The sequence below is a fragment of the Andrographis paniculata genome, unplaced genomic scaffold (genome assembly GCF_009805555.1).
Source record: "Andrographis paniculata isolate CXL003 unplaced genomic scaffold, ASM980555v1 Contig52END, whole genome shotgun sequence".
NCBI classification, from domain to species: Eukaryota; Viridiplantae; Streptophyta; class Magnoliopsida; order Lamiales; family Acanthaceae; genus Andrographis; species Andrographis paniculata.
Window position 1 is genome coordinate 7,979,307 of NW_026137587.1, and position 118,416 is coordinate 8,097,722.

Sequence of the window (118,416 nt, forward strand, 5' to 3'; positions counted from 1 at the left end):
AATGGACTCTTGCATTGAATAAGAAATGTCGTTTCGAGATTCAGAGTTTTGGCAATTGGCACTTTAGTTGAAGTAAAAGGCTAGTTCATATCCTCATATCAACAAATCTTTAGTATCATGATTTAGGCTTGCTGTTCATAGCATTTGTATTCCCTTGTAGGATGATCATCTGTGATTTTAAAATTCTTAGACCATATTCGTGTTTGTGTATTATGGAAGGGTCAGAGGGATTAAAAAAACAACTACAAATCGATTAAAATAGATAATTTAACTTTGGCTTCCACAACCACAAACAAAATATGATAAATGCATTTACCAAAAGTGTTGAATAAAACGCACCCTTATAATTATGATTACTTAAAGCGTCAAAGCGATGTACATGACCGGCGGTTGTGGGATTTACGAAGATATCAATCCAAAGTGTATATATATATATATTAATTATTTGCAAATTGAAGTAGACCATTTCTCCAAAACGACGACGTTTGCGAGAGCCAGTCAAAAGGGACTGCCTCCTCCGCTTTATTAAATGCATTTACCATTAAATCCCTACGTGACCGTCACCAACCTCAAACGACTCGCGACATATAAATCTCCACGTCTCCCCGATTCCCTCTCATTTGATTGGTCTGTCACCCTTCTCTTCCGTCAACGCCCAGTCGCAGTATCTTCCATTCATCCATCCAGTATTGTAGACTGACCTGACCTCCGTTCATCTTCGCTTTCTCCTTTCCATTCCACACAGCAAACCCTTCGTTTCTCGCCGTCGATTTGGAATCCAGACGATGTCTCTTAGGCGATCTAACTTCTCCAGAAGAATCATCCATCGCTCCTTCACGCTTTCCAAGTCATACAAGGAGTACAAGTCACCGGAGCCCCAGTTTTGCAGCGGTGATGTCGAGGAGGAAGGAGATAGAGCTGGCCGGCAGGATTCCGGCAAGTGGGCAGGGATGCTGCCGGAGCTTCTGGGGGAAATAATACAGAGAGTGGAGGTCAGCGAGGATCAATGGCCCCAGCGCCAGAACGTGGTCGTTTGCGGCTGCGTCTGCAAGCGATGGAGGGAGGCTGCGAAGGATGCTGTGGACAGAGCGTCGCTTCAGCAACCTGGAAAAATCACGTTTCCCTCTTCTCTGAAAAAGGTTCGATTGCGGTTTTTCAGTTCCAATTTCCTCAGGTGGATCTTAATTTGGGGGGGATTATTGAGGTTAGCGGAGTATTAGAATTGCCAGTGATCGTGTTCGTGATTGCATTGTATGAAGTGAAAAAATTGAACTGGTAACTGAACCTGCAGTTTTTGTTAATATTCCTGCTCCTGTTTTGTTATTGGTAGTTTTCTTGCGTATTGTGTATTCATCTGCAAATATTTTTGGGGGGAAGAAGGATAAAATGTATTGATTGATTTGATTGGATATCCATATCCTTGGTGTTTAAGATCTTAATTTTTGGGGTTTGAGATTTTGATGCTGTAAGGATCATAGGAAGAATATTAGGTTGGCTTCTTTTCAATGAATAGATATTATGTCAATGTTTCGTTACGTAATTTGAGATTCGATTCTTGTGGTTTACTTGTAATATTTTAAGGAATCAACTATGAACAAGCTACTTTTAAATCTGGTTAATTGGTAATTCTCTTTTCGTAGGATTGTTATGTACATTTTGTGTTCTACATAGAATGAATTTGGCATTTACCTTATTTAAATAGTCCAAAAGTAAATAGTTAATGCAATATGGGACTTCTGTCAATTTGTCGGCGAAGTTGATCACTAGGCTGTTAATTCACTAATTACTGCTGTCAAGTCTTATACTAATGCTACAGAGCCACTTTTCTTTCAAAAAGATTTGCTTATCACCGTATTTCATTGATGAAAATGTAATTTAGCCCTGAAATTATATGATGTATCATGAAATCTAAGGAATTCATCGAACAAAGTCCTGATTTCATTCTTGTGTTTTTCTAGTTTTGAGATTATGATAATCTTTACATAACGTTTGGTGCTGAAATTGGGTATCTCCTTATTCAATAATGTATCATCATGAAAATATAAGACACTTAGCAAACTAAGGAAGTCAGATATAGATCAATCACAAACTAAATTCCAGGGGATTATGCTTTTGTTTGTTTTAGTATATTTGGTTTCTTGTTATTTACGTATATTGTGACTCAAGATTGCATATTTTGATTGTAAGGAAACTGTTGAGACATTCTATTCCTGGCAGTATATGTAAAATAATGTAAAAGCATTTGTATCTATTGTTGTTGGTTGGCTTTAAATTTTCTAAATCTTATATTTGCATTACATGCAGCCAGGGCCGCGGGATTCCCCTCTTCAGTGCCTCATAAAGCGTGACAAGAAGAGTTCTACATTTTACCTATATCTTGCTCTCACACCATGTAAGCAGGCTTTTCCCTCAAAGACTTAGTAACCTGTTATGCCGATCACTTAAATGTAACATAGCTTCTCAAACATGCCTTTTATTTATTTATTCATTAAATATTATTTATGTGTGTTGTTGTTGTCTGGTAGTTATGATTGTGACCAAGTATGACCTTCTGGTTTGTGGGGTTGGGGATTTATATGGCAACTGTTTCTTAATTCACCTCTCTGCCTGGTCCATCAGGGACCATCTTTGATAAATTCAAAATGGGTAGGTCTGGAAGATGTAAATAGTTTTATACCTATCATTGAGTGCCGGTTCTGTTGTTCAACTCTCCACTTGACTCTGACTGAGTGAAGGATACTGCGGTTTGGATAGGTGTTTGTATCTTTCTGCCTTATTTATTAGGACTTTGACCAAAAGATACATCATTGCAATAAAACCAAACAACCCATACCCTTCATTCTCTCTCTTCTTAATGCATTATTCTTTCATTCTTTTTGAATTTCAGACAATCATATAAACAAGTACTTTGTTATTTTGCAACTAATGTGTAGATGTGCACATTTAGTAATCAAATTTTATTATAGTAATGTGCTTGTCTGTTGTACTGGATTGTTTTTGTATTACAGTGATTAGCTTTGCTTGTCGGTCTTTCGTGGATTAAGCTTTCATTTTTAAACACCTTGAACATTGTATGCATTTGGATGGGTGTAATAAAATTTTAGACATTGGTGCATTAAGCTTTCATTCTTAAACACCATGAAGATTATAGGCATTTGGATGGGTGTAATAAAATTTTAGACATTGATGCATTAAGCTTTCATTCTTAAACACCATGAAGATTATATGCATTGGGTTGAGTGTAATAAAATTGTAGACATCAATTCATAGGATTGAGGAACGTCTGAAGAATTATGTATGGTTATAGTGTAACTAGATTTGTGGGAATACATCCCTTGTCGTTTTCTTGTTGATTCACAGGGCTTTTAAGGTACAGAGCTAGAATTTGTCTGTATGATGAGGGATCTGTGAGAGAAACCAATTTTTTAAATGATAAGATTTTTTTCGCTGGAATTGGATTGGCTGGTGCCTTACGGCGATTACAGGTCTCAGCTTGACAACAGAACACTCCGGATTTAGTAAATAAGATTTTCTACTTAGCAGCCAATCAAATTTTCCTTTTTTATCATATTTCCAATTATTCAATGTTTATATCTTTAAGACGTGTCATGTCTGAATCCGGCATAAGGGAAAGATCACCAACAGATTTACCATCTAGGCTAGCCGATATGCATTTCAGTTAAAGCTATGCTTACCTTGGAGAAGGAGATTTGTATTTTTAACCATAAATGCATGATAAGTTTATTATATAGTTAAAAGTTCGATAAATCAAACTGAACATCGCCCCATATCTCTTCCTCCTTGTGCTAGCATTTAACAGATGACATTTTCTTGTTACCTACAACAGCTTTCACGGACAAAGGGAAGTTTCTCCTGGCAGCTCGAAGATACAGAATCGGTGCACGAACAGAGTACATAATATCACTGGATGCTGATGATTTGTCCCAAGGAAGTAAAGCCTATGTTGGAAAATTGAGGTAAGGATTATTCCACAACTTTAAATGTATTGCAATTATAGTACAAGTGTTGATACCATACTCTCTATACTCTGTCAAATTCGCTGCCTTTTTTTCGTCCTTTCATCCCTTCCAGTATTATGTGCATTTTTACTTTCCAAAATGCCAATCCTCATTTTGGTATTCTACATTGACAATACACTTCTATTTCCGCAGGTCGGATTTCTTGGGCACAAATTTTACTATCTACGACAGTCAACCACCACACACGGGAGCAAAGCCATCCAGCAGCAGATCCGGACGCCGCATTGCAACAAAGCAAATAAGCCCACAAGTTCCGGCAGGCAACTTTGAAATTGGGCAGGTGTCCTACAAATTCAATCTCCTCAAATCGAGAGGCCCTCGGAGGATGGTATGCTCCCTCCAGTGTGCACCCTCCTCTTGCGCCAAAACAATGATATTCGATAAAATCCCAGATGATGACACCAAAACAAAGGAGGAATTGGAATCCTCTGCCCCTCCATCACACACGATTCTGAAAAACAAGGCCCCGAGATGGCACGAGCACTTGGAGTGCTGGTGCTTGAACTTCCATGGGAGGGTGACAGTGGCGTCGGTGAAGAACTTCCAGCTGGTGGCAACGGTGGACCAGAGCCAGCCAGGCGGGAAGGGCGACGAAGAAACAGTTCTGCTACAGTTTGGGAAGGTGGGAGACGATATATTCACGATGGATTTTAGACAGCCTCTTTCGGCATTTCAGGCGTTTGCCATTTGCTTGACGAGTTTCGGTACAAAACTGGCGTGCGAGTGAGTGAGTCGAGTGATTGCAGTAATGTGCATTTCTTACATTGTAATATACTGAATTACTTTTATTGAAGAAGAAGAATGTACAGAGTAGCTTGGATGTTTCTTGTTGAGCTGAGCATTTGAAGGAGAGCTTGTATTTGCTATTCGTGATCAAACTGTGGTGATTCCCTGTGAGAATGTCATGTTGACCTTAAATTCGATCGAGCAAATTGGATTTAAATTATATTCAATCTTTGGATGACAAAGACACAAAAACATAAGGTACAGATACATTCATATTCATGTTTCATTTCTTTCCGCGCAGTTTGACACCAAGTGCCTTTTCCAGTTTAGACAAGATCAACTGGTTGGGTATTGCTTTTCCGGATTCGTATTCTTGGATCACTTGGGGCTTCTCATTTATCATCTGCATGCCCAACACAAGCAAAGTAAGCTCTATTTATGACATAATTACTATATATATGTATATAGAGACAGACCTTGGCAAGTTCCGACTGTGTGAGCTTCTTGTTCATTCGGGCCTGCATAATCGCCTTCTTCAGTTCCGATGGTACCTTCTCATCTGTCCTCACCATTTAATTTAATTTACATGAGTAGGAGTATCATGGATAATGTTTGAATAACAACCTAAAACACTAATCAAGAAACATTCAACATTCTCTTTCGTGTATATATACATATTATTTTTAAAATGAAATTATAATGATTCAGTTCTATGACCCTTCCTTTTAGTTTCATTGTATTTGTTCTATAAGATTTTGAAGCTTTATAGTGTATATAACATAATCACGGCTTGAGTAATGCTGAGAGCGTGACCACTGCAAAGGAGAGATGAATGTAATAAACCCAAAGGAAGCACAAAACAGAGATTTAACTTACGGGTGAGATTTTCTGTGTCTTCATCAAGCTTCTTGATGTTGAGCACTTTTAACGCAGCTTTGTTTGTTCCAGCATTGGCTACAGCAGATTAAGCATACAGAAATATTAAGACGCACGTATGGCTAAACAGCAGACGAGAAACATCGTATAATATTTCAATCGCGCTTGTAAGATAGGTAAATGGCATATTGATTATTATTTGTGATTCAGTTCAGGATAGTTGTACATCGTTTACAGTAGAATGAATATCGGACGACGACGTAAAAACCGAAAATGGATTCGCTTAACGCATACAACCTACTGGCTTAAGAATCTTCTGTAGAATTAAAGCAAACATGGATCTATCAACCTTTGATCGACAAATACAAATGCACAGGACTAATCATGCTTCAATAATCGCATCTTGCAGAACAAGTAAACGAAATCACCACAAATTACAGGAAATATAGTTGTACATTAATCTTCTGAACTTCTGCCAAGACGAATAGCACAGTGCTTTGTTAAAAGCAGAGAGGTATATCCTAAGAAACTGCTTAAAAACTTAATCATATAATCCAGATCACAGAGCGGGAAAAAATTTTGCGCTAGCGTGAAGAAAAAGCACACAACCAACTTAAATGCATAGAATGTATCATAGACGCAGATTATTAGCACCACAAATAAAAAAAAAAAAATACTGCAATGATCATAAACACTCACATTTCTTTATGGTCTCAATCTCCGCTCCGCTCCGGCGTGCAGCGTTGACAGCCTTCTCGTCTTTCCTAGCGGCAGCTGTAGGTTGCCGCCTACGGAGAACCACGGGCTCCCAGTCCTGAGCAATCATTCCTGCCATATTCTCAACAAAATTCCTTGCCCGCTTAGCCTGATATCGATGCTTGTTAAGGAAGAAATCTCCAAAGCCAGAATTCTGTAGAACCTTCGAGTCGCTGATGCTTGCAATACTGGCACTTCACCAATTTTCTTTTTATATGTACGAAAATACGCACATGTATGCTTGGAGAGCAAGGACAGTGAATTTGGAAGGCCATTCGAGAACGTTCTACCAGGTTCCTACTTCCTACGCCACATTTTCGTTGTAAATTCATAATTAACAGTACAAAGAGCAAATTCATAATTAAATATTTTTGTACTGTTAATTTACGATAAAATTAATTCACTCTCTCATTTACCGTTATTATCGAACTATTGTTTTAAACAAAAAATTCAAATACAGAAAATATAACGGTTTTTTCATTATTATTTATTTTTTAAATATATAATAATTTAAAAACAAAGAAACAAACATAAACCCATAACCAAACAACCCGATCCGTTTCTTCTTCCTTTCCCTTGATTTTTTCTCGACTTCTTCCCCGCTGCTGCCGCCGCCGGTAGGGGAGCAAATTCGGGTTTGTTTGTTTATTTATTTAATTTTCTTCTCCTTCATCTTCCCCTCCCCCTCTTCCTTCGTTTAGGGTTTACTCCCGCCGGTGGATTCAATTTGTACTAGTTTATTGTTTATCTTTCTCGCCTGTCTCCTCGCCGGTGAGATAGTCGACGTTGGCTTCACCGTCGCCCCATCGTCTTCTCCGGCCGATGAGGCTTCTTATAGCCGTTGTAAAAAAATAAATACCTGTAGTAGATATAGGACTGGTAGGGCCGGATTGAGGGAGTAATTTTCGTTTGATTTTTGTTTTTATATATAATTTCATAATAAAACAATTGTGCTTTTTTCAGCTGCTGCGCCCCAACATCATCTGGCGAGTCGTCAAGAAGATGGCGTCGGGAACGGAAGAAACCACCACGCCGCAGCGTCGATTGTCGTGCACCAAATGTTTCGACGCTCTCTGGTTTTGCTATTGTACTACACCAAATTCTCTTTCAAACTCCTCCTCCCGATTATTTCGATGAAATTTTTTATTGTAGTTGCACTCTAATCTTAAAACTGTTAATGTTTCCTCTATAGTGAATTCTTAGATTTGGGCGAATCCGAGACCAAAGATTTGTGCACCAGTATTTGTTTTACTATATACCATTTAAGTTTTCGCTGACAAATGTATATGCAATCAGATTGATCGATATGTAGAGTGCCCACCGATTGTTTGACGTTAGATTGCAAAGAATGTGTTCACTGATATTAATAGGTGGATTTTGATTTTCTGTGGCAGCTCCAGTTCACCAGATGCAGCAGTACTATCGGGTTGGTGTTCTTGACAATTGTTCAGAAAAATGGAGTAGTCTTATTGATTGTCTGACTCTGAAAACGAAAAGAGCTTCTGAAATTGAGGTAATCTTTTCTTGAATCTGATCATCACAATTTATTCTTATGCGTATACCTTAACCTAGATCAGAGTAGCTAATTGTGTGATTGACGCTTACCTAAGTTATTTTGTTCTCTTTTTTCTTATGGCGCCTATAAACTGCAGTGCAGTTGCATTGTTAACAACTTTTCATTCTTGTTAAACCTTCATTATATTTTACTTTATAAATTGTCTTGTACAGTCTGTTTAGAGTGATCACTTGCCTTTAAGTTTTACTTAGGTCTTTTGAATTATCCATTGGTTCGTGGGAATCTAATATCTTGCTATGGGATTTGCCTATCATTTTGTGTTAGGTCTTTAGTTAGAACCTTGAGTCTAAGAATGAATACTGACAGTTCTCCAATTTCTTTTCATTTCTCTCCGCTAATGATCCATTAAATTATTGGGAACTCAATCATCCCATCTTGGGATACATTACCCATCCCCAAGCTTCAGTGAGTAGGAAAGACTCATAAGAAAAAAAAAAAAAAAAAACACAAGATAGCAAACTAAGATTTACCATTGACTGGAGATTGAAATCCTGGTAGTAAATTTAAGGGAGCAATGAGTACGTTGCCTTGTGGTGGTTTCCTATCTTGTGTAGCTCCCCATACGATTTTTCTTGGCAATGGTTATTTTTGATGAACTTGGTTTCGTATATGCAATTACGGCATAATATAGAATCTAGCGACTGCTGAATCCGCTATACTTTTCTTTACTCATTTATCTAAAAGAAAAATGCACCTCTTGATATCAGAAAAACAGGTTTTTCTGTTGATGCCCCACAATAATTTGGGGATGTTGGAAGCTATGCAATACCTTGATTTCTCGTATAAAATTTCTCAGTTGAAAATTCCAAACAGTACATCGATCATAGTTTTGTTGAGTAACTTTTAGTATACCCTACATATATTGGTCGTCTTGCAAATCACTATTGATACCTTGGCCTTGTCAAACTCTTTAACTCTGATCTGCTTAGGTTCTCTCTTCATGTCCCTTTTCTGATATCATGCTGAAGACAATACCTCTTAAAGTTGTTGAAGCTTAACTTCAAACGGTCATCTCATGCAATCTCAACGCATGGATAATAACAAAACTTCGAAATTTGTGTCTGTATGGCTATATAATTTATCTTCTAACAGGCTAGTCTAGTTACCCCATACCTAATTACCTACCAACTTATGAACTAGCTATCAAGATGGGGACATCCTTTCTTCTTCAATGGTTTTCTCAGGACAGACCTCATTTTACCTTCCCCCAATCTAGACGTTACTCCAATATGTTATTGTCATCATTATTGCAATTACAATTCATGTTCAGTTACTGTTTTTCAATTTACTGCATCGCTGGTGATGCATTCACCAGGCAAAACCGATGTGGTATAGACTAAATTGTTCCTCATTTTCATTTATATGAAGGAATGTTGTGACAGTTCATAATTCAAAGACTGTAAGTCTGTAACAAAGTTTTAGCATCAATCCATGATAGCCCATGTTTTCTTTTCTTTTTGTTACATTTTAGAAATTCATTTTCCCCCCTTAAGGAGCTAGATTATCGAAAACAGTACATATACTAAGTAAGTATACCCTCGCGATAATTTACTTCCATGGATGGAGCGAATAACAACTGAATCTCTGGATACAGGAAGTTCTGAAACAACGGGAGAGTAATCAGAATCATATTTGGACCATAAGATCCCCTGATGAAGCAAGAGCTAATTGGAATGATATCTTTGGACACCTTAATGATGAAGAATGAAGGTTTCTACTCTTTCCAATTTATTTGCATCATTTTCTGTTTCTTATTATCATTTGCTGGAAGAAGTCAGTGAATCACTTGATGTAGGATTTAGGAATAATGCCGTGCCATGTTCTTCTTTACCTGGATCATGGATCACCCCTCTCTCTCTCTCTCTCTCTCTCTCTCTATATATATATATATATATATACACATACTCTCATGTTTGGTTCATTTTCACTTGTACTCTAAATAACATTTTGTTGAGATCTGTTTCCGTTTGTTGCGTTAATGATTGAAATTATATACTTTATTTTGTATGTTAATCATGTCTCAGTAATAAAATATTGATATTGTGCAACAGAGGATGATGATAGTTTAATAGCTTTGTTAATATTTCCAAGATATATCATCATATATATTTTTTCTTTATAAAACATAATACCGAAGTTAATTAAATTAATAGTTAAAGTTTTGAATTTTATGCATTTTTATAAGAAATTGTAATTGGTAAAATTATTGAAATGATATTTTAAAAAAATAAATAATGCCAAATCCATAATTGTTACTCTGTAAACAGTGTTAATGATTTTTTGTTTTAGATACTTTCCTATTTTTGTTTTTTTAAAAAATGGATATTATTATTTTTAAATATATTTAATAAATATAAAGTAATTTAATTAATTTTTTATTTTTATTTTTATCTCAATTTAATATAAAAATATTTTTTTATCCATATTTAAAATTTTAATTTTTTTTTATAAAATTAACCTATAATAATCATAAATAAGTAAATAAATCTTTTATTTATTTATATTGTATAAGATTTTATTTTTATTATTTTAAATATATTTTATTGGAATATTTAAAAAACTAAGCATATGTATTAATTGTTTTAGGGTGTATTTGTTTGGGAGTTTGATTTTGAGTAATAAAAATTTTGCAGTTGAATGATTGTATGATGTGATGTTGATGTGATATTTTGAATGTAAAATTGATTTTTAGTATAATATAAAAAATAAAAAATAAGTATTTTGATTTTATATTTTTTTTTAAAAAAAATTAGATGGATAGCGAATTGATCCTCCGAACAAACATCCCCTTATTGACGATTATTTGGAATTTTGGACCAAGAACCAAACACTTCTTGATGGGCGTTAGAATCCGATCCAGACTAGCATATACTGTAGCAAGCCCGGTCTAGGTCCGGCCGGGCCGGACAAATTGAGATTGGACTTTTTACTTGGCCGTTGTCGTCGGTAGCAAGGTAAGGCAACCGCGGTTGACCAGACCAGCCATCCGCCTCCGTATCTCTCTCTCCTGGAGTCTCCTTGTCCTGACTTCGATCTTCCTAATCCCGCGTCTTTTATCCGGCTGCATCGTCGTCGATCTTTCTCTCTCGCTGCTTGTATTGTATCTTAAGAGGTATGTTGGTTGCAGATGGATTCGTTCCCGAACTCCTCTCCTCCGGTTGTGTATTTGCTGAAATACATTGATGCAAATCATATTTTGTCATTTCTGTTATATCATTGATGAATGATGCAATAACGTAGCAGATAATCGTCGTGCTGTTCTAAGAATTATCTGGCTTGTAGATACTTCTGTTCTTAAACATCGATGTCCTAATCACAGCACTCAACGCGAATCACGCCGCTCCTTTGTGCCGCTCCGCTGCATGTGGTTCCTTTTTGGATTTCTCCAACTCATAAGAGTGTTTGTCACTGTTTGGAGATTCAAACAACAAAGCATTTTCAAATTATTATTATACCCCGCACAGTTGCCTTTCCCATCAAAAAAGAAAACCCCCACTTTTTAAGATCGATAAAGGAATACACGTGATATTTGCTACATGGCATTAATATAGCTGAAAATATCCAAATGTCTTTCATACATACAGATAGGGGGAAGAGGCTTTCAAAGATGATGTAGTTGTGGAATATACATACTTTTAACTTGTATGTTTGTTTATCTGTGAGAAATTGGTTACTTGTAGATTGTAAGGCAACTCAATTTCCAGCCTAGTTTCATATATACAGCATATATATGCAGTAACTGCTGAAGTCAATAGCATCTGGAATGCTAATATAGCAAACTGATGGCTGATCATACCTTTTACTAACTATAAATTATACACTATTATATCTTTTATGAGGAATAAAAAGAGTTTTACCTAAGAAGTGGTGATGTTCCTTGCTCGATATATATTCTGATAGTTGGGATTTAATGGCCCTTTCATCAATGCCAACTGATCAAATTCTGATCATTTCTAGTTTTTCTTCTATATACAGATGGAAGATGACAAAGACACCTACACTGTTGATGAAGCACTTAATCATTTGGGTTTTGGATACTACCAAGTCTTTGTTTTTATCTATGCTGGGATGGGATGGATTTCTGAGGCCATGGAGATGATGCTTCTCTCATTTGTTGGATCAGCTGTTAAATCTGTTTGGGGGCTTTCTTCACATCAACAGAGCTTGCTAACTAGCGTTGTTTTTGCTGGCATGTTGGTTGGAGCCTACTCATGGGGTATGATTTCAGATACATTTGGAAGGAGGTAAGAGCTCATTTGTTCATGATCAGCTTTTTGACATGATAGTATGATATTTATTTATTTATTGGTGGAGTGATAATACAATATTTATTTATGCATTTTCTCCAGTATTATAAGACTTTAGACAATATGCATAATTATTAAAAAAAAAAAAAAAAAAAACCTCAGTCCTTTCAATGTTTTCGCCACAAAGTTTCTATAAATTCGTTTTACATTTTCTTGAGGAAACATATATATATATATATATATATAATAAAAATTAACTGCATAAGTGTAGATGGCATATGAGTGATTATGTACTAAATGATTTGCTAGCTTAAACTCCTAAGTTGAGCATCACTCATAACATCCATATGTCCATTGTTTATACTCCTTTTCTAAAGCAAATAATTTTGGATAGCTTTGATGTATATTTTCATTGATATTATCTGGGTATATATTTGATGACAACAAAATCATTCTATGTACTATTCTAGAAACACTTCAACCAAATATCTTACACATTACAAAAGGAACAGACTACACATAGGAAAATTTGACATGAATTCATAATTCCATGATCGTTGCCTGACACAAATTGCTCTCCTTTAAGCTGGTGAATGCATATTAATTATTCCCATCTTGTGTGAATTCAATTAGAAGCTGACTCCAATGCTGGCTTAGTGAGAATAACACCCTTTGTGTTTCTGTTGGTTCATTGAGCAAGGTAAGTTTCCAACATTTTCCTCAGATTTAATGAAGCTCTTATCGATCCAAAAACCTTTGTGAGCAGACTTACCATTAGCTATGTACCTTCATGGATGAGTACTATGAGGAGAGTGGTAGTCTTTGTAATCAATTAACTTTTAAAGTCTTTGAGCAACCACCCCCACCCTATACTGAATACTCATCTCAGCAGTGAGACTGTTTTTAGGTACCACATTAACTTTTCAGTTTTCTACATGGAAAAGTTCCCACAACATCTAATTTGGTCACTTCTGCATGAATGTATCCTGCTTATGTTAATGTGTCACATTCCTTCCTTTATCACTTATCAAATTAAGCTGTTTCACTTCTTTAATTGCAATCTATATGCTCATTTTTCATTCAGACGAGGATTTCTATTCACAGCTATCATTACTGCTGGAGCTGGCTTCCTTAGTGCATTTGCTCCCAATTTCACAATACTCGTCATTCTACGTGGGCTAGTTGGTGTGGGCTTAGGAGGAGGCCCTGTGCTTTCTTCTTGGTTTCTAGAATTTATTCCCTCTGCAAATAGAGGCACATGGATGGTAGTTTTTTCAGCTTTTTGGACTCTTGGAACTATTCTTGAGGCTTCTGTTGCTTGGGTATGCACGATATTATCCTTTTTTTTTCCTTTGCAATCTGCTTATCTGCATGTTTTATTTGAAATTTCTGAAAATATAGTCAATATCTTTTTTCTTGCATGCAAAGTTTTGGGTACCACTGAAGAGAGTCTCTCACTGCTAATGGAGTAGATTATATTATACTGAAAATTGTTTCTTTGTTTTAAACATCAAATACAGTCAACCAAACACTGGATGACTTGAAATATCTTTATATATTAGCTAAATTAGTTGTTGAAGTCCTCAGATTTGAATTTAACCTAGAATACAGGACTTTATGTGTAAACCTATCTTGCATCGCAGCCATGTCCAAGAAACCCTGCTAACCAATCTTCCGATCATTAAAGAGTCTCTGTAATTTTTATTGAGTTTCTTCTTTGGCAGTTTATCATGCCAAGATTGGGTTGGAGATGGCTACTTGCAGCATCTGCATTTCCTTCCTCATTGCTGCTTTTATTCTATAGAATGACACCTGAATCACCTAGATATTTATGTATGAGGGGAAGAAACAGTGAAGCACTAGCTATTCTGGAAAGGATAGCCAGATTTAATGGGAAGCCACTTCCTTCAGGAGTTCTTATTTCTGATAACTATATTCAGTTAGAAGAAAAGTTGGATGTTCCGGATGAAACAAAGTTAATATCAACAGAAGACAAGTTGGATCATTCAGATGAAACAAAGTTGATGATATCACAAGAAGGAAATAACAGTGTGGGTCCTGAAAAGACAGATTCTGAAAAGAGTGGTTTCTCGTTACTAATGATGCTTCTTTCTCCGGAGTTGGTTAGATCAACTTTACTTTTATGGATGGTTTTTTTTGGAAATGCATTTGCTTATTATGGGCTTGTTCTGCTAACCACAGAATTGAACAACCCTAATAATAAATGCATACATAAAGAGTTTAAATCCAGTAATCATGAAGATATTAGTTACAGAGATGTTTTTATTACCAGTTTTGCAGGTAATGACTGGTCAGTCTTTTTGTTAAATTTGGTGGCATATATTCTAATTAAGAATTTAACATTCAATTGCACTATTTCCTTGAAGAGGGCTAAGCCTCCTTTATCTGATTTGCCTCTAGAGTTCCCTGGACTTCTGTTATCGGCTGCAACAGTTGACAAGCTTGGCCGTAAGCTCTCAATGGCATCAATGTTCTTCCTGAGTTTTATCTTTCTTCTTCCTCTAGCAACCCATCTTCCACAGAACTTAACAACCGCGCTTCTCTTTGGAGCACGCATTTGCATTTCAGGAACCTTCACAGTTGTTTACATATATGCTCCAGAGGTAAGTCTTGTTTGTATAATTAAATTTCTTCTGAATTAGGGAGGAAATATGAGAGGTAACACCAAATCTAATCCCCTGCATTTTTGTCGACTGCAGATATATCCAACCTCCATGAGGTCTACCGGAGTTGGAGTGGCAAGCTCCGTGGGAAGAATTGGCGGAATGGTATGTCCACTTGTTGCCGTCAGTCTCATTCATTCTTGCCATCAAACTATAGCCATCATTTTATTTGAAAGTGTTATACTTCTCTCTGGGATATGTGTCTGTCTCTTTCCTTTGGAAACAAGTGGCGCCGAACTGAGCAATAGTTTATTTTCTCTTAAGCAAGCTACTAACCCTGCATGAGTTTTTTTTACTCTAGTCGTAAAATCCCTCCCCGACATTGTTGTGATACTTGGGTTGGATTGGGTTGGGTAGGGTAGAGAGTATCTTGAAATCATTGACAAGAGGAGGGAGACAGGAATCAGGAATCAGGATAGGCAGGCATTCTTTTACGATTCTATCTATGGCTGTGTTGTATCTTATCCATTGGCTATTTTTCTTGTAGAATAGAATGTCTTGAGTTATTGCAATACACAGGTAGTTAGTTAGTTGTCTACACATCACATGTGCTTTGTTGTTGCTAATGAATATTGTTTTGACAATATATATTACATATAGTACGGAAAATATACAGTTAACTCTTGCTATTTGTTGTCTGTATTATTATATGATGATGATGTGGGCAAGGATGACCACAAGGCTCACGATAATGTATATACACATATTATATATTGTGTGATAATCTAATCTAGACTACGGTTCAATAGAAAATACATGATGTCAACTTAATTAATTATTTATTTATCAACACCTTGAAAATACACAACCAAGAGATAGATATTCTCCTTGTCTTGCACACAATATCTGTCCGGACATGTAAACCTGCGGTTGTTTTTGTTTTGCATCTCATTTTCGTTTTATAATAGTCCCTCCGTTCTATTGGAAGATTATCATTTTCTATTTTCATTCGTCCCAAAACGAGGTTACCATTAGTAATTGTACTATATATCTTACTTGACGTAATAAATATTTTTCAACTTACAATATATTATACAAATGACATTATTTTTATGTTACACCATAGATATTTTTTCTTTTTCACTATAATCTAATATAATACTTAATATTCAAAAATCTGAAAAAAAAAAAAAAAAAATGTCACATTTTCAATGGGATCGGAGGGAATAATATATTTTACGTTAACATCATTGCATTTAAAATTAATCTTTTATTCTAAAATTTATAATTCAAAATACTTTTAATTCGTTTTAATACACACGATAATAGCAACCTTTAAGTCTTCAATTTTATTTTTTTAAATATGGTATTAAATTTAATTCTAATATATTAATATTGATTTTAAAAAAATATAGTAATCTTTTTTTGATATTATTTGAGATTGATTTTTCTTAAAAGCATGTGGTCATGATATTTTGGCAAAAATATAGGAAAAATTTGTTTGTTTCTATATCAATTACTAAAAATAGTTTAAAATTTTGTGGTATTATCCCAACTCTAATTTAGAGAGGGGGAGGCAAAATTTATCAGAAACTTGGAGGGCCAGCAGGATACAACTGGTATTTCACTGTTTTCTGCGGGTCAGGTAGGTAATTTGGAAAGGGTATATAAAGTCAATGCGTGGAACCATGACAAAGGGGAAGTAGGCCAGGGCGTGTGGATGTGGCCGAGAATCGAGAACAGCAGCAGCCCCAAGTGAACGTCGATCGAGTGTATGTATGTATAAGAATCGAGTTCCCCAAAGCAAATATGGTGTGGACGAAGACGACGGTCATGTCGCTGTGGCAATACGATCAATTCTGGACACAAAACATAGAGATGGAGGATAGTCATGTCGCCGGATGGTCGTCGCCCTTCTCGTTCACCTGCTGCTGGACATGGACCTTCGCCGTCATCCTCGTCATATTCACTTGCCGCGCGCTCCGCCTCCGCCTTCCCGCCGGAGGACTGTACTTTTTATCCTCGCCTTCTACCACGCCTAGATCGAATTCTCTTCCCTCAAGCAGGTAACTCTCCTCTCTTCTCCTCTCCCGCTTTTTTTTCGGAATCTAACGATGAAGAGCAGTATAAGCGGAATATCAATTGTCTCGGCATTTTCCTTTCTCAGAATTGCTCCGCAAGTAATCTCTGATTCGGATTTGAAGGACCTCATCAATTGCCTTGACGGTGGTTGCCCTAACGACAGCGTCTGGGAAAATGCAATCGACAAGAGAAACAACTCAGTTTCCTACAGTGCTAAGTGTTTCAAGCCTAAGGTGTTAGGATTAATTTGCTCACCTAGTTTCACCACAGTTCTTAGTTTCATATCACCAGGTTTATTACATCTGTAAAATTGTATTTGCAGGATGGTCCTATGAAGTATCTGACTGTGACTACATTCGAGGGTTGTCCGGCGGAGTTTCTGTTAAAATTTTTCATGGATAACCATTATAGGATGGAGTGGGACAAATCCGTGGTTAGCCATCAGCAGTTGCAGCGAGACATTCAATCTGGAATTGAAATTGGTTGCACCATTAAAAAGTTTCCATTCTTGAGTCCCCGGGAGTATGTGTTGGCTTGGAAACTATGGCAAGGACGGGATGGATCCTTTTACTGCGTTAGTAAGGTGTGTTTCTGAACAATATTGGGTTATATCTTCAAAAGCATATTTGTTGAGATCTCGAAAAGATTATTGATTATATGATGTCTGAAAGATGGAGCTTGCTTTCATAAAAAATGGAGGTGCCTAGCTACTAATACATTCCTTTATTAATTGAGAAGGCTTACTACACCGTCATATGTTGTGTGGACCCTCCTACTTCAAATGTATCATTCAGAAATGATTTTTCATACACCGGAGATATCTATAAACTATAATTCTGTATTTCAGCAAATGCATAAATAGTAAGATTCTTTTAGTGCAATATCAAGCTCTAAAAAAAGTTTAAAGCAGCTTGTTTCACAATGAATGTGTTTTTCTCTTGAAAACATTGTGGAGAATTGATTATATTGAGCATGAAAATTGCTTTAGTGCAATGGCAAGTATATGAGTATGTTATCTTTGCAATTCTCTAATTGGGCGAAATAATTGATTGCAATATGCTTGGTCAATTTTTATTTATTTATTTTCGAAATGTTTATTTTGATGCATGTACGCAACCATGTCTAGGAATGTGAACATCCTTTGGCTCCTAAAGGTTCGAAGCACGTAAGAGTTTCACTTTTCAGATCTGGGTGGAGAATCAAGAAAGGCAGGTTTTGTCTCCTTGCATATATTGTTCATTTAAATTTGCTCTTTTTCCTAAAAATAGATTTGCTGATGCATATTGAAGTTGACATCACGAGTTACAAGCGTCCCCATCCCCTTTCTCCTTGATGAATAATTAGCCTCCACCACGACTTTGTTCTAGCCTCTTTAATAACTGTTTCTCTCCTTTGAATTTCACATATCAGGAAAGTTTACTGGACAAGTATTGTGAATAAAGTGGTAGCAATCTTCTAACCCCGAAAAAAATTATATGCAATACTGATGCGGGTTTAGTATCAGACCATGCCTCAGTATTGGAAAACTGATTCTCCTTTATTAGAAGATAATTTCAACCAGATTAAACTCAAGGAATCACCAAAGAACATCTGAACATTACATGTATAGGTGAAAACATCTAAATGTGTTTGCTAATATATACTATCAGAAGGTATAATAATGGACTATGCACTATCGAGCCTAATTTGTTGGTGTGGCCAAGTATTTAAAATGAAGCAAAAATGTGTTATTTTGTGCATGTACAATGTGACGTGCTGATTTTAATATTCCTATGTCACTTTTGTTTCGTGAAGATTCCTTGCACAGATGCATGTACCAGATTATGTCAATCCCCCAGAGTGTATATGGATAATGTCGTCCAGTTTTCTATTCTTCATCAGAAAAGAGTCTGTTAGTCCCCTAATGTCAATCCTAATGTCTTGATCGCTTTTTCAGATCTCACCTATGTTGAGATTTCAACATTTCTACTGTCGTTATGAAGTCTTCTGACATTTACTCTCTTTATAAGGCAATAAGTCTAGAATGTGAATGTAAAATTCCTTATCTGATTTTTGACTGCAGTTGTTGGTAGAAATGCATCTGAGATCAGAATGGTGCACCAAGAAGATGCTGGTCTGAATGCAGAAATGGCAAAACTGGCCTTTTCGAAAGGGATATGGAGTTTTGTGTGCAAGATGGATGATGCACTTAGAAAATATTCTGCCAGACAACAGCATCAACTCAGTTCAAGTATTGCCGATTTCAAGTCTATTCAAAAGGTGATGATTTAGGCTTATGAAAACAGAATTTCCCTTTTCTGTGATAATGCTTTAATTTTGTGAGTTAGAATACATAGATCCATGAGAAGGTTTAATTGCAACGCCCACGCCCTTTTATAGCTTGAGAAGCACAATATTATCAATATATATGCCACCTAAATTATATTGGTTTGTGCAGCAGGTACCGCTTGAATTTGAAGTTACAGACAATGAAAGCAGCAATGATCATCCAGATAAGTCAATTAAATCTTCGAGTGGTACTGCAGCAGGGAGTCGCAAGCTGAACACAAGGAGACTTCATAGAAGGCCCTCATCTAAGCTGATCACAAATGGATTACTTCTCCTTGGCGGTGCTATCTGCCTCTCCAGAGGCCATTCAAGCTTCGGTGCTAAGGTTGCCATGGCCTATATGTTGAGCAAACTTACAAAGAGGAAGATAGCATCACCTACTACCGTGCAGCCAACATCCTTGAATACAAGATGAAATATGGTCCATTTACGATGCCAACTAGATGAAATATGATGTATACTCTCTTTCTTAAGTTTTGAAGTTGATTCTCAACTTGTATAGCTATAGTGTAAGTTACTTTTCAAAGCCAAAACACAACCTGACTATACTGAACCTTCTGACCTAAGTACATAAAACATAGACGATAAAAACTGAAAAAAATCAGACAGTTAATCCTACTGCTTACCGCTTAGAATTTGGGTAATTTGAACATTAGAAGAATTGAATAGTAAATACTGATAATTTAGATCTCTTCTTTTTTAGTCCATGCCATATTTTAAATAACTTGAACATGAAAGAACTTACAATATTAAATACCTTTCTTTAATAGCTAAAACTACATGTAGTCAAGAGTAATACCATATCTGAAATTTGGACGCCCAGAACGCTTATTATGATAGAATTTCCAGAACAAATCTTACCGCTTCTCCACTTCTAATTTTCATGCCAAGACTGTTGTTCAAGATGCCCCGGCTCAGCATTTACTCTTCATTGTCGGCTCGCCCGGGGCCATGATGATCAGGCTGGATATGCTCACCCTCCCCGGGTCCATAATTTATCCACGGCAACATAGATTCGAATAAAACAGCAAGAGCATTTCGATTCAAGAAATCCTGAGGCGCTCGGTTTGCAGGAGCATTAGGTACTCGGTCGATGTTCTCATTCCCGCCCCTTTGATCAATGATGAAGTTCTGTAGGTTATCCGGGGGCAATGTTGGCACTGAATCAGAAAAATCCGACACCATCAAATGGCTATACCTGGAGAAGCAACAAACAGAACAAAAACAGTTCAGTGCAAATTTGTGGCAGAAAAGATGATATATATATATATACATAGCCATGTACGTATGTATGTACTCACTCATTTTTCTCCGATGAAAAAGCTTCTTTCCTCACACAAGCCCAGTCCTTGGCATCACTTCCATGCCCGTCCAGTGTTTCAATCACGGAAAGTGCCGAGTCACATAAAAGCTTCTGGAGTTCAGGAAGCCTCCATATTAAATAATTCCTTTCAACATACATTGAAATCAAATGATCCAAAGAGGGACTTCCTGTTTGCTCGGATCGAAAGAAACTATGCTTTAGTATAGTTGTTGTCCATATCCGATCTTTTAGGGGAACCTTCTCCACCAATTTCTTCAAAACAGAAGGGTGAAGCATCAAAGCCTGCTTCATTAAATCACTTGATGTAGCTTTCCCAAGTTCCGCTTCCCCACTGCCGTTTGTTTCACTGCGTTCAAGGTAAAACCGGCAAACAGCAAGGGAATAAGAAAAATTAGGAAATAGCCACAGTGAGTTGTCATGTCTGTATTCTTCTGCAAACTGTTCCAACCAAGCATACTCTTCGGCTCTTAATGAGTAATAATCGATACAAAACATAGCACCCATTGGATCATCGGAATCCACAGAGAGCAGCAGCTTACAAATTTCAAGCGCAGATCTGTGGCAACCACGCCTATCCATGTTTTTCATGTGGGTAAAAAGTGATGAGAAGAACGGCTTGTTCGTATCATGGACAAACTTCAATTGACAGTTTTGTGATGGAGTGAACAGTGGATGCCACGCACATTCCATTGCGTACAGACACTTTGCAGTAGCATCAGATGACATTTGATGCTCACCCGTGAACTTGAAATAGTCTGCCAATACAATCAGTGATTCAGTGTGATAAGGATGGTTCAACAAAATGTTTGCAATCCCATTAAGATCATGAAGAGCCTTGGCAGAATCAAAAGCTCTCTGAGCCGCGGTATAAGATGATGACTGCATATATCTGTATAGACCATTAGTTTATTAATAGCATGAAAAAACTGATGGCCGAAAAAAAAAACATCCACAGAAGGAACTTAGTCACCAAGCAATTATAGTATACTTACATATATTGCTATTCACATATGTTGGACACTATACAAATTATTGTTTCCTTTTCCCTTATGTTTTGCCTTTAACCTCAGGTCACCTTATTCATTTTGTCCTTGAATGCTTAATAAGTGGGTGATGTGTTGCCTTAATGTAGAATTTGAATTAGTTACATAGTAGAAATTGCTGAACATTTTGCAGGATTTCATGAATATAAAATTTGAATCCAACAATTGCTAAATTTGGTGAATATTTTCTATGACATGATTTATAATTCACATACATCTACCAAGACCAAATTCATCATAGAGACACTAAATTGAGTTGAGAAGCTTTCAACACAATTTTACCCTAAAGCAATGCTGTGTTGGACATAAATCTTGAATCCGGAAGAAGTCAAGCATTTTTATAGATCATACATGTAGACAACTGACTTCTTCTGCTCTCAATTTTCTTGTTTTTATGCTATGTTAGGGTTATTTACCATGTAGATCAGACATGGTGATGATTAATCTTGACCAGTATTAAGTGATGTTTATTAGGATTTGATCTTTCCTAATACACCTTTTTCAGAGAAAATGAACACTTAAATTATCAAATATTTGACATATTCCTACAATTACATTACATACATGGAAATTCCAATCACTGTAAAGTGTTTTCTTAAAAAAAAAATAAAGTATAAAACAAGGAATCTGACCTGAAATAGTGGACACCATCTCTAGTTTCCAGTAGTTCCATGGTTAAAGATCCATCCCACCGTGGCCAATGTTGGGATGGAGAAACAAGGATAGTCCGCTTGAAATGATGATTCCCGCGTCGACCACCAGCTGGAAGCCTAGGATTTGCAGATGAATGGTGTTTTTCATATGATTTGACAACTCTAGAACCAAATATCCTTCGCAACTCATTTTCTGCATTAAGAAATTTGGGGTCAACTTGTAAAATGGAGGACTTGCCCTGTCTCTTCAGTACTTTCTCATCTCTATCTATGTGTACAGGATTTGAATTAACAGGACGAGCAGCAATCTGTGGATGATCAGAAGAGCTAGTCTCCAAAGTTAAGTTTGCCATCTGATTAGAAGATGTTTCCTCACTTTCAGAGTTCAAATATCTATCATCCTTGCTTTTCTTCTTTTTCTTTTTTTTCTTCTTTGTGGATTTAGCATTTTGTGTCAAAACTGTGACAACAGATGCCTTATCAGTTGAAGAATATTTGCTTGTAGAATCATAGCCTACAGTCTCACAACCAATTCCACCCTTTTCCTGCAGACAATGAGCCATGCCAGAGATGAATAGCAGAACAAATTAAGATTAACGTCCCATCTTTCAACAACACTAGTTACTGACCTGTCAATTACCAAAAAAAAGCTATAGATCAAAGTAGTACAGAAAAATTACTCACTTCAACCTATAAGTAACTTTGTATTAGACACAAGATAATGTGGGTTAAAAATAATATAATATGATGATGATGGTGATGAAGGGGTATGGGGAGAACAAATGGCAAAGGCGATAAGTGTAAAGAGTAAAATTTTGAGAAACTTAAGGATGAAATATTTAAGGATATCAAAATGGCTTACTTTATAGAGTATTCTATTGTGAATGGGCTTTGTCAAGCCTATCATACCATCTCAGTCATCCAAAAATCATGTATGAAACATGGATTTAAACACCAATTTATTATTTTCATCCATCAAAGCCTCATAGCAAACATACCCTTATAGAAAACAGAATGATGTGTAACTTGTTCAGAGGGAACAAACAGACTCAAACAGCGAGTGGAATTATTACCTGGTCGGAGTTGGAAAAGTTTTGGTTATCACCATGTCCATCATCCTCACTGCTGTTAAACTCAAGAAGATCAAAATGATTCTGCCTGCGAGGAGAAGAGTCAACCGACTCTGAGCCATCCTCACTGTTGAGCAGCTCTTGTTGCTGTAAAGCTGTTTCTTGTTCTTTTAGAACCTTTTTCATCAACCGAGCAGACATTCTGCTGTCTTTCCAAAACTTCCAGCAGATAAATAGCTTATGAATCTATAAATCCAAAATATGATGAGTAATTGGATCAGATTGATGTTTGAATGTAATTGCAAACTCATTCTAATAAATATCTATGTCAGTTCATTTAGCCATCTACTTCAGAAACTACAGGGAAAATGTTTTAAAATTGTTAGTTGTTACCAACACCTTGCCTGTTCTTGTGTACAAAAACTAAAATAAAATAAACTAAGACCTTCTCATTTCAACAAACCCAAAACTTTTAAAAATGATCAATAAAATAAAAGGTTGATTAATTGCTCGTGGTATTTTTCCCCTTAATGAATGATGGGAGAATATTTAAATCGTCAATATTACATAAACATTTTCTTGAACTGAGAATACAATTCAGTGAACTCAATCCTCCTTGTCACAAGGAGGCAAGCTTGTGCATGTGCTTATGCTTCAAACAGATATTGTTTACTCATCTCTAAACTGAATCTTATTGTCCCAAGAAAGCCCCTAGAAGTATTTCATCCTACACATAGAACAATTTAATCATGTTTGAGGTGCCATAAATATCAATACTCCATCTGCATGCCAGTGAGGAAAGCTTTCATTTACTATGATTTTTACTATCAGTTTAGCAAGACAGAAGTGATGTGAATGATCTAAACAGATTGTTTCTAGATTTCCGTATAACTTCCAAAATAGAGAATAATTACGGATTCAACAGTACTAAGGCAAGAAGAGCAGTATCACACTCATAATTACATAAAGAGAGAAATAGTTATTCCTCCAAGGACTGGAAGCTTACTATATAATGTTCTGCAGTGCAATGGTTGCAAATTCAACTTTTACGATGTTATCTGGTAGGCTCAAATTAACTTGTCGTAACAGAAATTTTACGAACACAGACAGTTAAGTTACGGCACAACAATATTGGTGTAGCAGCTATCCAAAGTTGGCAAACAGCATAACAGAGTTAACGATACGCACTTTTAAGCACACGTATCATGCCAATTGCTCAAGACGTTCCATCCATCAGATACTTTTCAACTGGCAGAATAATGAATATACATAAAATCCAGGATTCTAAAACTAAAACATGAACATCAATCAGTATGAGAAAACACGTTACGAAAATTTGCAATTGAAAAATATACAGGCGTGGATAGGGTTGGATTTAGGCCATTTAGACGGCAGGCATAGACTTGCTTTCGCAGATCCAAATTCTGAGAGAAGAGACCAGAAGCTCACCGAGTTGAAGCTGTATTGAGAAAGTATAGCGCGCGGAGGATTAGGGCAGGCGAACCGAGAGAAACCCAGACATCAGTTGAATCTCCACAGTTCCTCGACGAACGACTAAATAAATACGTTTAAGTCGGCTTGTATTTCTTTCTCCTTTTTATACTACTCCGTCTTCTCACGGAGGAGGGAGTATTTTTTTTTTGCAATACTACTAAAAAGCGTTTTCAGTAATTATTTGCTCTTTTCGAGCATTTTTCCAAATTTCATTATTTATTAATTCTTTTAAAATATATCGAATTAAATATTTATTTTTATTTTATATATTATACTAAAAAATTAATTAAACATATATTACTACTATTAAAATATATAAATTTAAAATGTATAAAAATTATTGCTATAAATAAATAAATTATTTTTGAAAAAAAAAAAAATGTAGATTTGATGAAATTATTATAAGTGGTGTGGGTGCGGGGGATTGATGAGAGAAATTTGGCACATTTGTATAGTAAGATTTGAATCCATACATGAGAAAGTATACATGAGCACATTACACGGCATATCCATTTTCCATATCTATCCTTCAACATTTATCTGATCTGAGCAGAGGCAGCAAGCATTATCCAATTGAACTTGCTAGCAGCTACACAACACACATTACCAATGACTATCTTAGATTGATTCTAAAGTGAGATCACCAAACATTACCACTTTCAACCCACCCTTCACCTTCAAATGATCATGTGATGGATTCTACGTTTGAGCAATTCCTTTTCGTATAAGCATGTCGTACACTCTATCAACCTTGCCTGGATCGACCACGGTGAACAGCCCATGAGCATCTGATTTTTTGGTTACAGATCCATTCAAGACTCCCATGGACAGGGTTTGCAGCATGTTGAGGTAATGAGTTGGTAGGATTTTGATCTCCTCACACAGCTGTTTTTCCTGGATGAATAGATTTTGCAACACACAATATTATAAGAGCTCACTTCCTCAGATTAAAATTAAAATTGTATTATGTTGACTACTTACAGCTTCTGAAAGTAAATCAACCCCGAGAAAGCCGGTGACATCCCAGTTATCCGAGACTTCAGAGCCAGTGGGCCCCTTGGCAATGGTGCTAGATAGAGAGTCCTTGCCACTAGGGTCCAAGACACTGGGGCTCTTGTTACCAACCCTGGGACTGCTGGTGTCTACTTCTCCTTTTTGATGGCTCATTCTCTGCAAATATTTTCCACTGGGACCAGCCTGGGAACTTTCCTTCACTCTCCTTGCATTCTCCTCAGCTTCCCTCTTCAACTTTTGTTCAATATACCTCTCAGCTTCAGCAGAAGTGCGGCACCCAGCAGCTCGAGCTTCCTGTGCAAGCATTAGCTTCAGACTATTATCATATTTTGACCAATAATTGATACATACATACATATTAGATCTAACAAGCAATCAAGTGGGCACCAATATGGGCCTGATAATTAGATGTTCTTAAAGTTGAACATAAATCTTGACATTTGGTTTTAATATGCTCATAAATATCTCTGATTAACACTTTTGTGATTCACAATTCAGCACGTTCATGTTGATCTTGGAAGGATTTTACATGAGAGGCATACTAGGGTGACAAAACTTCTCTTTATTTCTTAACAAAGCTTCACTGGGCATACAGTTAATCTTAAAGTAGTATCACGATCTGAATACTAAACATAAGCCTAAAGTATTGAATGTCTTATTCGTTCATCAAAGATTTAGAGTAGTAAAATTCCACGCTAAGGAAAATCCAACTTTTAAACCACAATCAGATCACGTACTTCTGACAAAGAACTAATCATGAATGGACAAAAATATAAATGACACACAATCTTCAGCAACAGCAAAGAAGTGGCCATACTCATATCACATCTTCCTTGCTAAACTTTAAAACCACTCACAATAAGTTTCAACTTCACCCTATAACCATTCTCAATCAAGAGTGGCTATGATTAACTTATTACATGCATTGTGGCATTCAAAGGGATAATATGGGAAGTTGGGAACACAATACCTGAAGACCTTGTATTCTTTTCAAAATCCGTTGCTCCTCAACAACATACCTCAGCAGCTCCCCATGCTCCTCTTTAGTATGAAATCGCATGAACACTCGGTAGCGGCGACATAATTCCTTCTCTTCTGATGTAAGCTCCTTCTCAAAAGGGTCAGGATATAGTAAATTTCTTTCCAAAATGAATTCTTTCCTCCTTTTTCTTTCATCTAGCCTGTGAAATGGTGGATTTATACGAGGGCAGTAAGATACCATTAATACAAAAGGATTAAACTAGTTTAAGAAGCATGCGCCAAAAAGGATCAGGGAATTATACTTCCTAAAAAAATTGAAGGAAACAAATAAAGCTTAAAAGAAAAAATAAAAAGATTCATAACTAGAGAGCAAATTAGCACTTTACTTGGATCCTTCAACTTCTACAAGTTATTGCATAAACTTTCCCAAAACATGTTAAAAGCTACAACCTCCAGTTCTCTTCATAATCAACAAACCAGACACAATATGAAGGTTTATGAAAATCATCAAATTTAAGAATATTGATGCCTAGACAGAATCAACCATAATTAAATGAGCAAATACACATCTAATCTTATACTATCAATGGCCATTCATCTTCTTGAGTAGAATCACCTCAGTAACTTATACTTGCCAAGAAATCACCAAGTTGAATACAAAACAATACATCAAAACACTTTTAACAAAAGACTAGAAAAAACAAGACAAAGCAAGTTAACATTTGGATCCTTATTCTAGTGCACTAACCTTGCAAAATGGAAAAGAAAGAATAATAGAATAAAAACAAAAACAAGAAGAAGAAGAAGAAGAAGAAGAAGAAGAAGATAGAATAAGAACTAGACTTACCGTTTTGAGTATATATGCAAAATTCTTAGTTTCAGATCTCGCTCAGCTTCAGTATCTATCTCCTTGAATTCCATATCGGCCAGTAACTGCTCAGCTTCATTATCATACTCAATTTCAAACTCTTGCCTTTTAGAATTATATCCACTTAATTCCTTCAAAGAAACACCCTCATCGCTTGATGTCCTAGGTTTTTTTTCTCCAATGCTCCTGTCTGATGGAAACTCTGGAAACATAAGATTTCCTTTATGCACATTGTATTTTCACATACAGGAAATTGTCTTGCTAAAAAGCACAAGCAATAACTATGAACATATGCCTTTGGAAAATGCATTATAATAACTTATTATTAAAATCCACATAGAAGCTCACTGATTCAGTTGGTCCAGATGGACTCTAGAGATAACTAATTACCAAAACATTAATGATGATTGTCAGTCCTAAGCAAAAATTTCAAGAAAAATAAAAATAGTGCCTTAGGATAGAATATACCATATTTCTAGGGTGTCTAGTTTTTATGTGAGTTTGAGATTTGGTTTAAATAGAATTTTGATATGATATTTTGTAGAAGAAAATAGTGTATTTTTATTGAGAATTATGCGGGCTGCATAGGGTAGATTTTAATTTGAAATAGAAAACAAACAAAGCCCTAGATCTTTACTAAAAATATAGAACTCTACTAGTAGTAATACAATCTTAACAAAATTTAGTATCATGTTCTAACATGAGAAAAGTGTCAAGATTGACAAGGCTCTATTAACTATTTTGCGAATTATAATATTATAAAGCAGTGGAAAACAGGAGCAGCAGAACCATAGAAGATGCTACTCAGGAGAATGCGCACCTTCTAATTTAACGGCATCAAGACCATCATTATTCAGCACATTGCTGGTAGTCCTCTCACTGGCTCCCATTGAGATTTTACAACCTCGAATCGTGTCTTGCTCTATCAGGGTAGAATGAGTAGAATCAGATACAAAACCATAGAAATCAATTGAAAGCATATGAACAAAATATACATCCATACAGGCCAGGGATGAATTTGTATTTATTTAAGAAATGATAGTCAAAAAGTTAAACAAGGAAAGATTACAGTACCAGAAGAGACACTTGAGGAGGAACGTCCTGGTTGTCCATCAATTTTCGGTTCTTCCAACCTAACCATACAAAACCAAATGATTCAGGATGTAGCACAGAGGGATTTTAATACAGGTATCACAAAAGTTTTTCCAGGAATACTTGATTCTTGCAGAAAAATGGGTCTCTTCCTTCACTTCAACATCACCACAAGTACCAGTACCTGAGGTAGCTGAGTTGATTAGATCAAAGGCAGCAAGACGAATGTGTCAGTCTATGTGTAAATCAGATACTCAAGTTATGGCAGATCAGGAGCACCACAATGAATAAAGAAAATCAATTAAATAATTAAAAGCTGAAAACACGCATGAATGCCAACACATTGATCCACACGCATTTGAAGGCACAAGGTGAAACAAACTCATAACAAGAAACTGCCACTTGCAGTATAAAGTAGAGAAATAAGTAGTTCTTTCACATAACTCGCCTCTTTCAAGCTTTTCATTCCAATGTGCAATACCACAATTTCAAACCTCAAAACCAGCTCACTAGGCATAACCTGATAAGTACCTTTCATGTACTCACTTTGCTCTTTGGCCATAGCAAGAAGTTCCTCTCTGTTCTTGCCCATCACACGAGACATGTCCTAAGAAAACCAGTACGATAATATCGTTAAGAAGTAATATGTTAAAAGCAGAGTGTTCTCTAAGAATGGACATATTGAAAGAATAACATGACATACCGGAAGAGGGAAGCAAGGGGAATTCATATATATTTTGTTATAATGATCAATACACTGCGATTTACTTTTTGTTCCTACATGTTCTGCAACTTCATTCCAATTCCCTAGTCCATACATTTCAATGCCCTGGGAAAAGAAAATTATTCAATAGCCGAATGATATGTGCAGGAATTTTGACAAATAGTAGCTGTAAAATGAATAAGAAACTAGTATTTTAGTTCATAAAATGAGTATAATAGTACACCCTGAATCACTAAAAAGAGAAATCTTGTATATACCTCCAAAAGTAGCATCTCCTCATCAGCATTCCAGTCAGGACATATCAAGGGAAATGCCAGGTTGTCCTACAAAAGATAAAGATGATGACAGACAGTAGCAGAAAGTATAAAACATAACATAATAAATTTTAGTACAAGCATTGGAAGAGAGAAAGAAATGTCATAATAGACAAAACAAAAAATGTAAATATCAGGGATAGATTATCTAGTTGTCAAAACTTCATTTGCAGCAAGATCTTGTAAACAGGTACACCTATCCCTATTTGATGCATGTTCTCTCCACAGATTTAAGCGATAAAACATTGTTTCAGCCAACATTTGATGCAAGAAAGCTACTGACTTGATACGACTACACAGAATCATGAAAACCCACCAAAGAGAACTTATTGAAGCACCATTCATATATAAAAGTGAAAATTCGGTTTTAAACAAGAAATAAAGAGCACAAGGAATTATAAGTTGACAATAAAAGGGAAACATCTACTGATTTAAAACAGGTGCATAATGTTGAGGAACTACGCATGGACACATAAGTCAGATATTAATTTTTCAGAATTCAAAATTCATCAATAACTTACGTAAATAGTAAAATAACAGAAATGAGAGAATGAGCTTGCAATTAACTAACCATGACTCTGTAAGGATGATTGCTTTTGTGAGGATGGACCTCAGCCCCAACAGAAAAGCATTCAACACAGAGATCAAAATCAGAACATATGACACACTTAATCCGAATCTTTCCCGAAATATCCTTGTTGCAGTAGTTGCAGTGGTACAAGGCCTTCTTCCCATCATTTATTCCTGGAACTTCTTCACATACAAAGGGATTAGATTAAGAAGCCTAAAAATACTTGAAAAAAACATGTATATATATATATATATATAGAGTGATGTTTTACATTCATACCAGGAGTAGCACTTTCTGTGTTCTCTACATTTTGAGCTGTCCGTTTTCTCTTTGACCGACTGAAGATTTAAAGCCAGGCAGGAAACACATTTACATTACTCCGCAGATTAATGTATTTGTGGGCATTTAAAAACAATGAGATTATTTCACCAACCAAAGTTCAAAATGTAAAAAAAGAAAGTGCCCCAATAGACATATGCTGCTGTGTAGCCTGCGGTGGTTGTTCTTCAATATGAATAAGAACAATTGTCTGGGGCAACCTTAACTTACACTGTGTGCTTATGCTATATTCCAGCAATCCCACCATGATGCTCATGTTTAACACCAGAATGCTCATACACATTTCTTACTAGGAATTTCAGTGATTCTCACGTTTAGTCTCAGGCATAACTGCAAATCCATATGAAAACTCCAAATGGCACAATCCCTAAAGTTCCTCTTTGTTCTTCAAACTTAATAACACAAAGATAAAAATTGAATTCCCACTAAAAACAGTAATGCTTCCGAACCAAGTCGGGTCAAACTAAACAAAAAAAACGTCTCGGGGACATCAACTTACGATTAGAAGCAGACTACAAATTTGAGCTAAACACACAAAGTTTATATCCTACAACTCGAAAACATACAAACAAAGTACGAAATGAGGAAGCGAGCAAAGTAATTATCGTTCGAACCTGTGTCCGGGATCATCGACGGCAGCCTGAGTGACGGCGCGTGAGCGACCCATCTAGGAAAATCGTGAGCAGAAGTTGAAAATGCACGGAAATTGAAAAAGTTTTATTAGGGTTTCGATTTCTGATTATCCACAGACGCGACCGGACCCAGACCCAAATCTAGACCCAGATGCAGATGGATGGTGACACAAAAAACCAAGGTGCTTTGGTGGCCGCCGAGTGGCGAGAGAGAGAGAGGGGTGTGTGTGTGTGTGTGGTGCGTTATTTCTCCATGATTTGCGACCTTGACTGGCTCCGTTTCCCACACTCGGGTCATTCCAAAGAGGATGGCCACCATGGTCCATGCCTATGGATTATGTTTAGCTCTTTTTTTTCGATAGGTAATTGAAGTATATTTTGGTTTTATTTACTATATATTTTTAAATCTTTGAAATTAGATATATATTAAATATTTGTTTTATAAAATATTATATTATATATTAATTTATTATCATTTAGTAAGTAAAATATATACTATTTATTTATTTATAATAACATAAATTAAAATAAAAGATTAAAAAAATTAAATATATAATAAATTATTATTTTTTAAAGTTGGATAGAGATTATTTTATATTAAAATATTATTTAAATTAATTTATATTTATTAAATATAATAAAAATGGATAAATTTATCAAAATTAAAATACAAATTAAATAAGAAATATATCAATAATAAGGCCTTGGGCCAGTCCTCTCTTTCTCATTCATGATAGAAAAAGGGGTGAGTAGTGGGCCCATCCTAACTTTTAGAATTGGACCTCAGAAGTCAGAAGTAATAAATTATTCATCATCATCTTCATCGTCTTCTCCATCACTTGTGCTCTGTCCTGGTTCCTCTGTTTACACTACACTGTTTCACTCAGCACAGCCAATACCGAGATCAACCAAAAAGGTACCATCTCTTCTCTTCTGCCCTTTCAGCTTAATTAATTCCTCCATCGCTATTCAATTCACGCTTTTGATTCTTAGCTATCAGCAGCAGCAGCAGCCTTCTGTTGGAATTGCTATAAGTTATAGAATTGGAATTGTTAGCTTAGCAGGTGATGCGCGCAGGGATATAACTGCTTTGTTGTTGAGGAGAGCTTGATAATTAGCAGTCTGGTAGCTACTATGGGTGGAATGTGTGATTTCTGCGGAGAGCAAAGATCCATTGTGTACTGTCGATCAGATGCGGCCAGTTTATGCCTCTCCTGCGACCGTAATGTCCACTCCGCAAATGCTCTCTCAAGACGTCACCCTAGGACTCTGCTCTGCGAAAGATGCACCAGCTCTCAGCCTGCCTTTGTCAGATGCGTCGAGGAAAGGATCTCTCTCTGCCAGAATTGCGATTGGGCGGGGCACTCTGCTGCTCCTGCAAATGCTCATAAGAGGCAAATCGTCAGTTGTTACACTGGATGTCCATCGTCTTCAGAATTGGCTGGTATCTGGTCATTTCTCTTGGACTCCGACCAGGGCATGCCAAACTCTGAAGAAGAAGGATCCGTTCCGGCGGAAGCACCGTCGGCTAGTGGCGCGCACACGCCTCTGTTGGAACCATCATCAATCGCTTCAATTAACCCTGACTTTCAGAATCTGGACCTCAGAGCTGGAGAAGCAGCAATTCCCAGGGTTCGTTCGCGCGCTCTATCCATCTATGTTTTGACATTCATTTTCTTCTTTCGGAAGCTACAGGAAGCCATGGCGCTAGGGCTTGACGGATGAACAAGCGTAAATTAACCTATTATGTTAACGTGCAGTATCCGAAATGCAGTATTTATGACGATGACTTCAACATGGATGAAATTGACTTCCGCATTGAAGACTACGAAGAACTTTTTGGTGGAGAACAGAATTTGGATGACAGCAGAATCAGTGAGATGAAGGACATGTCAGAATCTGACTGTCATGGAGCTTGCCCTTGTCCCGCTGAGGTAAGGTGTCCTTAACTGCTTGAAAGTCTCATCTCCATTTCTAATCTCTCGGCATTGTTAGATATCATCACCATCGATTGGAGTAGCACGAACGAAAATGCAATCAGTAGCAGCATGTAGCAGCAACACAGCAGATTCCATGGTTAGCAGCAAGACAGAACCTAATGCATCTTTCACATGGCAAGCACAATCCAGCCTCTCATTCCCCAATCATACAGCCGGAGAGATTAGTGCCGCCACTGCAGATCATCAGGAGGGCACAGAGCCACCGTGGAGCCGCAAGAGCGACGCAGTCAGGCGATACCAAGAGAAAAAGAAGACGCGCAAGTATGCCTTTTCTTTTCGATTACAGTAAGCCAAACTCAAATTCATAACAACAATGATGCCATTTTTAACAGATTCGAGAAGAAGGTGCGATACGAGTCGCGCAAAGTGAGGGCAGATTCAAGGAAGCGAGTGAAGGGCCGGTTCATCAAAGCTGGCGACGCTTACGATTACGATCCCCTAAAGGAAACCCGAAGCTGCTGAAAATATGTATACTTATTGCTACAACTATGGATCTCAACATTGCAGTATTGTAATCTTGGTGCTGTGTGTGTATCCCAATCCGTTTCCTGCATCAGACACCACATTTCACTAATCTAACTGAAATTCAAGAACATGGAATGGTAGTGTAGCCAATGCAGGTTTGCATTCTTTCTTTTCATGAATGGTTTTTTTTTTTTTTTTTTTCTCTATTTTTAGCTGGAAAGTACTAAGAATTTACACAACACAATTGAGAAACAGACAGACAGACCACTGCTTGGAAGCTCAAGTTTTTCCATTGGAGCAGTGCACACCATTACCATGCCTCCCTCCATTGTATTCCATGCTTACCCTATTCAAGCCCCATATACGTATCGTACGGTCGTCACTCGCTGAAGCCAGCATGTGTGGGTTAGCCGGGTTCCAGCTCACACAGTTCACTGCCCCGGTATGGCCGGCTAGTCGCATAATGAGCTCTCCGGACAGTCTGTGCCATATGTAAACCTACAAAAAAACATCAAAATCTTGCAATTATACTTGCAAAACACGGCGCGGTAACCCTGAAACATTGACATTATAGTTTCACAAGGGAAGGGGAAGAGGCGAACATTGAGCATAGGCCAAAAAAACAAGAGTCCGGTTATGCTCAAATGCTTCATTGCATAAAATCATATGATCCCATCAAGCTTTCAGAATGAGTAGAGCATCATATCTTCTTCATAGAATAACAGTGAAAAGACATTTTAATCACTATCTAATAGAATAATAAAAGGGTTTTGGATGTAATGTTTTGAGAAAAATATTTCACTATATAACACACTATATTGTGCATGAAATTTGTGATAATGAAGACAAGAATGTCACCTGTGAGTCCTCACTTCCACTGGCAATAAATCCTTGGTCTAGGCCCCCAAAACAAGAGTGCAAAACATACCGACAACGTTTATGACCTTTGTATTTTCCAACCAACTTTGCACTACTTATATCCCAAAGATGTAGTTCCTCGTTGAATAAGCTAAGAAGCAAAAACCTTTTGTCTTCAGACATTGCAAACGAAATTATTGGTTGATCCTCTTCAATGAATTTCTCAGACTTTGTTTCCCATTCAAAAATCAGTATTGTCGTCTCCTTACATACTGTTATGAGCTCTTTCCCATCTTTAGTGATTCCCAAGTCCGCAATCCTAGTACATTTTTGCCCTTTCCAGCTTTCTATCTCTTTCCCTTCCAGATCCCACATGCATATGCTTTTATCGGTAACACCAGAAAATATACTTTTACCATCAGCACCCCATGCACAAGACACCAAACCAAGACCAGGTTTTTCATACTCATGGATGCATTCACCGGATGAAGCATCCCATCTCCTGACTGCCTCTTCTACTCCACAGGTAAGAAGTTGACAATCATCGGGACTCCATGAAATAAAATTGACAGGCTTTTGGTGCCCAGCTAATCTAAACTTCATAGAAACCTGGCCGTCAACTTTAACCTAAACACAAAAGCAAAACATCAGGACATCCAAAAGTGGACACGGTGTGGAGCATAAAGAAAAGAATACTACAAGATGATCATTTTCACCAATGAGTTTCCTACACCTAGCCAATCAAATTTCTACCAAAAACAATTGATCTTTACTCTATTCCTTTATCCATAAGCAATAAGCTCTGGAGTTAAATTAAGCTAGATATCAAAAAACATAAGCTCTCACCCTGTCAAGCAATTATGCGAAAAAATCAAGATACATATAAAGAATCAAAAGGCTCTCATAGATGATTTGAAGACCTAATATTGCATGCCATGGTATAATAAATGGTAATTTTATAATTTGTATCTGGTGTTTGACAGATGCATATTCAAATATCATTGATAAACTGACACATGAGAATAATAAATTATAACAAGATTAAATAAAGGTAATTGCTTATGTAAAATCATACATTATGTAGAAGAAACAAAATTACCTCCCATACAATAACAAGACAATCACCAGCTGATGAGGCTAAAAATTTTCCATTGTGAGAAAATTGCAAGAACCAGACTTCGTCGCTGTGTCCATGTAATATCTGGAGAGTTGAAAGTATCATAAGCACTCAGTAGTGCAACTGTATTGACAACAAACAATGGAATATTATATATATATATAGTGGCTTTTATATTTTTATATTCAACTCTGTTTCTCTAATGTTTTAAATATTGCACTTTTGATGACATAAAAGAAGGGAAACGATAAAATAACCTAAACCCTAACACAACCTGCAATGTCTGGCATGGAATCCTCTCTGTTCCACACTGGTGATCAGCAAGCAAAGACATTTCCCCAGCAGAGGAGTTGTGAAACCGACAAGCATCCTTTTGCAAGTCAAGAGCTTGTTCAACAAGATGTACCAATCTGTTTTCCGGTATTATCACTGTTGGAGGAAACAACTTTTGCAACTCCTCCAGCAATATTTTACGAGACTTGACCATTGACTTTTGAGAAGTTCCATCAAGCAAGTTATATGATGGAGACACAATTAAATAAGACAGCTCCCGAACTCTCTCATCATTTATACAAAGTGGTGCAATCTCAGACCTCAAAGTCTTTAAAGCATCCATGAGGTTTTCTCCATTTAAAAGCTCAAAAAACTTCTGCTCCAATATAACAAAAGATGCCAACTTAACTATTGATTTATCCATGAGGTCAATACCATGCAGAGTAGCAACACTTTCATTCCATTTACCGTCAAGAATTTGTTGCATGAACAAATCTACTAGAGTAGAGTGCAATTGTATTCCAGATTCTTCCTCTAAACGGGCCCCAGTTTTTGAATATCCAAGGGAATATAATGCCTCTGCGATAATTCGAACAAGTTCAACTTTCTTAATGACACCTTTAGTGCCAACAACCTCATCTTCCTTTTGCGGTGCTGGCATCCGAGCCATTGGATCACTCAATGAGCCACTATCTTTCCCTCTAACAGATACAGCGTGGGAAAGATCACTTGAGCCTTTAGAGGATACTTTCAGACGTTTTGAGGGTGGTTCATCATCTACACCTCCCATGAAAAGCACACTTCAGCCCATATATGGATACCACAGAAGTATATCAAACCAGCCAAGAACTTTTCTGTTACAAATATCAGATACAATTCTGCAAAGAGCATTGACGTAATACAAACAGATTAGTGAGCAAAATACAAGCTTAACTTAATTCTCACTGGTAAAAGTAATGAAGAATCATATCTCTTTACCAAACAGTGCAATATGAACGCTGGTAAGGGATTGTAAAAGATGAAACAAATAAAGAGTCAAAACCACAAACTTGTATCTAGCAAAGTAGAAGCACGATGATAGAATAAATTGCTTAATATTGAAAGCATAACCCACCTATGAAATATGCCTCTGAAAAGATAATTAGATGTGAATACCTTATCGTATTTCTATAGACAGTATTATACGATCAAGTGAAGATATGGTAAGGGACAAGCCTTTTATAGCGTGCATATATACAAATTTGAGTTCACAGTTTGGAGTATTTTTACCAGCAATCTGCTAAGCATCCAATCATGCACCCACACGAGTTGAATCCAAAAACCTCAAGAATGTTAAGATGTTCAGCATCAAAGAGCTAGAGTATGATCCTTAGCAGTATAAGCATTGTTGCAAGAGTAATTTACTTGTGAAATTAAACTAGCTCTCGAAGAAGACGCGCAAACATAGAAAAGAAGAATGGAATAGATCCAAAACAATATGCACACAACAATAAGAGCCTAAAACCAGTTAACTTTGACAAGTATTTTACGAACACAACGGCTTAGCTTTTTTCATCATATGCAACATCCAACAAACACATATTTAGCAATTAGCAACAGCCATTTATAAACACTGACGCAGTGACATTAGAAGAGCCATTCTTTTTAATTTAGTTTGTTCCAAATTGCAGCAGTGAATGCTCATTCAATCCAGACAGATCTGGATCACTGCAGCAGAACAGTACCAAGTCACACGTTATCAGGGAACCGTCTGGAGAAATGTCATGTGATTTGAGTAGGCAAAAATGTGCAGTGTTGTGATCAAAGATTAAGGCCAGAAACAAACATCAAGAATTAAACCGCAGGCAGATTACGAACTGACCCACACCACACAAAAGAGAAGTCCAACTGCCCGGACAAAACAATCTCCAACGTCTCCAATCACAAATCGAAAGCTTGCCAAAGAGATAAACAGCAAAACAGGATAGCCGAATGCCGATGGAATGAAAGCAATCGGAGCGTATTAGGGTTTTGATATCAGGATTGGGGAGGAATCATCGGGGCTCCAGCTGATTGAATCCATTATCGATTTCCAATTGAGGTCAATACGGAGGGCGATTGTTGAGGCAATCCAAGAATCGAATGAAACAACTATTCAGAGACGCGTAGACAATCAAAAGGGGCATCAATAAATGAAAAAAAGGGTTGCGAGATGGAAGGGAGGGGAAAGCGGCGAGCGAGAAAAGGTTGTGTATGGAGCAAGGAGGGTTGGGTGGATTGAAGAACGCCGGGGAAATAAAGAAGATGGAGACAACTACTACAGTACGGCAGCGATTGAGAGAAGGCAGAATGAATGCAGCAGCAGCAGTAGGGAACCGACTCTACTGAGAGTTGGAAATATTTACAAGGCGTGTGTGTACATATTACTTTGTACTTTTTTCATTGTAGTATACACTTTCCTTACTTCTGCCATTTTCTATTGGGCTGGGCTCGTTTGGCCCATTGGGCCGTGGAGTGGTAAGGAAAACTGGATAACCCAATATACGTGTGTTCACAATTATTATTAGTAATATAATTTTGATCATTGTGTTTTTTAACTTTTTTAAAAATATATATATTTTTTCTGAATTATATTTATAAAAGAAAAATAAAAAATGATCTGCTCATTTTATTTACATTTGATTAGAAATTAAAAAATAATGGTATGTGGTACTTTTGTGTGCAGGAACTTTTTTGTATTTTATTTTTAATTTTAATGTAATTTTATTGATGTAAATAAATATAAATTTAAGTATATTTAAATATATAATATAATTTAAGTTATTAAAAATATTGTATAAATTTTGTTGTATTTAGACATACTATAAATAAATAAATATAATGTAACCTTTTGAGTAGAGGATTGGAGTGTATTATATGTATATGATAATGAAGCAATTCTTCTTTCTTCTTCACTTTTATGGATTTGGTGTGTCGGTTTGATTCCCATTAATTAAATAATCAATAGTAATACTAATGGTTAGTGCGCAATTGTCAGTCAATAATTGACGTAATTGTAATTGTCATTGTCATTGTCATTGTCTGTGAGTGATGCCAAATAATGAATGAAATCAAATAAATATGGTGTGTGTTTGGGTTTGATTAATTTGGCATATCATGAATTAATTATTTTAATAATTGATCATTCGATCCATCAACAACAAACTGTATTTATATATTTAGTATAAGTAAGAATAGTTTCAGATTGTAAGGTAAATGAATGAATCATTCATTCATTGCAGCTGCTTTGCTTTGCTGGTATGGTATGGTATGTTGTCGTGCTTGGGAATTAATTAACTAATCGAAATACATGAAAGATATATATGAGATAAAGCTGATATGCTGATTTGCCTAATTCGTACATCATAAAAAATAATCACCCCAATTAACACAATATATAAATAACACAATTGTGATGTCAACACTACATTAAATTCAATAACCACCTCCTAATATATAAATATATAATATGCCGGACCGGATCGTATGTCTCAGACAAAATTCTGTCTCGTTGTTCCATACACACATTGTATATATATTATATATTATTTTATATATACACATTATGTATGTATACACACTATATATGTGAGGATAGGGGATAAAGTTTATTTTTGAGACAAATGATCCCATGGGATAAGATCTATAGTGTTAGTATGAATACTCAGTTCAATCAATTTTATTTTTTTTCTTAGTAAAAATAATTTTTGTTTAAATATAAAAAAAATATCTATATTTGTTATTTTTTTCATATTGAATAAATACAAATAATTGCTTGTATTCCCTTTGTTCTCATGCATGATGCTTCTTGTCCTCTTCTTTACCCATTCATAATTATATATATAATTGACAGCGATTCATATCAATATATATATATACATATATATTATAACATCTATGTATCTATCCAAATTCCAATATAAGCCAGTGGATGTGAATTAGTGCAGATCATCATCATCATACAAAACAGGCGACACTGATCCCGCCGGCCGGCGAGGTCCAAAACCACTATGATAACAATGCTCATCGGAATACTGGCCGTCGTTGTCGCCATCATCGCCGGCGCCGGCGAGGGCCACAACATCACGCACCTCCTTGCCGGCCACCCCTCCCTCTCCACCTTCAACCACTACCTCTCCACCACCCACCTCGCCGACGAAATCAACCGCCGCCGCACCATCACCGTCTGCGCTCTCGACAACGCCGCCATGGACGACCTCCTCAGCCACCACTTCTCCCTCCCCACCCTCAAAAACATCCTCTCCCTCCACGTCTTCGCCGACTACTTCGGCTCCAGAAAGCTCCACCAGATCCCCAAAGGCTCCGCCACCACCTCCTCCCTCTACCAGGCTACCGGCGAGGCCGCCGGAACCTCCGGCTACGTCAACATCGTCGACGCCAAGGGCGGCAAAATCTCCTTCTCCGCCGTCGACAGCAATCCCGATCAGCCTCCGGCGACCTTCGTCAAATCCGTCGTCGAAATGCCTTACAACATCTCCGTCATCCAAATCAGCCACGCCCTCTCCTCGCCGGAGGCCGAGGCCCCCACCGCCGCCCCCACCGACATCCACGTCGTTAATCTAATGGCGGCACAAGGCTGCAAAGGCCTCTCCGACCTCATCGTCTCCATGGGCGCCGAGGAAACCTTCCGCCAGAGCCTGGAAGGCGGCCTCACCATTTTCTGCCCCTCCGACGAAACTCTGAAATCGTTTATGCCCAAATTCAAAACCCTAGGCGCCCATGAAAAGACGATGCTGCTGCTGTACCACGCCACGCCGGAGTACAATTCGCTGGGATCGCTCAGATCCAGCGACGGATTGATGAACACGGTGGCGACGGCGGGAAGTCCGAACAAGTACTATTTGACGGTCAAGAACGACGGCGACAATGTGAAGATCGACACGCAGGTCGTCACGGCGACGATTAAAGGAACTCTGATCGACGAGGATCCCTTCGCGGTTTACAAAATCGACAAGGTTTTGCAGCCGAGCGAGCTGTTCAAGTCGGCCAAGGCGAAGGCTGCCGCCAGCGGCGGCGCGGATGCTCCCGGTCCCGCCGGAGACGATGACGTGCCGGCAGATGAAGATTCGAGCAACGACGGCGGGATTAGAGTTAATAGAATGGCCGGCGGCGTGGCGCTGAGCTGCAGTTTGGTTTTGTTATTGATTTTTTTCGAGTTGTTTTAATTTAATTTAATTAAGATGTCAAAAAAGCTAAGGTGGAAAATTGGATTCTATTTTATTTAATTTGTTTTGTTTGCGTTAGAAAAACTAGAGATTTTTACCTACTATATATATGCATATGTATGTATGTAAAGAGGATTTGCATTTGGTTTCTTGATTTTGAAATTTATTATTATTATTATTATTATTATTATTATGTATATGGAATGAATAATGTGTGTATAATTGGTTGTTGATTTCATTGATTCAGATTAGATGGATTGTTTTTGGAAAATATTTTTTATTTTTTTTCTTTGTTTGTGAGTGGTACGTAAGTTTGTGCGTGGGGGCAGACAGCTAGACTTGCACATGCACATTTAATAAATTAATATAAATAAATAGAGGATCGCTATAAGTCGCTAATGGGAGTGGATCTCCAACGGTGGTTTGATCCCAAAGCATAAAGGCCTGGTCCAAATCCAACTCACGACCCTAAACAGCTTGTTTCATCATGATTGTGTCTTAATTTATTCAATTAAATAAATAAATAAATACAAATATTCAATTAAATTGGTAAACAATCTAACAAAAAATTACCAAGGAATAAGATAGCAAGTATTATAAGAACTAATGAAGGGTAATCTCAGAAACTGCAATGTAGCATTAAGCAAAAGCAATTCCATTTTTGTGTTCTTCCTCTTCTAGATAGGAATAGGGATAGGGATAGGTTGAGGATAAACAGATTCAGCCATTCTTCTTCTTCTTCTTAATGTAGGGAGGCGGGCAACTCTAAAATGGAGGTAACCAAAAGGGTGGTGAAAGATTAATGAGTCTAGTGAGTGATGGATCTTAATATGCTGTATTACATACATACATACATACATGAAAATGTAGTCACATATTGAATTTTGATTCAAGCAACACTGAAGGATGTGGCTGCACTCTCGACGAACTTTCTGGCGCCCTTGCCCCATCTCTTGTCGCCGGCTTGTGCCTTGCAGAGGTACAGCTTCCCGTCCTTCACGGCTGCGGTGATCAGCTGATGCTTCCCCCCTTCATCTCCGTCTGCAGTTCTTGTCAACACCGACAAGAAGTAGTACTGAGTTCCATTGATCACCTGCGACGATGTCTCCAGTATGTTTGCAGTGGCCACAGCCCCCGACTCAAATCCACCCTGAACCAAGTCAACCAACCAACACAATCCTTGAAATAATTCATCATCAACATCATAAATCCTATCCTATCATTCCATCCAAGGTGTGTCTAATTCTGTAAATGAAAATGGCTGATTGAATATGTTATTGTTGTTGTTGTTTAATTGTTACCTCAGCATCAGTTTGGCCAAAGTAGACCTGTCTTCCCAGTAGAAAATCGAGCTGCAAAACAAACAAGCAAAGAGACAACCGCCATTATACATATATGTGCCATGATCATTAGTTTAGTTAGTTGGTTATTATTTGAATGAAAAGTGATGAATGCAGGGGAAGACCTTGGAGAGGAATTCCTCAGGGGGGCCGTAGTCGGAGATGGATTTCTTGTCGGAAGGGGTGATGAGGACGGAGACGTTGGTGGTGGAGTCGAAATTGTCCTCGTACCTGAGGACCTGCCCGGGGAATTCCACCTCGTTGCTAGGGTTCCACTTGGAGGGTAGGGACAGCTTGAATCCATCCCCCACGTATGGCTTGAAATCCGTGTTCGTTTTCGGCTTTCCGAATATGTTGGCTGCAGCAATTATTCATCGATGATAATTCGATACGATATATGATATGCTATTGTTAATTATCAATTAGCTAGGGTAGCTATGTATCTGGAAGAACAATGATGATAGTGATTTGAGAATTGAGGAGACTGTAAGTACCTGATTCGCCATAGGCGGCATCTGCAGGAGAGACTCTGGAGGCAAGAGCAGCAGCGCCGGCGAGAAATGTGAGGGCCAGTGATCTCCGGGAAACTAGGGCGGGGACGGTTTCTCGAGCAGCTTCTGCCCCTGCCCGGCAGAGGAGAGGCTTGGAAGAAGCATTTGAATTGGCATAGCGAGGGGTTTTTACTGTTGCAACAGCGAAGCACGAAGGGGAGGAGGAGGAAGCCATTGCCATTCTCGACGACGACGACGATGATGGGGGAATTCGATCCTTTGGTTGTCTGCCTGATTATTGAAAACAAAATACTGAATTTGATTTGGAATTTGAAATTTGGAAAGAAGGAAGGATGATGTTGATGATGAGTATGTGGCTGTGGTGTGGGTGTAGATGTGGATTTTGAAACTGGATAAGGTTGTGAAGGATGCCATTGGTGGTGCACCAGTGAAGTGGGACCTTCGCTGCAATTCAAGATTTCAATCCCATTCCCATGGCGATGCCGTGCTTTTGAGGCTGAACTGAAGGAAGAAGGAAGGGAGCCCAGTGGCCCATGGGCATATTATAATAGGCCCAATAAGTAAATTTTAATTAAACAGTAAATTAAAATAATTATTTAATATAATACCAATGATCTTGATACAAATAACTACTACTAGTAGTGCTATTAGCACCCAAAGAATGAAAGAAGCATTAAATAAATACTAGTCTTAATATTATCTATTTATTTATTACTATATTAATGAGCATTTTAATAATAATATTATGAATCTACATGTAGAGAAACAGGGAGTGAAGGACACGTAGGCATAGCCGGTACAAAAATTCAAAAAGGGTTGTGGGTTGGTGTGGGGGAAGATAATGCTGCACGAGCATCATCAGCACCAGCACGACACGAGCCACCCAAACACTGAATGAGAGAGAGAGAGAGAGACAGAGAAACTGCAGTGCAGTAAACACCAGCGTTACTCATCTCATGGCGATGCAATACGATGCGATGAGTGAATGAATGAATGAATGAATGATTCCATCCCTCACGCAAATCAACGCCATCCGATCCCTTTCAAATCAAAAACCCCACCCCATCCCCACGCCTTTTCGTCGTCCTTTTTCCGTTTCTAATTCTGATTCCGATTCCAGTGCTCTCTCCTCTCCTCTCCTCTCCTCATCCGATTTGTTCTAAGGTGAACGCCCTTCTTCCACTCTTCTCCTCCCTTTTTGTTCAGTTTCTTCACTCTCCTGTTTTTTAGATTAATACTAATTGATTTGCTTCTTTCTCCTTCAGTGTATGTACGTATATGAGTCGCCACACACAGTACAATGCATTTGTCACTGCACTCACTATCATTGTCAATTTGTCATTACACTATGATTCTTGTTACTTGTTAGGTAATCATTTGTTTGGGTTCGTTTCAACTACCAGTTCTATATATATTCCATCCATTCGTATTCTGGGCCAAGTTTTGTGAACACACCAAGTGTGCAAGTGCAACCTCAGATTTATTTGCTCTTCATGATTTTGCAATGAACTTTCTGTTTTGGTTTCTTGCTTTTCTTTCACTTTCGTCTCCATTTCTGTTTCCCCTTTTTTGAGGTAAGCCCATCACTTTCTGTCGGCTGCATTCTTCCTGTGATCCAAGAACAACAACCCTATTAAGCTTTTACTGCTTCTCATCAATCAACCAAGAGCCTTCTTCTCTTGTTTAACTATCACTTCATTCTCTGATCAGAGTCCAATGCGTATCAAGTATATATGATAATAACCAAAGATTCTTCAGTCTTCTATCAAGAATCAACTTGTTCTTGCAAAGTTAAAATTCTTCTTTCTATCAACAACGGACATATTCTTGCTTACTTTCCATCCCTCTTTTGTTTTATTGTGAATCTGCACCTTGCAAATGTATGTATCTATGTATCTATCTCTCGACTAATTTTTGGGCTGTCATTGCAGGAAAAAATGCCTGAGGGAATAACGCCAGAGTCTCTTATGAACAACATCATGGAGACCCTTTCGGAAGGGGTATCAAAGCACAAGAACGTCTCATTTTTCGAAGAGAAGTCGAACACGGTGACCTCCAAGTTCAACAGATTGTTTGGCCGTGAAAAACCTCTTCACCATCTTCTTGGGGGTGGCAAATGTAAGAATTTTCAATGAGTATACCAGTTTTAGTGTCGATACAGTCCATCTTCGGTTTTTAGGTAAACTTCTTTTCACTTGATCATCTGTAGCTGCTGATGTGCTGTTATGGAGGAACAAGAAGATCTCAGCTAGTGTCCTAACGGGTGCTACTATTATTTGGGTGCTCTTTGAATGGCTTAATTACCACTTTCTTACTCTCATATGCTTTACGCTGATAGCCGCAATGCTGGTCCAATTCCTATGGAAAAATGCATCGGGCATGTTGAATAGGTATTCTTACAACAATGCTCAAATGTGTATGCTCTTTACTGGTTGTTTCTTGTTGCATCTTTGATGTATTTCTTGTAACTTATCACCAATGATGGCAGTCGTCGATCCTCATCAAGAGTCCCTCGACTTGTCCTGCCTGAAGAAGTGTTTGTTAACATTGGCAAGTTGGTCGGATCAGAGGTGAATCGAGGATTAGGCTTCTTGCAGGATGTTGCCTGTAAAGGAAGTATCAAGCAATTCATAGTGGTAATATCTCTTAAAGCTCATTTCCTCTTCTCCTCAGCATTGCTTAAATCTCCTGCTGTCTTTTGGGTATTTCTTAATTCAAGTGATTGGCCTGCTGTTTGTTGTTCTTCCAGTTTCACTACATTCGTTAGAGTTGTTTTCCAATTGTTGTTTCCTGTTTAGTTGCTACTGCAAATCCACCATTAATGGACTTTCTGAAATGTGAAGTGCAGGTTGCTGGTAGTTTGTTTGCTGCTGCTATTGTAGGAAGCTGGTGCAACTTCTTGACTGTCACATACATAGGTAAAGACCAGTACAGAAGATCATCTTCTTGTGAATTGTCATATCAAGGTTGTTGTGAATAAACGCATCCCATTCTATTGATTTCCATCAGGTTTCGTTGCTGCGCACACATTGCCGGTCCTGTACGAGAGATACGATGATCAAGTAGATGACTTCGCATACAGGGTCCTCGACCAGCTTCAAGGCCATTACCGAAAGCTCGATGCAGGTGTTCTAAGCCGAATCCCAAAAGCCAAATTCCGGGGCAAGAAGTTTGAGTAGAAACAAAACATGACATTATTGAATATTGATTTATCTCTGTCAATCTCATCTGATAATATAGTCTCTTGATGAATACACATTCACATAACAGTCACAGAAGCTTTGGGTGGGTGCTCTAGCTTGAAAAGGCTTCTTTATTCTCACAATTGCCTGCCTACATTACTTGTTGGTATATTTCGCAAAATAAAAAAAGCATATGCACAATAGTGAGAGGTTATGCAGCAGAGAATCATTCATATATAAAAAGCTAAATTGACAAGATCATACTTGTTTGTTGGCAAAATAGCATCGTTATTGCATGGAAAAGCAGGCATTACACTAATAGTTTGGTGGGTACAATAAAGACAGAATCCTAATTCCTAATGCTACTGCCCAGCTAATTTGTACACAGAAATGGATCGCAAAACACATGCAGTGAAAATTTAGGCTATTCAATGTTCCATTTCAAGTTTGAAATCAGTAGGTATGAATGCAAAATGATATAATAGCCAAAAAGAGAGATACATTACATTATATTACATGTATAGGAAGTCTAAGCGATGCTCGGAGCATTTTATGTGAATACCTAATTCCTTCCGGTGGATACTCTAAACACTTTCACCAGGCTGTCTCGACTCCTTTAATAAACCCGGAAGAAGAGTACACATAAGCTATTGTGGCAAAAAGGTTTTGTCCCCACAGAACCACATCACCCGTCTTCAGGTCTGGTTTAGATAAACATTACCCTACACCAAAGAAAATACAATTTATAAGACAAACACAAAGGATACAGATAATAATTTTCATGCATCAATTTCCGATAGACTGATGCAACTAAAATGCATAAATTAACCCTGAAAACAAAAGCTATTCAACCCTGTGTTTTTTCTTATAGAGCAGATCTTAAAAACAGTTTCAAGGATATTTGATGCCTGTTTCAATGAATGATCACAATTACATTTTAATCAAATGAGAAGGTAAGCCAAGTGTTGCAGGCAAGTCAATAAACAACAGAAAGATGATATGCTGCTCAACATCTCTGATCCAGTTAACATGATCAATATGCTGGTATGTAACATAAAACATTAGGGTAGTCTACGTTATTGAAATAAAAGATGCTGCTTTCAACTGGAAAACTTTTCGTCTATAAACCAAGAAATTTAAATTTCTTAAAATAAAAATTAAGCAAGATATCTTGCTTGCCAAAGACAACCTCACGACAGAAACACACAAAAAGCACATGCAAGCCAAAGTTGCACCAACAAAAAGTCATGTAACACTGGCATGCAAGTTTACCAATTCCATAAAGCTCACAGATGCTTAAACAGAATAACATATTTACCATCAGTGGGTTCAGAAAAGTCTCCTTCCAGAACTCCTGCTTCCATCACTGCTGCCATCATTAATGTCACCAAAGCGATTTGAACGAGAACTCTGCCCAGATTGTGAATTGCCAAATCCACTGGAACGATCCGAGCCAAAATTCCCAAAACCACTAGAGCGACTGGGACCTCCAGCATTTCCAAAGCCACTTCTCCGTTCTGAACCATCCCGGTCTCCAAAACCACCTGATCGACCAGAACCAAAACCACCAAAATTGCCAGTGCGACTAGAACGTTGCCCACCAAATTCACCCCATGAATTCCCATATCCACCCGAACGACCACCCCTTGAATTACCAAAACCGCCTGACCGTCCAAACCCAGAATCACCAAAGCGACCACCTCCCATGTCTCCACCATAACCAAGACGACCACCTCGCTCCATGCCACCATACATGCCTAAGGCTCCATCCTCAGCAGCTATCTTCGGTAGCTAATTGCAGGCCATTTGTTTATACAAACCAAAAATGTTCAATATGATTACTTAAAACAAGTAATATAAAAGTACTTTCTATGGGATATTAGATAGTTGATACTGAAATCATGGTTATAATAGTTAAGATGTTTTTTGATAGTCCCAATACCTTATAATATTAATGAGATCATATAGGGACAAAATATTTGAGTATGAACATGATTGTGAATACTATAGCAACAAAAAGAATAAACAACTTACCTCTATAAATTGGCATCCTACTTCACGCTCAATAGCCTTGATATCCCTGTATTGATGGGAAGAATAAATAAGGATTGCACTACCTTTCTTCCCAGCCCGACCGGTTCGTCCAGATCTATGAACAAATAACTCAGAAGAGTTTGGAAGCTCATAATGTACCACCTGAGAAAGTAAACAAAATTTGTTCAGTCATAGTAACATAAAGTGGACAATTTTAGTTTCTTGGGCCTGGCTAGAGGAAGCTTATGGCTTAAACGATCAAGGATCCCCAAGGGCATATCTAAGATACCTCAATCTTAATGGTCAAAACATGAGTAAGCTTTTGGTGACAACTTCCAGAAACATGCCTCTATTTGATACTAAAATTAGATTATATAAATTCAATGAAATTCCAAATTATAAAGGATTGTCATTCTTGCCCATCAGTTGATAAACATTTGCAAGATAGAGATAAAATGCCTAAACATTATTCCATGGGCAAGTAAAACAAGACCATGAGATGATATTCACCGACTCAGAAATATTATACAGCAATGTTGACAATGATGTGGTGGGAAGAAAGTATGGCTCATTATGGGCACTTCACAAAATATTTCATCTGACATTAATCAATTGTCTAGGTAATGAATGCATTAAGAAGCCAAGCAAATATAAGAACATATGTGAAGAGAAGAATCACCAGATCAACATTTGGCACGTCAAGTCCACGGGCAGCTACATCAGTGGCCACTAGGATATTGAACTGTCCATCTCGAAAAGCAGAAAGTGTTCTCTCTCTTTGGTTTTGTGAGATATCACCATGCAAGGCTTCACAATTAAAGTTCCTTTGCATTGCATGCGCCAAGCGATCGGCATCACGCTTTGTTTGGGTAAATACAATGCATTTACCTCCTTTTGCATGCTCCTGATAACAAATTAATAAAGGCTCTTGTTCAAAAGATACACTCTTATATGACCAACTTAAAAATACAATATAAAAAATGTTATAAAACAGAAGCCATGGGTTCATACAGTTATGAGAGGTCCAATTATTCCGGGTTTCTCTCTTATGTCTGAAGCAATTGAATACAAAGAAATCCCATCAGGTAATTTCTGGTCATTTTCTCCCACCTGCAAACCACATTTGGCATCAAAATATATCTTCAAGTAAGAAAAAAGTAAAGGGAGTATATATGTACATGCAACTCACAAGATCAATAGTTATTGGGTTTTTTAAGAATCTTTGAGTAAGTTTCAATATCCATTTTGGCATGGTAGCTGAAAACATCATTGTCTGATGCTTCTGTGTTATATATCCCAAAATGGTCTCAACATCATCAGCAAATCCCACATTGAGCATCTGATCAGCTTCATCAAGGACAACAAATTGCACTTCTGACAAGTTCAAAGCACCACGCTTAATCAAATCAATGACACGGCCAGGAGTCCCAACAACAACATCAACACCGCGGTCAAGAGTACTCATTTGGCGTGATATCGGGACACCACCATAAACACACAGTGTATCAAGTTTTGGAGCAGACTCGTAAAACTCTTTGTCAACCTGTTTAGCAAGTTCTCTAGTTGGAGCCAAAATAAGTGCGAGAGGATTCCTGCCCTGTCTGAAAGATAGAAACAAGCAGAAATTTTCAGCCCAACACATTCCATAATTTTTTAAGTGCGTACATAAGTAGGAATTTCTAAAAAATAAGAACAAAAAAAGAAAATGAAGATAGTCAACCCTTGCCATAATTTTTTAAGTGCTACATAAGTAGGAACTTCTAAAAAATAAGAACAAAAAAAGAAAATGAAGATAGCCAACCCATGCTTCTCGTTGAACTTGATGATCTTATCCATGATTGGAATTCCAAAAGCTAAAGTCTTTCCTGTTCCTGTTCTTGCCCGGCCGATCATGTCATGACCTTGCATAGCTGGTTCCAAAACTGCTTTCTGCAGTGGGAAAAAGATATATTATTGGTTCAACAAATAAAATTATTAATGAACAGACGGCTCTTCTTTTCACTAAGAGGTTACACTACGCACAGTATTCATGTATTCGAGTTTCCCATGAGAGTATTTAACAATTTTATAACTTGAAGACACACTATATCCGCTCTAAGTCCTATTGCTACAAGTCATCGGACACTGACTCCAAAACAGCAAGCAAAGGAACAACAAATAGAATAACGGCAAGGAGGACAAATTGAGAGACTACACAATTATCCTTTTCCAAAAGCATAAGAAGAACAACAAATTCAATCATTTCTTCTGTTAAGTGAAGTCAAACACCTGAATTGGAAAAAGCTTCTCGATGCCCTTGCGTGCCAAGGCGGATACAATCTCCTGAGCGATCCCAAGTTTCGCGATCTCAAGACCGTCATCAGCCTGTCCCGCGGAGACAGCCCTTTTCTCTTCGGCATCAAAATAATCAGCGGCAGGAAATCCTGAGCGCAAAATTGTGGCCGCATGCAAATCCCTGGTGAATCCAATCCAGGGACTTGGCTTGGGAACAGCAGAACAAGTATCATGAGTGTGAAGACGGGGTGAAGCAGAGGCAACAGAATGGAAATGTGACGGATTCTGGGAGAAGAAATGGGCGAAAGCAGCAAGAGCCAGACGCCTCCGGGAAGACGAAAAAGTGGATCGCGAGATCAAAAGGGAGCCACCAAACCCCATCACCTTCAACGAAGAACAGAACAATAAACCCTAGGGAGTGAGTGGTCGAGTTCTCAACGACGACAGTGCTTTTATTAGGGTTTATGGAATAACGAAAAAATATACTCCACTATTAGTACTCGTAGTTGCTACTTCACTAATATCGGACTCAATTGGATTATGAGGCGGTTCTTTCTTGCGCCAAATATTATATTATTTTATTCTTTTATTATTATATTCTGAATACCATTACTTCACTAATATCGGACTCAATTGGATTATGAGGCGGTTCTTTCTTGCGCCAAATATTATATTATTTTATTCTTTTATTATTATATTCTGAATATCATGAAATATAGAATCAGCAAAATTTTGGTAAATTATATCACACAATCTGCTTTTTACATTTTCCTAAAATACAATGAAATGTCACATAATTTATCTAATTTTTATCGTCAGTAACTTATAAATTGGCACATGTTTGGTTTACCTACATTTTGCACTTGAGTTTCCAAGTGCAATTTTGTTAGGATGACAATAGTATGTAGGAATAGTTACAGTGTAGCCTATAGAGATACAATTATCAGGTAGCCGGTTACTAGGTTCGGTCGGGTTTACCAAAGCCACAGCTTAAGAATTATGGCTGCGAGTTCCAATATTATAAATATATATATATATGATGAGTTCTACATTCGGGAGATAAGCAACGGCACCGGGATTGCCGGCGGAGCCATCACCATCGCCGGCTGGACCTGGAACAGCTCCGACTGCCCATACCTCTCCAGCACCCGCATCCTGCACGCCTCTGCCGCCGCCACCCCTGTCGAGTACGCCCCATGCACCGACCCTGGATGCTCGTCACTCGTAGCCTCCCCTGCGAAAAACAGGTTGTCGACCGGGATTCTCAGCCTCTCATACACGTCGTGGGGCTTCCCCACTGCATCATAGCTGTACGAGCCCAGCGAGTTGCTGTCCGTCCCCCAGTGCGAAACCAAAGGTTGTATCTGCAACAAACGGCGATACACCGAATCAACAATTTTGCCAAATAGAATGGTTACGATTGCGACAATACCGGTGCAGAGGCATTCGGAAGGATTCTTTGAAGCTGCGTGAATGCGAATTTGGCAGCTTCGTCGTCTGACATTTTCTCAATGTCGCGGGCCAGTTTCCCTGCCGGCATGTAAACGAGGAACGCGTGCCCCGTGGCCTTGTGCAGGTTGAGAAAATAGCTGCATTCGTAAGAAGTTTGCGCTACCACTCCCAAAAACTCCACATTTGGCCAAAACACCTCTTCAAAGTGCAAAACAATCTTGTTCTCGATCCCCACTCCAAGGTCATCAATGGCAGCTTCCTTCCACTCAGGCAGTCTCGGCTCAAACGCAATGCTTTTTGATTTAAGAACACCGAGGGGAACAGCAATGACTGCAGCGTCAGCCAGAAAAACGTTCCCGTCTTCTACACTCACTTTCACACCATTATAATGTCTTACGATTTTCATGACTCTGGATGAAAACATTCAAAAAAAGGGGGAATAACATACCGAATGCATTACTAAGGTCAAACCCGAGGATGTCACATATTATTGGTTGTTTACCTGTGGCCCAATCGGATGTCGAGACCTTTAGCAAGGGTGTTGATAACAGGAAGATATCCACGCACCATTAGCCCATGCCCACCAGGGAGCAACTTCTCCTATAAGAAATTATGCAAAGATACCGAACATAATCCAAAATGGCTGAAAAACAACTCGAGAAATTCCTGAAGTGAAGAATAACCTGATCCCAGCATTGAAGTGAAATGGTCTCGGCATCTGCAGCAAACCATCCTTCCATCCTGCATAGGTACCACTGCAACACTTTATGACTCAACCCCTCCAACCTGCAACGGTAAATAAGATCTTTCCTAGAGAGATGCTAATCACAGAAATAACTACATGTTTATATAGTGTTGCATCCGCAGAACCTTAAATCTGGTCTCCTCTCAAAAACAATCGAGATGGCGCGCTGCACAGACATATCCTCGCTGGATTCCTTTCTTACAAGATCCGTCTACAGAGGATGTAAATAAGTAATTACTCTAAATGTGCCCTGATCTTCTGAAGATAAATGGGAGAAGAGGATTGATGGAAATAAAATATACACATGCCTCCTTTAAGATGCTCTCAAATGTTTCACCAACCCTCGAGACTAAATCTTGGGGAACTTGATTTCCATCCATATCAAAAAGGGCATAACTGACAATAGCAGATATCAGCTTCAACTTGAGTGATGTATAATTTGGTGGGACAAAGCTCAGTAGTAAGTCTAAACATAAGAAAGTTCAGGAAATGTTCTTACTTTGTCAAAAACACGAGAAAATACAACAGAGAAAGTGGAAGAGTGAAAATTCAAATCAAATAGAACAAAGCCATACGTAAATGCATATCAATTATCACCTTTCTAGATCATGGTCATACAAAACTGAGTTGTCTCCACTGGTGCGATACATTGGTAGCCCCAGTTTTCCAATAACAGGTGCTAGAGGATTATCCTTGCAAACACCATGTAACCTGGAAGATCAATATGCAGACGGTAACCATCCAGAGGACCAGAAAGATATAAATACGAAATTGTATATGTAGTATTTAAATCATGAGATAAATATGTGTGTGTGTGTTCATGATATTCTGCCCAAGTTGGGAACCAGAAAACATTTATCAACATTGCTCAAGAAGTTAGCAATTACCACGAAGCGCCCAAGTCAACAGGGAAACCAAATGAATAATCAGTATGAACTCTTCCACCGATTCGATTGCGCGATTCCAACAATATAACCTGCAAGTTTTACTTTCTTTAATATGCAGAACAATTCATAAGTGCTTGTCATGCCATGCTAGTATATGCATTTATAATGTATACACCTGAAATGAAGCATTGTGAAGAGCTCGTGCAGCTGCAATGCCTGCAAAACCAGCACCTATGACAATGACAGATGGCGAAACACTGGGTCTCTTTTCCAAGGTCGAATAGCAAAGGGCTGCAGAAGACAAAAGGTATGTATCATTCAAAACAGGTGTACAAGTAATGGAAAGAAGATAGTTTAATGTCACTCCAAGTCCAGGTTTTCGGTTGATCTATATCCAAATCAACCAATGCCTATAATTTGTTCCTTATATATACATCTTCATCGACCAGTGTCACTAATCCTAAAAAAATATCATGTAATTTTTTGATTGAATAAAGGTAGTCTCGAAATCATTCCATCCTAATGACAACTGCATTCGTATTCACACACACAGACAAGAAGGAATCATAATTACGATGGATTATGCTTATACAGTATCAGCATGAAAAAAACAAAGAGATGAATTCTAGCAAGATTATCGCATTAATAAATCCTACACAACAAAAAAATACACCTCGAATCCAGTTAAACGTAGAGAAGGAAAAAAAAACTAGCAAAAACCTCTTTCAACTTGGCGATTACTCTTACGGTTCGATTCCATGTCCAGCGAAGAACGCAGCCTAGAAATAAAATAACTGCCGAAATCCGTGGATTCCAGCAACGATCGGACCGAAATCAATCTAAAAAACAAGCCTGATATCGGAGCAACAACAGAATCGGCTTACCAACCGACAAATGCGTCGGAATTGGGAAATTGAGAGCTAAACCCGTCCGTCGGGGAATTGAGAATGAAAGCCTTTCAGGGAAAGACAAGTGGAAATGCGGTAAGGGAGAGGAGACGTCCGACACCTCACGCACTCACTCGCTCATCATCATCAATCACATTCGGTCATCCATTGATGGCTCGAGTCAGTGAGACAGAGGATTCATTCGACGTCGTAATCCCGTCCCATGATTCTCTTTAACTCCAACCCTTTCCCCTTTTGCCCGTTATTCATTAAATTTGCAGTTGCAGTATTTTAATGCTCTACCGGATCCAATATCAAATGGATTTAATATATTTTATTGTATATTTGATTTTAATAATTGATGTTATGTTGGATTCTAGGTCAGTGTTTGGCTACTCATCTCCTACTGATTCTTTATTATATAAATAAGAATAATAATGTACAGATGATATGGTGTGTTATGAGATTTATAAATGGATAAGTCATCACTAAAATCATAGATTTAAACTCTCAAATAACAACATAGAAAATAAAAATATATATATAAGATAGACAAAAGTTTAGATTAATTCCGGCAATACTGATTTTTCAGAGTATTAATTCGTCCTCGAGATTTAGAGGGTCTCTGGAAAACAGGGAACAGGCTTTTTGACGAGCGAGCTTTAGCTTATTGAACATTTATTTAATCAGTCAAAAACCTAATTGATAGAGCTTTTTTAAATCAAAAGTTAATTTTTGAAAAACTCATTTATTCTGAAAGAACTTTTTTATTTTAATTTTGATTATTTCTTATTTTTTCTTAAAACTTAATTATTTATTTTATACATATAAATATATTTTTATAGCAATATTTATTAATTATTATTAATATATTTAATTTATTAAATTATATTTTTATTTTTATAAATTTAAAATAATTACTATTATTAATTATTACATATAAATTATTTTATTTGTAAAATATATAAATTTTTAAAATTAAATCAAATAAAAAAAAGACAAATGTTATTAATTTATTTATATATATTAAAATAATAATTAACATAATAAAAATATATATACTAATGATTTCTTATTTTATATTTTATATAATTTTAATAAAAAATTATTATTATTTAGTAAAAATAATTTTCTCAAATCTAAATAATAAAAATAAAATAAATATTTTATAATATTTTTATAATTTTCAATAATTAATAATAAAAATTCTCATAAATTTCAAAGTAAAATGAACAAAATTAAATATTTTAAAAAATAATATATCAATGTCCTTAATAGTCATTTTATATATAAATTGCTAATGTCAAATAGTTGTTTTACCAAATATTTTAATACAAAACACTAATTGAATCTGCTAGTCAAACCAGCTAATTGAATCAGCTAGCAGCTAATTGAATCAGTAACATCTAAAAGCTATCAGCTAATTGTTAAACATACCCTTACTATGCGTACACTTCCTTTCAAGTAACGGTATCAAATTCTCACGTAATTATGCTAATATAATATACTCTCTTTGTCTTTGTCTTTGTTTTTTTATTTTGGTTCGTTTTTATTTATTTATTTTTAATAATTCTACTTTCTACTAACATTAAAAATAAAATTATAATTTTCAATATATTACATAAATATCATTACTTTTATATTACACAATACTAATAAAATTATTTTAGTCTTTTATACTTTATTCATACCACACCTTAATACATTACTAATATTTTTAAAATTTAGTACAAAAAACAAATACATACATAAATAAGAGAGATGGAGGGAGTATCTAATAAGGGACAAGGGCATATGATATATATACAAAAAGTAAAGATAACATGTTAAGACCATATGAGTTTGTACTTTTTATTATCATTTTTTTTCAAAAATATTAATACATTATACACATATATTATTTTTATATTTTCTACACAATTTTTTATAATAATAATAATAATATAGAGAAGGGTGAAGAGTGAAGACCCTAGAGAAGTCTTCTCCAACCGCACCACGCCCGGCACAACGCATTCAGCGACACATTTCCCGCCACGTGTACTCTCCGCCACGCGGCTGCATCCCATTCGTCAGACGCCGGGTCCTCTCCACCTCAGCGTCCAGCCCTACAAAAACCCCAGGGCTCCTCCAGAGCCCAGCCCCCCTTCGTCTTGCTGAATTTGATGCACGGCCAGAGGAAGGAGAGCTTAAGATGAAGATCACGGCGGCGATGGCGAAAATGAAGGTGAATTCACTCCAGGCATTGCTGCTCCTGTCGCTGCTCCTGCTCAATCTCTTCGAATCTGAATCCGCAGTCGCCAGTATAGATCTCGGCTCCGAATCGTTCAAGGTCGCGGTAGTCAACCTTAAACCTGGCCAGCCTCCGATCTCGATCGCCATTAACGAGATGTCCAAGCGTAAAACCCCCACCCTTATCAGTTTCCACGCAGATTCTCGGTTGATCGGCGAGGAATCGCTCAACCTCCTGGCTCGTTATCCCAACAAGGTGTATTCTCATCTTCCGTCTCTCCTCGGGAAATCCTATAGTTTTACGAGAGATTTTCTCCGAAGGCTTTATCTGAATTACGAGGCTGTACCCGATGATACGCGAGATGTGGCGGTTTTTAAAGCCGAGGCAGGGGAGTTCGGCAATTTCACGGCGGAGGAACTAGTGGCGATGATACTCAAGTATGCTGCAGGGCTGGCGGATACTCATACAAAGACGTCGGTGAAGGACGTGGTGATCACAGTGCCGCCTTTTACAGGTGTGGCGGAGAGAAGGGCAATGCTGGTCGCCGCGGATTTGGCAGGGCTGAATGTGCTGGCATTGGTGAATGAGCATTCTGGGGCTGCTTTGCAGTATGGAATCGATAAGGATTTCTCAAATGGATCAAGGCATGTGGTGTTTTATGACATGGGGGCGAGCAGTACTTACGCTGCCTTGGTATATTTTTCAGCATACAATGCTAAGGAATTCGGGAAGACCATTTCCGTCAATCAATTTCAGGTGCATTATTCTCCATGACTGCTCTTCTATATGTTCTAATTTGATGTGTTTCTTTCTGATTCATGCGATTCCTTGTGAGATTAGCTGATCCAAGGTAACATAACTGTGATTGTTGATAGTTATCTTTCTAGATGGAATGCACTTAAGCATTTTTGGCGGCTTAGTCCAACACCTTACATATGATTTTTGGCTTCCAAAGCTGAAATATGCAGACATCCTGATAACCTAAATATCTCAAATGAATAGTTATGTTGGAAAAATAACCAAAAGTAGTTCAACGTACTTGTGGTTATATTATCACGGTTTTCTGCACTATAAGTGTTGTTTTGACACTTTGGTAACTATCACAGGTAAAGGAAGTAAAGTGGGATTCAGAACTTGGTGGTCAGAATATGGAATTGAGACTGGTGGAGCATTTTGCTGATGAGTTCAACAAGCAACTTGGAAATGAGGCTGACATTAGGAATTCTCCCAAGGCAATGGCTAAACTGAAGAAACAAGTAAAGCGTACGAAAGAAATCTTGAGTGCCAATACCATGGCTCCGATCTCAGTAGAGTCCCTTTACGATGATATTGACTTCAGGTCAGCCAAAAATGTTTACAACCTCTAAGATACAAATCTGTGGACAAATGATGGTTAACATTGGGAAATGGCTACTGCTTTACATGTTCTATTTAACTTATCCACATTTTGTTTATATTTTCCTAGTAAGAGTTCATTGTTAGTTTCTATTAACCACCCAATTACTTTGAAAACTCCGATAATTTTATTTGTTGCCTTCTATGGCTGCTGTTGGTGTTTGCATTGCACGTGTAATGTTGATAGGAAAAAAGAGTAATTAGGTTGATTTATTTATTACATATTTTCATGATAAACTATTCAACCATTTCCCAAGCACTTATGAATATTAATTTTTAATTTTTGGTGTAGGAGAAACTGAACTTCTTATTTAAGTTAGCATAGTTTATGCAGACCATTATTTCAATGTTTCCATGTAACAACGCTCCTTCACTTGTTCCATGCTTCTTCCCTTTAGCAAATATGCCACCTTCTTCTTTTTGTCAGATATGATAAAAGGGATACCTAATTTGTAAGTTTGACATTTTTCTAGGAGTACAATAACTCGAGAAAAGTTTGAAGAGCTTTGTGGAGACCTGTGGGACAGAGCCCTTGTTCCTCTTAAAGAGGTTCTCAAGGACTCTGGATTGAATGTTGATGATCTATATGCTGTGGAGTTGATTGGCGGTGCTACTCGTGTCCCGAAGTTGCAGGTCCTTATTGTCTGACCTCAAGAATAATTCTATAGACTATTTGTGCAATAAGTTCTTTTCATGTGCTTTATATTTTTTCCACTTCTATCTTTACTTTCAAAAAGTATAATATGTTTATTATGCTTTCTTATAAGAAAGTGTGCCCAATTTTTTAGACTAGACTGAATTGTTATTGATCTTGGTGCAACAGAAACTTCATGACCTTTTAATTGTTGTATCTTGGACTCCCATTTTCACAGTAGTTGATCATTTGATTTTACATTATCTTTCTGCAGGCTAAACTTCAAGAATTTCTTGGGAGGAAGGAGTTGGACAAACATCTAGATGCAGATGAGGCGATTGTTTTAGGCGCCTCATTACATGCTGCAAATTTAAGTGATGGAATCAAATTGAATCGTAAACTTGGAATGGTTGATGGTTCTACTTATGGATTTGTGTTTGAGCTGAATGGTGATGGCCTTTCAAAAGATGAAAACCCCAGACAGCTGATTGTACCAAGAATGAAAAAGCTACCTAGCAAGGTGAGTAGCTACTGAAAATAGAGACAGGAATTTTCATTTTCAACTGTATCAGCTTCCGTTCATTGGTACTATATTGCAGATGTTCAGATCTGTTGTTCACAACCAAGATTTTGAAGTCACACTTGCTTATGAGAGTGAAGAACTGATTCCACAGGGTGCATCTCCCATATTTGCACAATATGATGTCTTAGGACTTAAAGATGCTAGTGAAAGGTAAGGAGTATGTTGATTAAATTAGATTTGTTTGACTAGGAAGGTATGTATTATCTGATTCCCTGGTATTTTTCAGGTACTCAACAAGGAACCTTTCCTCCCCGATCAAAGCCAACTTACACTTCTCTCTCAGTAGAAGCGGTGTATTTTCCTTAGATCGAGCAGAAGCTGTTGTTGAAATAACCGAGTGGGTTGAAGTCCCACGAAAGAATCTCACAGTGGACAACTCAACATCCACTGCTTCCAACAATACCGATAGTAATTCTGGGAACTCCGCGGAGGAGAGCAGTGATAAAGTGGGGACTAATAATGACAATACCAACTCATCAGATTCCAGTGTTAATGGTTCTGACAGTCTCGATTTCGGTACTGAAAAGAAGTTGAAAAAGCGGACCTTCCGAGTTCCCCTTAAGGTATTTTGATGAAACAACTGAATTGTTAGTATTGCATCTAATTTTATGTTTGAGAATCTATTGTATGTTTCATGTAGGTTAGTGAAAAGACAAAAGGACCTGGAATGCCTCTTTCAAAAGAATCTCTCTCTGAGGCTAAACGCAAATTAGAAGTATTGAACAAAAAGGATGCTGAAAGGAAGAGAACTGCTGAATTGAAAAATGACCTAGAAGGATATATATATTCTACTAAAGACAAGGTAAGATGTTCTTATTGTTTCTGTTGAATTTGAGCATGCATGTTTATGCAGTTGCATCCCCCAATGCCCTGTACTTTGTGCACACTTTGTTTTAAACATCTAGATTTTACTGGAGATATTTTAAAACAAATCTGAGCATTGCAATTCTCTTCTTGCTTGAGGTTATATTTTAATGTAACTGATGGATGCAGCCTGGTCCTGTTGAACATGCATGTAATGTTGTTTCTAGTAATATCTTTATATGCCTTTTTGTTTTTCATTAATTGCTGTCTTGATTGTGTTTGCTCTCTCATGGTTTGATTCTTAGTGTTTAAGCATTCTACAATAATTTCTGTACATAGTATGCTCACTGCGCTTCTTTGATTGTTTTTATGACAAGCTTGGATCTGAGGAGTTTGAAAAAGTATCCACTGACCAAGAGCGGCAATCTTTTCTTGAAAAGCTTAATGAGGTTTGCTCTTGCCTTGACAGCTGTTTTTTAAGTAGCTTCATGTAGAGCTGTTAACGATTCGAGTCGAGCCAAATTTTAAGTGTTCGTTAATGTTCGCGAACAAGGTTTGTGTTCATTCGTTAAGCTTTCGAGCTAGTTCTTAATGTTCGAGCTCGGCTCGTTAAGAATTTTTGTTGTTTGAACTCGTGTTTGTGTTCGGCTCGTTTAGACTCGATTAAACTCGTTCGAGCTCGTTTATCTTATTTTTTAAAATTTATATATAAATTATAAAAAAAAAATTAAATTTATTTTATTTATATATTTTAAATTAATATTTTATTTATTTATAAATTATAATTTTATATGTATATATAATATTTATAAAAAATATATTATTTAAACAAATATTCTCGAACGCGTGAACAAAGCTCGGGCTCGTTCGTTAACCAAACGAGCATGTTTATGTTGTTTGGCTCAGCTCGTTAACGTTCGCGAACGAGTTTTAACCAAGTCGAATCAAGCCGAACCGAGCCGAGTTCACGAACGGCTCGGTTCGTTTAACAACTTTAGCTCCATGTATTTGTAGCCACTCCTCTTTGTAATCTTAATTTTTAATATGCCCATGCAGGTGGAAGATTGGTTGTATACTGATGGTGAAGATGCTTCTGCCACTGAATTTCAAGGACGTCTAGACATGTTGAAAGCCTTGGGGAATCCCATATCTTTTAGGTTCGTATGTATAAACAATATAATTAGGTTAGCAACTCTATTACATGCTAGAAGCTCCTCTTACATATTAATTCTGATTATAGATATGATGAACTTACTGCTCGGCCTGCTGCATCTGAACATGCGAAGAGATACCTAGCAGAGTTACAACAGGTATATTAGCCAGTGTTTTTCTGAAGCATAAAGATTTTGGTCAAACATATGCAAATTTTTAAAAGCAATTGTGTTATTTGTTTTTGTTAGCTAATAGAAAGTTCATAGTATCTATCTATCTATATGTTATTCCTTTGATCTAAGTATGGAAATGATATGTTTTGTTTGTTTATTATACTAAGTTCATTTTCCTAGATGAGTTTGAAAGCTGAAGGCCATCGTATATTGGAAACCATAATACTTGTAATAGGCTTAACTTTGGTATGGCAAACCAAAATGTATATAATTTCATTATTGATTTACTAGAAGGTAAAACTTGAAGATTTATTTTGGTGTTTTAAGTGATTATTGGAAAACTCATTCTTGCATGGTAATATGTGCTTATTCTAATTTTGAGGATGGCTGAGTGCATATGTTTATACCGTGTTCCATCTCTAACACCTTCCTGTGACCCGTTATCTTTAGATTGTTCAAGGATGGGAGAAAGACAAACCTTGGCTGCCAAGGGAGAGAATAGATGAGGTTCTAATTTTCTTGTTTCAAAAATCTTCATTGGGTAGGGAAGAGCCAAGAGAGTACGAATATTGAATTAATTTAAAATTGACTTATAGGTGGTACAAGAAGGTGAAAAGTTGAGGAATTGGCTGGGTGAAAAAGAGGCAGAGCAGAAGAAGTAAGTTTTCTAACCAGCTCATGATAGTCTTTTCCATCAATACCTCCTTGATGATATTTTTATAATTCTTTCTGTTTAGATATTATCACCTTGAAAGATAATGAATATACGGTATTATACCTTGTTTTCTTTTATTTCTGTAGCCATTACTGCATGCATCCTTTGTTTTGTTCTGATACATACGATTTATTCCACACTACTCCCACCTTTTTTATTTCATCATACAATTCTGAAACTTGATTCAAATAAATGCTTGTGTCATTCTTTCTTCTTGGTTAATAATTCAATGGTTTTAAGTTTCAATTTGAGCCCAACCTTTTCCCAAAACGCTTAAAACAATTGATAGGTGTTCTCTTTTTATTGCAGTTCAGTCACTAATTTTGATATCTTTGTGAATAACACCTTGTTTCTTCTATTAGTGACATGCTCAGATCCTTCTTTAAATAAAAATGAACATAGTGTGAAGACCTATTGGGTAAACGAGATACAAACTCTGCAAATATATGACATGCATTATAATCACATTCAAAACGAGTAGATTAGCTTCTGGTTTACACCAATTATCATGCCTTAACAATCCTCTTTAGCAGTGTTGTCATGGCGTCGCCATGGCGTTCTGGCGCTTTTCGGGAAGCGCCGGGACACATCTCCTCACCATATCAAACAAGGTGGCTTGGAGATGCCTTGGTGACGCCCCAATGACGCCATGGCACTATCCCGGTAGCCCAAAACATTGTGAATCTCCATCCTAGGTCAGCCCAGGCCCCCAAAACCACACCTACCTCAGCCCCTAAACCCTTAATCCCAGCCCCTAAACCCTAAATCCCGATCGAGCCCTAACTCGCCATCCTTTCTCTCCCCCTTGATCTCTCCCTATCTGCAACTTCATTTCGCCGCTTCATCCAACCATTTCATTCGCCGAATGTTTTATTCAGTATTGGGAGATTTAGACTTCCAACATTTTAATCTAAGCTAAGACTCCAATAACTCTAGTAGTGCTACTTTTTATTTATACTATCATAGTAACCGTATATTGCATTGTTATGTATTATTTATTGTATAATTATTTAATTTTTTATTTATCCATTATTCTTGTTTGTTGAATTATTTAGAATATGTTTCTTTTGCACCAATCCCCTTTTCCAAAAAAATTATATTTTTTCTTCTACCAAAATATTTCAATCAAATATTCTTTTAATACTAAACTAAAACTAAAATTTTCTTAACCAAATAAAAAGAAACACACCCTTAGTATTAAATACTTATAACACATAATATACATATATAAATTATATATAGTGTGCCGTGTTCGTTATTTTGTCGCCATAGCGGTCTACAGGCGTCGCGCCGCAAAAGGGCGCCGTGACAACCTTGCTCTTAGGTATGGTTCCTTGGAGACAAGTGTTTGAGCTGGCTTGGCGGGTAATGTACCATGTATTTGTAGATTGTATTGCAGATACCATTAGGTCACATGGATAATGCTCGTTGAAGAAATGTAGATTAGCATGGCATATTGTTTGATATGTTAAACTGCTCAACAGGATTGTTCTACTATAATCTATTTTTGCATCTAAAAATTTGGATGTTGCTTCCAACAGGACTTCTGGTTATAGCAAACCTGCATTTACATCTGATGAAGTATACGGGAAGATTCTCGATCTCCAGGAAAAGGTAATTGTCTGTTGTTTTTTGTATATAGAAGGGGGATGAAATTTTCACTTGTTCTTGAGCACTTGCTTAACACTAGACTAGTTTGAGATATTTCCACAACAGTTGCATTACTTGATGATGTTCATTCTGTCACATTCACTTGGCATATAGGTTACAAAAGTTAACAAAATTCCGAAGCCAAAGCCGAAAATTGAGAAACCAATCAAGGTAGAGATTGAGAGCGATAGTGACAAATCAAGTGCCACTGATTCCCCATCCGGTGATGAGCCACCAACATCTTCTACCACAGAGGACCACACCAAGTCTGATCAGGCTGAAACTGAATCAGGCTCCCAGCCCCACGACGAGTTGTGATCAACATACAGTGATGTGCCATGACAAACTACAAGACACTGCCATGGATAGAGGTAGTAAGTGATGAATATGATGATGGTTAGAGAGAGAGGGAGAGAGAGAGAGAGAGAGAGAGACAACAGGCATAGAGTCGAGCCCGGTTATTTTATGACAGGCTTTTCCATGGAATTCTTTGCAATATCATGCTTCTGCTATTTAACTACGTCCTTTGTATTTTGTAGTAGTATTAAGAACAAACAGCGTGGGTATCATACCACACATTTTGGCAGAGGGAGAGAGAGCAATGCAATGCTCGGTACATTGTTTAGTTGTTAATATAGAGGACTAGTGTTCTTGCCATAGTATTTTGTTTCATTCAAGGGAAATATTCAAATCAATAATCCATGTCTTATTGTTATTGCTTTTAGATGATTAATATATTTTTCTTCGTTTCTTTGAAAAGGGTAGCTAAGATATGAAGATTATAGAGTACATAAACACTAGTGCGTGTACATATTTATATACTTTGCTTGTGTTTGGTTTTTTATTGAGCATTTGATGCATATAGCAATGCCCAAATATTTGAAGCAAAGACTTTGCATCTATTCTTCTTCATATTTATATACTTCGCTTGTGTTTGTGTTTGTCAGATGTCCCACACTACATATACAAAATCAGAAATATCCAATCCTATTAAATTCCTAATTAGAAACACAGCTTGGACAAATAAACATGCTATTATTTACTTGTCATACAAGTAGAAGAGAAGTACCTATCATTCAACAATTGAGAATCTGTCATTCCAGATTAACATGGACACACTACTCCAGACCTCTTCTTTCTCTGCTGAGGCTGCTGCTGTTGCTAAAGGTCGACGACAACTTTCTAAATTCTTCACATGAACAACAATTGTTTATTTCACCAAGCCATATGAGTAAAAGGGGAGAGACAAGCATCTCCACTCTCAATGGCTCACCTACCTGTACAAATTCACATCACAAACACACACACACACAAGATCCCCATAGTCCTCTCTCCCTGTACAACATTGTCAAATAAAGCTCTCATGGTATAATAAAACTACTCCATAAGAGCTATGCAAGATACACTACGTTCGAGAAACAGGCAGAATATAAACTCCTGCAGAAAAAGTAGAAGGGAAGGATCCAAGTACGGGTGGGGAAGAGAGCAAGCAAAGGATTTACCGACCGTAGGCATTGGATTACAAGAAAAGTACACTTGCACTTATTAAATTCCACCATAATATACACATCCTCCATGACTCCATCTTCGCGCTGAGATTAGAAGAATCAGCAAGCGTAGAAGCCAACATATGGGCAGACGCTGCTCAAAATCATTTTACAACAAATAGCTTCAGTGCAACTTGTTGCCTTCTCAGCTAGCCTCTCACTGATTCAGGATTTACCTGTCCACAATTTCCACCATGAGTATTGACCCCAGCAACAGGCATGGATCGCTGAGCGAAATTCATTAACAGTTTCTTCTGGCTCTCATCAGTGTGCGGTATACTAGCGCGGAGAAGCTCCACAGGTATCTCCCTGCTGATAGTCTTTGCAGCCTCTGAGCCAACCAATTCTGTGCTCTGAGGGTTTTGAGTAATTAGTGATTGCAGTATACTATCATATTTACTCACACAGTATTTTGTCAGGAGACCAAAGAAGGCATCGAATGATGCCTGCCAAAGAACAGGATTAGCCATGCCAAACTGGCTAGTAGAATGAGGATCTCGTAGCAAGTGAGTGGCTCTTTCTAAAACAGATTTCAAGATAAATGAGGCACCATCTCCAGCATGGCTCCCAAGTGGACGAAGAGGTGGTTGTTCCGAGGAACAAACAACAGCAGCCAAACAAGCACTAAGTGCATTAAGGTCCATGCCGCTAACGCACACAAACACAGTTTTAGCAAGATCATTAACAGTATCTGCAGCTTCTGGATCAGAAGGAAGCCCCCCAAAGAGAAATCTCAGATGGCGGAAGATAGCCATGCAAACAATTCGAGCAAGTTCGCTACCTGGTGGAAGAAGCTGAAGAAACCTTGAGATGAGCTTCCGGCCTTTGGGAACAGAAATTATGCGGAGAAACACAATATCATCTTTGTTAGACAGCCCAACAGAGTTCCCACCTTTTCCAAGAGGGTCAACAAGCTGAAGGGAGGCAGCTAGGCCTTCTAAAAGAACATGGCGCTTCTGCCTAAGCTGGCTTCCCCCATCTTGGGGTTGAGTAAACTGCAAAAGCCGATCAATATCATCCACATCCAGAAGTAGATACAGCCCATCCTCAATTGTTATCCTTGCTGCAAACATCGGTTCCTGTTCCAAAGACTTATCAGATAATGTCTGTTCAGCACTACTATCTCCACAAGCAGAGGGAGGAGGGTCGAATTCAAGAAGAGGGCGGAGCCTTCGAACTGTAGAAAAGCAAAGCCTTCCAAGACCATCAACATGGAGATGTGGCTTTGGTTCTGGAGCATTACGAGATCGGGAAGATTGCTCCTTCTGGTTGGATGGGCAGAATCGAATTGCTGATCTTGTTTCAGAAGATTTCTTAGCAAGGCTGGCCTGGTGGTAGTAATCATATACATAGGGGTCCTTGCCATGGGTTGCAGCATGTTGCAATTTAAGAATGCCTTCTATTTCCTCAGAAGACATGTACTTCGACTTGAACTGGGACAAACTGTCGCTCCTGTGGCTACTAACATCAGACCCTTGATTGGAGAACCGAACAGAATGTCTACCTTTTTGTGATGATTTAGGTTTTGACTCTCTCTTGTCAGCCAGTCTATATTTACTCAGATGTGATGATGAAGGAACACTATTAAATATTTGAGAATGTACAGCTGATAAACGGGCCAAGTTCGGTTGAACTGAGAGGTGTCTTTGCAGCTGGGGAGATATCAGCTGCGAAGGTAATAAACCATTTTGATACTGATGCTGTAGTATGTTTTCTAATAAGACGGAGTGATCCCCATGAAGAAGGCCAGCATGGCTATTCCAATGATTTTGAAGATGATAGTTTTGAGAGAGGTTAGGTGAGGTCAGCTGCGACAAGTTTGTACCATAACGGAAGCCATGGGGCAAACCAGATAAATGTAGAGTGGAATTAGATAGAGGAGAGCTGTTCTGTGCAGAGAAAGGTGACTGAGATCCACTCGAAAGAGATGATAGGTTAAGATGTGAATTATTCAGAGAAACTTGTTGAGATCCCGGTGGGGGGAAGGAAGCAAAAGATGATTTGGGGACTAAGATAGGCTCACTAGAAAATCGTGTCAGCTGCTGCGGTTGCTGTGGGTAAGATGATGTTCGGTATAATGGTTGTGATCCAGGATGAAGCACTGAAGAGATGTGTGGCTGTGATGACCATCTTTTATTTTCTTCATAACATTCCGAATCAGACATGTGATGGTCAAACCAATCAGGAAAATCTGCCTCCCGTGTCCATTCTGTAGCAGATGAACCTGTAAGATCCATTATTAATCAGAAAATTGAGAAATTAGTACACAACAACATGAATATCTAGGGCACTCAACTCAGGCCTACGCATGCAACCGCAGTTAAAACACTTCATAGCTTAAAGCCAGTGATGATGGGCTACTACTCAATTCATAAAGGTACTTTGCCATCGACATCTTCTTCTAAACATTAAAACTATCATCCAGCCTTTAGCAACTAGTTTGGTCAAATGAACCATATAGCTGGTCAGGATTTTTCTTTTAATTGTTCATGGAACATTATTAGAATAAATACTAAAATAGTTGGGCATCAATTCTATCAAAGAGCAGCTTCTGTTAAGTAAAATGTATCAGCTCAAAGGTGAAAACGTAACTTTGTTAATAAATCAACTCTACATTATATCATACAATCTAACTTATTAGAGATACCCGTGTTCTTCATGTTTGCCTTTTTTTTCTGGTAGTCATTTGAATTATCCTAGCCAAATAGAAACAAAACTATGGAAGTGGAATAACTTTAATTTGAAACCCATTACAAAAATGACTGAATCATAACAAACTAGTATTTTTATGTAAATGTAAGGGAAAAAAAAAACAATATATTTGTCAATATATGCTGTGTACAATGCAACAATCACTAAACACACCAGAACACATAGCTTCAATACAATCATGATACTGAAATTTATTAGAAGAAAATCACATGACTTACTCTCTCTTGAGAAAGATCCAGATCCTCGATCTCCAATCACTCCGGGATGTCTTGGTCCAGAAACAACTTTATTCAACTGCACGGGGTGGACAAAGAGAAATGGTTAAACGGAACAATACAGTGTTGTTTCAAGTGTAGAATGCAGAAGCCTGCAGAAAGATTGCTAAAATGTTCCAAGAGACTTGATGCCATTTATTTTTATAAAAAATAATTACCATCTATTTCAGTTTGAAAACACACTTGCAGAAACATGGCCTTTAACTTTCATAGGGATCATATGGTGTCGTGGAAAAGCACGTGGCTTATGCTTGGTATATAACTTTCATAGAGATCTTGTAACATCACAAAATGAAATTTGAATAGAAGCAAAAGATGCTCATGACCTACTAATGTATAACCAACTGAGAGCAACAGCTCAAAAGGGAATGTGTGAGAAATTAAGTGAGAATATTAGGTCCAGAGCAACTTACTTTGGCAAATGTAGTAGCTAGATCATCTATATCAGATAATGATCCTAATGCTGAGCCCTGGTAAAAACAAAATTATATGTCAGAGATCATCATTCATCAGGTACACATTAGGAGCATGAAGATAACTGTTCATAAAATGCAATCATACTGATAATCATGACCATGTCACTCCGAAATGGTAAAAAGATGTGCTTGCAGTTATAAGCAAAAGGCATCCAGACATAAACAAATATATGAACTCCAAGTGACATTAATGATCAGCATCAGCAGAATCACTAAACTTCCATGCTATATTTAAATTCCAAAAACATAAACCATTTATTTGAACCTCATCTTTTTTGAACAAATGGTACTCATTCAACTCTTCGTCGACGCCACTTCCAGGAACACCCTGTTCTTCATATTCCAAACCCCCTATTTCTACTTCATCCATTATATCCTTTGCAAAGAACGCATACCGAGATGCATCGAACATTGCACTACCTGCGTGACACAATCAAGAAACCAATCCACAGAAAGTCAGCAGAAAAATCACATCCATGTCAAGCTAATCAATCTCATCGCAGGGAAAAATAAAAAATCAGCAGATCCCCTCCTCGCAAATCAAAAAAAAAAAAAGAAAAGAAAAAACAAACAAATAAAATAGCCACGGATCGAAGCCAAAAATTAATACAAATAGAGGTAATGAAACACAAAATAAACAGGGCAAGGATGGAGGAGTAAGAAGATACGAACCAGAAGATGAGCTGCCGGATGGGTCGATGAAATCATTGAAATCTTTGGCGTCGGATCTCTCCATGACAACGACTCCAGTTCCAAATAGACGACGAAACGAAAGATCACCCCCTCCTCCAACAAACCCTCCTTATTTTCTCCACCGCACCGATACTTCGCAATTAGGGTTTAGAAACAGACAGAGAAATTTCCACCCACTGAGATACAGAAAGAAACAGTGAGCGATTAAATCGTGCCTATTCTTGTCTGTGTATATATTTGTTTTGTAGCTGGAGAGAGAGATGTGTAAGATATATATGCACGAATGTATGTATAGGCGGAGAGAGAAAAAAGAAGGGAGAGAGAGATATAGCGAGTTTTGTATGTATAGCTGTATCTCTCTAATATAAAGTAATATTATTATTATTTGTTTGCTGCCGTCCAAAAAGCAATCAGGTACGGCAACCGTTCACAGTGACACCCCTAAGGTTTTCTTCTTTTCCATTTACCTCCCCTCAGTTTTTCATTCTACCAAATTTCCCCTATTAAATGTTTATTTACCCCGCCCAGCTCCAACACTATATTTTTTAAATAATAAAAAATAAAATCAGACAAACCCACTCTACCAACTAACTGAAATTAAAGTTCAATATTTAATTTAAAACTATTATTTGTTTTAATTGGATTCAGTATATTCAATGAAGGTTCCAATATGTGTGTGTCACATTATTTAATATATCTGATCCTTCAGATCTAAGCCGACAGACGATAAAAAATTGAGTAAAAATCCGATCCCATCTTTTTAAAATATATATAGTGATAATTTTAATTTTTTTTTAACAATTTTGAATAAATAAAATTTAATATTTGGATACTTTAAAGTGAAGTCAATTTTTAGGCTTATTTGCGTATTCTGTGTTGATGATAGTGTTTGTTTACATATATATATATATATATATTTATTTATTAATAGGTAATGATGATCCATAATAATCAACATTTAATTAGGTGGAAGCTTTCAATTGCTTCACTTAATTCCCAACACTCTGCTATTAAATAATTAATTGATCTGAAATATCCCATCCCAAATTAATAAATACCTCCTTGATGATATTTTTATTATTCTTTCTGTTTAGATATTATCACCTTGAAAGATAATGAATATACCGTATTATACCTTGTTTTCTTTTATTTCTGTAGCCACTACTGCATGCGTCTTTTCTTTTGTTCAACTTGATTCAAATAAATGCTTGTCATTCTTTCTTTCTTTCTTTTTTCTTTTTTTTTTTTAACATGAAACCCGCATCCGCTGTCCAAAAGTGGACACTGGTAAACCTTCAATCGAACCCTAATTAGCCATCCTTTCTCTTCCCTTTGATCTCTCCCAATTTGCAACTTCATTTCGCTGCTTTATCCCACTGAATGTTTTATTTAGTATCGAAAGATTTAGACTTCCAAGATTTTAATCTCAATGTGCTTTAGCTTTCTAGACTAAGACTCCACTAATTCTAGTAGTGCTATTTCTTTAGTTATACTATCATAGTAACATCATATTGCATTATTATGTATTATTTCTTGTTGAATTATTTAGGATATGTTTCTTTTGCACCAAACCTCTTTTTAAAAAGAAATTATTCCATTAACAATCTATCAATTTTTTTATTTTGGTGCGTTTCATAAAAAAATATCAATTTTCCTTTTTAGATAGATAAGGGACGGAGGGAGTATATTTTTTCTTCTAACAAAATATCTTATTAAACTTTATTTTTATACCAAATTCAAACTAAAATTTTTTTAACAAAATAAAAAAAAATATACCGTAAATATTATTTACTTATAACACATAATATATATATAAATTATATATAGTACGCCGTGTTCGCCATTTTGTCGCCATGGCGGTCGATAGGCGCCGCTCCGGCAAAAAGCGCCGTGACAACCTTGCTCTTTAGTTATGGTTCATTGAAGACAAGTGTTTGAGCTGGCTTGGCGGGTAATGTACCATGTATTTGTAGATTGTATTGCACATACCATTAGGTCACATGGATAATGCTCGATGAAGAAATGTAGATTAGCATGGCAAATTGTTTGATATGTTAAACTGCTCAACAGGATTGTTCTACTATAATCTATTTTTGCATCTAAAATTTGGATGTTGCTTCCAACAGGACTTCTGATTATAGCAAACCTGCATTTAAATCTGATGAAGTATACGGGAAGATTCTCGATCTCCAGGAAAAGGTAATTAATTGTCTGTTGTTCTTTGTATATAAGAAGGGATGAAATGTTCACTTGTTCATGAGCACTTGCATAACAGTAGACTAGTTTGAGATATTTCCACAACAGTTGCATTACCTGATGATGTTCATTCTGTCACATTCACTTGGCATATAGGTTACCAAAGTTAACAGAATTCCGAAGCCAAAGCCGAAAATTGAGAAACCAATCAAGGTAGAGATTGAGAGCGATGGTGACAAATCAAGTGCCCACTGATTCCCCATCTGATGATGAGCCACCAACGTCTTCTACCACAGAGGACCACACCAAGTCTGATCAGGCTGAAACTGAATCAGGCTCCCAGCCCCACGACTGAGTTGTAATCGACATACAGTGATGTGCCATGACAAACTACAAGGCACTGCCATGTATAGAGGTACTAAGTAATGAATATGATGATGGTTAGACACAGAGAGAGAGAGAGAGACAAAGGCATAGTGTCGAGCCCGGTTATATTATGACAGGCTTTTCTTCCATGGAATTCTTTGCAATATCATGCTTCTGCTATTTAACTACGTCCTTTGTATTTTGTAGTAGTATTAAAAACAAACGGCATGGCTATTATACCACACATTTTGGCAGAGAAAGAGAGAGAGAGCAATGCAATGCTCAATACATTGTTTAGTTGTTAATATAGAGGACAAGTGTTCTTGCCATAGTAATTTGTTTCATTCAAGCGAAATATTCAAATCAATAATCCATGTCTTATTGTTATTGGTATAAGATGATTAATATACTTTTTTTCTTTTCTTTGAAAAGGGTAGCTAATATAAGAAGATTAGAATACATGGGAAAAAGTTAAAGGAACAACTAATGCATGTATATTTATGTAATTTGCTTGTGTTTGGTTTTTTATTGAACATTTGATGCATACAGCAATGCCCAAATATTGAAGCAAAGACTTCATTTTTATATACTTTGCCTGTGTTTGTGTTTGTGTTTGTCAGATATCCCACACTACATATACAAAGTGAGAAATATCCACTCCTATTACATTCCTAATTAGAAACACAGCTTGGACAAATAAACAACATGCTATTATTTACTTGTTCTACAAGTAGAGAAGTAAGAACCTATCATTCAACAATTGAGAATCTCTGTCATTCCAGATTAACCTGGACACACTACTCCAAACCTCATCTTTCTCTGCTGAGGCTGCTGCTGTTGCTAAAGGTCGACGACAACTTTCTAAATTCTTCACATGAACAACAATTGTTTATTTCACCAAGCCATATGAGTAAAAGGGGAGAGACAAGCATCTCCACTCTCAATGGCTCACCTACCTGTACAAATCCACATCACAAACACACACACACAAGATCCCCATAGTCCTCTCTCCCTGTACAACATTGTCAAATAAAGCTCTCATGGTATAATAAAACTACTCCATAAGAGCTATGCAAGATACACTACGTTCGAGAAACAGGCAGAATATACACTCCTGCAGAAAAAGTAGAAAGGGAAGGATCCAAGTACGGGTGGGGAAGAGAGCAAGCAAAGGATTTACCGACCATAGGCATTGGATTACAAGAAATGCACACTTGTACTTAATAAATTCCACCCAAAATATACAATCCTCCATGACTCCATCTTCGCGCTGAGATTAGCAGAATCAGCAAGCGTAGCAACCATCGTAGGGGCAGATGCCGCAAAAATCATTGTACAACAAATAGCTTCAATGCAACTTGTTGCCTTCTCAGCTAGCCTCTCACTGATTCAGGATTTACCTGTCCACAATTTCCACCATGAGTATTGACCCCAGCAACAGGCATGGATCGCTGAGCGAAATTCATTAACAGTTTCTTCTGGCTTTCATCAGTGTGCGGGACACTAGCACGGAGAAGCTCCACAGGTATCTCCCTGCTGATAGTCTTAGCAGCCTCTGAGCCAAGCAATTCCGTGCTCTGAGGACTTTGAGTAATGAGTGATTGCAGTATACTATCATATTTACTCACACAGTATTTCGTCAGGAGACCAAAGAAGGCATCGAATGATGCCTGCCAAAGAACAGGATTAGCCATGCCAAACTGGCTAGTAGAATGAGGATCTCGTAGCAAGTGAGTGGCTCTTTCTAAAACAGATTTTAAGATAAACGAGGCACCATCTCCAGCATGGCTCCCAAGTGGACGAAGAGGTGGTTGTTCCGAGGAACAAACAACAGCAGCCAAACAAGCACTAAGTGCATTAAGGTCCATGCCGCTAACGCACACAAACACAGTTTTAGCAAGATCATTAACAGTATCTGCAGCTTCTGGATCAGAAGGTAGCCCCCCAAAGAGAAATCTCAGATGGCGGAAGATAGCCATGCAAACAATTCGAGCAAGTTCGCTACCTGGTGGAAGAAGCTGAAGAAACCTTGAGATTAGCTTCCGGCCTTTGGGAACAGAAATTATGCGGAGAAACACAATATCATCTTTGTTAGACAGCCCAACAGAGTTCCCACCTTTTCCAAGAGGGTCAACAAGCTGAAGGGAGGCAGCTAGGCCTTCTAAAAGAACATGGCGCTTCTGCCTAAGCTGGCTTCCCCCATCTTGGGGTTGAGTAAACTGCAAAAGCCGATCGATATCATCCACATCCAGAAGTAGATACAGCCCATCCTCAATTGTTATCCTTGCTGCAAACATCGGTTCCTGTTCCAAAGACTTATCAGATAATGTCTGTTCAGCACTACTATCTCCACAAGCAGAGGGAGGAGGGTCGAATTCAAGAAGAGGGCGGAGCCTTCGAACTGTAGAAAAACAAAGCCTTCCAAGACCATCAACATGGAGATGTGGCTTTGGTTCTGGAGCATTACGAGATCGGGAAGATTGCTCCTTCTGGTTGGATGGGCAGAATCGAATTGCTGATCTTGTTTCGGAAGATTTCTTAGCAAGGCTGGCCTGGTGGTAGTAATCATATACATAGGGGTCCTTGCCATGGGTTGCAGCATGTTGCAATTTAAGAATGCCTTCTATTTCCTCAGAAGACATGTACTTCGACTTGAACTGGGACAAACTGTCGCTCCTGTGGCTACTAACATCAGACCCTTGATTGGAGAACCGAACAGAATGTCTACCTTTTTGTGATGATTTAGGTTTTGACTCTCTCTTGTCAGCCAGTCTATATTTACTAAGATGTGTTGATGAAGGAACACTATTAAATATTTGAGATTGTACAGCTGATAAACGGGCCAAGTTCGGTTGCACTGAGAGGTGTCTTTGCAGCTGGGGAGATATCAGCTGCGAAGGTAATAAACCATTTTGATACTGATGCTGTAGTATGTTTTCTAATAAGATGGACTGATCCCCATGAAGAAGGCCAGCATGGCTATTCCAATGGTTTTGAAGATGATAGTTTTGAGAGAGGTTAGGTGAGGTCAGCTGCGACAAGTTTGAACCATAACGGAAGCCATGGGGCAAACCAGATAAATGTAGAGTGGAATTAGATAGAGGAGAGCTGTTCTGTGCGGAGAAAGGTGACTGAGATCCACACGAAAGAGATGATAGGTTAAGATGAGAATTATTCAGAGCGACTTGTTGAGATCCCAGTGGGGGGAAGGAAGCAAAAGATGATTTGGGGACTAAGATAGGCTCACTAGAAAATCGTGTCAGCTGCTGCGGTTGCTGTGGGTAAGATGATGTTCGGTATAATGGTTGTGATCCGGGATGAAGCGCAGAAGAGATGTGCGGCTGTGATGACCATCTCTTATTTTCTTCATAACATTCCGAATCAGACATGTGCTGGTCAAACCAATCAGGAAGATCGGCCTCCCGTGTCCATTCTGTAGCAGATGAACCTGTAAGATCCATTATTAATCAGAAAATTGAAGAAATTAGTGCACAACAACATGAATTTCTAGGGTACTCAACTCAGGCCTACGCATGCAACCGCAGTTAAAACACTTCATAGCTTAAAGCCAGTGATGATGGACTACTTCTAAATTCATAAAGGTACTTTGCCAAGGACATCTTCTTCTAAAGATTAAAACTAACATCCAGCCTTTAGCAACTAGTTTGGTGAAATGAACTATATAGCTGGTTAGCCATTTTTGAGTTGTTCATAAAACATTTTATGAATAAATACTAAAATAGTTGGGCATCAACTTTTTCAAAGAGCAGCTTCTGTTATCATAGTAAACTAGTATTTGTATGCATATGTAAAAACTAAACTATGAAAGTGGAATTACTTTAATTTGAAACCCATTACAAAAAGAACTGAATCATACTAAACTAGTATTTGTATTTATATGTAAGAATAAAACAATATATTTGTCGGAAGTAACAAATAATTTATTGATTATTCCATAAAATATGTGAAAATTTCAAAATAACATAGCATATCTGAACTTTGTAGCAGACTGACGTAACCTTGCTTTAATCTGCTTTCAATTAATTTATAGCATAAAAGAATTACTTGGGAGGTCTACAATGCGACGAAAAGAATTTATCAGTCAAGCCTATCAAGGCAAAAATCAGTTAATGCATCTTCAAGGTCAATGAAAGCATGGAACTCAATCATCATATTAAGCTAATCTCCAATATCACCAGCATTTGGAAAACAATCACAGCTTTGGATATTTGAAGATTTATGTAAGATCACTTGTTATGAAAGGGAGCTTATAATTTTAGGACACTCCAACCAAAAGTCGCCTAACATGGCTAGCAAAGGTCATTTACAAGCTTTTTGCAGCTTCCTCGTTCACACATGCACAATTCCATGTGAAATCAAATATTCAAACTTAACAGATAACAGCTAAAACATTGAGAAGAAAATTATCGATCTCTCCACTATGATACTATGTAATATATGCTGTGTACAATGCAACAATCACTAAACACATCAGAACACATAGCTTCAATACAATCATGATTCTGAAATTTATTAAAGTAAATCACATGACTTACTCTCCCTTGAGAAAGATCCAGATCCTCGATCTCCAATCACTCCGGGATGTCTTGGTTCAGAAACAACTTTATTCAACTGCGCGGGGTGGACAAAAGAGAAATAATTAAACGGAACAACACAGTGATGTTTCACATGTAGAAAGCAGAAGCCATGCAAAAAGATTGCTAAAATCCTCCAAGAGACTTGATGCCATTTAATTTTATTAAAAACAAGTACCATCTATTTCAGTTTGAAAACACACTTGCAGAAACATAGCATTTAACTTTCATAGGTATCATATGGTGTCATAGAAAAGCAAATGGCTTATGCTTGGTATATAACTTTCATAGAGATCTTGTAACATCGCAACATCAAATTTGAATAGAAGCAAAAAATTCTCATGACCTAGTAATGTATAACCAACTGAGAGCAACAGCTCAAAAGGGAATGTGTGAGAAATTAAGTGAGAATATTAGGTCCAGAGCAACTTACTTTGGCAAATGTAGTAGCTAGATCATCTATATCAGATAATGATCCTAATGCTGAGCCCTGGTAAAAACAAAATTATATGTCAGAGATCATCATTCATCAGGTACACACTAGGAGCATGAAGATAACTGATCGTAAAATGCAATTATACTGACAATCATGACCATGTCACTCCGACATGGTTGAAAGATGTGCTTGTAGTTATAAACATCCAGACATAAACAAATATATGAACTCCAAGTGACATTAATGATCAGTATCAGCAGAATCCCTAAACTTCCATGCTATATATAAATTCCAAAAACATGAACCATTTATTTGAACCTCATCTTTTTTGAACAAATGGTACTCATTCAACTCTTCGTCGACGGCACATCCAGGAACACCCTGTTCTTCATATTCCAAACCCCCTATTTCTACTTCATCCATTATGTCCTTTGCAAAGAACGCATACCGAGATGCATCGAACATTGCACTACCTGCGTGACACAATCAAGAAACCAATCCACAGAAAGTCAGCAGAAAAATTACATCCATGTCCAGCTAATCAATCTCACCGCAGGGAAAAATGAAAAATCAGCAGATCCCCTCCTCACAAATAAAAAACAAAAAACAAAAAACAAACAAATAAAATAGCAACGGATCGAAGCCAACAATTAATACAAATAGAGGTAATAAAACACAAAATAAACAGGGCAAGGGTGGAGGAGTAAGGAGGTACCAACCAGAAGATGAACTGCCGATTGGGTCGACGAAATCATTGAAATCTTTGGCGTCGGATCTCTCCATGACAACGACTCCAGTTCCAGATAGACAACGAAACGAAAATTCCCCCCTCCTTCAGCAAGCCCTTCCTTCTTTTCTCCACCGCACCGATACTTCGCAATTAGGGTTTAGAAACCAGGGCCGTCCCTGGGCTGGGCCATGAGGCGACCGCCCAGGGCCAGCCCAGGAAGGGGCCCAATATTTTAGGACTTTTGACGTATGTGTATATATATTATACTATTTATTTTTTAATGTACTAATTGATATTTAAACTTTTTTTTTAATTGATTTTTTTGGTGTGAATTGACGAATTTGTCTAGAAAAAAAAAATAATAGATAAAGTAAGGATAAAAAAGTAAATTACATGTATAAAAATAAAAATAGAACAATAATTATTGGACAAGTAAGACATTAATTTCTGGACGGGAAAATATTATATTAAAAAAATGTATATATAAAAATAAAAAAGAATTGTGACAAGTAAATATGAAAATAAAAATGAAAGTATAATAATAATTTAAAATTAATTATTTTATAGTTAGTGTATAAATATGTCTATTGCATCCTTAAACGAAATATTTAAACAATTATATAAATTTAATAGTATTTTTGGATTTTTATGTAATTTTAAAAAACTTAAATTCTTAAAATTATAATGAGCTTAAAAACGATTGTATTGTTTTTTCAAATACTTTGAATACGTTAAAACAACTTATTGTTACCTAAATGTTTCAATTGCGTATCAAATTTTATGAACAATTTATATAACAGTAACATCTGTTAAAAAAAAATTCTCTAAATTAACTTTATTGAAAATTTATTTAAAGTTAACTATGTCACAAGAAATATTTAATAATTTACATAGGCTATCTGTTGAAAATAAATGCTATAAACTACTGTAGTTGACAATATTATCAATAATGTTGCATGTAAAAATGTTAAGATGGGTAACTTTACATAATATATTATGTATTTTTATTTATATTTTGTAGGTATGCAGTGTAAATAGCTTTTTTTTATTAAAATTTAGTAATAAAAATAGTGATCAAGCTAAATATGAAAGAAATATATAAGTTCAATAAATTTGATTCAAATGTCGAGTTAATGTAAACTTTTTAGAATTAGATTTTTTGTTATTTAATTTATTTATTTTTAATTAAGTTTGTTCCAAAACTATTAGAGAACTTTTAAACAAATAATTTTTTTGTTAGGGTTTTGTTTTAAGTTTCGCTCCGGGTCCCGACGTGTCATGAACGGGCCTGTTAGAAACAGACAAAAAAATTCTCATCCACTGAGATATATAAAGAAACAGTGAGATTAAATCGCACCGATTCTTGTCTGTGTATATATATTCCCCTCCATTCCACCGAAATTGAACTATTTGATTAAAGATACAGTAAGTAAAAATATTTAATTAGTTAATAATAATTAGTTATGATTTTATCATATATTTATTTTTTTGTATAATTAATAATATATATAATTAGTCATGATTTTTATCATATATATTTTTAAATCATATATATTAAATTTATTTTAAAACTATAAATATTATTAATTATAAAAAATTAATATAATAATATTATAACTAATTATTATTAATTAATTAAATATTGTTATCTTAAATATTGTGTTAATAATCAAATGGTTCAATTCAGGTGGGAAGGATGAAGTATTTATATCAAAACTAGAAAAGTATCTATTGTTATGAGAAAAAAAATGTATGTATAGAGTTTTGTATGTATAGTTGTATATTTGTTAAAGAATGGATCCGGACATCCAACCTAAAACCAATTGGTAATAGGTGGAGTGGCCCTTTACCCTTATGTACTAAGTAGAGCTGACAATGAGTCGATTCGTGTCGAGTTAAATACTTTAAACGGATTAAATTACTCAACTCTAACCCCGTAAATTATGTTGAATTATTTAAAATTGAACTTAGTTTAAATTAATTTATGAGAAAATTATTAAATTATGATTATTTTACATTTATAATGAATATATTAATCAATATTAATATATTATAATCGGATTCGAGTTGAGAGCCTCAACCTTAACCCGACATGTTTACCCACGAACCCGTATACATAATCGGGTTGAAATATTTGATCCAAACTCAATTATTTCGTGTCGAATCATGTTGAATTATCGTGTCGGGTCAATTTTTGCCAGCTCTAGTACTAGGGGAGATTCCAAATTTAGCAATGTGAGTCAATATTCAACAATCTCTCTAATATAAATTAATATTATTGTTATTTGTTTGCTGCCGTCCAAAAAGCAATCAGGTACGGCAACCGTTCACAGTGACACCCCTAAGGTTTTCTTCTTTTCCATTTACCTCCCCTCAGTTTTTCATTCTACCAAATTTCCCCTATTAAATGTTTATTTACCCCGCCCAGCTCCAACACTATATTTTTTAAATAATAAAAAATAAAATCAGACAAACCCACTCTACCAACTAACTGAAATTAAAGTTCAATATTTAATTTAAAACTATTATTTGTTTTAATTGGATTCAGTATATTCAATGAAGGTTCCAATATGTGTGTGTCACATTATTTAATATATCTGATCCTTCAGATCTAAACCGACAGACGATAAAAAAAAAAATTGAGTAAAAATCCGATCCCATCTTTTTAAAATATATATAGTGATAATTTTAAATTTTTTTTAACAATTTTGAATAAATAAAATTTAATATTTGGATACTTTAAAGTGAAGTCAATTTTTAGGCTTATTTGCGTATTCTGTGTTGATGATAGTGTTTGTTTACATATATATATATATATATATATATTTATTTATTAATAGGTAATGATGATCCATAATAATCAACATTTAATTAGGTGGAAGCTTTCAATTGCTTCACTTAATTCCCAACACTCTGCTATTAAATAATTAATTGATCTGAAATATCCCATCCCAAATTAATAATTTCAATTATATGTACTATGAATTAAATTACGCTGTCTAAATTATTTTCATGTTCCTAGCAAAAAAAAAAAAAAAAAAACAATACCAGATGACTCTAATATTTTTTTTCCATATTAATTAAAAATATTAAGTTTGATTCAGTTGATAACGGGCTGGGCCTTGGGCCCATCTCTTTGATTCATTTTGGGCCGTCCATATCTATTCATCTTCCCAATTTGTTAAGTTAGTAGCTTGAGGTCATGTTTCTATTTTTAGCATAGCAACTCATGAGTTGAAATCATACATACAATTTATTTATTTATTTATTTTTTTGTGTATCCTTTTTATTATTTTTATTTAGAATTGTTTTTTTGGGGGGTTGTGAAAGGAATATGTTACCATCTTTATTGAATTCCTTGTTTTTCAACTAAAGACCAACACAAAGAAAGAGGGGAAAAAAAAAGTGAAAAAGTGATGTAAACTTTTAAGTTAGCCTCTTTACATATGTATTTTGATCCATTTATCAATATATATATATTTTAACAACATGATTATAATTAAATATTTTGCGTTATGATATTTTTAAAAAAATTAAACTTAAATAATATTCTATCTAGGATTCTCCAGACCACTTTTATTGTTGTCTCACATTCCTTGTATAGCTATCTTTTAAAAATCTTTAGAGAGGAAACAAAAGTTGAGGTTGTGAGAGTAGATTCTACCATATCCCTTTTTATCCATTCACAATCTACCTATTTTTTTTTTTTTTGGATGATATGGGAATCCGCACCGCTATCCGAAAGTGCACAATGGGTAAGCTTTCGGTTGAATTTAATATTCTACAAACCAACGGAAAAGTCATTTTTTGAAATTGTATATTTAGTGTTTTTGTATATTTCTTTTACATGAGTTATAAGAAATTATATACATAATATAATAATTTTTTATATTAAATATTGATTGTTTGTAAAAATAATAAAAATATTAATATTTCAGGATAACGTTGGAATCTGCAATCGCTACTCGAAAGTGCGGATAAATCTCCGGCCGAACCTAATACCCTGCAAATTAGATCCGACAGGCAAATCACGCTAGGCGAACGATTTTCAGTATATATATATTTTTATTTTATAAAAATTAATATTTAATATACAATATTATTTATTAAAAAATAGTTATTAAAAAAATAATATATATTGTATATATTTTTATTATAATTTAATTTTTAAAATAATTAAATATATATTCTAATTTTTTAATTTTCTATATTAAATTTATTTAAAATTATCAATATCATTAATCATATAAAAAATAATAAAATAAAAAATTATAATTCATTATTATTAAGTAATACTCCTTTCGTCTATCCAAATGAATTATTTAGAATTTTGTAATAAATTAACAAATAATAAAATTTTATTAATTAATGAAAACATGCAAAATTTTTTTAATATTTTTATTTTTTAATTTTATATAAAAATAATTATTTATATAATAATATATTTGTAATTTAGATAAAATTAATAATATTTTGATTTAAAAAATAATTATTTTTAATAAAATAAAAAAATACTTTAAAATATATCATAAAACAAATAAAAAAAAATATACGGACGAAGTAAATATATTTTTTAAAATAAGAGCGAATAAATTAGAAGTTCAGGGTTCTATAAAACATAAACAAATAGAAATAGTTACTGCTGCACAGGCTGGCATTGCGAAGTAACAATCCGCACCACGACGACAGTAGTCAAAAGAAAAATAGACACGTTAAATAATAAATCCCGGCAGCCTGAGATGATGCCACGTGTACCTACAACCTAATCGCGACCCTCGGTACTCTCACCCATTCAACGGTCGAGTCGACCCGCATGGGTGGGACCCACATCGCCCGGGACCACGTGCTGTGCAGGTGCTCGGTGCTCCTCCAACTTGGCGGGCCCCACAACAACCCTCCTCTCCTCTCACACACAGGCAGTATAAATAAGTATATGTTGTATCCATACATCTCATTTTGGTCACCACTCACCACTGCTCAGTCTGCTCTCACTCGCTGCCGCTGTACATAACAACTGGAGGCAAACCCTAGTTTCTCCATCCTCCGGCGGCCCCAAATGCTCGCGCTCATGGACGTCCTCTGCATCTCTCTTGTCTCCTTCATCCTCTCCCTTGCTGCTCCAGCTGGTATTCATTCTGTGCCATATACGAACCTGCTGTTGCTTTCCTTATTGTTGTATGCTGAAATTGGAACGGAATGCATATCCACTTGTGGTTTTCTATTTTCAAAGTGGTCGAGGAGGATATCTGTCTGATATTCCATTCCGCCTTGTGCTTTTTCGCTTTTTTCCAAAATTCTACGGGAAATGTAGCTTTAACGCTTTATTCGCTCTTGTTTTTTGTTGTTGTGTGTTTGCTGCTGCAGATTGTGGCTCCATTGGAGTGAACTATGGCAGAATAGCTAATAACCTCCCTTCCGCAACCAAGGTGGTTGCTCTGTTGAGGTCTCAGGGATTGGACCGTGTCAAGGTTTACGACTCCGATCCGGCGGTTCTCAAGGCATTAGCCGGATCCGGTATAAAGGTCACCGTCAATCTCCCTAACGAACTACTTTCCTCTACAGCGGGGCGCCCTTCCTTCGCCTACGCTTGGGTACAGAAGAATGTCGCCGCTTACCATCCATCCACCGCCATCGAAGCCATCGCCGTTGGGAATGAGGTATTCGTCGATACTCATAACACTACCAAGTACCTCATTCCGGCGATGTACAACATCTATAAAGCGCTGATGAAGTACGACCTACATAGCACGGTGAAGGTCTCGTCGCCTATTGCGCTCAGTGCCCTGCATAACTCCTACCCGTCCTCAGCGGGCTCGTTCCGGCCGGATTTGGTCGAATCCGTTTTCAAGCCCATGCTGGAGTTCCTCAGGCGGACCAAATCGTCTCTGATGGTGAATGTCTACCCCTTTTTCGCCTACGAATCGAATGCTGATGTTATCTCTCTCGATTACGCGCTTTTCCGGCAGAATCCCGGCGTCGTCGACGCCGGAAATGGCCTGAGATACTTCTCCCTCTTCGACGCTCAAATCGACGCCGTTTTCGCCGCAATGTCGGCGGTAAAATACGACGATGTACCGGTCATCGTCAGCGAAACCGGATGGCCATCAAGGGGGGACAAAAACGAGCTCGGCGCAAGCATCGAGAATGCCGCCGCCTACAACGGCGGTCTGGTCCGCCGCGTCCTCACCGGAGGCGGCACTCCCCTCCGCCCGCACGAGAATCTGACCGTCTACCTCTTCGCACTCTTCAACGAGAACAAAAAGTTCGGGCCTACGTCGGAGAGGAACTTCGGGCTATTTTACCCCGACGAGAAGAAGGTATACGACATTCCGTTCACGACGGAGGGACTGAAGAAATATGGAGACTCCGTGGGATCATCGATCCCCGGCGGCGAGCAGAGGGTGTCGACGGCGAGCGGGCAGAGCTGGTGCGTGGCGAGAGCAGACGCGGGGAAGGAAAAGCTGCAAGCAGGCCTAGACTATGCGTGTGGGGAAGGAGGGGCTAATTGCCATCAGATCCAGCCAGGTTCCACGTGTTACGATCCCAACACGGTAGAGGCACATGCGTCATACGCCTTCAATAGCTACTACCAGAAGAAGGGCCGTGCCATCGGCACTTGCTACTTCGGCGGAGCCGCCTACATCGTCACGGAACAGCCCAGTGAGTACCCTACTTCGGACATTTTTACATCATATTTTACTCTATCATTATCGCTTTATCAACCATTTATGCATATCGAATTAGAATTAGCATTGGATTATATTAATGTATTTATTTTATTGTTGTGTAGTAGTATAGTAGTGGAGGGGGGAAGGGGTTGTGGCAAACATGTGGGGGGTAGGGGTGAATATGAATAATAAATTGTTGAATGATGGGAGGGAGGACAGTGGGGGGGGGGGGGGGGGGGGGGGGAGGAGGGTGTTGGACAGGTAATTTGTGTGGCACGTGACGGGGGCACACCTTTTCTGACAGGATCTGGACGCATTTGCCGTCAATACACAATTTCTTTAATTGTTTCTTTGCATTTTGCATTTACTGTTTTACCATTTACCAACTACCATGCATATGTGAGGGAGGAAGAAATTTATTTTGCTATGTTCATTATCTGCAGAGTATGGGAAATGTGAATTTTCCACCACCGGCAATTGAAGGAAGGAAGCAAAAAAGAGCAGGCATGAGGACGATATTGGGAGGTCAAATTTTCTTGCTTCTATCAAGTCTATCAATCGTCTCTCTCTCTCTCTCTCTCTCTATTATAAATATTTAGGTTGATTGATTTGAGGAGGGAGAGATGCAGTGCGAGTAGTTGTGTTGTACTACCTCTTGGCGGGATGCTGTAGTTACTATTGGTATAATTCTTCTACTCAGCGACTACTACTACAAGTCTACAACGGTGTTAGAATTAAATCAGATTATTATTATTATGAAATAAATATATATTGTTTCCATTTGTTTATTATATATTCATTGTTGTCTTCTTTATTTTGGTTGGGGGAATCTCCTTCCTCCTGTTGTCTGCTAGTGCTCGTTCTTATTTTAGGCCTTTAGGCGCAGCGATGTTACATTAATTTATTTAAGTGAGTGGCAGGTTTATATGTAATTATAAAAATGAATATGCCTGTATTTAAACCTGTGTGCAACGCTGTGTGCTCTAAAATTAAATGAAGGGAATTTGGTAAAAGCTACGACTTTTACTTGTATTTTTTATGTTTAGGCGAATATATCGTTACCATCCTATCCTGTCAATGTATAGAACATGAATAATCATTGTGATTTAAATCGGCATAAAATACTTTTACTTTTTTTTTTTTTTTTTTGGCCATTAGTTCACTGTCTGTTAAGATTATTTTTAGACACTTTATTCACCGCTGGAAAAAAAAAGAAAAAGAAAAAAAGAAAGGTCTTTTAAACGGAAGATTGAAATCCCAACTGAATGTTAAGATTAATTAGATATATAGCAAATATTGCTTTAATTTGATTTATTAATGCAACGACCTAATGTTATTTTATTCGATTCAATTATTATTATTTTTTATTTTCTAGTTGATATCTAGAAATTTATGTATTTTGATCTTAATTTTACACTTTAATTTAAATAAAACAATTTCAATCTAACATTTATTTTTATTAAAAATAATAAAAATGACAATTAAAAACCATACTCCCGTAAACAGTAAACACAACTTTCTTATTGGTAGCAAGTTTAGTCAGAGTCAGAATCTCTCTCTAATCGTGGAAGTCTTTCTCTCTGTCAACGCCAAATTTGAAGTTACACTAAAACCCTGAAGAAACCCCAACTCGCCGCCGATGCTTCTACGCCTCACTCTTTTTTCTCCCCGCAACTGCCGCCGTCTTTCCACCGCCGCTTCTCCTCCTCTTCTATGGGAGCACCCTGGCCAGCAATCCACCACTCTACAGCTTTTCTCCTGGGGACGTGGCGCCTCCGGTCAGCTCGGCGGCGGCATCGAGGAAGTCAGGATGTACCCTTCCCCTGTTTCTACTCTATCCCTGCCGCCTAATTTCTCCCTCTCCGGCATCATCCCTGGCCGTCTCTCTCAGCCATTCACCTCTCGCGTCGAGGTCGGGATCTCCTGCGGCCTGTTCCATTCGGGCTTGGTGGTGGATGGGAAGCTCTGGATGTGGGGGAAAGGGGACGGTGGTCGCCTAGGGTTCGGACATGAAAATCCAGTATTTGTTCCCACGCCAAATTTTAATTTGGAGTCTGATGTTCGAACCATCGCTCTCGGCGGCCTCCATTCTGTCGCGCTAGATGTCCATGGCCGGGTCTTCACTTGGTCAGTATCTCTTATTTCAATTTCGATTGTCCTTTTCAATTCACTGTTGTAGCCATTGATGAGGGCAAAAAGTCTGCCATTAAGATCAAACATCCATTGCGTTCGAACACAATGCGTTGCTGTATTTTTGTTTTCACATCTTGATACTTGTTTTACGCAATGAAGTTTTCAGGGGCTACGGTGGATTTGGTGCTCTTGGACATTCTGTGTATCACAGAGAGCTGTTACCTAAAATGGTTGAGGGATCTTGGGATGGAAAGATTTCTCATATTGCAACAAGTGGTACACATACGGCTGCTATCACAGAAGCTGGTTGAATATCTGCTCTCTACTTCTACAGCCTTCTTTCTTTTTTTCTTCATATACTTGGTGATTTATTTTCCATGGAGAATTGAACTTTTAGATTATATTTGGTTCCTGCTAATGGAAGGGTGACTTTATATATTGGTTGAAATGTTCTATTACTGCAACTTCCCAATGGTTTAAAGGTTTTATTGAGAATGACAATAGTAATGGATAAAATTGGTGCTACTTTATATTAATAGGAGTGCTTGTATCTTTTGTGCTATGTTTATAGGTGCTACTTTAACCTTCTGAATATTTGCAAGGCTAGCTTTACTTATTATATTATGTTTGTTTCTGATGAAGGCAAACTTTATATTTGGGGACGAGATGAAGGTGATGGCAGATTAGGACTTGGTCCTGGACGTGGCCCAGATCATGCTGGTGGCCTCAGCACACCTTCTGAAGTGAAAGCATTGCCTGTGCCAGTGGCTGCTGTTTCTTGTGGTGGTTTTTTCACAATGGCATTGACTGAGGATGGGCAGCTTTGGAATTGGGGTGGTAAGATATTTTTTTTTAATCTGAAGATTTGTTTGATACACAATTTAATTTGATATTTGAAATAAGTAAAGACTTTGATGCCTTAATGAATCTTAAAGGGAATAGACAAGCAAGGTGGTTGGAATCAAGTTTTCCATATTGCCATTTATCAATTTTATAGTAGAGTTGAAATTCTCTAGTTGTGAACTCCCAATACCCGAGAAGCCAGAAGTTAGAAAAGAAAATGAAAACCAATTTTCATCCAAAGCTCAAAAATATGTAATTATTTATTTCGTGTGATTATTTTTTTACAGCCAACTCTAACTATGAGCTTGGTCGAGGTGATAAAGTTGGTGGCTGGAGGCCTCAACCTGTTCCTAGCCTAAAAGATGTTCGTATAATTCAAATAGCTAGTGGTGGATATCACTCTCTTGCTTTGACAGGTATTGTCTGTGCAATATCCTAAAGTCTATAAATCCATATGTCTCTTAGTTTCCACAGCGGATATTTAAGAATATCGTGTGTTCTACCTGTTTCTATATCTGGTATAACATATATAAGACAAAGGAGAAGTTCTTTCATGGGGTCATGGCGGACATGGTCAACTAGGTCATTCTTCTCTACATAGTCGAAAGGTTCCTGAACCTGTTGAGGGCTTATCCAATGAACAGATCTCTTTTATTGCTTGTGGAGGTTCATCATCTGCTGCTGTAACAGGTAAGACAAAGTCCTCCAAGATGCCACAAGCCCACAACTATTCCAGGGAACGATGTTAATATGCAATTTTTCTTGATTGGTTTGTTGTGTAATTAGAAAGCAAATTTAAGATGACAAAAGTTCCTTTGTTGGTCAGATAAGGGAAAGCTGTATATGTGGGGCAATGCTGCCGATAATCAACTAGGGGTTCCAGGACTTCCAGAGGTTCAGTCATCACCTATCGAGCTTAACTTTCTTTCAGAAGATGATGGGCTTGGGGGGCACAACGTACTTTGTGTTGCATGTGGAGCTTCTCATGCCATGTGTCTTGTTCAAAGGTCAGGCTGCTGATAGGCATTCCATTTGCTCATATTTGGTTTACCTGTTACTTTCCAGCGTGAAATATAGAATCGTTGGAGCTTTGAACTGCCAGAGGTATTTCACTATTGTTGGAAGCAGACTGTGAACTGTGATGCACCCAATTACTCCGACCCAAAGATCTGCACGTGACTGTTTTGATGCTGCGAGTGCGTAGTCTGCTTCTCTAGTTGGAAATGATCCTCCTCAGGTAACTTAATTTATATATGAACAACCATGTTATGAAGAAAAACATAAAGAGCATTCAAGTTTCATACACGTATATTTAATTTGATTTTGGTTTACTTGGGATGGCATGAAGGTAGGATTTTGGTCATTGATAACATTAACATTTGGTATATACCCTTGGATGCTGATCTAGTCTTTGGTGGTGTTTTGATTCGGATAAATTTTTTCTGTTAATTCAGGTTGATAGCGAACTAGATGACACAGATGATGTGCACATAGTTTGTCTTGTCATATTAAAAACTTGGTACCTGGGTGCTATTAATACACTTAACCTTTGGAATGTTGATGTTTTTGTGTTTGATAATATCAATAAGTCATGAGATTTGCATATTGCTGGTGACAATGAACTAAAATACCCAGATGAATATACTAGGTTGTTTATTTATATTTTTAGAAATGTCTGGACATGCCAATCAATCATTAGATCACATACAATAAACTTCTCATGTAAAAAAAATATTAAAATTCAAAACACCAAAAAAAAACAAAATTACAGGTGAACATTTAGATTTGCTCACAAGTACCTAATAAAAATATGAAGTTTTGTCTCTATTTTAGTAAATAAATGTTTGGGCTAGACTTGAAGTATAAGTTTGGGTTATGTAGTGAAAAATTAAAAATTGTTTTAGTTTGTTGTGTAAATTTGTGAAACTATAGGTGAAATATATTAAAATTATGTTGTAAATAGTTTCATGGCATATAAAAAATTTATTGAATCACAAGGTAGATCAATTAAATGCTTATATACATTTAACTATAAAAGTGTATATATATATATATGTATTCAATCACACATAAAAATCAGCACTATAGATATCCTTTCACTCATGTTAGGGCATCCACAGTGGAGGTATTAAAAAAAAAAAAAAACTCCTCCAAATTATCGTTACATGTTTATATTTTATAAAACTCTTTTCTATTAAATGATAGATATCAATATATTCTTATTTAATTTTAGAATAAATAATCATAATATAAATATAATTATTTTTTTGTTGACGTGGCAGAAAAGCATGTGTGTTGTTCAAGATAGAGTAGAGTAGAGTAGAGTAGAGTTTCTTAGCTGCTGGTCTTAGTTTGTGTATATGATAATATATGAGCATTCATTTTATTTATACTTATTCAATTAGTTAAAAAATAAGTATCAATATATCTAAGTCATCACCAGTTTACTAGCACCCACTCTTATATTCCAATTGAACTACATATGCAAAAACAATGAAACAACATGACAAGAGCATAATCAATATATATAAAAAAACCCCTCACAGCACAAAGGCATAGAATGCATTTATTTCCACAAAACAGTTCTTAAAGTGCACACTGTTGAAGTAAAATGAGAATTCAATGAAGCAAAAGTGTCTTTCACTACAAGACTTGTTCTTGGCTGATGATAATATAATACGCCTTCTCCCTCCCATGGTCTTGTTATTCTCAGACCTGTCAGAGTTCAAACAAACAACGTCCTGACCACTACACAAATTCCATTGTCTGTCTGTCTGAACTAATAGAGTATTATTAGAAGATAGGTAGATAGAGGATGGATGGATTGTTGGTTTGTTCATCCAGGTTGAGGCTCAGGCTCAGGCAGTGCATTGGAAGCCTGAGGGTGGAGTTTTGCCACAGTCGATGAGGAGTTGAAGGGCAAGAGGGATGACAATGTTGATGTTGAGGAGCTTGGCTTTAATGGTGGTGCAGAGGCAGATGGCTGCATCTAATCCCACCAGCCCTCCCAGGACAGGGCAGCAGGTGTCCTTGGCATTGCCTATCCCTATGTGCACCAGCCCCCCTAACACATCCACACATGCATCCAGCTTCAAGGTGTCTATGGGGCATGTCCCCTGCCCTTGTGGTGGTGATGGTGGTGGTGGTGGAGGAGGGCATGGCTGTGGTGGTGCTATTGGTGGTTTGGGGATGATTGGAGGAGGGTTCACTATGGGTGGTGTGGGAATGATTGGTGGGGTTACTATAGGGGGCTTTGGGGTGGTGGGAGGGTTCACTATGGGTGGTGTGGGTGTGATTGGTGGGATCACTATTGGGGGTTTGGGGTTGGTTGGAGGGTGTGTGATGGGGGGCTTGGGGGTGGGGTGAGGTGGACTCACCTTGGGAGGCTTGGGAGTGTGGTGGGGTGGACTAATCTTTGGAGGCTTGGGGGTGTGGTGGGGTGGGCTAACCTTAGGGGGCTTGGGTGGGCATGGCGGCGGTGGAGGCTTCTTGGTGGCCGGAGGCTTAGGTGGTTTGTGGGGTGGTGGTTTCTTAGGCTTAGGAGGGGTTTTATGGGGTGGTTTGGTAGGGGGGGTAGGGTATGGGCAATACGGGCAAGCTTGAAGTTGGGAGACATGAAAGGTGAAGAAGGTGGCCAAGGTGAGGACAATGAGAAATAACTTCCCCATCATTCATTGCTTTAGGCTCTTCTACAAAGGGAAGAGTAATTCTATTATATAGACAATCTCACATATTCATTCATGCACTCTAACTCAATTCAACTTGTGATAATCATATTAGACAAAAGAAAAAAAAAAAGAAAAAAAGGGTTAGAAGCTAGCTGGTAATAGTGATAAAGATCAATTTCTTTTGAGAATGGAGGACACTACTAGCCAAGTGTGTGTTTGTCTCTTTTTTATACTATCTATTAAACTTACCATATATTTTTTGATAAAGATAAATGTATCTACATCTTTTTTTAATTATAAAATATTAAAAGTAAGAAGATTGGGGCGACAAAATATCAGAAAAATCAGAACACAAGTAAAGAGGGAGGAATCAATTCAAAGCTAGTTTTGACATATAGTGAAGTGAGGTGCAGTAGAGTGCAGCCCGTGACTCATCCATTTTCACACATTACTTCCACTTGCTATATAATTTTGGTCCTTATTACATATTCATTAAAGCCCGCCATAATTTTTTTTTTATTATTATTATTTTTAATTATACGCCTTAATTTATATACTTTCTTCGTCTTAGAACCAGATGTCCCAAATTGATATAACTCCACCGATATGTTTGAATTTTTGAGATTGTGTATTTAGTCGGAGGAAGTATAATTTATTTATAATAAATAATTTTATTATTTTTATTTTATCACTACCTTTTTTTCTACTTCATTATTGTATTATTTATTAATTATTCAATATATATTTTTATAGTACTTTTATTTTATTTTTTTATTATCCAAAATAATATTATTTTTTAATTTCCGTAGCTAAAGAACAAACTATTCATCATCATCATCCTTGAAAGTCTTTATCTTTCCTCCAAAAGTAGCAAATCTTGTCTTGTGGAAGTCAGTCAGTCTAGTCTGTCTGCCTCCACTGTCAACACTATTGTCACGTGAATGCATAACAAAAACTCGGCAATGAATGAGAGAATAAATGAATAAGAAATAGAGAGGGAGGGAGCTTTACAAACACTTGGAAAAGTTAAAATTGTAATTTGCAAAATATCATACAATCGATCAATCAATCATCTTTCAATGCTTAAGACGACCAACCAAACCCATCTCATCTATGTAACACTAACACAAAACACACACCATTATAGATCATCCTCATCATCATCAATGGAGATCAAATACAAGGAAATCAAAGAATAGCCTATGTAACAATGAAAGGCCAACCCGACCCGACCCGACCCGGACTTTCCTTTCTTCTTCTTCTTCTTCTTCGCTTCGCCTTCACTTTAAGTTATTAAAGTAAATTAGTTGGCAGGATCCTCATCTATATAGAACTTCCTTTTCTACACTTGCAATAATGTAGTGGGTAGTTATGCACAACAACCTGCTTAAATCTGGACTGGAATGGAAGGGATTGTGTTGCATATATGTATGTATGTTCCTACTTACATCACGAGCTCCCGGCAACCTCGGCAGCCCGTTTCCTCATCATTTCATTAACAGCAGCTCGTCTTCGAGACTCTTGCTGGTGTGTCAGCCTCCTCATATGCTCCTTCAAATCTCTGTACCAATAAAATAGTAGTAGTAGATTCATCAATATCATAACCAGTGACGAAACTAACATCTAGATCCCGGGGAGCAAAATGTTATAATTTATTTAACATTTAGCTAATAAATTTAAATAAATAATAATGATAAGAATTATATATGAATTTAAATAGTTTTGGAGGGACAAATTGTATATAAATACATAAAATTTAATATTTTTAATACTAAAAAATTCATAAAAAATTTGGCTTAGGGGTCAATTGAGCCCCCAAGCTCTAGTGTAGTTCCCCTGATCATAACTAAAGATATACTCTTGCTTTTTCGACTACAAGGATTAAAGTCGAAATCAGATACAGTGGTAGTTGCATAAAAATACGTTCTTTTTTCTATAATTAATTATTTGGTGTGTTTGTGTTGGTAGAACTTAGATGATGTGTTTGGAGACTTACTTGCACCGTGGGACAGTGCATTCATACTCTTTGCATGCACGGGCGTGAAGTTGGAGGAGATACCACATCTTTTTACACAGGACACAACCTCCCGAGGCTCGTGTTTTGCACCCCATGCCATGGCGGAACAGTCCCTTCACCTTGCGACAATTTGGATATTGGCAGAATCCTGAACGGCAATGGGCAGCGTGCACTAGGAGATCAAGCATTTTCCTTAGCTGCATTATGTAAAGACCAAACTTAACATAAGCGTCTTCTGGAAACAAAAAACACGACTAAGAATTAATGTGTGAAGGCAGGCTTTACTTACCTGCATAACACGCATTTGCCGTGCTTCTTTGTTCTGATCATCGCGATCGTTGGATGGATAAATGGCCAATTTATGAGGATGATTGAATTCTCCACTCTGATAGCATGCGTTGCACACATCATAATCGGGGCATGTCTCGCAGCGCCAGCCCTGCCCGGATTCTATATCAGTGTTGCAAGCGTTGCATGTTGTCACAAAAGCCGGGGCAGTTGGATTGTGCAGGTGATAGAGAACCATCATGGAGGAATGCTTAGCCCGACGCAGGGTATCATATTGATAATGGTTTCCTTGACAAAGGCTGAGGAACGCCTGCCTGGTATCAAAGAATTCACTTTCAAGAATCTCGTCTTTGTCTTTTGTATCTTCCGGGACACCTGTGATTTCAATCTGCAGCCGTGCAACAGCTCGGTGGTGTAAATAACAACCAACACGAAATATTGAAAAACCAAAAGCTACGACTCCAAAACTCACAGGATAAAGTCCATGTTTGTCTTTCTGGTTGACGGGATGCCTTTCTCTGTCCTCGCGTTTTCTCTCCACATCATAGCACCTGAAAAACACATTCATAATCAAATCATCAAGTGTAAGTATAGAAAGCATAATTGCATTTTTTTATCATCTATATCCAAGAACTGGTTAAAAATCTTACTTCTCACATAGCTGAAAATTTTTGCACTGTTTGCAAACCCAGCGTGTCCCAGACACCATCAGAAGGCAGCAATGCGTGCAAGCGTGCTGTAAGTGAACCATGATAAAGTCCTCCTTCATCGGTAATATTGTCTCTCCAAGCTATAGGGGAAAACAAAAAGACAATAATGAAAAAAAGTGTGGGCCAAAAGATTATAAGCTTGTGAGAATAAACTTTTTATTTCAAGATTACCCTATGCATCAACAGCACATCCTTTGATGCATTTCCTGAAAGATCCGTTTGGCCAGATGCCTTTAGTGCTCTCTTGTTGATGGGTTTTTTCAAAATTCCCTTTTTATTATGTTTCCTTGCCTCCTCTTCTTGTTGCAGTTGAAAGATCATGTCCTCAGCAGCGCCGGGCCAATAATCTCCATCAAAGTACGGCAACCGGGCAGCAGTTACCTTTGCTCTACATTCCCCGGTTTGAATAAAGAAATGGTCGTAAAGATTAGTCAGGTCAACGACTATATTTTCCTTTGCAGCTTTCTTTAACATGGACAAATACCTGAATACAATGATACAAACCTTGTAAGACAGTTGCAAGTATGGACATGCTAATTTATTAAAAGGTTCGTGACTACACAACAATAAGGCTTACCATTCCCGAAGCTTATCAGATTTCGGCGTCTTCTGAATTTCTGGGTGGCAGTACAAAATATAATCTTCTCCTTTCAAAGGGGGACAAGCCCAAATATAGCAGCTCGTAAAACCACGCTTTTTGCAATATTCTAAGTATCCAATCTGAAAACATAAGAATAAAATAATTAAGTATAACATACCCAACCACAACTAGCAGCTACAAATTGATTGGCTAAGAAACTGACCAATATTTCATGGTACACATATGTCCGTAGGGCCTCTCCTGTCACCGTTCTAACCTCTGGCCTGAAATACTTAACTGAGTCCAGGTATGAGAGATAGACGCGTCGATGATTCGGTTGCTGACATTCAGAACCAAATTCTTGGACATACATGCCAAATAGGCAAACCTCAACACCTTCAATATTTTGAAATAATAGAATCACCTGGAAAATAAAAAAAAAACCTCATGTTTCAAGTCGAAAATGCTTCTGCAGACTAACAAAGCACTATCAACCTCCTTTATTAAACAGTGGTGCAGAAAATAATGTCAACCCAAAAAAATCCAAGCATAGTGTTCAAGTATGTACACAAATTTTGTGACACGCCAATAGCTTCCTCTTACAACAACTATTAATTTATTAAGACTTTCACGGAGCATTTGAATTCATTCAATGAATTTAATCAGGTCCAGAATTCTAGATCTAGTAATCAGGAAAACAAGGTGCAGAACTAACCTTAGATTTATATGGATACTCGGTAGGATAATTTTCCTCCTGAAAAATTTCAAGAAACCGTGACTTAACTTCCAACTTCTTGTCCACTGATGAAACTACTCTTACAACAAGTGATTCTGCTCCAGGAATCTGGTAAAGTTGAGAAAATGATAATATCCATGTAAGTGATAATATACACAAAGTAAAATCAGGCTACCAAATACACATCACTCCAAAATATTTGATTCATACGTAGAGAGGAATTTCAGCAAACCCTATGCCCTATGTACTGTCAAATCAACCCAACAAGACACTACGTACTTTATTCAGAACACTATGCTTTCACACATTAAGCCAGAAAATCTCAACATAAGCATCAATAAAAGCATTCTGCAAAAATGATTATGGATGCCTCCAAATAGAACTTTTAGTTTCTCAAAAGATTGAAACTGAGTATTAAATATTCCTCTGAGATGTTACAAATTTTAGCCTGTGTTTCTGATAAATGTTAAATATTGACTGACTGAAAATATAGTCTAAAAATAGTAGTGGGTGTTAATCTTGAACAATCAAATAAGAAACATGCTTCGTTCAAACACTCAAGTGTTTTGAATATCTTTCTAGAAAAGATATGTTCCACTAAAAATTGCATAAGATATTGGCCAGTTATGCTTCCCTAAGCATCTCTGAACTCAGTTGTAATATTTGCCAAACATTGAAAGCCCATCCCACAACACACACAAGCATGATTAGATTACCTCGTCGTAACTTTTGTTCTGAATCCTTGCTCTATCCATCCTTTCTTGCTTCAGCTTTGCAATCAACCGTTGCTCTATATGATCACTCAAAATCGTCCTGGGTAAATCCTTGGCCCCAAGAACAGCACTTTGTGGTAATGGAGCACGTAATCCTTTTTCAATTTCTTCTATATAACAGTTTGGACAGGTATATTCAGCCTGCCCACCATCATTTCTTCTACCATTGAATAATGCACATATTTGATGCTGCCAAGCTTCACAGTCGTCACATTGAACCCACTACAAAAAAAAAAAAAACAATGCTTGATTCAGCATTACACAGAAGTTTTAATAATGTGCAAAACATCAGGAGGCAAGTATGAGGCATACCCATTCTTCAGTTTCCTCGTCATTCTTCTTTTTCTCCATCTTTGACTTTGGAATAGGAAGTCCATCAACTTGAATGTTATCCGCACGGGTCTCATTGTAACAAGGAATACAGAAGTAATGACGAGTCTCACCAGCCCCACTGGTATAATACATGGCATTTCTTTTTATGCGAGCGCCACAAGGTGTACAATATATCGGCGGTGGTTCGAAGGTAAGCTTCTCAACTGCACACAATTGGCAGGAATTCTCACTCATGGAATGTTCCATTGCTTGATTCCTTTCTGCTTTTGCCTTGCTCTGTGTAAAAAAAAAGATGTTCAACACCATCATATACAAGAGGAGGAAAAAGGGGGAATGGAGTAGAGAAACCAAAAGAAAATTGAATAGATAATAAGAACTGGATGCTATAGAAACTGATCATTTAAAACAGCCTGGGAACAGTTTTAGATTGACAGGTAAGATATAACATTATAATGCATGCAATTCTTCCTATTTCTAAAAATGTAGGAGAACAGAATATAATTACCACATAAGCACATTAGCACAACATAAGGAGAGATTACAACCCAGAAAAAACTAATAACCAAAACTAAATGCCAGCATATCTATCAAGTAATGGAATAAGTGCTTGTTCTCTTCTGCATTTATAAACATTAACTCAGTCATCCAAAAGCCATAACACAAAACTTTCAGGCTTTTTCCAAGATATAGTGGCATTCTTTAATTCTGATTTCTACATTATCTTCCTCTTTATTAATAGTATATAACATAAGAGAGCTTTAGAACATAAGAATGCAGTACATGTGAAACAATTTAATCAATTAGAATAAGAATGCAATAACTAGCATGGTATAATAGATCATATCCGAGTGCCGTATTTACCTGTCCCACCCACTGTCTAAGACCTTTAATATGCTCCCGAATTTGTTCTGGGGTGAACAATTCAGTCAGTGATACACCCTTTATTTTTGGCTTCCCGGACTTGGATATAGTTTCAGAAGGTAATGATGAATTTTCCATCTTCACCTGCCCCATTATTTCCTTCTCACTCTCAATGGTCTTCTGTACACCAAATCCAGCAATGCTGTTTGATGTGATAAAATCTCCTTCTGACCTTTTAACATCAGAATCTTTGATGATATCCTTTTTTGTCTCAACAATCTTGGAACTTAATTGGCCAACATTTCCTGAAACTTCCATCTTCACTTTAGCACTTTCAGATTTCATAGTAATATCAGATCCGTGAAATGGCTCAGGATGGTGCGCTTCCTTGACACGAGGCTCGTTTACAATAGCAGCACGTGCAGCGGCAGGTTCACTTTCAGAAACTACAGGTAGGAAGCCTTGTTCAATTTTCATGCGCTTAATAGAAGGTTGCAGATCTTCTGGACTCTCAGCTATCATCGGGCTTGCCTTAGAAGTTGATCTTCCAGCACTTTCAGCAGTCTCGTATGATTGACGAGAGCCATTCACAGAACTAGGCAACCGTGAACTGTAATCCATATTGGCAGATACCGTACTTACACGTTCAACAAAACTCTTCACAGGAACACAAACAGGGCAACTTGTATCACGGCAGCTTTTAAAATGACCCATCAAAACTCTAGTAGCAGAGCAACGAGGGTATGGGCACTGCAACAAGTTGCACTGTCTTGTGTGTTTCAAAAGCCTTTGAACTGTTATGCAGTTAGTCTCTGGGCATTTCCCTTCTGGAGCAGGACATCGATGTGCATGCAGCAAAAACAAGAGCCATCTCTGCTGCTTCTTAAATTGCTGTTCACGATTAACGGTATTAGGTCGAGACACAGTACTGTCTGGCTTTGGAGGTTCTGCAGATCTAGAAGCATTTGGTTGGCCAATTGTTGATTCTTCAGATGATAAATTATTGGGCTGTGCTGCGTCTTGTCCAATTATTCTGTGATGAAATTCCTCTTGCACATTTTGATCATGTAAAAGTCTCCCCGATACATTTGATACATCCTGCTGCTTGGAATACCATTGACCATGCATCGCCACATCTGATTGAATGCCACCAGAAAAACCACCGAGATCACTTCTTGCGTTAGAAGCAAATTCTTGTGGATGCAATAATTGTTGCATCTGATCTGATGTTTGATTCAGCGATGAACTAACGTTATGTAGATCAGATGAATGTGAAATAAGCTGAGAAGTTCTAGAATGATCATCCATGTGGTTCTGTTGGAAGTGACTTTGCACATCAGTGAACTGAAACGGATCAGATACTTGTGACTGCAAACCTTCATCAACATGTCCAGATTTTGAATCGGAAATGATGTTAGATGACATCTGAGATTGTCCAAAAGTGCCATTCTTAGAAAAAAGCTGGTTGTGCGTATTCCTTTGTTGGACAAGCTGCTGGCGTTGAAACTGATTGGATGGCTGCTGAAAATGTTGATGAGAATGTACAAGATTTTCGCTCCCAGAATACTGTGATTGAAAATTCATTCTGTCTGATTGGTCCATTGATTGAGGCTTCATGGTTGTGACCTGTTGAGCAGAGTGCATGTTCGGCTGATGGATCATCACAGAGCTATTAGTTTTTGGCATAGACTGCATAGATATGGGATTCAGGCTCTGATTGTTTGTCATCGATCCAACAGATGACACAGGAATAAACATGTTTCCAGACCCTGAACCATCACCAGCACCAACTCCATAACCATCACCTAAAAGATAGAAAGTTTGCAGTGAGAATAAACTAAAAATACCTACAGCATAGCACATTTATGCAAGCACACAGAGGTGTACAAAATCAATAGTTACGAATTATACATGAATTTGAATCACAGAACATGGTTTTATAAGATATCTCAATTCAATACCTTCAGTAATGTGAGCAATTATACAAAATCCATTTTCAAATCACCCCCATCATAAATTAGTGTGCTTTGTGAACATCCATTTTGATACCAATATCAATAACTCATGTTGATTACTATATTTAGTCATACACCAAATTAATCATACAATTTGACTCTATATAAAAGGACCACAGAAAATATTTGTAGAACCAACTTGGTTCAAACTCAATTTCAAGACAACTAATTTGAATTTGAATCATATTTTAAACATCAAATTATCAAAATTACTGCAGACATCTTTATTGAATCCAAATTCAATTCTAACACAAATACAAACACATATTGGTGGAATAAACCTATGTCTTAAGGAGATACAACATTACCCTGGATTGCTTGTCTTTGAGGATGATCAAATTGCTGATGCATGGGTTTGGTGGAGTTTCCATACATCGTTCCTGTCAAATAACCCTCTGTGCTTCCTTGTCCATTCATCATAGATATATTGTTTCCCATCATCCCGATTCCTCCATTTAAGGATCCACTTGATAATCCATAGGACTTCTGGTGCAAAGTAGATCTGATTCCACTACCCATATGTCCACCAATATTGTGTAAAATGCGGCTATTTTGACCACTGATGTGCTGCTTCTGTTGCATTGGTTGTGCAAGTGTGGAAGATTCAACAGAAGAAAAAGCACCGACATTATTTGAAGGGTCCATATTCATGAATGACTGGCTAGTGGCATTGTTGTTTCCTTCGGTTCTATTAGAATTATTAAATCCAGGAGTAGGGATCATCTGAGTTCCCATCCTCTGCCCACCCATGGATGTGATGACGCTATTTGCCCTAGAATTGGCAGAGAAAGTAGAAGTTGACTGTTGATATCCACCACCCATCAGTCCTGAAAAAACTAGTTAGGTGAGCCAAGTGATAGGGAAAGTAAAGTTAATCCCATAGACAAAACAAGTAAAAGTACCATCAGATGAACTAAAAGAACCACCATGCATGTTGGCAGAAGATCCATTTCCAGTAGGTAAGAAGTTCCCGGAATTGGTGGTAGAGGATGCAATCATGCCGGAGTTATTGTTAACAATGAAAGAGCTATCCACAGACGGAGTACCAGTAAGGCTAGAGTTTCCAGTTTGCTGCAAACCAGGAGTTGGAATCATAGTACTGACAGATGAAGAAGAATTTGCTTGCGAGTACTGCTGGTTGTGATTGCTCATGGGCATACATTTTATCAGATAATGCAACCGGCTTTCCAATGTAGCCAAGTTTACATACTCCTCCTGAAAAATAATCAAATGAAACCATTAAAATGGAAATAATATTGATAAATTGCAAGTTACACCCATGAAAATGAACACTAGATAACCCATGAGCATGGAAAAAAATCCATAAGCCCAAGAAAAACACCAATAAACCTTCAGGGAAGTAAGTAGAACTATCATAATATACACGAGGATTCTTTTTATTTATTTATTTATTATTAGTTTAATGTGGTGTTTCTGCAGAGGGCGTTCCTGAACATATTTTCATAAAGGATTAATAACAATTACCTAAAAAATATTATATTAGCATGTATCAAAACAATCCAAAGGTCTTAAACATCTAAGTAACATCAACTTGTAAATGTTTTCATGTTTCCGGGCTACACAAGAGGCACTTAATAGTTAGAAAGCAATGGATTTAACAACGCAAACAAATCTACAACGCACCGTTGTAGGAGCACTCTTGAACAAAGCCTCTTCCAAGCGTTTCACTAAATCGAGCATTTTCTTAGCAGGGACCTCATGAGATTGGTGCCGCCGGTGCATTTGTATGAGGAATTCCCAGCTGGAAAGCAAAATGTAAAGCTTAAAACACATATAATACAAGATTTTTCAAAGTGGAAGATTGTGTCTATGAGGTGTAAGGCATTATATTATATCCATGGAATATCAAAAGAAACTGTGCAACTTTAACAGAAATGAAGCATGTAACATGATATGATTTACCACTTGCCATATTAAAAATAAAGCTACAAATTATTTAAATAAGGCACACAGATTGGGAACTATATTCTACTTGCAACAACCTTTCTTCTGTAATGCCAGAACAGAAAGATTGTATGAAAAAATATGATCGAAGGCAATATGTAAACTAACAGGAAAACAATGAGTTCAGGCAGGTCATAATAAACTACATAATCTTCTGAACTTCATTTCGCACAAAGGACTCTGAATCAAAACAAATTGCTTCTGTATTGATTGATATTGTACTTGATCGTGATGTAGCAACATAGCAAACCCATTTTCTGTGATTTTAAAGCAGAATCAATCATCCACAGAAATGGATAACAGAAGCCCTTACATCTTTTCTTGCATATATCTGCGAGTTTTAGTATATTCTGGATCCGTAACTGGAACACCATGGTGGGAAGGATTCTGCACCATGCCAGGCATCGGATTCCCATTCGGCTGAGGCAGCCCAGGCAGCATATTACCAGCCTGACCTGATACTTGTCCAGTGAGTTGCGTTTGCAAATTCATTCTGGATTCATTGCATGAAATTAAGTTTCCACCATTTATAAATAAAGACCATAACACATCAGTTGGACTAGTGCTTTTTGTCTGCTCAAGTCATCTCTGCATGGAGAGTGAGAACAAGGTCCAAAGTGGATGTATGGCCTGTAACGTAATGTCCGGGAGAATCTTATAAACGTAGATGAAATAGAAATACAGTTTAAAGGAAGATTGTGAAATCTACCAATAAATTATCATGATGGATGTTCTAAAAGAAAGGCCGTGATAACATATTCCAAATACATACTCTCATGGTCCAGAAATTAGAATTTTGATAAACTCACTTATACTTCTCAAAAATCCTATCATTTAAATTTAATCAAGCTTTAAATGAATTTCCATTGAAAATATACTAAGCCATCCCTTATCGCATAAAAAGAACCATTAGATATCTGAACTCAGGATGACAAACATGTAATCTAATGGGCAAAAGTTGGTCATCAATATGTCTTAACTGTCTGCTAAATACAAGTGTTCAATATTCACTGTCAAATTCAATGTGCTCTACTTCTACATGCAAACATAAAAAAACTATTTCCAATTCAGAACATGCATCAAGTTCGACATCCCACGGACAAATAAAAGCTTCAACTGAAATAAAATAAAATAAATAAAATCAAGTTACAGACGCCACGTGCACTTATCTCTTATAGCTATGATCAGATGTCAGTGAACAACAATTTCCAAAGTTCTACATACATAGCATAATAAAGAATGTATTCAAAGTGACAGCCAAATCAAAAATAGCTTTCAGTTAAGAAAGCATTCACTGGATCAGTAAAGCCCTAATAATCCAACTCGAATTAATGTAAGGTTTGGATGCCACCAACAAAATAATCAACCGAGGATGAAACTCCCAAAAAGTTGTTCTCCTTTACACTTTCCAAGAAAACCAATTAGAATTACTGATCCAAAATAAACAATCTCCCGAGTACGCGTGGCAATCGAGTTATGCAACCAAAAGTAATACTTCAACCATAAAGCTTTCTATTTTCTTAACACCTAGAACAATTAGCTGACTCGAGCTACGCATAGCATTGCAGCACTGAATTAGGGTTTCATCAAATTAAGGTAAATTGCACGCGATCAACCCAAAATCACAAGTAGGGAAAATTAGGGTTTCGCCTAAATTGGGGGAAATCCCAATTCCAATCAGATACCAACAAGATACTTATTGGGCATAAAAAAATAGCAATCAACAATCGATTTCAAGAAAAAGGGGGCAATCCACTTACCCACTACACAATCAATGATGGGCGCCCAAATCACGAAATTGGGAACGGCGCAAGATAGATAGATACGACCGGAATAATAAAATCCACACGAGGGCCAATGGCGGCGGCGGAGCTTGAACAGCGTCGTACGAAGGTTTCGGAGGATACGGACGACTTGAGAAGAAACAGCGGCGGATTTAGGAAAACCAGTTCGGTATTTTGTTAATTTCTTCGTACTATGGATTGCCTTAAATGTGTTTGCTGATGTTTAGAGTTTCGGGTTTTATTAAGGAGACCCGTTGCGATGTAATCTAAATCTTGTTATAGTTCGATATATTATAGTTTGACCCCGTGATTATTGCCATATTCTAAATGGCCCCTTTTCTGAGATTTTTTTACCAAATATATCCAAATAATCTTGCCTTTCTTTAAAAAAAGTATCATAACAAACAAAAGTTATATATATGGTCACTTTACTATATCCTAAATTCAATCTTATTTATTTTTATGGAATTCGACATAAGTGCCTCGATCAATGGGCTTGATCGTAAATTAATAAATCATAGAGTATCGATTTACATTTTTTGGTAAGATTATACGAATAATATTTATTATTACAAAATAAAATACTAATATTATCGAATTCATTAAATATATAAAATGTGTTTTTTGGGTCTCGGTATTTGAAGATTTAAGAAATTTATTTAGGTAACGTTGCATGGATGTGTTCACTTTGTATTGTGTATATTTCAGTAATTCATTTTGTATTTTATTTTTAGTTATTGACTTCTTGTAAGTTTATATATATTTATGGAATTCAACATGAGTTCTCGATCAATGGACTTGATCGTAAATTAATAAATTATGGAGTATCGATTCAATTTTTGGTAAGATTATATGGATAATATTTATTATTACAAAAGAATGTAATATTATCGAATTCATTGACTATATAAGATGTGTTTTTTGAGCCTCGGGATTTGAATATTTAAATGATTTATTTTATTAAAAAAAATGTATTGAATACATAGGATGTGTTTTTTCAGTCTCGAAATTTGAAGATTTAAGTTATTTATTTATTACAAAAAAAATGTAATATTATCGAATTTATTAAATATATAAGATTCATTTTTTTCTTCGGGATTTGAAGATTTAAGTTATTTATTTAGATGATGTTGGATGGATGGATGGATGTATTCACTTTGTATTATATATTTTTCACTAATTCACTTTGTATTTTATTTTAAATTATTGACTTATTGTGAGTTGATAGAATATATATATTTATATTATATTTTTTATTAATATTTATTAAAAATCATATTATCAAACACTTTGTTGAATAAACACACTTAATTGACTGTGATGTTTTTTAAATATTAATACAATATACTATCTCTGTCTATTTTTAAAGTTTACATTTATTTTTTAAGTATTGATTATTTAATATTAATTAATATATTAAAACATTATATAAATAGTGTCTTATAATACAAATATAATGATATTTGTAATTTATATAAATATTATAATATTTTTAACGTCAAATACAATGATGCAATAAGTAAATTTAAATTTTCAAAATGAAGGAAAGTGAGTAATATTTTTGGAATGCCTTTTTTAATAAATATGTAATTAATTTTATTTCAACTTTTGGTGTTAAAATTTATTGTCCATGTCAACTCTGATTCTGATGTATTACATGAGCCTATCTGACAATATTTTAGTACTTTTTAACTAGTTTTTTTAAAAAAAAAATTTATAAATTAAGCGAGTATTGTTCCGTTCGACTCTAAAAGTCTTATTTATTTTTTATATGTTAATATTTTAATATTAATTACTCATTATGTCTCTTATCTATCTTTTTGTTTGCATTTTGTAAATAATTTTAAAAATATTAGTATTATATTGATGTGTAGTATGAATAAAATAGAAAAAACTAGAATAATCTTACTGTGTAATATACTGTAATTTGTAAAGGTGATGTTAATGTTAGTACAAAATACAATTACTAAAAAAAAAATGGATAATTTATTATGAGACGAACCAAAATAAAAAAAATAATAGATCGTTAAGATACAAACAGAGTATTATTATATCAAACTTTAGTACAAATTAAAAAAAATACAAAATATATTTTAATTAATATTTTATAGTACTAATAGAATATGACATTTGTATAACATTTTTTACAAATAAAAATATTTTTAATATTAAATATAATAAAATAAAAAAATAAATATGCCCGTCAAATATGCAAGAAGGAAATACTAGTTTTATATCTACTTTTTTATTTAAATGATTAAAATAGTAATGATTGCAAATATATCTATCCCTGATAGCATTACTACTTAATAATGTAATTTTAATATTCATTTATTATAATCCTAATGATTTATACATACGTGAGTAAACAAACTATGGTTATGTCCTACGAATTTTGAAAGATTTCTACTATTTATATCAAAATAAAAAATAAAATAAAATTAAAAAATATTAAATCAAATATATTTTTAATATTTATTTTATAATATACTAAAAATTAATTTTACATTTAAAATATTATATCAATATTTATTTATATTACATCATATAATTATTCAAATTCAAAATTTTAAATAATTAAACAGAAATTTTCTACTTAAAATCCAAACAAATACACATGTGTATATTTGAAGTTACTATAAATAAATATTCAAATTAATATATGATTAACTAGAGATGACAAATTAGGTAGAATTGAGAGAAGTATTATTTTATTATTTATTTTATATAAGCCATGTTATTATTATTTTTTAAAAAAAATAAATATATGATTAATTTTTTAAAATAGCTATTTAAATAATTTAAATATCACATTTCAATTATATAATATAGATATTATTTTTGTAAGAAAATAAAATTTTATATAATAAAAATAAACAAAAAATATATTTATTATTTACAATTAATTTTAATAAAATAGGAATTTTGAATATATACAACAATATATGTTTAGTGACAAAAGATTTATAATTTTTTTTTAAAAAATATAAAAATTATAAAATTTTATTAAATTAATTTATATTTGTTAATAAATTTTAAATTATTAAAAAAAAATCATCTATGCCTAAACGATAGAATACTGTAGCTACAAGCCGTTGTAAATATTTGAAATGGAATTAATAATAATTAATAACAAAATAATTAATGATGATTAAGCAAACGTCAATTTTGTGTGCGTTTATAAGGTAGAGTAATAGTAATATAATTATAGTAATAAATAAATAAATAAGGAACAAAACCCAGGCAGGCAAGTAAGAGAAGAATCCTTTCGATTTCCGAACAGCTCAAAAACACTCCCAAAGGTTTTTCCGATCAAACCCTCCCTCCGATTTCTCTCTGCGTCCACTGATCGGAATCGAATCAAATCGAATCGAATCGAATCGCCGAGTATGAGGAAGAGGGAGCGGGAGAACCCGTGCGGGGTTTGTGGTCACTACCACAAGTATGAGGAGGGTGAGGTGTGCGGCATCTGCGGACACCGTATGGCCGCCGTTTCCGATAAATCCTCCGCCTCCACAGTTCACTTCAGCGCCTTTCCGTCCGAGATCTTGCCGGAGTTTTTATACTTGGGGAGCTACGACAATGCTGCCCGCGCCGAGCTTCTCAAAACTCAGGGCATCTCTCGTGTTCTCAATGTAAGGATATTTCTTTATTTGGCTATGTGATGTTTAGTCCTAATTTTGAAGGGTGAAGCTTCGATTTCTTTTGGTTTGGCTCGTTTTTGCCAACTTGTGTTGGATTTTTCCAGAACTGATGTGTGCCTAAGATTATGTGTGGCAGATTAAGAATCCTTTTTTTTTTTTTGGAGTTCATAAGTTAAAATTTCTGATCGAACAGACTTGAACGAACCATTAGTTGATTTAGGGCACTGAAATGAAGTAGCCTGTTGATGGAATGCTTAATTACTCCATAGCTGCAGAATATAAGAAAGTTTCTAGTTTTCTATTTCCATTTCGGTTGTTTGCAACTTTTTTCTTCAAGTATTTGGGCGAGGAATACAAGCAATAATTGTTCTCTGCTTTAAGCCAAGGATTGAGGTTTTGTCTGTTTCTTGGTTCTGTTAATTCTCTGAAACCCTAGATTCTAAGATGCAAATCATGCAATAAAGATGGTACACACTGAGGTCACAGAAGATCAATAGAACAAAAAGAAATGGGAACAAGTGTTTTTTTTTTTTTCTCTATTTCCACTCATATGAAATCTGAGGTTTGAAAATTTCCTTCTGGCGAATATATCTGAAAGACAAATTTTGTCTTTCAACTTTGTGGTGCTTAGCTAGTTTCTTTCATGTACTTCTAGTATCTTTGCAGCATCTTAGGTTGTTTTCTGGAGCAAAAATTTCAGCATTTTTGTTTTGGTTGCGCTCTTTCAAATTTAACAACTATAGATAAGTGGAGGTATATTTGTAGGTTGCCCTTCTCTCTCTCTCTCCCCCTCTGCCCTCCCAATCTCTGACACCTTATTCATCGAAATATGGAAGCCTTTTATTGAGCTGGGATCTACATCAGTGTATAGTTTTGCAATTTGTAGTAAGAATATTATTAGGTATGCTGTTTATGCTTTCCGAGTTTATTTGGATATGTAAAGATGTGGATTTTTCATATCTCTAGAACGTGGTTGCTTTTGTTTAGAACTTTGTAGCATTCTCTTTGTTATTAACTGTAATTTCTTTTTCTGTGTGCAGACTGTACCTGCTTGTCAAAATTTGTACAAAAATTCTTTTACCTATCACTGTCTCCAGTATGATAGAAAATTGCCGTTTGATGATGCAATCCAATTTTTAGGTAAGTTCCTTCAATTTGATGTTAGTTTATTTATGCACTTTTCCCTTGTCTCATTGCAGCTGATATCCTGTTGTCTGGACTACTTCTGAAAAATATGGGTTCTAGGTTTTGCTGGTTTCATTCAATAACATGTATAAAAACTTTGTTGCTACATAAGTACAATCAACAACAACAAAAAAAAAGACATGGAATATTAAATGCATATAAATCACAAAGATACCAGAAACTGTATTTTCGGCTTTATGAACTGTAAATTAACAAGGGAAAAGTTTTAAGTACCATCGATCTCAGATCTCCTTGTTTGTTTTGGGGACTTATGGTAGCTCATCACTTATGGATTGTTATCCTTGTTTCTTTTTGATTAATAATGTGTGGCTGTGCTTGATTGCGGCTTTGTGACATTTAGGACTATATATATATATATATATATGAAGAGCTTATTTTGCTGCCAATTCTTTGTGCAGAAAAATGTGAACGAGATAGGGCTCGGGTTCTTGTACATTGCATGTCTGGTAAAAACAGGTGAAGTAATTGCCATGAAATGTTACTAATCTTTGCTGTACTTTGTCTCTTCTGGTTAGTTTTTCTTATTAATTCTTTAGTCGCTCCTTTCTTTTGTGTAGAACAGAAAATGCGGAGGCTTAATCTTTTGTTTTTATACATTTTAAAATAGCTGTGAATACGTCAACTTCTTGTTGCAATTAGTTAGGGACTTGGGGTTAATGAGTCATAGCATAACCAGTATAATATAATGATCTAATTGCAACAAACTTGTATGTTTGCTTCCAACTTTTTTACTTTTCTGAATAGAAACAAAAAGCAATGCCTTTTGTTGTGTTTTGATGGCAGGTCACCTGCTATAGTAATGGCCTATTTAATGAAAAGCAAAGGTTGGAAACTTGCACAGAGTTACCAATGGGTGAAAGAACGGCGACCATCTGTTGATCTGAATCCAGGTTTGGTTAGCTCTGTTTTGCTATTGTTACTGCTTACATAAGCTGTAATCATACATCATCCACCATTTTCTATTTTTTTTGGAAATGTTATCGCTTATGGAGGAATATTTGACAAAAATCTGTACGAAAGAAAATACATCTACTACAGGGAACCACCATACACTGATAATACTGTAGGTTTTCCAGTCCCCAACTGACACTACTTATACTTTGGTGAAACTGTAAGTACCATTACTTGTAACTAATCGAAAATAACAATTACTTAAGAGGACTTTCCAACAATTAGTCTTTAATAAATCAAGAATTAATAAGGAGAGAAGGGCACAATTAGGTTAAGTAATCCCATGTGCTACTGCCTGCAGTGCTGCCTCTGCAGGATCCATGGTATTTTATGCAATATACTGTCAAAGTGCAAGATGCTAGGATTCTAGTATTTGGTAAAATGATTTATGTCTGCAAAATTTATCTAACCCTTTGGATTTTATAAGTTGGATTATATCGAATTTCATTTCCCTTTTAAATTCTAAAATTCTTCATCTTCTACTGTCACCTCATCCAAAATTTAATGAGAAGTGATAAGAAGTTTTCTGTCGTATTAAGTGAAGGTGGTTAATTCTATTTGGTAAATGCAGAAGGTACGGTATTATAGTAAGATGGCTAATGCCGTCATTAAACAGAGAATAAATTCTTTCATGGTATCATTCTCCGAATGCAAACAAAATCTGACTGGATGTGCCTACAGATTGTTAATATACTTCTGTCATTTATAAAGCTTTCATTGAATAATTACTCACAGAGTTACTTGGATGCCTTTTCGAACTGTATACATCACTTGTAATTTATTACTTCCTTTAACCCTAGGTACTGACAATACTGGGGATCCTTAGTTTCCGATGGATCTCTGTAATACCACTGCTGACCTAATTTTTATTCTACTGATTCCCAGATGTCTCCCAGCAATTAGAGGAGTTTGAACAGAAACTTTTTGGTTTAAATGAGAGCAGCAGTGTCGCCATGCCTAACCAGCCACCATTCAGCTTCGGCTACTCAATGCCAAATGATCCGCCAGTCACAGCTCCGGTCTTCAGCAACACTGCGAGTGCTTCAATATTTTTGCGTCCCCAATTGGACACCCCCCAGGTTTTCACTTTTGGAGCCGGGCAGAGTCAAAACACCACTGCACAAAACAACGAATTCGGCGCCAATTCAAATACTTCTCCCGTTAATGACATCTCCATGGAAGGTCCTTGACTGCTCTGCCTCATTACAGGTTTCTTGAACATGGTTGAAGGTCAGATTTGTCTCCAACTATGATGACTTTTTACATGAAAGTTGGGGTGCTAAAGTGGGGAGAGAATTGTGATTTTCATTGCACATACTGAACTGACAGAAGGCACCCTTGGATTTCGGTTTCAGACAACTCCTTGTCCCCCGCGTCTCTTGTTTACTTCCAAAGTTCTTTTGTTTGAAGTAGTCTCTTGTTTTACTCCAAAGATTTCTCTGTTTGAATTAATGTTTGGACCGTAACCAAGGCTGGCGACTATAGTATACTTCTTACATGCTTCGCTCGCGTTGTTTATTTCTTCATGTAAACTTAGCTGATCCGATCCATCTTTGCTCTTCTGCTTGATCACATGATTCATAAATCAAAATGTCTGACTGCCATCTCGAATTTCCAGTTTGCAATCTAAATGTTATCTGGATCTGAACTAAGAACTGTTTTTGCCAGCATGTTCTGTTAGCTGTTTTTGCACCAAGGGAATTATGGATACAAATAAACCTTCCTTTATTGCACACAGATCTGTTTTTGTACATTGATAGTCGTTAATGTGTTCCCTTTCAACAATTTCAAATTATTGCAACCTAATAGATTGCGACATTGCTGCCTACCTCGTTCGAAGGCTATGAGACATGGGACTCGAGCGAAGATTTTGTCAGCCATAACAAGCCTGGGTCATTTCGCTTTAAGGTTAAAAAGACTTCAGCCCTTCCCCATTCATCCACAATATTGTCTTCGCAAAAGCCGACAAGTGTTAGAATATTGACAGCAGCTGCAACACAAAGTGCACTATTAACAATGCATGCCTTCGGTTGTGTTTTCAAATTGTTTTAAAGAACATGTTTCAGGTTAATCCTGAAGATGCAGAAACATTCATAGGGACGATTCGTACCTTTGTAAGTAAGAATATTCTTCTGTATCATCGGATTCGCCTGCAAGGAAATCAACACAAACGGGCAGATGAATAAGGGTAAGCTTCTATGGTAGGAATTAGTTGATTGCAACGACTTACCTTTCTTAACCTTTTGAACTTCATGTCCTCCGGATGTTCGATTATATTACTGCAGGGGCATTCAAAGTGGTAAAACAGTAAATATTTTAACACGGAGAGAACCAAAAGCTAAACTAATAAGTAAGAATGAATAACTCCAATAAAAAACCTTACCGTATTATTTTAATTAAAGTTTGCAGGACAGTACCAGCTTCTGAGGGCTTAGCTTCATATTTCAAGGACTGGATTGCACTCTGCAGATGATTACAGAAAATGATAACCGGATCTTGGATAACCTGCAACTCGAGATTGTCAGGATCAGGCTCAACGGTTTGGGTACCAGTTGCTGCCTCGACAGGATCATGTTCTAGCTGCGTTTCTCCGGCTGTAGAATCATTTGGATGAAGTCCATCAAGATGAGTACTCAAACTGCCACGCAATTCAGTGTTTTCTAACGTAAGAATATTCATTCCATCAGGTTGGACGGCATTTTGAACTCTCATTTCATTTCGGTCTTCTACAGAATCATCAAGATTGGATTCCTGAATGGTGACCTCCATGTGGCCAATCCTGGAATCGTCAATGTCAGATTGCTCACTCCTCTTCAGCAATGAGCCTTCTTCATGATGTGAATTCATATCAACATGACTCTGCTGTGATTCCATATCAGGCTCAAGTATAGAGTCGTCAATATCAGGCTCTTCCCCATTCTGATTGCCATCGACATCAGAAGCCTGTAAAGCACCAGATTCCTGCACACCATCTTTAACTTGAGATTCCATCCTTTTAACATAGTTCAGGTGGTGGTACATAGAATTTAGATAAATACTAAGGTTACAGTTCTTCAACTTTATCATACCTCAGATGATCCTGAAGAGTTGGTAGATGCATTAGCTAAACGCTCAAAAGCTGCATTCACTGAAGCCGCCCGGGCATTAGGAAGGAAAGAAGTCTGCCCTCCAAGCTTATGTGAAGTCATGTTGCTACCAGTGTCAAACTCCTCCTCTTCATGTCCTGAATAGGAGAATCCACTCAGAGTATGGCCTCTCGATTTTGTCCAATCAAGAGTAGCAGCTTCTTTGTTAAGCTTTTTAATCAAGGCATAAGAGGCAAAGAAATTTTGAGTATAGCTTCATGATAAAGTTACACTACATATTAAAACAAAATTCATTAAAATTTGAATTTTGAGTAGCCTATGGACACATACATACACACAATGGGGACATAGACAAATGGCTTAACTACCTGTGAATTCAGAGCGAAGAAGTTTGAATCATGTTCGGAGAAGACCATATGTGCCTGAGAAAAGTTAGACCACATTTTCAACTGAGTAGATACTAATATGGAAATTTTTAAAGAAAATTCTGTTCATTCTTTTGAGAGAGAGTAATTAAATGGAAAATCATAATAACATACCAGCTCATGCAAAAGAGTCTTTTTGATGCTTTCATATTTTCTAAAACCCTTGAGGTCATCAGTCCGAAGCCTCAGTGATATTTCTTCACCATGATTCTAAAACACACAAACTTGAGAAAAGGTCAGACCAACAGATTTAACCAAAAAAAGAAACAAAAGTAGTGATGAGTACGTGCAGATGAGGAAGAGCATCCACACCTTATTGAAGCCAAGGATGCACTTGGGACTCACTCCGACATACCCAACTGGTGCCAGTTCGGTCAGCAATCCCACACGCCACCGATGCTTCAAGCATTACAAGAACAGTAAGAAGCAATCGTAATGACAGATAAAAAAGAATACTATGCAGAAGAGTGTGGTGACAGATTAACAAGAATTATAAACAACATACAGGACCATATACGGTTTACCTTATTCATAATTGCAACAATTCCTGGGTCAGAAGCAAGCTTATGCAGCAAATTGAGAGCCTTTGACGCAGGAGGATTTAACTGTAGATTTCCAAACAAGTTCTCAACAAGATATAGTATACGGTAGTTCTCAATACCAACTATATATTTTAACATGATGATATTACACAAAAAATTTCAGATATTAGGGAGAGAAAAATTAATCTGACAGGAAAAATATTACCAACATTCTAAGAGCAGGAGACAACCCGAAGAATAATGAAAAGTCCTAAAATAAAGACTATTGAAACCATCCTCAAGAACCTAACCCCAAAAGTTAATAAGCTAAGGGCTCTGAGATTTGAAACTCACTAATTCATGGTTATCTGAGTTAGAAAGAAGCTCATTTTTCACATTATTTAGGTATGAAAATAAATATCTTCGTCACAACTATCTTTGAAACTGCAAAATTACTAAAAGCAATTATTAAATAAATAGAAGGCCTAACAACTAAACAAGTCAAGGAATGGTTGATTTTTTACCTCTATTCCAGGAAGGCTAAGTGTTTGAAAATCGCAGAAGATATAGTTTCCTTGAGGAAGTTTCGGTGTTGGAATGGATCCATAAGCATATCTCTGCTTCATTCTCTTCTCTTCTTCATCAAAACCAGCGATTCTATGGTTGGCTTTCTCATTTTGTAGGATTTCATCAACCTCATCTTTGGGCACTCCCATCATTCGGATAGATTTTCCCTGAAACACAAATTAGAAGACTAGTTTTAATAGTGCTCAGGATATTTACGCAGCCAAAAGCTAAATCCAACATCAATGCATATGGGAACACACCGTATCATGTTAATAAGACACTATGCATGTCATAAGAGGAATGGATACTTTCTAGTACCTTAAAAACTGATATTGATTCCAAGTTTAGAAGAGAATGCTCATTCGAAAAAGGATAGAACACTTTTGAACTCTTCTCGAAGGGAACAAATAGGCGCATAGTATCCCCCTCGACATTTGTGAGTTCTTGCAATTTTTGCCCCATCTCCTTAAGAGTGGCACTTGGATTCATCTCCACAACAAAACTTTGTCCTCTCCACACCACCAGGACACTTTGCACTTCTTGCTGCTGCTCCATTTGTGGCCTAAACAAATAAGTCCAGAGATAAGCATAGAATCATATGCTCCAATGAAATTTCTTACCAACAGCAGGTTCACCGATAAAGAACCCTACTTTTGGAAACTGACAGTAAAAATCCGATAAATGAAGCAGGACAATACAAGAAGTCGAATCATGCATCTAAAGCCAACAAAATCCCAAACATAATATTCCAATCAATGTCAAACCTACAAAATCGCAATTCAATCACACTCACCAAATTCACTAGCCACTGCATCACATTTATAACCTAGAGGACTAAAATTCGATCATTTCTTCAGCTGGAAGGACAAAATAATCTACAAGAAAGAACGATCATACAGAAAATTGCGCAAAAAAACAAAATCCAACATCAAATCTTCACTTCAGACGCCTTAATCGAATAAGCTACGCGGACACCTAATTGGACAATCTTGAGAAGAAATCGGAGAGAACATACCTAAATTTGAGGATTTGGAGATATCTTCTTCACCAAGACAAAACTTCTTTCTTTACCTGTTGAACGGGTTTAGGAGAAACGAGAAATATATATACGCCGATTAGGACATGCGCACTTTAGTCTATAAGAGTGTGCGGCAGACTAACGTAAGCAGGTATTGCTATGTCTGCGCTGACGTAGAATTATCTGGAATCCAGATATATGGTCAATCGCTTTAATTTTATACTAACAGCATATTATATACTGACCCCAGTTAAATTAAATTTTATATATTATAAACATGAAAATTGTTTATACATCTAAATACTGATTTTTTTATTTTCTAACCAACGGATTTGTTTGATTTTTTTATTTCTAATATTTTAATCAGATTTAATATATCAAATTTTAATCACAAAATAATATTTTAATCAAATTTTAAATCAAAATTAAATACAATCAATAATAAAATATATTATTTTTAAATAATATTGAAAGTGATATTATAAACAATAGATATGAAATGATAAAAAAACGAAACAAAAATACAAGGGGTATATATATATATATATTTTCAATGATTTTCATTATTATTACAAGAAAAAAAGTTGAAATTCTACTAGGAAGAATTCATTTTTTGAAGGACAATATAAACAAGAAACTATAATGTGAGTTGATGTGATTTCTAAAATTAAGGATTTGTTTAGTCTATAACTCGAATCAAAATATATTATTTTATTTTATAAAAATATTATATTAAAATATTATTTAAATAAAAAATAAACTTAATTTTGAAACAAATCATAATTTTGAGATTATAAATTTGTTCAAGTGTGCAATGAGTAAATCTCCGATCAAATTTAATAACTACAAACTAGGTAGGCAATGCAAGATCTATAAATGTCAGATATTTGAACTCATGATTTTCACGATTATATTAATTTCAAACCACTAGATTATCCTTTAAGAAATACATATATATATATATATTTAGTCGTGTGGTTGATTGTTTTCCTTTATTACAAACCATTAAATTTCAACGGAAAAATTAACTATATTGTCAACGGCTCACATATCTATATATATATATATATATATAGAAGTTCAATCATTTAAGTTAAAACAATAACAAACTAACAAATACTATCTTTGAAAAAACAAACAATAAGATTAAATTGATTGGATTTTTTTTTTTTTTTTTTAAAATGGCGAAAACAATGATGATGAGCTTCTTCATATTAGTTATTGTGGCGAACGCTTTTCTTGCCGTGTCGTCACAAGAAGATACAATAATCGGATATGGATCCCTCCCGAAAACTTCCCCTCCCGATGCTACGCCGATTCCGGTGAATCCCTACAAGCGGGGTTGTCAAGCTGGCCAAAAGTGTCGCGGCGGTGGTGGCCATAATTAAGACTCACTGAAGATTGTCAACTATTGAATACATATTGTGTCAATATCTGAGATTAATATTGATAAATTTAAGAATAACATATTTGAAGAGTATCAATGTATATATATCTTTGTCTCTCTCTCTTTTTTTTTTTTTTTTATTCAATTATTTTGATTTGTGGGGTAGAGTTTGGGAAAATATGAATAAAGGGTTGTAATTCTTAATTTGGATTAATACAATTACATGTATTTTCATACTCTACATTGCCATTTGTCTTGAAAACTTCTTAACATAAATTTTAATTAGATTTATTTTGACTTTTGATGTTATATATATATATATATATAACAGCAAATTGTTTATGGAAGTGTCCCATAGCAAAACAAAGATAGATAAATAAATAAATTTAATATTGAATATGAAGGTATGTTATTAAAAAGTTGAATATGTGCTCCTATATATATTTCTTTTAGAAGATACATTTATATAAACTTTAAACTTAAAAGACTTATTTTAAAATAAAACAAAGATGAATATTTAAGTTTATTGTGTTTTGAAATTGAAAAGTTGTTTAATGATTATTAAGAATGGATATTCATAAATTTAATTTTACTCTCTTAAAATTTAAATGAAAAATAAAAATAAAACTTGTTTGATTCAATAATAATAATAATAATTTTCAATTTAGATATAGAGTTTGTTCACTTTGAATTTTTTAACGGCACAATTTTTTATAAATATTATTAAAAAAATTAATTATATAGACATATTAACACAATATTTACAGAAAGTTAATAACTCAACGTAAAATATTATTATTTTTTATTTTTAATATTACCAATACAATTCTTTATATTTAATATAAAAAATAAATTCATCCAAAAATACAAAATAAAGATACTCATATTCTCTCACTTACCTAAGGTACAAGTATTTGCATTAAAATCTCTTATAATCCACTAGAAGATATGTTCACTAATAATCAGCTTTGCTGGTTTTTAAGGTGTGTTTGTTTGAGAATTTCAATTTTAGAAATTTTTTAATAATTAAATATAATATAAATAGATATTAATATGAATTTTGTAAATTAAATTTTTGATATAATATAAAAACATAAATACTTGTTTTAATATTTTTAATATTTTATATTCAAATCTTTTTATAGAAATCGCCATTAATAGAGTAGCTTTATTAGAATTTAGTCATATATATCTCAACTATAGTTTACAATATATACAAAATTTTAAATTGCAACTTACCGAACAATTACACATGACAATAAATTTAGTACAACTTATTCACACATTCATAGTTTTTTAAAAAAAATGACACTTTTGTATGAATTTAAACAAAAAAAAAAAAAAAAAAAAAAACTATAAATAGTATCTTTAAATTTTCAATCTATTTCACAAACTAATCATTTTTTAGCCGCTAATTTTGATGCATTTTGAGTCGTTTTCTCATATCCATCTATTGCGTCTATATATTGCTTCGAACAATTGTTAGCTAGCAACCCACAGTTGAAATCACGAGGAAGTTAAGGTTGGCTAGTTATTACAATTAAGGTGTATCTTTCATATCCAAAATGGCGAAGATGATGACAAGCTTTGCAATGCTGGTCCTTGTGGCGAGTGTTTTTCTTACATCATTATCTTCGGCAGAGGAAGACAGCTCAAACTACCTCGGATACGGACACCTCATAAAAAATGGTCTTCCTGGAGGACAACATTATATTGCTAAACCAACTATCGGGCAAGCTCGCCCTGCAAGAAAATTATTAACCTTCCAACTTCCTATTATTATCATTCCTCCGATTTTTCACACGTTTCCTACTAATTACAATAATAATATTTAAGACATCCGATGTTATATTGTTATTTGGGTTATAATGTTTGAATTTTATGTACGGAGAGTTGAGATATATAAATTATTTTGTTACGTAGAGACATCATCCATACTTTTTTTTAGATTGTCCTGATTGGATGGATGTTTAGCGCTCTTCGGAAAATCAATTATTCATACCATATGTAATTTCACTCAGAGTAATAAAGATTTTCTTACCGTATTATGATCATCATCAAATTGTTAGCAAATGAATTTTTACGTAATATTTATCCCGTTAATTTTCCATTGAATGCTAACAATACAAAATAATGGTATAGGATGAATGATCGATATGCACATATCAAATCGAAACTATATATATATATATTATTTGGTTGTATGAGATTATAATCTTGATTGATGTTTATGTCACAAAATAATGTTGTAGTATTTGGTCTCATGTAAGA

The 118,416-nt window shown here is 36.5% G+C and overlaps 23 protein-coding genes across 54 annotated transcripts; 11 read left to right on the plus strand and 12 right to left on the minus strand.

Annotated features, from left to right (window-relative positions):
* Positions 1–591: 591 nt before the first annotated feature.
* LOC127254486 (tubby-like F-box protein 7) lies at positions 592–4,873 on the plus strand. Its single transcript, XM_051279602.1, has 4 exons — positions 592–1,139; positions 2,305–2,392; positions 3,848–3,977; positions 4,173–4,873. The coding sequence occupies exons 1-4, from the start codon at positions 786–788 to the stop codon at positions 4,765–4,767; spliced, it is 1,167 nt and encodes a 388-aa protein (XP_051135559.1). The 5' UTR covers positions 592–785; the 3' UTR covers positions 4,768–4,873.
* Positions 4,874–4,947: 74 nt separating this feature from the next.
* On the minus strand, positions 4,948–6,607 carry LOC127254487 (multiprotein-bridging factor 1b-like). The gene is made up of 4 exons (XM_051279603.1): positions 6,342–6,607; positions 5,643–5,720; positions 5,243–5,325; positions 4,948–5,169 (listed from the first exon to the last, which is right to left on the minus strand). The coding sequence occupies exons 1-4, from the start codon at positions 6,475–6,477 to the stop codon at positions 5,050–5,052; spliced, it is 417 nt and encodes a 138-aa protein (XP_051135560.1). The 5' UTR covers positions 6,478–6,607; the 3' UTR covers positions 4,948–5,049.
* A 283-nt stretch (positions 6,608–6,890) lies between these two features.
* Positions 6,891–9,981, plus strand: LOC127254744 (uncharacterized). 3 transcript variants are annotated; one of them, XM_051280004.1, is made up of 4 exons: positions 6,891–7,033; positions 7,362–7,485; positions 7,793–7,911; positions 9,569–9,981. In XM_051280004.1, the coding sequence occupies exons 2-4, from the start codon at positions 7,401–7,403 to the stop codon at positions 9,680–9,682; spliced, it is 318 nt and encodes a 105-aa protein (XP_051135961.1). In that variant the 5' UTR covers positions 6,891–7,033; positions 7,362–7,400; the 3' UTR covers positions 9,683–9,981. The 3 variants fall into 3 exon arrangements, with proteins under 3 accessions (XP_051135961.1, XP_051135963.1, XP_051135962.1); XM_051280006.1 differs by having other exon boundaries at positions 6,920–7,015; XM_051280005.1 differs by lacking the exon at positions 6,891–7,033 and adding an exon at positions 7,042–7,277.
* On the plus strand, positions 9,573–15,516 carry LOC127254742 (organic cation/carnitine transporter 7). Of its 2 annotated transcripts, none has more exons than XM_051280000.1 (6): positions 9,573–9,684; positions 11,950–12,218; positions 13,306–13,543; positions 13,946–14,522; positions 14,643–14,845; positions 14,942–15,516. In XM_051280000.1, the coding sequence occupies exons 1-6, from the start codon at positions 9,679–9,681 to the stop codon at positions 15,188–15,190; spliced, it is 1,542 nt and encodes a 513-aa protein (XP_051135957.1). In that variant the 5' UTR covers positions 9,573–9,678; the 3' UTR covers positions 15,191–15,516. The 2 variants fall into 2 exon arrangements, with proteins under 2 accessions (XP_051135957.1, XP_051135958.1); XM_051280001.1 differs by lacking the exon at positions 9,573–9,684 and adding an exon at positions 10,860–11,086.
* Positions 15,517–16,522: 1,006 nt separating this feature from the next.
* Positions 16,523–19,808, plus strand: LOC127254743 (uncharacterized). Of its 2 annotated transcripts, none has more exons than XM_051280002.1 (6): positions 16,523–16,911; positions 17,013–17,160; positions 17,250–17,510; positions 18,054–18,135; positions 18,990–19,186; positions 19,365–19,808. In XM_051280002.1, exons 1-6 carry the CDS (start codon positions 16,655–16,657, stop codon positions 19,668–19,670), a joined length of 1,251 nt encoding a protein of 416 aa, XP_051135959.1. In that variant the 5' UTR covers positions 16,523–16,654; the 3' UTR covers positions 19,671–19,808. The 2 variants fall into 2 exon arrangements, with proteins under 2 accessions (XP_051135959.1, XP_051135960.1); XM_051280003.1 differs by having other exon boundaries at positions 16,524–16,911; positions 19,368–19,808.
* LOC127254741 (uncharacterized) lies at positions 19,514–24,934 on the minus strand. 5 transcript variants are annotated; one of them, XR_007839491.1, is made up of 6 exons: positions 24,795–24,934; positions 23,349–23,591; positions 22,255–22,820; positions 20,557–21,468; positions 20,117–20,453; positions 19,514–19,654 (listed from the first exon to the last, which is right to left on the minus strand). XR_007839491.1 is itself a non-coding variant. In XM_051279997.1 (6 exons), exons 3-6 carry the CDS (start codon positions 23,544–23,546, stop codon positions 20,177–20,179), a joined length of 1,953 nt encoding a protein of 650 aa, XP_051135954.1. In that variant the 5' UTR covers positions 23,547–23,591; positions 24,534–24,593; positions 24,795–24,919; the 3' UTR covers positions 19,997–20,176. The 5 variants fall into 5 exon arrangements, 4 of the variants coding, with proteins under 4 accessions (XP_051135954.1, XP_051135955.1, XP_051135952.1 ...); XM_051279997.1 differs by lacking the exon at positions 19,514–19,654 and adding an exon at positions 24,534–24,593 and having other exon boundaries at positions 19,997–20,453; positions 24,795–24,919; XM_051279998.1 differs by lacking the exon at positions 19,514–19,654 and adding an exon at positions 24,534–24,635 and having other exon boundaries at positions 19,997–20,453; positions 24,795–24,917.
* A 329-nt stretch (positions 24,935–25,263) lies between these two features.
* Positions 25,264–31,695, minus strand: LOC127254589 (transcriptional adapter ADA2-like). Of its 7 annotated transcripts, none has more exons than XM_051279782.1 (13): positions 31,357–31,695; positions 30,683–30,741; positions 30,404–30,582; positions 29,776–29,841; positions 29,498–29,623; positions 29,341–29,401; positions 28,918–28,978; positions 28,777–28,835; positions 28,523–28,624; positions 27,682–27,904; positions 26,824–27,034; positions 25,821–26,147; positions 25,264–25,733 (listed from the first exon to the last, which is right to left on the minus strand). In XM_051279782.1, exons 1-13 carry the CDS (start codon positions 31,407–31,409, stop codon positions 25,539–25,541), a joined length of 1,722 nt encoding a protein of 573 aa, XP_051135739.1. In that variant the 5' UTR covers positions 31,410–31,695; the 3' UTR covers positions 25,264–25,538. The 7 variants fall into 7 exon arrangements, with proteins under 7 accessions (XP_051135739.1, XP_051135732.1, XP_051135738.1 ...); XM_051279775.1 differs by having other exon boundaries at positions 28,918–28,987; positions 29,326–29,401; XM_051279781.1 differs by having other exon boundaries at positions 30,404–30,585.
* Positions 31,696–32,175: 480 nt separating this feature from the next.
* LOC127254171 (zinc finger protein CONSTANS-LIKE 9-like) lies at positions 32,176–34,012 on the plus strand. 3 transcript variants are annotated; one of them, XM_051279117.1, is made up of 5 exons: positions 32,176–32,290; positions 32,368–33,006; positions 33,135–33,308; positions 33,370–33,635; positions 33,707–34,012. In XM_051279117.1, exons 2-5 carry the CDS (start codon positions 32,509–32,511, stop codon positions 33,834–33,836), a joined length of 1,068 nt encoding a protein of 355 aa, XP_051135074.1. In that variant the 5' UTR covers positions 32,176–32,290; positions 32,368–32,508; the 3' UTR covers positions 33,837–34,012. The 3 variants fall into 3 exon arrangements, with proteins under 3 accessions (XP_051135074.1, XP_051135072.1, XP_051135075.1); XM_051279118.1 differs by having other exon boundaries at positions 32,200–32,290; positions 32,431–33,006; XM_051279115.1 differs by having other exon boundaries at positions 32,199–33,006.
* Positions 33,782–38,468, minus strand: LOC127254170 (WD repeat-containing protein 26 homolog). 3 transcript variants are annotated; one of them, XM_051279113.1, is made up of 5 exons: positions 36,089–38,468; positions 35,797–35,898; positions 34,698–35,324; positions 34,105–34,337; positions 33,782–33,922 (listed from the first exon to the last, which is right to left on the minus strand). In XM_051279113.1, the coding sequence occupies exons 1-4, from the start codon at positions 36,875–36,877 to the stop codon at positions 34,119–34,121; spliced, it is 1,737 nt and encodes a 578-aa protein (XP_051135070.1). In that variant the 5' UTR covers positions 36,878–38,468; the 3' UTR covers positions 33,782–33,922; positions 34,105–34,118. The 3 variants fall into 3 exon arrangements, with proteins under 3 accessions (XP_051135070.1, XP_051135071.1, XP_051135069.1); XM_051279114.1 differs by lacking the exon at positions 33,782–33,922 and having other exon boundaries at positions 33,969–34,337; positions 36,089–36,965; positions 37,955–38,467; XM_051279112.1 differs by lacking the exon at positions 33,782–33,922 and having other exon boundaries at positions 33,969–34,337; positions 36,089–36,965; positions 37,949–38,467.
* Positions 38,469–39,995: 1,527 nt separating this feature from the next.
* Positions 39,996–41,442, plus strand: LOC127254953 (fasciclin-like arabinogalactan protein 2). Its single transcript, XM_051280320.1, has one exon. It carries the CDS (start codon positions 40,116–40,118, stop codon positions 41,289–41,291), a length of 1,176 nt encoding a protein of 391 aa, XP_051136277.1. The 5' UTR covers positions 39,996–40,115; the 3' UTR covers positions 41,292–41,442.
* A 463-nt stretch (positions 41,443–41,905) lies between these two features.
* Positions 41,906–43,481, minus strand: LOC127254955 (oxygen-evolving enhancer protein 2, chloroplastic-like). Its single transcript, XM_051280324.1, has 4 exons — positions 43,126–43,481; positions 42,757–42,989; positions 42,593–42,643; positions 41,906–42,441 (listed from the first exon to the last, which is right to left on the minus strand). Exons 1-4 carry the CDS (start codon positions 43,361–43,363, stop codon positions 42,181–42,183), a joined length of 783 nt encoding a protein of 260 aa, XP_051136281.1. The 5' UTR covers positions 43,364–43,481; the 3' UTR covers positions 41,906–42,180.
* Positions 43,482–43,967: 486 nt separating this feature from the next.
* On the plus strand, positions 43,968–46,468 carry LOC127254954 (reticulon-like protein B8). 3 transcript variants are annotated; one of them, XM_051280322.1, is made up of 6 exons: positions 43,968–44,307; positions 45,075–45,261; positions 45,353–45,533; positions 45,632–45,779; positions 45,992–46,061; positions 46,153–46,468. In XM_051280322.1, exons 2-6 carry the CDS (start codon positions 45,081–45,083, stop codon positions 46,320–46,322), a joined length of 750 nt encoding a protein of 249 aa, XP_051136279.1. In that variant the 5' UTR covers positions 43,968–44,307; positions 45,075–45,080; the 3' UTR covers positions 46,323–46,468. The 3 variants fall into 3 exon arrangements, with proteins under 3 accessions (XP_051136279.1, XP_051136280.1, XP_051136278.1); XM_051280323.1 differs by lacking the exon at positions 43,968–44,307 and adding an exon at positions 44,576–44,717; XM_051280321.1 differs by lacking the exon at positions 43,968–44,307 and adding an exon at positions 44,798–44,933.
* A 144-nt stretch (positions 46,469–46,612) lies between these two features.
* On the minus strand, positions 46,613–51,133 carry LOC127254952 (DEAD-box ATP-dependent RNA helicase 53, mitochondrial-like). Its single transcript, XM_051280319.1, has 8 exons — positions 50,628–51,133; positions 50,161–50,288; positions 49,549–49,960; positions 49,371–49,469; positions 49,039–49,263; positions 48,360–48,521; positions 47,644–48,116; positions 46,613–47,047 (listed from the first exon to the last, which is right to left on the minus strand). Exons 1-7 carry the CDS (start codon positions 51,012–51,014, stop codon positions 47,655–47,657), a joined length of 1,875 nt encoding a protein of 624 aa, XP_051136276.1. The 5' UTR covers positions 51,015–51,133; the 3' UTR covers positions 46,613–47,047; positions 47,644–47,654.
* A 270-nt stretch (positions 51,134–51,403) lies between these two features.
* Positions 51,404–54,888, minus strand: LOC127253966 (polyamine oxidase 2-like). 3 transcript variants are annotated; one of them, XM_051278786.1, is made up of 11 exons: positions 54,602–54,887; positions 54,438–54,511; positions 53,893–54,008; positions 53,718–53,806; positions 53,428–53,541; positions 53,139–53,226; positions 52,956–53,041; positions 52,769–52,871; positions 52,588–52,685; positions 52,066–52,495; positions 51,405–51,997 (listed from the first exon to the last, which is right to left on the minus strand). In XM_051278786.1, exons 2-11 carry the CDS (start codon positions 54,475–54,477, stop codon positions 51,680–51,682), a joined length of 1,482 nt encoding a protein of 493 aa, XP_051134743.1. In that variant the 5' UTR covers positions 54,478–54,511; positions 54,602–54,887; the 3' UTR covers positions 51,405–51,679. The 3 variants fall into 3 exon arrangements, with proteins under 3 accessions (XP_051134744.1, XP_051134743.1, XP_051134742.1); XM_051278787.1 differs by having other exon boundaries at positions 51,404–51,997; positions 52,769–52,826; positions 54,438–54,888; XM_051278785.1 differs by having other exon boundaries at positions 54,438–54,887.
* Positions 54,889–56,660: 1,772 nt separating this feature from the next.
* LOC127254479 (heat shock 70 kDa protein 17) lies at positions 56,661–64,638 on the plus strand. The gene is made up of 14 exons (XM_051279588.1): positions 56,661–57,590; positions 57,941–58,173; positions 58,703–58,862; positions 59,138–59,383; positions 59,463–59,596; positions 59,673–60,009; positions 60,087–60,248; positions 60,628–60,699; positions 61,307–61,407; positions 61,491–61,560; positions 62,026–62,082; positions 62,172–62,233; positions 63,832–63,904; positions 64,055–64,638. The coding sequence occupies exons 1-14, from the start codon at positions 56,796–56,798 to the stop codon at positions 64,256–64,258; spliced, it is 2,706 nt and encodes a 901-aa protein (XP_051135545.1). The 5' UTR covers positions 56,661–56,795; the 3' UTR covers positions 64,259–64,638.
* Positions 64,639–64,955: 317 nt separating this feature from the next.
* Positions 64,956–69,959, minus strand: LOC127254480 (protein PAT1 homolog 2-like). Its single transcript, XM_051279589.1, has 5 exons — positions 69,623–69,959; positions 69,216–69,370; positions 68,888–68,944; positions 68,418–68,493; positions 64,956–67,711 (listed from the first exon to the last, which is right to left on the minus strand). Exons 1-5 carry the CDS (start codon positions 69,684–69,686, stop codon positions 65,637–65,639), a joined length of 2,427 nt encoding a protein of 808 aa, XP_051135546.1. The 5' UTR covers positions 69,687–69,959; the 3' UTR covers positions 64,956–65,636.
* A 2,808-nt stretch (positions 69,960–72,767) lies between these two features.
* LOC127254481 (protein PAT1 homolog 2-like) lies at positions 72,768–78,100 on the minus strand. Its single transcript, XM_051279590.1, has 5 exons — positions 77,956–78,100; positions 77,555–77,709; positions 77,234–77,290; positions 76,762–76,837; positions 72,768–75,653 (listed from the first exon to the last, which is right to left on the minus strand). The coding sequence occupies exons 1-5, from the start codon at positions 78,017–78,019 to the stop codon at positions 73,579–73,581; spliced, it is 2,427 nt and encodes an 808-aa protein (XP_051135547.1). The 5' UTR covers positions 78,020–78,100; the 3' UTR covers positions 72,768–73,578.
* Positions 78,101–82,935: 4,835 nt separating this feature from the next.
* On the plus strand, positions 82,936–85,647 carry LOC127254928 (glucan endo-1,3-beta-glucosidase 13-like). The gene is made up of 3 exons (XM_051280281.1): positions 82,936–83,092; positions 83,331–84,626; positions 85,078–85,647. The coding sequence occupies exons 1-3, from the start codon at positions 83,023–83,025 to the stop codon at positions 85,113–85,115; spliced, it is 1,404 nt and encodes a 467-aa protein (XP_051136238.1). The 5' UTR covers positions 82,936–83,022; the 3' UTR covers positions 85,116–85,647.
* Positions 85,648–86,174: 527 nt separating this feature from the next.
* LOC127254830 (RCC1 domain-containing protein RUG3, mitochondrial) lies at positions 86,175–93,383 on the plus strand. Of its 4 annotated transcripts, none has more exons than XR_007839513.1 (7): positions 86,175–86,761; positions 86,934–87,073; positions 87,410–87,604; positions 87,898–88,026; positions 88,145–88,300; positions 88,437–88,847; positions 93,247–93,383. XR_007839513.1 is itself a non-coding variant. In XM_051280133.1 (6 exons), the coding sequence occupies exons 1-6, from the start codon at positions 86,274–86,276 to the stop codon at positions 88,628–88,630; spliced, it is 1,302 nt and encodes a 433-aa protein (XP_051136090.1). In that variant the 5' UTR covers positions 86,175–86,273; the 3' UTR covers positions 88,631–89,058. The 4 variants fall into 4 exon arrangements, 2 of the variants coding, with proteins under 2 accessions (XP_051136090.1, XP_051136091.1); XR_007839512.1 differs by lacking the exon at positions 93,247–93,383 and adding an exon at positions 89,065–89,363; XM_051280133.1 differs by lacking the exon at positions 93,247–93,383 and having other exon boundaries at positions 88,437–89,058.
* LOC127254831 (36.4 kDa proline-rich protein-like) lies at positions 90,105–91,328 on the minus strand. The gene has a single exon (XM_051280135.1). It carries the CDS (start codon positions 91,279–91,281, stop codon positions 90,469–90,471), a length of 813 nt encoding a protein of 270 aa, XP_051136092.1. The 5' UTR covers positions 91,282–91,328; the 3' UTR covers positions 90,105–90,468.
* LOC127254828 (histone acetyltransferase HAC1-like) lies at positions 92,296–103,561 on the minus strand. Of its 5 annotated transcripts, none has more exons than XR_007839511.1 (18): positions 103,317–103,561; positions 101,870–102,186; positions 101,236–101,353; positions 100,494–100,806; positions 99,900–100,418; positions 97,577–99,381; positions 96,695–96,991; positions 96,326–96,604; positions 95,589–95,717; positions 95,097–95,297; positions 94,871–95,013; positions 94,465–94,777; positions 94,234–94,373; positions 94,056–94,134; positions 93,585–93,971; positions 93,275–93,492; positions 92,662–92,839; positions 92,296–92,561 (listed from the first exon to the last, which is right to left on the minus strand). XR_007839511.1 is itself a non-coding variant. In XM_051280131.1 (18 exons), exons 2-17 carry the CDS (start codon positions 102,046–102,048, stop codon positions 92,728–92,730), a joined length of 5,232 nt encoding a protein of 1,743 aa, XP_051136088.1. In that variant the 5' UTR covers positions 102,049–102,186; positions 103,317–103,561; the 3' UTR covers positions 92,296–92,561; position 92,727. The 5 variants fall into 5 exon arrangements, 4 of the variants coding, with proteins under 4 accessions (XP_051136088.1, XP_051136087.1, XP_051136086.1 ...); XM_051280131.1 differs by having other exon boundaries at positions 92,727–92,839; XM_051280130.1 differs by having other exon boundaries at positions 92,296–92,620; positions 92,727–92,839.
* Positions 103,562–106,568: 3,007 nt separating this feature from the next.
* Positions 106,569–110,639, plus strand: LOC127254283 (protein-tyrosine-phosphatase IBR5). The gene is made up of 5 exons (XM_051279312.1): positions 106,569–106,975; positions 108,025–108,124; positions 108,589–108,646; positions 108,974–109,080; positions 110,027–110,639. Exons 1-5 carry the CDS (start codon positions 106,730–106,732, stop codon positions 110,329–110,331), a joined length of 816 nt encoding a protein of 271 aa, XP_051135269.1. The 5' UTR covers positions 106,569–106,729; the 3' UTR covers positions 110,332–110,639.
* On the minus strand, positions 109,824–114,879 carry LOC127254282 (uncharacterized). 3 transcript variants are annotated; one of them, XM_051279311.1, is made up of 13 exons: positions 114,756–114,879; positions 114,059–114,302; positions 113,698–113,907; positions 113,177–113,257; positions 112,965–113,051; positions 112,767–112,862; positions 112,596–112,649; positions 112,210–112,437; positions 111,525–112,102; positions 111,372–111,420; positions 111,252–111,291; positions 110,971–111,131; positions 109,824–110,881 (listed from the first exon to the last, which is right to left on the minus strand). In XM_051279311.1, the coding sequence occupies exons 2-12, from the start codon at positions 114,293–114,295 to the stop codon at positions 110,983–110,985; spliced, it is 1,809 nt and encodes a 602-aa protein (XP_051135268.1). In that variant the 5' UTR covers positions 114,296–114,302; positions 114,756–114,879; the 3' UTR covers positions 109,824–110,881; positions 110,971–110,982. The 3 variants fall into 3 exon arrangements, with proteins under 3 accessions (XP_051135268.1, XP_051135267.1, XP_051135266.1); XM_051279310.1 differs by adding an exon at positions 114,534–114,615 and having other exon boundaries at positions 109,824–111,131; positions 114,756–114,814; XM_051279309.1 differs by having other exon boundaries at positions 109,824–111,131.
* Between the last annotated feature and the right edge of the window lie 3,537 nt (positions 114,880–118,416).

Excerpts from the sequence above, each read along its gene's own strand:
- LOC127254479 (XM_051279588.1), top strand. The coding sequence starts at position 56,796 with ATGAAGATCACGGCGGCGATGGCGAAAATGAAGGTGAATTCACTCCAG. Across the intron at positions 60,010-60,086 it reads CCTTCCGAGTTCCCCTTAAG|GTTAGTGAAAAGACAAAAGG; the intron begins GTATTTTGATGA and ends TGTTTCATGTAG. Across the intron at positions 61,561-62,025 it reads ACCTAGCAGAGTTACAACAG|ATTGTTCAAGGATGGGAGAA; the intron begins GTATATTAGCCA and ends CGTTATCTTTAG.
- LOC127254486 (XM_051279602.1), top strand. The coding sequence starts at position 786 with ATGTCTCTTAGGCGATCTAACTTCTCCAGAAGAATCATCCATCGCTCC. Across the intron at positions 2,393-3,847 it reads ATATCTTGCTCTCACACCAT|CTTTCACGGACAAAGGGAAG; the intron begins GTAAGCAGGCTT and ends TACCTACAACAG. Across the intron at positions 3,978-4,172 it reads GCCTATGTTGGAAAATTGAG|GTCGGATTTCTTGGGCACAA; the intron begins GTAAGGATTATT and ends CTATTTCCGCAG.
- LOC127254282 (XM_051279311.1), bottom strand. The coding sequence starts at position 114,295 with ATGGAGCAGCAGCAAGAAGTGCAAAGTGTCCTGGTGGTGTGGAGAGGA. Across the intron at positions 113,908-114,058 it reads AATCAATATCAGTTTTTAAG|GGAAAATCTATCCGAATGAT; the intron begins GTACTAGAAAGT and ends TTTGTGTTTCAG. Across the intron at positions 112,863-112,964 it reads GCATCCTTGGCTTCAATAAG|AATCATGGTGAAGAAATATC; the intron begins GTGTGGATGCTC and ends TGTGTGTTTTAG.
- LOC127254481 (XM_051279590.1), bottom strand. The coding sequence starts at position 78,019 with ATGGAGAGATCCGACGCCAAAGATTTCAATGATTTCGTCGACCCAATC. Across the intron at positions 77,291-77,554 it reads ATTTGTTCAAAAAAGATGAG|GGCTCAGCATTAGGATCATT; the intron begins GTTCAAATAAAT and ends TGTTTTTACCAG. Across the intron at positions 75,654-76,761 it reads TGGATCTTTCTCAAGGGAGA|GTTCATCTGCTACAGAATGG; the intron begins GTAAGTCATGTG and ends TGGATCTTACAG.
- LOC127254589 (XM_051279774.1), bottom strand. The coding sequence starts at position 31,409 with ATGGGTCGCTCACGCGCCGTCACTCAGGCTGCCGTCGATGATCCCGGA. Across the intron at positions 29,402-29,497 it reads CCCCTTGCTTCCCTCTTCCG|GACATGTCTCGTGTGATGGG; the intron begins GTATGTCATGTT and ends TGGTTTTCTTAG. Across the intron at positions 27,905-28,522 it reads TGATGCCGTTAAATTAGAAG|AGTTTCCATCAGACAGGAGC; the intron begins GTGCGCATTCTC and ends TTATGTTTCCAG.
- LOC127254741 (XM_051279995.1), bottom strand. The coding sequence starts at position 23,546 with ATGTCTGCTCGGTTGATGAAAAAGGTTCTAAAAGAACAAGAAACAGCT. Across the intron at positions 22,821-23,348 it reads ACTTTTCCAACTCCGACCAG|GAAAAGGGTGGAATTGGTTG; the intron begins GTAATAATTCCA and ends CATTGTCTGCAG. Across the intron at positions 21,469-22,254 it reads GATGGTGTCCACTATTTCAG|ATATATGCAGTCATCATCTT; the intron begins GTCAGATTCCTT and ends TGGTCTATACAG.
- LOC127254480 (XM_051279589.1), bottom strand. The coding sequence starts at position 69,686 with ATGGAGAGATCCGACGCCAAAGATTTCAATGATTTCATCGACCCATCC. Across the intron at positions 69,371-69,622 it reads ATCCGGCAGCTCATCTTCTG|GTAGTGCAATGTTCGATGCA; the intron begins GTTCGTATCTTC and ends TGTGTCACGCAG. Across the intron at positions 67,712-68,417 it reads TGGATCTTTCTCAAGAGAGA|GTTCATCTGCTACAGAATGG; the intron begins GTAAGTCATGTG and ends TGGATCTTACAG.
- LOC127254830 (XM_051280133.1), top strand. The coding sequence starts at position 86,274 with ATGCTTCTACGCCTCACTCTTTTTTCTCCCCGCAACTGCCGCCGTCTT. Across the intron at positions 88,027-88,144 it reads TCACTCTCTTGCTTTGACAG|ACAAAGGAGAAGTTCTTTCA; the intron begins GTATTGTCTGTG and ends AACATATATAAG. Across the intron at positions 88,301-88,436 it reads ATCATCTGCTGCTGTAACAG|ATAAGGGAAAGCTGTATATG; the intron begins GTAAGACAAAGT and ends TTTGTTGGTCAG.
- LOC127254283 (XM_051279312.1), top strand. The coding sequence starts at position 106,730 with ATGAGGAAGAGGGAGCGGGAGAACCCGTGCGGGGTTTGTGGTCACTAC. Across the intron at positions 108,125-108,588 it reads TGATGCAATCCAATTTTTAG|AAAAATGTGAACGAGATAGG; the intron begins GTAAGTTCCTTC and ends TTCTTTGTGCAG. Across the intron at positions 108,647-108,973 it reads TGCATGTCTGGTAAAAACAG|GTCACCTGCTATAGTAATGG; the intron begins GTGAAGTAATTG and ends TTTTGATGGCAG.
- LOC127254742 (XM_051280000.1), top strand. Across the intron at positions 12,219-13,305 it reads TCAGATACATTTGGAAGGAG|ACGAGGATTTCTATTCACAG; the intron begins GTAAGAGCTCAT and ends TTTTTCATTCAG. Across the intron at positions 14,523-14,642 it reads TTTTATTACCAGTTTTGCAG|AGTTCCCTGGACTTCTGTTA; the intron begins GTAATGACTGGT and ends ATTTGCCTCTAG.
- LOC127254744 (XM_051280004.1), top strand. The coding sequence starts at position 7,401 with ATGGCGTCGGGAACGGAAGAAACCACCACGCCGCAGCGTCGATTGTCG. Across the intron at positions 7,486-7,792 it reads CGCTCTCTGGTTTTGCTATT|CTCCAGTTCACCAGATGCAG; the intron begins GTACTACACCAA and ends TTTCTGTGGCAG. Across the intron at positions 7,912-9,568 it reads AAAGAGCTTCTGAAATTGAG|GAAGTTCTGAAACAACGGGA; the intron begins GTAATCTTTTCT and ends CTCTGGATACAG.
- LOC127254954 (XM_051280321.1), top strand. The coding sequence starts at position 44,877 with ATGATAATAACCAAAGATTCTTCAGTCTTCTATCAAGAATCAACTTGT. Across the intron at positions 45,262-45,352 it reads TCTTCTTGGGGGTGGCAAAT|CTGCTGATGTGCTGTTATGG; the intron begins GTAAGAATTTTC and ends GATCATCTGTAG. Across the intron at positions 45,534-45,631 it reads GCATCGGGCATGTTGAATAG|TCGTCGATCCTCATCAAGAG; the intron begins GTATTCTTACAA and ends CAATGATGGCAG.
- LOC127254487 (XM_051279603.1), bottom strand. The coding sequence starts at position 6,477 with ATGGCAGGAATGATTGCTCAGGACTGGGAGCCCGTGGTTCTCCGTAGG. Across the intron at positions 5,721-6,341 it reads GATTGAGACCATAAAGAAAT|CCAATGCTGGAACAAACAAA; the intron begins GTGAGTGTTTAT and ends AATCTGCTGTAG. Across the intron at positions 5,170-5,242 it reads CACAGTCGGAACTTGCCAAG|ATGATAAATGAGAAGCCCCA; the intron begins GTCTGTCTCTAT and ends TTGGGCATGCAG.
- LOC127253966 (XM_051278786.1), bottom strand. The coding sequence starts at position 54,477 with ATGGAATCGAACCGTAAGAGTAATCGCCAAGTTGAAAGAG. Across the intron at positions 53,807-53,892 it reads TTCACAATGCTTCATTTCAG|GTTATATTGTTGGAATCGCG; the intron begins GTGTATACATTA and ends TAAAACTTGCAG. Across the intron at positions 52,496-52,587 it reads GACATCCGATTGGGCCACAG|AGTCATGAAAATCGTAAGAC; the intron begins GTAAACAACCAA and ends GTTTTCATCCAG.
- LOC127254743 (XM_051280002.1), top strand. The coding sequence starts at position 16,655 with ATGGTGTGGACGAAGACGACGGTCATGTCGCTGTGGCAATACGATCAA. Across the intron at positions 17,161-17,249 it reads CTAAGTGTTTCAAGCCTAAG|GATGGTCCTATGAAGTATCT; the intron begins GTGTTAGGATTA and ends TTGTATTTGCAG. Across the intron at positions 19,187-19,364 it reads ATTTCAAGTCTATTCAAAAG|CAGGTACCGCTTGAATTTGA; the intron begins GTGATGATTTAG and ends TGGTTTGTGCAG.
- LOC127254828 (XM_051280129.1), bottom strand. The coding sequence starts at position 102,048 with ATGAATTTGCAAACGCAACTCACTGGACAAGTATCAGGTCAGGCTGGT. Across the intron at positions 101,354-101,869 it reads AGATATATGCAAGAAAAGAT|CTGGGAATTCCTCATACAAA; the intron begins GTAAGGGCTTCT and ends TTTGCTTTCCAG. Across the intron at positions 94,135-94,233 it reads AATTTTCAGCTATGTGAGAA|GTGCTATGATGTGGAGAGAA; the intron begins GTAAGATTTTTA and ends TGTGTTTTTCAG.
- LOC127254952 (XM_051280319.1), bottom strand. The coding sequence starts at position 51,014 with ATGGGGTTTGGTGGCTCCCTTTTGATCTCGCGATCCACTTTTTCGTCT. Across the intron at positions 50,289-50,627 it reads AGAAGCTTTTTCCAATTCAG|AAAGCAGTTTTGGAACCAGC; the intron begins GTGTTTGACTTC and ends TTCCCACTGCAG. Across the intron at positions 49,264-49,370 it reads TAATTGGACCTCTCATAACT|GAGCATGCAAAAGGAGGTAA; the intron begins GTATGAACCCAT and ends ATTTGTTATCAG.
- LOC127254953 (XM_051280320.1), top strand. The coding sequence starts at position 40,116 with ATGATAACAATGCTCATCGGAATACTGGCCGTCGTTGTCGCCATCATC.
- LOC127254955 (XM_051280324.1), bottom strand. The coding sequence starts at position 43,363 with ATGGCAATGGCTTCCTCCTCCTCCCCTTCGTGCTTCGCTGTTGCAACA. Across the intron at positions 42,990-43,125 it reads TGCCGCCTATGGCGAATCAG|CCAACATATTCGGAAAGCCG; the intron begins GTACTTACAGTC and ends TAATTGCTGCAG. Across the intron at positions 42,644-42,756 it reads CTGAGGAATTCCTCTCCAAG|CTCGATTTTCTACTGGGAAG; the intron begins GTCTTCCCCTGC and ends TTTGTTTTGCAG.
- LOC127254171 (XM_051279117.1), top strand. The coding sequence starts at position 32,509 with ATGGGTGGAATGTGTGATTTCTGCGGAGAGCAAAGATCCATTGTGTAC. Across the intron at positions 33,309-33,369 it reads CTTGCCCTTGTCCCGCTGAG|ATATCATCACCATCGATTGG; the intron begins GTAAGGTGTCCT and ends CGGCATTGTTAG. Across the intron at positions 33,636-33,706 it reads GAGAAAAAGAAGACGCGCAA|ATTCGAGAAGAAGGTGCGAT; the intron begins GTATGCCTTTTC and ends CATTTTTAACAG.
- LOC127254928 (XM_051280281.1), top strand. The coding sequence starts at position 83,023 with ATGCTCGCGCTCATGGACGTCCTCTGCATCTCTCTTGTCTCCTTCATC. Across the intron at positions 83,093-83,330 it reads CTCCCTTGCTGCTCCAGCTG|ATTGTGGCTCCATTGGAGTG; the intron begins GTATTCATTCTG and ends TTGCTGCTGCAG. Across the intron at positions 84,627-85,077 it reads CATCGTCACGGAACAGCCCA|AGTATGGGAAATGTGAATTT; the intron begins GTGAGTACCCTA and ends CATTATCTGCAG.
- LOC127254831 (XM_051280135.1), bottom strand. The coding sequence starts at position 91,281 with ATGATGGGGAAGTTATTTCTCATTGTCCTCACCTTGGCCACCTTCTTC.
- LOC127254170 (XM_051279113.1), bottom strand. The coding sequence starts at position 36,877 with ATGGGAGGTGTAGATGATGAACCACCCTCAAAACGTCTGAAAGTATCC. Across the intron at positions 35,899-36,088 it reads TTCCATGCCAGACATTGCAG|ATATTACATGGACACAGCGA; the intron begins GTTGTGTTAGGG and ends TCAACTCTCCAG. Across the intron at positions 35,325-35,796 it reads GTCTTGTTATTGTATGGGAG|GTTAAAGTTGACGGCCAGGT; the intron begins GTAATTTTGTTT and ends TTTTGTGTTTAG.